Here is a 134,276-nt window from a genome sequence, read left to right as displayed (position 1 = left end):
ATAGAAGGAAAACTTTTCTGAAAAGGAAAAAAGTAAGTCTATGCATATGGCTTATTTGATTTATTTTAATTTTCTTTCATTTTCTCATAAACACAAAACACATTAAGGAATTTATGCAATTTTTATAATATATAGGTAGAAATAAATATATGAAATGTGTCTTAATTATATTTAATGAAGATTCTTTTTATTGTAGCATAATATGGTAATTAGTTTGTGTAGCGGTGTTATTATTGTGCATGTTAGTGAGGGTGTGTATACGCATTGATTTGTATGTGACAACAGTATTGAATATTATTGGACTAATTGAATAATGATTATCAAAGATTATCGGTTTTCTTTGCAAATGTTTTAAAAGGCTTAGTGAGGAAACTAATCAACCACTTTGGTAGTTTGCTGTGGCCTGACCTGTCATTGGCTGATTCAAGTGGCCAAAACATGGACATAATGGAGAACGTTACTCAGTATGCAAAATGCCCACTCAAATCAGCCAATTCCTGGAAATGCCTAGACTTCCATATTCCCTTCTCGAGTGATTTCCTCCTCTGCAATAAATAAATAAACTTAAAAAGATATACATCCTGCACATTTTTTCAGTTCTTCTATCTGTTGGTTTTTGTGAAGTAAACTTTTTACAACTAATAAAGTTGCCAGCTCTGGTTTTAGTTACCCACATTTCACGTGAAAGGCTACACATTATTATTTACAACTGTTTATTTATTTTTTTATTATTAATAAAACATACAATACAAAAAGTATATATTATACTCCTAGAAGTTATTAAAAAAACTCATTTGGAACCATTCATACTCGTATAAAGAAAACATGTTTGTGTCAATATATGAAATGATGAAATTATGAAAATTTTAAGAGTGTTCTGCCTTATTTTTATTAGTCGTGACGCCTACTTTTAGGACATGTTAGGGGTTCTCAAGCTTTGGTCAGTAATGTATAAATGTTACGCTATCGGGACACTCTGCAAACACGCAAAAGTTATCCATAAATAAAGGTGATATTCTAACGACTCATTTCAAATGCCTACGCATATGCTTACTCAACAAACCCCGCCCTCACATCACCTTGCATTTATTTTGACCACAAACAGGCTATTGTCAAAGCGGAAGGTTGGAAATACTAGGTTCGATCTTTTCTCTCTTGCGAAACGGAAGGAAGACAGACGACACGTTTTAGTACAGCTCGTGTAATTTAAAGACTCAAGTTGTAATCCATACAACCAAATGACGGGCGTCAAGATTCGGACGTAGGTTTTTAAACATTTCACATTTCGAAAAACGGGACGTTCCAGAATCGATGTTTAAGATATTCTGTGTTTTTTTTTATTCACTAGGCTCAAAGACTTCCTTCTTTACATTCCCTTTCCTAGTATGAAATCACGAGAGTAATTTGGGTCTCTGGATCATACTATTTGTGATGTATTAATCACTTGACCATTTAATAAAATTGTACGCTGCACGTGGAATGAGATTCCAGGTAAAACATTTTACAACCTCAAACTCTACATATTACCGAGTCATTGCTGTCTTTCTATATTGGAAGATTCCCGATCAACTGGTACGTTGAAAGCTGGAGATAAATATGCTTTCCCAAATTACATAGAGGGAACCAGTAATCGTTGACGAGGCCACGTGTTTCCTCACGACGCCGACGTGACTAAAGACGACGTTGAATCTGCATTTGAATTATAAATTTTTATATCAAATTCTGGTAGCAACTTATATTCTGTCATTGTGCATGAGTTCGGATGATAAAGGGCGAATTTCATTAATAAATTCTAAATGTATTATTTTAAGAGTCTCCATCATTGTTGAGATAAATTTAGTTACAAATGGCGTATATTTTATGGGGTCTGTTTTATCTTATAGGTAAGAGTAATGTGATTTTAGATGCATTAAATTCGAATAAAAAAAATTGTAACATTTTTTTTAGAAGTCATTTTGTTAATTAAATATTTAGATATTTATTATTTTGGTAATATTCTGTTATGTAACATTAACCTTTGGTTATGTAATCTTATGGTCGTCTTACATGCATGTCGTTCGAGCTTGTAGGTCTGACGTTTTAATTATGGCACGATCCATAAATAATGCCGATAGTCGAATGATTTAGTGTTACCAGATGTAAGCGTTTGCCGTACAAATTAAATGTTGTTTTCAGGGTTACTTTTCTATAAATAAGAGTAGTTTTTAAAGTAGATAGTAGAAAATTTTGTGAAATAAAAATTTTTTTTAGAGGCCTCTTAAAGTTTGTTGAAAAATTAAGTTTGTCGTTTTTTTGTAAAGATTATTTTTTATTTGGAATTAAATCATATAAAGACTCAAATCTGGATTGTTAGATAAAAGGATTATTATTGAGATACTCGAAAAAAATACGACCGTAGACTTAATAGTTTGGCTGCACTTAAGACATCCAGCCTAAAATCGGATTTTTTACCAAAATTTCTTAAAAATTCGAATAACTTTAAAACGACTGAATATCGCTGAACATATATGGGGAATAATCCACCCTCTCAGTTACAGTCTGTATATAAAGCTGTAATCATGAGCCTAACTTTAGTTTGTTGGAATTGAAATAAACATACCCCGCAAGGGCTTAACTCAAATTGAATTTTTATTTCTTGTTTGTCGTTAATTTGTGCACCTCTCCCACGTAAAACCAGGCCCTGTGGGAAAGAGTAGCAGAATATGGTGAAAGGGTCCAAAGGTACACATGGAAATTACTCCAAGTGAGCTAAAGTCGTGGTCAAAACTCAACACTACTATAAATTCTCGACTTTTAGCATTCGAGTAATATTTCTTGTGTTTTAATTTGAATAATTTATTTAATCTTTTCATTGGGGTCTCATATCATCCCAGATAGCAATGTAAACTTGAATCAAGCTTGTACCAAGTTTGAAGTATCAAAAGTAAAAGCTTGACCCAAGTTTGAGATTGCAACTATATAAACTTGAGGCAAGTTTAAATTAAACTTCCTATTTACTATCTGTAAGGAATGTAGGTATATTGTTATAATTGATCTTTATATACCACCATAGGGTATAACACCGTCCAACAAACTTTAATGATGTTTGTTTTTACAAACATCCTTCAAGGTTGCCACACCAATATTCATGCAATTTTGGGTTTATTTCTACAAAGCCACAAAAAAGCTTCCTAAAAATATTCAAATTAAATAAAATATCTTGTATTGTATTACTCGGTATATTTATTTTGAATAAATAATAAAAAATATAGGCTATTTTTGCCAAGAATGATGTTGTGATGTCAAATAATTCCCAGAAAACTAACTTGACACTAATTTGACTAGAGATCAGAGTCCGGTGCATTCTTTTGTCTCTCAGCGTTGAAACAAATAAATAAAACGGTTTTATGACTAGCGGGATTTCTCATGGTAAAAAGTATCTGATATTCAAATATATATTTGAATTGGGTTGTGGTCCCGTGGCTAGTGTTGCGGACTCACAGATTAAAGATTCGAGGTTCGAATCCCACTCTACCCCAACTTGATTCCAATTTTCTAATAGTGAGTTATTGACAACTCGTTTTTGTTTTTTTAAATTGCAATAGAAAAAGAAAATATTTTGCGAAAAGAATATGAAAGTCTTGGAACAGGGCTTATGTCCTGCCATTGGCGGGTTACAGTGGCCACTTTACACACTGTATAACATTCACCGTTCTGTCTATGTTTAAACATCTACATTTCCCCAACTCTTCCATCTGTTACTTTTGTGAAGTATAAGAGCTGAAACCTTATATCATATGGGTGAGATTCATCCGGCTGAACCATTTTACCTATTGGGCAGCGCCTGAAAACAATTTTTCACATTTTTATAGAAGTTTTTCAATGTTTGGGTAAGTCCAAATGTTTGTAGATAGGCTGGATTTTCTGCCTTAGAGTTTATTTAGAACCAAATTTGTTGCAACAGGGAGGGATAACAATTTTAAGAAAGGGATATGGAAGTTTAGGCATTTATAGAGCTTATTAGTTGCCATTCACTGGTTTAAGTGACCACTTAACTCACTGTCACTTTCACCGTTCTGCCTTTGTTTAAACATCTACATTTTCTCAACTCTTCTATCGTTGACTTTTGTGAAGTAAAAGAGCTGAAACCTTTATCATCTGGGTGAGATTCTTCCGGCTGAACATTTGGACATACTCAAAACATTGATGATTAAACAAACTGTTATAGGAATCATAAGACTTGGAAAAAAATTCAAGCGTTGCCTAGTAGGTGAAATGGTTGAGCCATTTTATTTACTAGAAAAAAGAAAACACTGTCCTATACTTATTTAACCTTTCCCTCACTTAGCATTAAAAAATTACACATGACCCGAACGGGGGGACCAAACGACCCTACTTGTATATGGCATCAGGAGAATAAAACATTGGAAGTGTTAATGACCGTGGAATAATTTATTCATGTTTTTGCGTAAACATATTTTACTCATAATTGTATTTTCTTCATTTTTGTTAGTTTGCCGAATGCTTATGTACATAAAGTGAAATTGACCAAATCGGTCTATGGGGGATTCGAATCCCCACCTTCGGTTCGGCTAAGTTAATATACAATCTACTAATTGCGTCTAAAACTGTAAAACTGAATACTAGGATCTCGGGATAATTGACTCTTTTACTCGTATTTCAAAATCATTTAAAATGCTCGGCTTTATTTTCAGAATTAGAAAAGTTTAAAAAAAATCCGAAACCCTCTACATGCTTTACTGCGCTTGTCAGAAATCCACTGGAATGTGCATCTACAATATGAAATCTACAATATAAAATATACATAGATAACATAGAACACGTTCAAGACAAGTTCATCTACTTCTGACTTAGAAAAAAACTGCGAGCACTTGCGGACATTTTATTTATGCACAAAATACTTCATGGCCAAATTGATTGCCCAGACCTACTCTCCTCGATTAATTTAAATACGACATTTCTTAGGCATCCAGATGTTTACTAACTGAGATAGATATGTTCTCATTATCCCTATGGCAGCATCATCTGCATGGCATGTGATGTAAATGACCCTATCTCCCTTAGTAGATTCACTACTTTTTTTTATTCTTACAAGCATTTTTTTGTGTATATTTATTCTGCATGTGTAAAAAAAGGTTTTTGGCGTATATATTGTTGTGCTATATTTAGTTATAAAGGTGCTAAACTTGCTTTATTTCTTTGTTGTTCTCAAAATGTGTTATTTTCTAAATGTTAATATTATTTATGTCCTGAATTGAGTTGTTGTAACTCCTGGGAATGTAATTCAATGTATTATACTTATAAAATACTTTATGTTATATGATTTACTAGCGGACCCGTCAGACGTTGTCCTGCCCAACGTTGCGCGTTGGCTTGTCTGCTATTAGCCAGGAAAAAGATTTTCTTTTAAAGTGGGTAGGTACCTAGGTACTTTTTTGTGATTAAATTCAAAAACTTAAAATTATTGAAATTGAATTTAAGTAGGTACTTGTTTATGGTTGAATTCCAAAACATAAAATAAATATTTTTTTCAAATATGGCATTCTTTTTGCATACGTCAAACTCCGGTCTTCTCACCAACAGAGGGGTGTACTTATTTAGGAACACGATTTTAAAAATGAATTGAATTTCATATTATTTTAGTGTTACCAAAAATCCAGTAAAAAGTAGTAAATTGGTAGAAATTTTAAAAGAATTTTAGGAAAGAATCTGATCCACAAAAAACAAATGCTGTTTGTAAACATTTAAAAATAAAATGAAATGTCGAGTGGTAAATCTCAAAGACCAGAAATGAAGACCTATTTCTTGAATCTTTTTGAAAGTGATAGTTTTTAGCTCAGTTTCTGTGAATAGTCTATATATTGTGTTTTAGGTTTAAATGTTTTTCTTTTCTTTTTTTAATATTAAGTTCACAGAATGTTTAAATGTTTTTATTTTCTTTTTTAATATTAATTTCACAGAATGTTTAAATGTTTTTCTTTTCTTTTTTTAATATTAAGTTCACAGATTGTTTAAATGTTTTCTTTCCTTTTTTAATATTAAGTTCATAGATTGTTAAAATTTGTTTAAATTTTTATTGTTTAAATGTATACTATGTATTGTAACAAGAAATGTACTATTTTTTTTATGTACCGTCCCAAATGAGTTTTCTCGTACAACTCCTGGGAATATAATATCATGATATTCATGTCTTATATGTTTTATTAATAAATAAAAAAAATAAAAAAAACTTTTTTATAGACATAATAACAACATCTTTCCATTTTTTTGTAAATGCATTCTCTTCAAATGCAACCCTGGTATATCTATTTTTTTTGTGGTCAAACATGTAAGTCAATATCTGTATATTACCCGAAAATACTGGTAGGCTTAGAAAAGTCCGTACTTGGCTATATACAAATATTTGGTTTCATTACTCAATTGTTAGGAATCAACAGCTATCCAAATAGAAAAATTAATTTATAATATAAAACATAAAATGAGTACACAGCCATCTTACAGAATTTAAAAGAATATCTAAGCATGGCACTTGTACGTGCGCTGAGCACTTGGGTGGCTGCTATCACTTTCATTTTTCATCACTTTGTCCGGGATCACATATATGGGTGGGAAGAACGATCGCATAAGTCAAAATTCCTTACTTTTCATGAGACAGTGCTTTGTGTCTCAAACATTGCGGGAATCAAATCTAACATTGAAAGAATGTCATTTCTTTCCTCAAAACTAATACGATTTGGATAATTGCGGGAATGCATAGTTAGGTAATAACTCTTCAATGCTACGTTGTTTAAGGCATTGATAAGTACATTGATAAAATTATCCTTAATAACGTTATTTGACTTAGGTGTTTTGGAACACGTGTAGATATAGTTGCATACTACAAGATGAGAAAATAAAATAAAAATATATAAAGTTGACTTATGTGATTGTTCCTCCCGCCCATAGACATGTTGTCTGAGATAGGTAGGTTGTGTGGCTCAGTTGACAGTCCAAGTTGTAAACTGTAAAAATGTCAGACCATGAAGCGGTTTCTCCCTCTCTCTCCTCTTTCCTAGACCATGTCTTTTAAAATATATATTTCTGTTTCCCTTAAGTGAATGTGGCGGATTAAATATTGAATACAATTTTTGTCCAGCAATATCAATGGTTGCATCTGAAATTTAAAATTATAAAAATAATTTATTTGTATAACAAACGAACATAAAAATCTTTATCAAAGTAACACTTTTCTAAAATTACTCACCATTTCATTTGCCTTTTTTATGTTCTGAAAGTAGAACCAGGGTGACTGGTTCCAAACCAGACTCTGCAACCTTATAAACGAGTATCTTTGAAATTTTAAATTAATCTGTAGCTGAAATGGTATAATGCAGCAAACACCTCTCTGCTCAGTTTGAATGGTGTCTCTTTTTGTGTAAAGACAATTTTTTAATTTTCTTTATAAAGCAATTACTTTATTTAAGTTATTGCTTCTGGATAAATGTTTTGACTGAAAAATCAACAAGTTATATGAAGTTATACAAAGTCATATTTTAACATTTACATCGGGTGGTTGTCAAGATTTATTATAAGTATGGGACGTTCAAGGTCATTCGGTATGTACTTTTTTCACTTAGAAAAAAAGGTTGTTATGTTTTGAAACTTAACAGGATCGGTGGACATAGGGTCCTTAGTAAAACCATAAGTTTGTGACCTTGAACGACCACCGCCCATGCCACGATTTTGAAAAAAATGGTACTTAAAATCAGTTGTTTGTGTATAATTACGTCCCTGTAGGTTTAATAGAAAAAAATTGACGAAAGTCTGAGAAAATAAAATTGACTTAAAAATCAAAATATATTTTTTTTCTTTGGACCAATATTTTCCAAGATACACGTTTGAACATCAAAAACATTTTATAAAAATAGCGGAAAAGCGGTATTTACACTAACTTTTAACTAATTAATTGATAGTTGACCTACGAAAAGTCATCATCATCGTCATCATCATTCCATATCCACTACCTAGTTGGACCATACGGTGTTCACAAAGATCCTCCAGGCATCTCGGTCGGCTGCCAGCCCCTGTGCATCCTCACAAATCAGGTTCGCATCTCGTAGTTGTGACATGAACTACCAACTTAATTAGCAGCGGAGGTCTAAGACGTCGAGAACTTGATGCCTTGTTAAGCAGGCTAACCTGAAGTTGCATTATGTAATATTAAATTATTTTTATACTATTATGAACACTGTTTAAAGTATTTGTAATACCTACCACCTGTATATTTGTAAATTTCAATACTTCATAATAAGCACGTCAAATTTGTTTCTTACCGAAAAATACCGTAAATTACGGTATTTTACCGCGCCTTTTGGTAAAATTAGGGGAGGGTGGGGCATGATGGGGCCTTTAAGGTAATACGTCAATAAAACGCGTTTTTTTTTTTAATCCCTTAAAAAAAGTTTATTTTTATAAACTTTGATCTTTAATCTAACAAACGTGTTACAAAAAAACTAAAAATAATATAAAAAAACTAGTGAAATAAATCAATTAAAAACAGTTGTAATTATCCCGTCTTGCTCCACTAGTGGGGAAAGATGGGGTACCGCCTACTGCGGTTCGCAACTAGGACAGACAAGGATGGTGTCTTGGTTTTTTTCGTCTACTCTAGCGCATGAACAGTGTGCCCAGCTCTGGCACATTTGACACGCTATCCAGCCTTATTTGACTCAACGTATGACCCTCTACAAAACAGGCACTGTGTATCATCTTCATCATTTATGGAAGAAGAGTTACGACTTGATCGTTTCGATGGCTACTTCATTTTCATTAAAAACTGTATGTTTAGGACCCAAAAAAACCTTCACCTTATCTATCCTGTTATTATTTTGCCTGGCCAACATAACTTTTCGCTCCAAATTAGTTTGAGGAGTTGAATAAAATCTTGCAGCTAGTTTATATCCTTTTCTCCCTTCTAAAATGTCCTCTTTATCTCGATTCATGATTCCTTTGACCAACTCCCTCTCTTAGTCTTTCAAACGTAGTTTCGGACCATATTCTGCTTACACAAAAAAAAAAAAAAACAATGAGGTAAGATGGGGTACCGATACCCTGTCTTGCCCCTTACTATGCTTGTTAACAACGCTTATTATTTACGAAATACAATTTCTCTGGAAATAATTGATGAACTTACTGTAAATTACAATACTTTTAGCTTGTAAAGCGACCATCAGCCAGTTAAAATCACGATATGCTTCCTGTAATGTCACAAGCAGCAAAACTCGATAAAATAACATAAAATTTGCGAAAAACACGTTTAGTATCGCTGCGTATCGGAGCGTGCACACATGTCCGCTGCAATTGCATCATTGGTGGGAATCTAAGAAGAGCATCAAATGGTATTATGTGCTCGGAGCTACTCGGCAGATTTCAGCTTTTATCGCAGGACCCCATCTTGTCCCACTACCCTAGCATGCCCCACCTTCCCCTACGTAATTTTACATCCATAGTCACGACTCATGGCGAAGTTTTGAAATGTATTTCCATCCTGTCAAAATCAAATCGGCACGCTCTTTACTGACCAGTTGTTCCTGGCTTAGATCACTGAGCAATGGAGCAAAGGCAAGCAAGACAACCACAGTGCTTCCAGTGCATCATTTCTTGGAAAATAAAACATGCAATTTGTTTCACTTGTTGAATTGCATCTAAGAACAATTTGACTCTCCATATTTCAGTCTGTCTATTAGATTAATTTAGAAATAGAACTTTCCGGTGATAAAAAGAAATTGGCTTATTTTGATAGTCAACTTCGCAATTAATGGGACTTCAAGTAATCTCAACCGCCTTGCGAACTACGAACATGCGTCAATGCATCAATGCTTTCAAAGTAAGATGGCGGCTGGAAGTTGTCTTTTAAATGTATCTGTGAAAAACGGTCATTACATATCGTCGCGTTGAGAATATAAGGGTTCTATCTGACAAAATATGTTTTTTAAATTGAACTTTTCTTAGATTTATATTTAAATATCGGCATTCAAATTTAAAGGAAAAACTAAATCAATCCTTAATTAGTAAACTAAATATTTGATAAAATAATGTCTTCATTTTAAAATTTCATGTCTCAAAAAAGTATGAATCCACCTTGTTTCCCCAACGCGACGATATGTACGGGCAGTACATATATTTATTTATTTATTTATTTATTTATTTATTTATTTATTTATTTATTTATTTATTTATTTATTTATTTATTTATTTATTTATTTATTTATTTATTTATTTATTTATTTATTTATTTATTTATTTATTTATTTATTTATTTATTTATTTATTTATTAACGGACATTGTCCATGTATACAATTTATAAGGTTTAAATATTACAATAAAAGAGTAGTTTAAAACATTTAAAGAAAAAAGAAAGAAGCATTGACAAACATAAGGGACATCGAGACAAGATGGACTATTTATAGCAGTGTTTCCAACGGTAATGTTGTTTGGAATTCGGCAGCCTCCGTGGTGTAGTGGTAAAGACATTTGACTCACACTCGGAAGGTTCAGGGTTCGATTCCCGGTGAGAACTCAAAAATTAAATATGATTTTCCTTATGACTGGGTGTACCGTGCTGTAATTTGCCACGGTAATTGGGCCTCACGGCCTGTTGTGGTGCAAAAAAATAGGTCTTGTAAAAAAGTTCTGGGATTAAATATAACAGTTGAAATTTAAAAAAAAAAATAATCATATCCATATTTTAATGTATATGGTAATGTGTTGATCATCACTGTTTGACTTTTGGATTCTGAAATAGCATTCTTGACATAACAAGATTCCAGCAACTTTTGATAAAAACTTGTCTCGTCAAATTTTCCGTATCAACCTGCCATCAATCTTAAATCAAGATTGTTCCAAGTTTCACTGCTATCTGGGATGATTGAATGAAATCGGTGAATGCGCTAATAAAGTCAACCATCTTGTATTTAATTTATTTTAATTTATTCGTATTACTGACTTCTAAGTTGATATGTATTTATTTATTAGCCTCTCTATTTCAATGATATCCATTTTCCTTTGGCATGTATTGAATGAACACCTTTTGGGTATAATCCACTTGCGGTTAAATTGAGCGTCCAGGATTCACCAATAATTACTTATTTTAAAAAAAAACAACTTTGTTTTTAACCACTATTTTTAAAAAATTTTTTTTTTTTTCACCAACCGGTTTCAAAGCAAACAAGCTTCTTCGTCAAGTTAACGTAACGAATGAATTCTTTTTTATTTTATTTTTATCATGTTTACTAAACACTGCACGAAGAGCCAATAAATAAAATGAAAATAAAATATTCAAATTAGTCAAATTAGAAATCTTAGAAATTAAAAAAGCGATTCATAAACAGAAAAAAATAATTAATAACCAAATAATCAATATTTCTTTTAGTCCTCTCCTGTCTAGCTATGAAAATATTGATATCAAATTACTACCCTTGTAAGGAAAAAAGACTTGATTTATTGGCTCCCCGTGTAGTATTTAGTAAACATGATAAAAATAAAATAGTTACGTAAACCTTGACGATGAAGCTTGTTTGCTTTAAAACCGGTCGATGAAAAAATATATTAATTTTTTTTTTTATTGTGGCTAAAAACAAAGTTGTTTTATTTATTTTATTACAATAAATAACCACCAAGTTAGTGCTTCAAACATAAAATGTATATAACTTATTTAATTACTTATTTTGCTGTCCTTTGTTCAGGCAACTCTTGAATTGTTTAGGACGAAATTGTATATCTCACCTCTACCTGTTTGGAAGTAAATGCAAAATGGATATTGTTGGTTTTTGTTCAGTGGTCATCCATACCATGTAGGTGCTCTATAAGCATCTACATGCGTAAAAGAACCAGTACGCGCGATAGTGTATCTGTTTTTCAGCAGTTTTAGTTGGAAAAATATAGGTGAGTTGAAGAAAGATTGATTAATAACAACGCGGTACTTGAAAATAATTTTATTTTCACAAAGTTTACAAACATTATGAACGTACGCAATATGGAAGGGGATTGATCCTACTGATTGTACCTACTAGATGAGCAATTTTCCAAACTAAGACATAAAACTTAACTACGTAGACACTACGACAGTAAAAGGAAAGAAGGAAGACCGCAGAGGAGATGGACTGATGACGTCGTCGAACTCGTGGGCCATGGATGGAAACAGAGTGCCCAGGACAAAAAACATAGAAAAATTTGGAAGAGGCCTATATCCAGCAGTGGAGAAAAACAGGCTGATAAAAAGAAAAAGAAGAAAAGGATCATTTAGTTCATTTTATTTAGTCGATAATATTTTGAGTCTATCCAAGTTTTTGTAGACAAGAACTGGATTCAATTCCCTCGGGATTCATTAATATTAGTATATTACAACAAAGATAAATAACACTTTATATAAATGAACATGGTAGTCTAGGCATTTACAGGGATTATGACCTGTCGTTGGCTGGTTTAAGTAGCCCTATTGTGTAAAAAGTGATCTAGGGGAGATCGAGGAGGGTTGTAACAGAGGAGTGTAACAATGACGATTTCTCGAAATCTATAACCGAACTGGCAACGTCGCGGATTTGTTGTTTTTTGAACGCTCAAATTGATCCAGCCCAAAATAAGCTTTTAGGCAAAACTTTGATGGCCTATTTATTATTCGATTCGTATTTCTGACGCTGACGAGATATTATTTCCAAAATGCCCTGACTGTTCAAGTTTCAAAGCGTGATAATATGTTTATACCTCACCTCTTGTTTTGAGGTTAACAGCCATATTTTTTTTTTCGTATAACGTTTTGTGGTGTGAATTAGCACATTGAGTGTTTTTTTTATTTTTTTATAATCCCCAATCCAATATATTTCCTGGAAGAACTTAAACCATTGCGAACTGCTCCAATAAGAAAAATAAAACAAATTAAAAGACGCAAAATGAAGTACTAACTGGCATACTTGATAAGGACAAATTTGCCGCTATAGAAGCCAGTAGAAACGTAAAGAAAGTAAAAAGGGGTGTTTATAACAAGAAAAAGAAGAAACCTAAAACCGAAGACGAGTAAGATGAAAAAATAAACTGTAGATGAAAAGAACGATGACGAAGAAAATCGTTGTTTTTGCATGTGTTGCGCCAAGTTCTTTGCACACAGCAAATCAAATTAAAATAAAAAGTGAGTTAAATGCAAAGGATGGTCACAATGAGAATACGCCGGAGAAGAACTCCAATATATATGTATAAAGTTGGCTATGTTGACTTACAAAGTTCATACAGTCAGAGCTATTTTTGGCTGAGATATACTGGGCTATGTAAAAACTGTTTCAACCCTCCTCGGTCTCCCCTATGTTACAATTACTATTCATTCAAACATGTCAATGTAATACTTTATTGTCGCTCGCATCAATAAGGGTTTCAGTCCTTCAATTTCACAAAGGTCAACAAAGTACATTCCTCCACATATCCAAAACCGTTTCAAAGACCGGTTTCGCTCATACAAAAAATCAAACGGAAATCAAGTCGGAAATCAAACGTCGTATTTGGCAACGCCTGAAAACATTTTTCAATTTTTATACTTCTTTTTAGACCAGCTGGTTTTATCGAAATAGGTTTCAATGTTCCAGCTCCTTACTTCACAAAGATCAACAGAAGGAACAATGGAAGAATTGAAGGAATATATATGTTCAAACACAGGTAAACTGGTGAATGTTACACAATGTGTAAAGTGACTACTTCAACCGGACAATGACAGGTCAATGTCTAGACTTCTATATACCCTTCGACAAAAATTTATTCTTTTCTGTTGTAATGTATTACGGTTCTTTTACTTACGAATAACTGATTAAATATAGTCCTTAGTTTGTCGGTTCTTTAGCTTCACACGTCCGGGTTCCGGTTTGTATGCCTACACTCGATGTGCAAAATCTATATATTCAGACTTGAAGGGTACTCCAGCAAGATGCGCAATATTTGCCATGACATACGATGGTCGAACGTTTCTCAACTCCGGCACTCAGATTTCTAGATTGTTTATACGGAGTCTTAGTTGGTGAACAATGAAGTGGTTATACAATTCTGAAACACATTCCTGTGAGTGGTGCAAATTGCTTTCCAAATAACTTATTTTCGTATTATCTTCTAAGGTAAAAGAATTTAAAGATTCCTGTTTAGTCTACAGTTTGTTATTTCCATTTCCAATTTTAATTAACTTGTCGTTTATTGAATTGAATTTTTCAGGATATAACATTTTTGAACAGCAAACATTTTCCAGGTAATTCTTTTTTGTTTCTATCGATTAGGTTTAACAGCTCCAGCTTCCAATTTTACACTACCAGCGTTGGGTTTGAAATGTGCTGCACGTTTTTAAGAAGATATAAGTGATTCGTTCGAAGGTTCAACAAATTGACACTGAACGCACTTCCATTTTATGACGACAAGAAGAAGAAATCTTACTAAATTTAACTTATTTCAAGCCAAAACAGTGTTCCGTGTGACTCCATCTCCTCGGTGAATACAGCTACTGCATTTTGCAGAGTCTATTTTATTTCCAATTTAATACAAGTTTAATATTGTCCGTTAAGTCTATGGTTATATCTTGACAATGGTTATATATTAAATCTTCTTTTAGTATATGGTCGTTTTGCAACTGTCAAAATACTAATCTCAATATAAAATTTTTGTGAAAATAATAATGAAAGTAGCTTTTATAGTGAATTTGATAAATTTGATAAATTTCAATTGCACAAAATGTACTCACAGCTATTAAAGTTGCTGACGTAATTAGTTCGTATTAAAGTGTTTGTGAAGATATAAACACTATTAAGATAGTGGTAAAATATATTGTTAAGGTATTGTAATTAGCACTGAATAGATGATACACCAAAAGTGGCAATAATACGTTTTACTATGAAAAACTGTTTTGGCCAGATTACAAAAGACCTTTTGGATTTGGAACGTAAATAACCAATAAAAATAGTCAGTCTTCTATCTCGTTTATACTTGCGGCTATTATATTGATAACTTTTTCTAATAGTGCTGTCCCGAAACAATCGATATTTCTATTTGTAAAATTCCGATTGACAAGTACCATTACAACATTATAACATACAAATTCCATTTAATTTTTATTATTTTATTTTGTATGTAGATTTCGAGTTCTTTGTAATCAGAAGTATTTTGAATTAGGTTTATTATATTATTTGGAGAGAAAAGAAACATTTTTTTTTATAAAACATAAAACGTATTTATTATAATCAAAAAATAGTATTTAAAAAAACACAATAATCGCAAAATACAGAAACTGCATCGGGAGAGGAATTGTTAAATAGTATCCATATATTTTTCCATTTCGGCTTTAGTGAGCTCAAATATGTGGCTATTCATTGGAAGCTGCTCGTATTTGTGAAAACGAATTGCAAAAATATTCCAATGCCTATGATATCGCTTAGTTCTTTGGTTACAATTATTTTTTAAATGATAGCCTGACTTTAAATTTATCTTTATCTGAGAGGGCGTGCTTTATTATAATCTCCTCTCTCCCTAAGAGCCCTCCCTTATCCTTCAATTATTTAAATTTGTGGTTGGCGTCGATTTTATTGGCAATTAATGCATTTACGCATGTTTCATATTTCAACCGTATATTGAACTACAAATCCAGCTATGTATGTTATTGATTAATTATTATATATAGATCACCTACTAGTGATTGCACGCCTGTGTCGATTTCAGAAAATCTCTGTCTTTCACAAGTTATGTCAATTTTCTGAACGGCTGAGAAATAATCTAAAATTAATAAATCTTTCAAATCAGTTCGGTTACCAGTACCCAAATTCCTTAGTTCAGTTTTAACCAGAAGTTTTTTATATCATATAGTGATTTGAATTGTCTTTCAGTTGGGTTATCATTACACCCAAAATGTACACGAATATAACTGAACAATCATCAACATTCCCTTTCCGCACCTAATGGTGCATAGGACACTGCATTAGAACACCAATTGCAGCGTATTTTGACAATTTTTGTTACATGAAGGTAAGACGATCAGTCTTACGCTTCAGGTACTAGTCCAGGGACTATGAAATATTCTAGTGTGAAAACACCCTTTAAATAAATATTTCCTATCAACCATGCCGGGAATCGAACCCGAGACCTCTAGCTTAGTAGGCAAACGCGCTGACCATGCATTTTTTTTCGTTTGTTACCAGCGTGGCGCAAAGTTTTTTTACACTCTCCACTCAAACTAAAAGACCAGTAAAACCCCATTTTTCTCCTGCAGTGAACTACTTTTGTTCTACCTTTAAGTTCAAGTGAATTCATGTTGTTTTGTGTGTTTTCAATAAATTAAAAAATATTTTCTTTGTTTCTTGCACAAAGGGGCTTTTTAAAAATCGAAGTGATTAATGTTTCTAAAACTAAGCAAGTCAAAAATATTGTTCATTGTTCTTAAAAAAACAACGGTACCATCTGAATTCTAAAAATCGGGTAAAAATTATTCTTTGGAACAAAAATTTCTTGCGTCAGCAACTCTTTTAATGAATAATTGTGATGCCAATTTAACATTTTTTTTTTAATTCTTGGGAAAAATACGGCCCTGCCAAAATTTATTGGCCTAGTGAATATGTTTTTTTTCGTGGGGTTTATTCAGATTTTCAAAATGTATCCACTTAATTGACCTACCCTCGCAATCCCTGAAAAATTCATTAGTCTGTAACAAATTTCTTATCAGTTTTAGCATTTGACATGCATCTTAAAATAACGATAGCGGTTTTTGCAAAAAATAGATTTTTCAAGAACGAAATAATAATGTTCATAATAAGAAAATTTTATCTGCAGTAGGTTTAAAAACTGTTTTGTATCATTTATTTATATCAATCAATATTTCAAAAACACAAGCTTAAAACAAAATTCCAATTTAAGTTAGAAATTAATATTATCGATCAGTCGACTTATTTTAAAAATTAAATACTGATGTTCACATCACTATTTTTTTAAATAAACACATGCTAATTTCAGTTTCAATAGCGGCTTTCGCGTGACATTTTCGACTTATTTAATACAATAAACAAATATATCACAGCGTTATTATGCACTAACCGATGGAATGAGATGCCGAATTCCAGGATATTTTTATTTTGGGTTGAATTTGTCCACAGTTTCACTGTACAACTTGGCATTTTTAAAATATATAGGAGCCTGCACATGGTTACGAGTTTGAAGCGATTGTTATGCCGAGCTTAATCAAATTTCGTATTAGTTAAATTTTGACTAATGTTTGACACGAGACCACGCCCACTTCACAAATCTAGGTATTTAATAAAACCGTAAATGTCGGCAGATTTTTATAGGTTTGTCTACTTGTTTAGATATTTTATTGTAGTTGTATTATTGCATTCTAGGTTTTAGGAAAAAAATCTTCAAAAGTAGGGGAGAGTGGGGTAATGACAAACTGCGGGTAACTTCGAACGATGGTGTTCTAGAAGGTTCCGATACCGCCACTCTCACACAAACCATAAAAGCCGCTTTACTCTTCAGTACTAATTTACATTTCGTAGGGGAAAGTTGGGCACGTCGTTCAAGGTTAGAACCGTTGAATATTTTCTTTTAAAATGATTTCATATTGATCACTTTCTTAAATGGTAGTATTTCTGTTACTGTAATGTTATGTATTCAATTAAATTTATTTATTTAAAAATAACAAATACATTACAAACATTCATTCAATATACAATACATTTTATAAAAATAAAAAAATACATGAAAGAGGCTTTTGTCAAAGTAGTAGGATAATCATGCTCCGGAAAACCCCTTCAGATACATAAAACAGATCAATATTCAGAACGATGTTGTTCAGCATAGCGGTAGCCCTTTCAACAGGCATAACCACAGGCAGGTTGGTCTTGGGTATCGGAATATGAAACAATCTAAGCTGACGCTTTCTTAGGTAATTATCAGGAACATACAAACCAATGCTTATTATAATCTCAGAATTATCGGCCATACCGCGCAACAATCGATAAAAATGTGTAGTCAAATACACATTCCTTCTAGTCTCTAAACTGTTGTAGCCAAGCATACCCTGGAGAAACTCGGTCGGATAAAGCCAAGGATAATACCCACTCTATCTCATGTAGAGATATTTCAGAGACTTATTTAGGATTTTCTCTGTCAATAGAGAGTGCTTCAATTCATGTGGCCCCCAAATCATCGATCCACTCTTGAGTCTCCTTCGCACCAAGGAGTTGTAAAGAGTTCTCAGTACGCGGGTATTTTCAAAAACCCTTTCAGTCCCCGCAGACCCGCAGAACGAATCCTAACATCTTCAATGCATTGATTGTCTCTATGTGTTCATGAAACGTCAGGGTGCTCACAAACCTAACGCCCAGATCCTTACCATTTGATGTTCGTATCAGATTCTGGTCATTCATTTTGTAGCGAAAAAATAGAGTTTTTTGGGCCCTAGCGAAAGACGTGACCGAACATTTGGAAACATAAACCTAAGTTTGTTTCGCCTTATTCATTCAGATATATTAGATATATCCGCTTGGGGTAGATAAAAATCGTCAGGAGCTATCACCTTTAAAATAGTTTCAAGTCATCCGCAAACAATAGGAAACGAAAGTTATAAAAATACATTTTTAATATAATTAATGAAAATCGAGAACAACAATGGACCCAGATTAGAACTTTGCGGGACACCCTTGTAGTATTATCATCATCATCATTCCCTTTCCGCACTTAATGGTGCGTAAGGCACTACATTGGTAAACCAATTGTAGCGTGTCTAGATCATTTTTTGGTTACGTGAAGGTAAGATGATCAGTCTTACGCTTCAGGTACCAGTCCAGGTACAACGAAATATTTCAGTGTAAAAACACCCTTTAAAATAAATATTCCAAATCAACCATGTCGGAAATCGAATCCGAGACCTTTTGGATGGTAGGCAAAAGCGCTGACCATTTCACCACGAGTAAACTTAGTATAGTGTTCTTAAACTTTATATAAGAAACAATCAATTACCTACATATTCAAATAATTTTTAACGAAATTCAAGTTAAAATTGTCGATTTAGGAATACTTTTCACTGGAATGGTCTGGGGTAGTGATGATTTTTTTCCCGGGGCAATGGCAATCATTCGCCCCTAAAGTGTTCTCAGATAAGCAATCGTTTGCAAGGGCAATGGCCCATAGTATACATAAGTATCTGACAGAAGATATTCTCCGACTGATCAAAACTGTTGTATTATGTTAAAAATTGACGTCATTAAATTACTGCATTTACTGCAAAACCAGATTTAAAAAATGATTCGCTTGATCAAAATATTTATATTTCTTTTATAGAAATAACAAATATCCCAGTTACCGTGGATAACTTACAAAAACAAAAGCAACATACAAGCGAACTAGAAAAAAAAAAGGAAACGGAGTCAATGCCATCCTATATTATAAAACAAACGGTAACCAGTGGCTTTTAAAAAGAGAAAACTTTTTATTTATTAATTTTAATTTGTTATAGACGAAAATACAGTTGAATAAAATGAAAAGTTTTTCTGATTACTCTGTTACAAAAAATATTAAAACCCCTCACTGAAGGTTGAATAACGTGCTTGATATGCCAATCATGGGCCCTTGAAAAATGTAGTTGTGAAGAAAGCTGCTTAAAATGTTTGTGTATTTTGCCGAAAACGTTAATACTCGCTATTACCCAATGTGCTTCAGGTTATTTCAAACGGCAGGCTTATTGTTTTCCATTCAATTACGTGTGTTGTTTATTTCTGTTTTAATGCGTACATGGAGAATATCAAAGTTTTATAAAAAATAAACAAGTCTTTTTTTTATATTTTTTATTTGTTTATTGTTTTGCATTTACAATAGTTATACATAAATTACAAATACACAAAAAACTATTACATTAACACAAAAAACTATTACATTAACACAAAAAAAACCCCACAAAGGCATGGCCTGTGTGCGGATATACATTTTATTTTTAATTGAAATAATGACTACAGGACGAATACAATAGATATCAATAAGTTAAAAAATGAGTGGTGATATTAAAACACAATTTTTTAGTCACCAAAAATTAGAAAAAAAGTATATTCTGTTTATTAAAAAAGAAGGTATTTGAATCCATTTTTCTTATTCATAATTTTCACAAAAATTTTAATCGAAATATATTGAAATAATTCATATCGATCATTTTGGGGCCATGAAAAATGAGTGTCTTTGTCCGAGTCTGGATTTACCAAAAGGGATTTTAAGTGAACTGTTCTATTTTTGACAAGATCTATTAAAATGTTTAGAAAATAAACGTTGGCGCACAAAAACATATTTAAGACATTGCTGGCAATAGATTTTTAGTAGCTTCAAAAGTTTAGCTTCCTGAAATAATTGGTTGTAGGGAAAAGATGAATTTTTCTGAAGTATAATTTTAATAATTAGTTTTTTTACCGATCTTAAAGGCTCAATATGATTATTTTAGGCTCCTCCATATCCAATTACTATAAAATATGACTGTAATGCATGATAAACCATTTGGCTAGTTTTTGGATGAACAGAAAATTTTTAAAAATAAAATAAATATAATTTTCAAATCAAACGTTTGAAAACATGGGTCAAATATCTCAATTTATCGACATTTTTTTCAATATGATTAGTCCATTTGAGTTGAGAGTCTAACGTTACTCCCAAATATTTTATCGACTTTTCAGTTTTGATTGATACGTCTTACTCTTAATTTTTTTTTCGTTTTTCCCTTAGGTATTCGCCACTATCCCACTTTCAGGAATATTCAATTTATTAAATTTACTGACCATCCATCAAATACATATATAATTAAGCCACATCACCACAAAATTAATAATTGTTTGAGCATTAAAAATCATTTGGATCTGTTCATTTAAAATAAAAACAAAAATATGCATTTCTAAAATTAAACTTACGATCTAGACTGATAATAATATTACAACATTGAATTCAGGCCTGTAATTACGAAGCAAAAGTTTATTCGGACTTGAAACATGGATAGTATTTTATTAGAGAACGTAGATTTACATAAACAAATATAAATAATGGATTTTAATTAATAACATAAGTTATTGAAGAACATTATTGTACATATTATACTTAGCATTTTAGTACGAATAATACAATAATGTTCATGTTCAATAATATTCATTTACAATATATTTAAATATTTCATTATAAGAGTTTTCCTTATTTTAAAAATACATGTAATTTTACAACGTGTGCGCAGCGAGGATGATCAAAATCTCAGGTCCAGGGAAATGCCGATTCCAGCGATTCCTGTAATTAAAACCTCCGTGTGAAACAGGTGTGTTCATCTTATTATTTATCAAGATTAAGTTGGACGGTCTGGTTTTTTTACCCTTTGAGGTTGTGCTCGCGAGTCCCGTGTCTGGATTCTTGTGGTACCGGGCCCACGGTCGGGGTGGTGAACAATAATATCCTCGGAAAAGCGCTGTAAAAAACAACAAAAATAAAATATATGTTTGTATGTAAAAGTACAGTAGATTATTGTGATTTCCATGCTGAATAATTAAATAACGTATTTATTTTCTATCAAATCAGTAAATTTAATGATTGCAAAAAAAGTAAGTAGTTAAAATTGTATTTCAAAAAAAACTTTCGGAAAATTTGCTAAATGTTCTAATATACCTTTTTTTAAGTTTAGATAAAAAAAAACAAAAATACAACATAATTTATTGTTTTTTTTTTTATAATATGAGAAATCAAACACTGATTTTAGTCTACTGAACACTTTATCTATCTATCTATCTTCCATCTATCTATCTATATCTATAAATATAAAAATAAATCGCCGTGTTGTGTCTAGCAAAAACTCGAAAATGGCTAGACAGATTTACGTGCGGTTTTTTGCAAAATTTTCTAATTCACGTACTCAAGGTTTACAAATAATACACATCTTCAATATATTGAGTTGAAATAAAGTTAGAAGCATATATGTGTTTTCATCGATTTTCCAGGGATGCATTCGACTGAAATGCATAAATTGAAAATTTGGAGGATGTTGTTCTTTTGTATATTAAAAAAGTTTGAATTTTAACAGTTACAAATAACAAATAACCTAATGGATACTGAATTGATTAATTTCCTTACAATTTCTTAATTTCTAAATATTAAGTTATTTTTAGTAATGCCGCAATAATTTTATCTAACTTTTGATACGTTTCTTACATGAAATGCACCACTGTTTGAAAGTAGACCAGAGTTTGACAGTTACAAAAATATTTTTTTATAATTTTTTTTTTATATTCATAAAACATATAATACTAAATTTACATATTATACTCCCAGGAGTTATTTGAAACTCATTTGGGACCGTAAATAAGAAAAACATTTTTTTTGACAATACATAACATCATACAAATTAATACATCCGAAACAAAAAGAAAACATTATTGTATAAAAAACATAAAACACCATCTTATTAATAATTATCAATATCAAAAAGATTTAAGAAATATTTTTTAATTGCGACACTTCTGGATTTTTTACTTAGTTTTTCGTATCTTAGCTTATCAGGCAGTTTATTATATTCGGAATGGCCAATATTTTCCAAGGACCTACTGCCAAACTTTTTGATTAAAAAAATAAGAGAGATATATCAAATCTTGTGTCCTATGTCGATTAGTGTAACATCACAGCCACACAAGAGTTAATAATTATCATTAATTATTTTGATTCTATCACATGACTTATTAATCTACCGGCGCGATTTTATCATATTATAAGAGTAGATCCAAAGCTGTCAAGATGACACCTCGTCATCACCATCGTCTCGCTATCACTACGTAATGGAGTACCAGGCACTGCATTGGTTCACCATCCGCAGGGTATTCGTTCGTCGTTTAGTAACGTGAAGGTGAGACGACCAGTTTTGCACACCAGGCACCGGTGCAGGAGGGACTATGAAATATTTGATTCTAAATATACCGTTTCAAATCAATATTTCACTACAACCATGTCGGGAATCGAACTCGAGACCTCTCGTATGGTAGATAAACTCTCTAAGCATTAGACTGCGAAACGGGCGTACCCACCCACTTAAAATATATAATAATTAATAAATTAAAATTAAATGTTAACAAAACTAAATATATGAATATAGGAAACAAAAGAATAGAAATTACACCATCAATTGTAATAGAAAAGGAAAAACTTAATGAAGTCACTGAAATTAAATATTTAGGTGTAATGTTGGATTCAAAACTTACATTTCACCAAAACGCTAAGATGGTAATAAATAATATTGCAAAAAAAATATCAATTTTGGGAAGGATCAGAAGATTTATTGATAAGGACTCCTGCAAAACTATTTACAAAGCAATTATTGAACCACACGTTAACTACTGTAGTAGCATTTTATCAAACAAAGAAAACATAGATAAACTAACTGTATTACAAAATAAAACCTTTAGAATCATTTTGAAATAAAACAGATATACGAGGGTAAAGTCGATGGTAAATGAAATGAAATTATTAACATATAAACAAAGAATATTTTACAATACAATGATATTTGTTCATAAAATTATAAACTCTAATAAAAAAACAGAATTTTGGAAAAAAATTGATCGGAACCAGCATGAACACGATCACAATACTAGAGAAAAGAACAAAATTAGACTTCCAATTAGGAAAAAGGCAAAGTCACAAAATTCAATTTTATTTAAAGCAATTAAAAAGTATTACGAAATGGAAAAAAATATTTATGAAGAAAAAAACATATCAAAATTTAAAATAATGGTCAAGACATATGTGATAAACAATTTATAAATTAAATATATTTGCAATGTTATTATTAGAACACACATAACAATATGTATGATATGTGTGCCCTACTTTAAGATTTAAATAAATAAATAAATAAATAAATAATAATAATCTTGTAGTATATTCACATATTATATGTTGATTCCAGCATATCATTGACTTTTTGTATTAAAAGTATTGAAGGCTTTCCTTGTCCAAAGAACAGAAAAAATAGACATATTTTTTCTTTTAGTAGTCTCTAAATATGAATAATCATGAAGTAGGAGAACTTACAACCCCGGGTGCGTTACGTCTCGAGTTAGAAGCGAGGTTGGGGTAGTCCATTGGGATGTCAATTACCCTAGCATCGTAAGTCACGTTAGGAGTGGTCATTGTTGGAGAGATGTTCCACGGCATATCCCCCGGAACTCTCTACAAAAATACTGAACATGATTTCGGTACCTGAAAATCATAATGCGAGAATGTTTTCATTTACTCGAGGTTACCGCTTATGACCAATTAACGGATTTTTATTGATTCGAAAAAAATTCAAATGGTACCAACTGCTTGATTGATTTTTAAAAGAAATAACTTTTTTTCACTACAACAGGCTAAGAGGTCCAATTGCGGTGGTGAATAAGGGTACAGAATACCCAGGCTTGAGAAAACTCGCAGTTGTTTTTTTTGTTCTTATAAGGAATCGAACCAGTAACCTTCTGGGCGTGGGTCAAGTGTCTTAGCCATTTTACCACCGAGGTCACCAATATGTTGCTGTATGTACAAGTTTGAAGCTAGAATTTTTACTCGATACCATAAAATTAATTATTTAAATATTGTTTATGCGGTATGGTAATTGATTTATTTAACTTTTTGAACACAATGTTAATTATTTGTGTATTAACTACCTTAAATCAGCACTATTACTCAATTGGAAAGGAATAAAGAGGAAAAGGAAAAGAAGGAGAGATTAAAAAAGAGAAAGGAAATATTTCAGACGTGATTTGAACAGAGATACTGCAGTAACATTTTTGATAGTGGATGGGAGATGATTCCACAGTCGAGCCGCTTGGACACTATATGAGTTAGAGAAGGAAGAGGAATTGTGGATGGGTATTAAGAGGGTGCCTTGAGAATTAGAACGAAGAAGTAAACCATGAACTGATTAGCATTGAATTTTTCACGGAGGTATATAGGAGAGTTAGGACTATAAATTATAGTAAATAGAAGTGAGAGGGAGTGATAGTCTCTCCGCTGTCTAATTTTGAGCCATTTCAGTTGCCTGCGCTAATCAGAAATGTGGTCATATTTCCCAAAACCAAAAATATACCTTAAGCATGTATTCTGAAGTCATTCATGTTTATCGAGTTGCTCACAGCTCAGCCATGGAAACATCAGCCTAATCTATAATGGGTAAAAGTAATGCTTGTACACTGAAAATTCTTTTTTTTTTGAAATTTTGCAATCTTCTAAGTGAGTGTAGACTGAAAAATATTTTATTGCTTAATTCATTGGTATGCGCTCGCCAGCATAGATGTTCGTCTATTAGTACTCCTAGATTTTTTTATAGATTTCCTGTATTGGATATTGGTACCATTGACATTAAGAGTATCGAGAGAATATACGTTTAGCTTACTGAGCAATATTTATCCACTTTGAAAACAAAATAGTTAATGAATAAATATTTTTATTAAATCTAATAAGTTAGCGTTTTATCTTGAACAGATGATTTTATAACTACCTAAAAAATTAACTTTCATAATAAGTGGCATTAAATGTTAGATTTTGGAATAAAGCTTCTGCTGACACGTAAGAAAGGCATCGTAGAACTGAAGTAGGCGATCATTAAAAATGATACACAAAAATAAAAATAAATTCTTGTTTAATTCATATTAAATACCGCAATGTGAAAATGCTTTTTTGTAACGGGATTTCACAAATTAATGAATTCAATTTTTGTTAGATATTTTATTTTTTTAATAAAATGTTTGAATTTAAATGAATTTTCTTTCCATAGTAAGTATCCATGGGGGAAAATGGAAAACAAGTTGCGGCAGAGTGGGGTTCGAGCCCGTCACTGCAATATGGTGATGATGAATAGCGACAATACCTAAGCTTTTTACACAATTTAACAAATTCGTGATGAAAGAGATAATAAAACCGGTAAAGACTTAACAATGTTTGAAGTACAATGTTTGAAGTACCTATGAGCGAAACCGATCGAAAGACTGTCCGTGTTTAATCATTCCATAATTTCTTCATCGTAATAGAAAACATCGCGGCAGGTATAATATTCGATATTGTAGGTACTATCAATATTGTTACACACCCTCGTTATCCTCGTCGGATGGTTGTCGACTCGTCCGGGTTCTCGCTGCAGGGACTTTCCGTGCCCGCCGATCCCGAGCGCGGAGTCGTCTGGGGGAACAACAATAATCAACATTGTAATCGCAAATTTACGATCAACACAAATTCACGATACACACGCGAGTTAATTTCCCAAATAGCCCACCGTGTTCAATGTAAAGTGACAAAAGTCATTTTAGTGTTTCCGGAAACTAGTGACGTCATGTAAACAACCCCTCGAGGGAAATAATTCCAATTATTCTTTGGGCCAATATTACATGGTCATGAATCATCGAGGCTCAAACAATCAGTTTCAGGAAAATGCATTTGCATGCATAAATCAGCTTCGAATTTGTGACGCCAATAATAATAATAATAATAATGGTTTATTGACAAAAATTACAATTTCTTTATCTACTACATACATACTTAGGTCATAGATTTCTCTGGATTATGTTTAGTCTGCCTAACTAGGTACAACCTGTTTTAAGGCAGACATTTTTATGCAAAAATTAACAACAACATGACTACCTACTAGTTATTTTATTATAAAGTTATATAATATATATACCATTTACTATATTTTTTAGTAAGTTTTCCAATTTTTCTCTACGTAAATCCAGTAACTATTTTATTACAAACTTATTCAATTGAATTCGGGTCACGGTTTTGTAATGTTCGGGTAACATATTGAATTTTTTGGGGCCCAGAAACACGAAATTTCTTTGCCCGAATTCAGAGTTTGTGGTAGACCCCATGACCCATTCTTTAGTTTGACTTCTGGTAGTGTGGGAGTGTTCCTTTTGGGATTTGGTAGAATAATTTGCTTTCACAGACATAATTATTCTAGATATATATAATTGCCTAGTATCTAATATATTGAATTCCCCGAACTTGACGCTGGGGTACCTGAAGGGCTTTTTTAAAATTATTTTTATAAAAAAAATTTGAGCATGATAACATCTTGTGCTTTTAAGAGTGATTTTTTAAACAATATTTGATAATTGAAAACATGTATGAATAAATTTTTTTTTTATTATTATATTGAAAACATATTATACATAATTATATACAATATTCCCAAGGAGTTTTTTTAAAAAAAACTCATTTAGGGACATACAGATAATAATTTTTTTAGAGACGTTTTTAAATTTTAAACTATAATATTATTTAACAAAAGCAGAAAAATTAAAATTATGATATACTACAAATTAAAAAGGGTATGAAAAATACTTGAAAATAACAGAATAAACAGAATACTAGGCATGGAAATAAATTCAAAATAATGTTTACATTATGCAATCTGGGAAAGAAAATTGAAAAAGTTTAAAAATTACATGGATGTATATATACATACTGAACTAGTACAAAATAAAATCATTTTTTTTAATTAACAAAATATGCGCACACCCAATACAGGTTAATTTTTTTTACCAAAAACGTTGAAAAAATTGAAATTATGTATACAAGCCAAAAAAAGTATATAAAAAGAAAAAAACACAAATAACATTTAAATAGTATTAAAAATTACATATACAAGCAAAAACGGTGAAATATTAAAAGGTATATGTTCACGAAAAGTATGGCATCACTTACAAACTATTCCTCTCCTTGTAGGTAGAGGTTCAGCTGTAGATCTTGCCATTGTACCTCCGTGGACCCTCTGGTAGGGCGGAATGAACCTTATCATTTCAGAAAAACTGGGAATGTTCTGTTAATAATGAAAACAATAACAAAACATTTAAGTGTAACATTACTTACAATGAAAATAATATAAAAATCAAATTACAAGAAGAAAAATAATAAGTAGAAGAAGGTATAGGTCGCAACCACTTGTATATCTTGCAGTGGCGAGCAGCGATTTATTTTATAGGTAATCTATAAAAAATGTTCATTAATTTGTACTAAATATAAGTACCTACATAACATGTAAGTAATGTAATTATAAAGGTCTATTTTTTTGTGGTTCTGTGAAAATCAACTCAAACAACGATTATTATTAACCACGCGATATATGTAGCTTTATTCTACACTATTTTAACAGAATACTAAACTTGTACAAAAGTTTATTAAAACATACCACATTGACATTCAGCAGATATTTCCATTATGATCTGTCATTGACAGTACTGTCAAGACTTGGGCACTGGCCGATTTCTTTTAAAATGAATAATGCCTAAAACGGCCACTGCGAACGCCACCTGTCCTATGCGATACATAATATGTCAACGGTATCTTATCAAAGAAAAATAGTCCTTCGGAAATAATGTTCGAAATACTAGTTTCCAAATACAGAATCTTCTAACAATATTTGTAATCTGCAAGTTTGTTTTAGTACTAAAAAAGCCGACTTGGGTTAAAGACGAAAAATACAGTGTACTTTTTTGTATGGAAGAATAAGCTGAGGTAATCGGCTAGTTTCGTCGTTCAGTGAGAATAGGCTGAACGCTGGCGCTAGGCGCACTTCATAGATTTTTTTTAGTAGAAATATGTAAACGGTAATTCATAATAAAAACGATTATTTTATTTATTTTCCCATAAACATGGTTACTATAAATTATAATTATTAAAAGTCAAATATAATGGTAAGCTGTGCATAATCGCTTATTTTGACGATTCGCCCCTGATATCTTGTTGGTTTAATAATAAGTTGGGTAATATGAAGATTTTATCTTGGGTATCTTTTTAAATTTGTCGCCATTTTTCTTCGGTAACTAGATTGCGCCGTTGTTTTTTCAAGTACAAAGAAAATACACTCTGGTTAGTCAAAATAGATTGTTCCACGATTGAACAATGTGTTTTCTTTATTTAAACTTATTTTTAATACGGCGAAAGTTGGAAGAAAATTTTGTTCAAGATACAGTAAAGAAAATGCTCTGACAAACCGTGCAATTAAACTTGTCGTTGAAATATAAAAAAAATCATTGTTCAGTTCAAGACCAAAAATGCAAAATTTTTCATCGTAATGGTCGTTCTAGTAAAAATATTCCAGCTGTTAGTACAAGTGCTGCTGAAGAGCCAAGGACATCAATTCGTCATCGTTCACAGCAATTAATCCAGAAATCGACAACTTAATTCAATATTCAACACAGCAATTCTTATTTAAAGACTTGCAAAACACATTTGACAAGAATTTAAGCCAACTGACCACGCACTACGTCGGCAATTCGTTTATTGGGACATAGAAAAACGAGAAGAAAATGAGAATTATTTTCAACAAAATTGTCTTCACCGATGAAGCACATTGTGGAATCGGCGGCCATGTCAACAAACAAAACTGTCACGTTAAGGGTGAAGAAAATCCTAGAAGTTGGTTTAAAAAACAAATTAAACCAAAATAGTTACTATTTGGTGTGGATTTTGGTCCGGAGGTATAATTGGGTTATATTTTTTCCCAAATGAAAATGGCAATGGAATAACTATGAATGGAGCACGATACCTGTAGATGTTTATCACCCCCCGTTATATATAAAGTACTCTGTATTGTGTTTTCCACCCAAAATTGAAGAAACCATATTGAACTTCTAAAAAGGGGATTTTAAATCTTAAATTAAAATTTTAAATAACCAGTTAACGTTTTTATGTAACAATAACATTGAGCAATCTATAGAAAAACAGTATTCTGTATTTTTTCAATGTATACATTCTTTCGTTTTATCCTTTACACCTAAGAATGAAATATATCCAATATGGTTTATATTACTAATGATCTCATAAATCTAGTTCGCAAAAAAATTAAGATAAGTCATTTAGCAGAGGACTACATTCATTTCGTCAAAACTAGAAAAAAATGCAAGAACTTAGTACAATTTTGCCATAGATATCATATTAATAACCTAAAAAATACCGCCGCGAGTTCTAAAAATCTTTGGAAATTAATTAAAAAATTTAATTACGATGGTAACGAATATCCACCGCAAATGTATTTAGATGGTCAAATTGTCTCCAGTACGGAAAAAATTGTAAATCTTTTTGCTGAATTTTTAAGAGATGTTTACGACCAAGATAAACCTGACCCATACTACTTTAAAAAGACAACGCATTTATCCAACTGTTGCGTAACATATGCATCTTGCAAAACTAAAATACTTTCTCTAGACATTAATAAATTCGCTGGGCCTGATAACATTCCTCCAATATTTTTCCAAAAAGTTCTCACGTAACCTTCTCACGTTGCTGGACCACTTACTAAATTTTTCAACCATCTGCTTACCTCTAGAAAATTTCCTCTGCGCTAGAAATCCAGTTACATTTACCTATCTTGAAAAAAGGAGATGAATCCTTTATTTAACACTATTGCCCAATTTGTATACAGTCAGTACTTCCCAAAATGTTTGAATTCATCGTATTGGACCAAATATATCTAGAGCTTTTGAAATTAACAGACAAAAAGCAACACGGGTTGGTTAAGGGTAGAACAACCGTAACTAACCTGCTACTTTATCAACCTGCTATTTTTAATAAATGATTTGGTGGTAAGTCATTTTAAAATCATAATAAACCGATTTTTTAAAGTTGTATATTTACCCGTGTCTCCGTCCTATATTCCCACGGTAGGAGCGGCAGGCGGGCCGGGGCTCTCCGGGGGGCCAGGCTGGTCATGGGCCAGCCGGTGGTCGTCGTCACATAGCTCTGCCGCCTCTTGGGCGAGGGAGCGGGCGAAGGAGGGGGCTCTAGCGAGGGCTCGAGTTCGGACTCGAGTTCGGGCTCGAGTTCGGGCCCGAGCGCGGGCTCGGGCGCGGGCTCGGGCGCGGGCTCGGGCGCGGGCTCGGGCGCGGGCTCGGGCGCGGGCTCGGGCGCGGGCTCAGGCGCGGGCTCGGGGGCGATCTCGGGTGTGGGCTCAGGTGCGGCTTTGGGCGAGGGCTCGGGCTCGGGAGCGGGCTCGCGAGGGGCCTCGGGGTCGGCCTCGTCTCGGGGACTTGTATTTGAAGACAAGTTCTGAGATCGAGAGCGAAATATACAATTTACGTATCCATCGTTCATTGTACTTACGTTCGCGAGGAACACGTTATGTATTATGTAAAAACACGAGGTAAAATGATGTCCAATTTCATGTTCATACTTCATAGGTACTTCTATAAAGGTAGTAGGTACCTTCTTATTATGTAGGTACCTACTACCTTTTTCAAAAGTGAATTGCACTGCTGGGAATTTGGACCCATCGGCTGCCTCTGGTACCTACATACATATTAACTTTTTGACTTGTTTATGTCTACCGATTTCGAGACGTACCCGTCTCTTCGTCAGGACTTTATTAATGTATAAGTACTATAATACACCATCAGCACAGTTTAAGGGATGCGACAATTTAATGTTTCTGCAAAATTTGTATGTCCCAAATCGTTTGTTTCTGATATGCAAATAAACAATAATAACAGTCACATTAGTCACTCACCTGCATGTTGATATTCGTTGAAGGGCTATTCGAATTATCTTTAGCTCGATTAACGAAGGCGATGAACTTATTATATGAGATAATAACATAGACTATCAAAATAAGAATGACTGGAACCGAGAATCCAAAGATCAGCTTAGATAAGATTCCTAGAAACAAAACACGATTTATTTTTTAATGGACCGGTGGATTTATCAACAATTATCTGCTTCAATATGTTAATATTAACAGGTCTTCGGGGAGTTGAATCCAGTCCTTGTTTACAAAAATTTGGACACACTCAAACTTGAAGGTAAAATTATTTACCTATACCGCGATCCTCGTCCAGCTGTTTTATCTCCCAGTTATCTTCGAAATTTCGTTGTTCTGTTTCCTTGTCGATAAGATGACGTACCGGTACAGAAATGAACGCTGTGGGAAAATGCATTTTAGGTCAATTAAATTATAAAATCGTTAAGTATTTAAAAAAATGTTCAATTGTCAGTAGGTGCGTATCTCGGACAAGTGTATTAAATGGAAGTGATTTTACAAGATGTATTTCATCAGTTAACATCAGACGAAGTGAGGTCACATAATATTGCGTAGTCGGAATACCATGAAAAACATAGAAAATTGTCATTTTGGCCCGGACAGAACTTGACATGTCTTGTGATGCCGGACGCTGCGAGGAGCCGTTAGCTCTTGTTTTGTACGTCAATACACCAAAATGAATTCGCTACTGGATTATTTTGTCACAACTTCTCTAGTTTTCCTAATTATTGAGTACTAACAATCAATTTAAGTAGTCTTGGTTTAGAACCTATCATGATAAAATAATTTTTATTTTTCTATGACAGTTTTTTTAGCTCTAACCGTTTTTGTACAAAAAAGGGATATTTCTAGGTTTCTAAAGAACACTTATACCTAAAATCAAATCTAATACGCATTTTTTTAGATTAATTCATGGGTTGCCTTTGCCTGTATGGCTATTCGGCCATACTCGAAAATGGCTCCCTACGCCAAGGCCACGAATGACGTGGGTTCATTATGTACTTTTTGTGGCCTTGTGTTAAAATTGAGATACAAAACAATTTAAAGACCATGTTTTTAAAAACTGTTTTAAGGCCATGTTTAAAAAAAAAAATCAAATAAAAAAATTGTAAAAGTAAATACTTGTTTATTTTTTATTTACAATAATAAATAAAAATATGATCTGTTCATTGGAAAGAAAACAATGTGATATTCGTGTTTATATTTTCGGCATGATGAATTTTTTTGAAGTGTTTGTTTTTTTCAAAAACATTTGTCCTGAACTACTATTAATTTGTACGACTGACACTCGACTTTTCCATAAAAATAAAGATCGGCACCCGTACCTGAAGTGAAATATACTTCGCTAAGCATGATCCATTCGGACTCGAAGTATAATCTGATGCGGATGTATTTACAGATTCGTCCTCCTCTAAACGGAATGCTGATGTTCCTGGCTTTATCGTGGGCCGTGTCCGGCTGCTGGTTAAAGACGACAGGATCTCCGTTGAAGAACTTTCCCGTGAAGCTGAAGTACACGACAGCAGCGCGGAATATCTTCGAATAAAATCATTTTATTTAGTGACATTTTTAGGCTAACGATTAGCCTGCAATAAAAAAAACTACGTTTTAATTTTATACAAAATTTATATTTGAAGCACTAGCTTCATGATAATTCATTATAATAAAATAAAAATAAAACAACTTGTGTTTAAGAACGTTTTTTTTTTTCTTTTCTACGGACCAGTTTCAAAGCTACTCAAGTTTCTTTATCTAGGTATACTTAACCGATGAATTCTGTCCTATTTTATTGTAACAGTGACTACTTAGTATTACAAAGATACATGTAGAGCTAATTAGTCAAGTCTTCCTGTTTTTTTCTCATCTTTATGAGAAGTGTGAAGTGAGATGGATACGATCGTTAAAACTGACCAGGAGTGGACTAAAGGAAACATTGTTTATTGTTTTATTATTATGAATTGCTTTTTCGATTTCTAAGATTTCCGAGTGGTCTAATTTTAATATTTTATTTTCAATACAAAGAACTTTCAATCCAGTGTCTATATTGAAATTAAGATTATTTTCTATCAGACGGTTTGCTAATGAGAAAAAAATATAATTATTCAGGCACTTTAAGTGTTCTTTTACGCTGATATTAAAGTTTCTTTTGGTTTTTCCAATGTAAATTGAATTGCAATCATTACAATTTAATTTAATGTTACACAGTGTGTAAAATGGTCACTTAAACCAGCCAAAGGCAGGTCATATCTAGCTTAAATATATCTTCTTTTCAAGACCGTCGAAATAAGTCTATCTCACTCTTTGATGCGCCTGAACTACTGAGCTCAATAAAATTAAATATCCCATCTAGATACCTCAGACAAAACTTACTCTTTCATGCCGATAACTATAGAATTAACTATGGTTTCCATTCTCCTATGCCCAGAAATCTTAGGTCTGCCAACAAACATACTAGTCTTGATTTCTTTGATAACAAGTTGTCTTCTTTCAAACGATCACTGAATCTAATTTAATTATAAAAATCCCTCTCCCGCTTCCACTTCCACCAAGTAAGTCTAAATTATACCACTGTGTCTTTCTAATTTCTTCTATGTTTACATATGTCCTAAAAAATGCCCATTGGACAAATATATAAATAAATAAATAAGCCCTGTAAATGCCTAAACTCCCACATTCCTGCTCTCAAATGTGTCTTTGCTCTGTAACAATAAATTTAGTTAAAATATTGTTTTTACATATTAATATTGTAGATTAGCTCTTTATTGTCCCATCTCAGTATGACTAATGACTGTCAATTCTGATGTATTAAAATGATAAGTAAATTTATAGCAATTGATACATTGGATACCCTACACAGTAATGGGCAATATACATGGGTCAACTGTTTATTAAGTTATTCTACATCGGGTGTATTTTTTAATCTATTTGATTTCAAGGATTTCTAATTTATCTCATTTGTGGCCTTTGGGGTCCATATGAATTATTTCTTAAATAAAAGAAGTATTTATGTTCTCCGAAACGATTGTCAAAATTTGAGTTATCTTAATATATGTATATAATTGAACCAGGATTGCATGATATGTTATTTTATGCGTGTTTAAAAAGCTACCTGTTTGGCGTACGTATCGTGCATTTTTACAATCGTTTCAAGTAAAAAGGTCAGTTCTTGAGTTGGAAAACATATTATCTTTTTTGTCTTTATTATTAACTGACAAATTAGCCAAATAATTATTATTGTAAAAAGCTAATATAAATTACATTAAAAAAAAGAATAACGGAAAACTTTTCTATCGTGAGTTTTCACTTTCTAACTTGAAAGTTTTAAAATAGGATAAAATTCATTATTTAGGTATACATTGACAAAGAAACTTTTGTAGCTTTGAAACCGGTCGGTAGAAAAAATAAATAAGAAGTGCTCAAAAACAAAGTCATTTTAAATACATATATACGAGGGGAGACCCAAAAGTAACGGGAATTGCGCTGTGGTGGGGAGGGAGAGTGGGGATACCCATTTTTTGGTATACTCAGGATCCGGTGTCCATTAAAGACACGTCTCCTGAGTTAGGTGTGAAGTTCTGTTGCTGTGAGTGTATCAATTTGTCTGTGGGATTTTTTTTAGTGAAACAACTTTTTCCATTTCGCTGAAAACGTGATGGCCAGTTGTCAAGAGCAACGCGCGGCTGTGAAATTTCGTTTCCTGTTGGGGAAACTGGCCGTGAAAACTATTGTAATGCTTAAGACCGCATATGAAGATGCTGCCCTAAGTAAAACCAGAGTCTACGAGGGTTTTTACATTTAAAAAAATGAAAAATGTCAATTGAAGACCAACCCCGTTCAGAACGCCCCTCAATGTCAAGAACTGACGAAAACATCGACGAAATCAATACTTTCGTTCGTAAAGACTGGAGTTCGTTCCCCGGGTCAAATTGTTAACCAAAATTTATACTTGGAGGTTTTGAAAAGATTGAGGGTCAGTTTACATAAGAAAAAGACAGATCTTTGGCGCACAAGCGACTGGTTCTTCCACCATGACAACGCGCGGGCATTGTTCCGGAATTGGCGGTATTGACTGCTCCCTCGGTAAAGCTGTTTTTGACCAAAAACGGCATGACACCAATTATTCACCCCCTCTATTCACCGGATCTACACCTCTGTGATTTATTTTTGTTTCCCAGACTCAAAAGTGACATGAGAGGAAAGCATTTTGCCACTGAGGAGGAGGTAAAACAAAAATCGCTTGAAGGCCTAAAGAACATCCCGATAAGTGAATTACAAAAAAGTTTCGAACAATAGAAGGATTGTTTTCAGAGATGCGTTGTAGTCAAATGAGAGTATTTTGAATGTGATCAAAATTTGGTGTAAAAATATTAAAAAATAGCAAAGTTATGACGAAATTCCTGTTTTTTTTGGGTCCCCCTCTTTAAGTTTTTTTAATAAAAAAGTAATAATAGCGTCCTTATAAAATACCCAAATATTTCAATTTTGGTGGCCATTTTCAACGAGTTGTAACTAACTCACTATTTGAAAATGGAAATCAGGTTGGGGTAGAGGGGGGTTCGAACCTCGGACCTCTGATCCGCGAGTCCGCAACACTAGCCACGGGACCACAACCCGATATTACATTCTAATTACCTGAACGCCTCGCTTGTAGTAGTTGTTGGTGTATAAGTCCACTTGCGATACATTTCGGGGATCGTCTAGAATAAAGGTGATTTGGAAATATCTCTTCGGAAAAGACGATTTCCTCCAAGCCACCCATCCGCTACCTGGAATAAGTTATTATTTCTAAGGACCGAGAGTTTCTTTATTGGGAAAACGTCACCTGACCTAAGTGCATAATTCTAATTACGAGTAAACCACAGAATAACTGCTTTAAGTGGCTTATTTCACACACACCACACAAAGGGTGGATTGATTTTTACGGTAGGTTTTATTTTTAAATATTTAGATTGATGGTCTTGGCTTCGCGTGCCCGAGCAGAATACAAAATACAGTTCTTTTCGTGAAATATAACTACACAAAACCCTGGACGAGTGCTCTTTATTCGATGGTTACCAGTTACTACTGACTTGTAAACCTAAACAACATTAAAAATGCAATGCAATGCATTATGGAAACGAAAATAAAACAATATTCGTTGCTACGTTTGCAGTAATAAACATTACTCGAACATTCGGAAAATCATCAATGAGTTTCCCACTCAAATCCCTCTCGCTAAGGAAAATCTAGTACTTAACTCCTCTCTTAAAAATAGTTTTTGTCCTTGAGAACTGAATACGCTCTTCCTTAATCTTGAACACTCTCGGTACGATAAAGACGAGATGTCTCTGGGCAAACGTCGTACGGGTTTTGGGTATGACATAATTCGTGTTCTGGAAAAACTTATGAACATTTTGCTGACATCTTCCCTTATTGTTGGACCAGCAGTGTGTAAGTGCTTCTTTTGGATGCAGTTGTCTCATATTCAGCATTTCATGTATTGGAACAACTGTTTTGACGGGTATGTTGGAGGGCTTTAAAGTGGATGCCGCACAACCCCCCCAGCCAACTATTCCATAGGTTGCAGTGGTTTGAAGCCGAGCAAAGTACACACTTCTGAGAGTGTCGGTTATGATAGATGGCACGAGTTTTCTTAAATTTAAGTTTAGTGACTGGACCTAAGTCTTCCATTGCAAATTCCTATCGATGATAACACCAAGGTATTTTATGGAATTTACCCGTTGCAAAAGTTGGTATGCTTTATCAGAGTAAACTCCTAGATTAAGTGTTTTGCTTAGTAATGTACTGTTATTTATACAAAATTTCAGATATTTCGTTTTATCAATATTAAGTGTAAGAAGGTTATTATTATCTACGACATCTACCTGACCTCACAGTTTACATACATACTTGTTTATATAAACCTGTCTATGTAATACATTTTTTTTAATGTTAAAGCACTTTGAAGGTGTTGAAAATATATGAAATCAAATCTAGTTTAATATTTCTGCATTAATTTACTGAGTCGAATATTTTTGTTTATAAGTAACACACTTTTTTCTAAATTTTTTGAACAGAGGGAAAATATTTAAGAAAAGTAAATATAGAAGTCTTTGTATTTACTGGGCTAATGACCTGTCATTAGCTAATTAAGTGGCCAAGTATTAAAACATCCACATTTTCTAAACTCCTCCAGCTGTTGACTTTTGTGAAGTAAAATAGCTGAAACCTTTATACATGTGAAACCTAACTATCAGAATTGCATAAAAAACGTCTATCTCGATAAGAACGACGTTCTGCAGTACATTCAATCCATGGAGACATAGGAGTAGACATAAGTACAAAGGAACGTGGTCTATAAAGAGACCACAGCTGTGGCAATTCCCGGTCAGCCTGAACAGTCAGCCCAACATGTCGGCTCAACGTAATCACATGTAGTTCAAGTGCAGCTAGTTTAACTCCTCGTCGCTGTAATACTCGCGCAACATAATTCAATTCTTAATTTATTCGCCATGTAATAAATAAACGTATCAAACATCAACCCCGTCTCTTCTGTCGATCTCCAACTGGGGTAGGAGCTCCACACTCAGCAACAAGCAAAATCTTAAATTCTACATACCTATTTTCACACTTTAAAGTACAAATTTAATAGCGTATTTAAAACATTTGGAAAGGTTTAAATTTCGGATCTGCCCCCTTTTTGTACAATGTAAAAATTTACTACCATTTATGGAAGCTAATTAAACTCACAAGTAAAAATATTTTTTATTTTAAATAATACATTCGCTCTACAGCAATCATTGCTTTTTGCAAAAGGGGGGCAGCTTCGGATTACCTGCTTCCATATAGCAGCATATACAGTGGCAGATCAAATTTTTTCAATAGCTCTCTTGTTTTTCAATGAATATACTCTTTTGTGCATCAAACGATAGCATTATTTTTTTTACAAATAGTATGTGAAAAACGGTGTCACGGTAAAAAATTGAATCTGCCCCCCTCTTTGTGCGAATCCCTCAATTTTAATAATAAGAATGAATATTTCGCTTATGTTAGTTATGAGAGCAAATCGCGCAATATAGTCGTCCGCAGCCGCGTGAGCGCCGGGCAGGATAGGACAGGGTAGCGTGTAGCGAGAACAATGAAAGCGCTCACCCTTTTCCTGATATTGTTTATAAATACTAGTGATGGGCCTAGTACTCGTTTAATACTCGGTACTCGGCGTATTCGGCGTTTTTTTATTACTCGTACTCGGCCGAATAACTCTGTTTAAATGACGAGTATACTCGGTTTAACTAAAGTAATATAATATTTTGAGAAATATAGTGAAAACGTCAAGACGTTCATTAATCTTCGAAACCCATTATCTTCCACTGTGCAAATCGGTTGGTTGTCAATAGCAATCATTTCGGCGACAGCTTTGTAGATTTCTTGAGCCCGCGAATCCTTTATGTACCACTTTGCAGCAAATGACTCCTAAAGGCTTTCTTGCACCTGTGTTGCATTCGATTCCGACAGCGAAGTTGAAGCAGCCGCCTCGCGATTTTAGGATCTTTTGGATCGAAGTTCATTCTGTAAATCTTTTGACTCTTTTTTGTGTTTAACTTTAATATGGTTTAATATCGCCGTCGTAGAAGCATCACGTCCAACACCACTTTATGAAATCAAAGAATTGCAAAAGGAATATTTCACTTTGGTTTTATCTTCTTCAATCTCGTCGTAAAATTTCCAAATTCGCAATCTTTTGCGTGAACTCATCTTGTCAAAAATGTATGTGCACGCGGAATAATGTTTATCAATTATTTATATAATTTGACGTGCAGCGAGTGCTATTTTGTTGTAAAATAACAAGCCAATGATTAGCCGAGACGGGGTGGGAGGCGGAGTGCCGCGTGCCGATGTACGCAACGGGGAAGCCCCCGCGGACCTGTTTAAACCTGTTTTCGCGCCCCAAACAAAGCATTCGATTGATTGAACCGAGTTATTCGGCCGAGTATTCGGTTTGGCAAACATCACACCGAGTAAAACTCGTACTCGGTAACTCGGTAAAACTTGTACTCGGCGCATCTCTAATAAATACTATTTACGAGTATTATAATGTCTTTCTTCAGTTCGCACATATACCATCAGCTTTATAAAACTATGTGATTTAGGGAAAATGTCATTTTTATTTACAATCAAATCGCAAATATAACAAAACATGGAAACTTTAAACGTCAATTTTAAATCAATCAGATGCAAATAGACAATACATACACCTTATTCTAATAGTGTCCTTGCATGGACACATGCACAGTGAAGGAATATAATGTTAGTTTCAAATCGAGACCGCGTCCATACGTTTTGGATGCCGCGCCGCTTCGAAAGGAAAAATAGCATAGTAATACAAACAAAATATTACACAAAACGTCGCTTATATTATACATAATACTTCGCGCCAATTCAATGGGTCATGTAAGGATCAGCGTTAGGACTTAGTCTGTATTTTCTTGGCAATATGTATGTCTGATAATATGTATGTTCGAGTACTTATGTACTTCGGAATGCGAATTGTTTGTCTTTCGTTGTTCGAGTGCGCGTTGCATTGGGAATTGTCGAATTCCTCGAACTAGTAAGACCCCTGCCGAACTTACCTTTGAGCTGCTCGTGGTCGACCTGGAAGTAGTCGTTCCCGACCATGCCGTCCGTGAGCCGGCCCAGGCCGCCCTCGCTGCTCCCCGTGTCGTACTCCTCGTCGGTGTGGTTCCCCACCGCCGGCGCCGCGTCCCCCGGCGGGGCGGCGTACGTCATCACGCCACCTGTCGCAACACGGCCATGACTGCTGCTGCTACTACCATCACGCCATTTCTGACAAACGTTCATAGCTTCCTTCACACTCATACACGCCCTTGGGTTGGGTCTGCTTTTAACATGACCGGATATGAGATTGTGGTTTATCTGATCACGCCACGTCTGTCTTGGTCGTCGTCGTCCTACGTTAACATTCATTCTTGGTAAATTCCGTTTAGCCATTCTACTGTCATCGTTTGTGAACAAACCATCTTATCCTAGAAGTGACCCGTTCTCAATTTGATTAATTATCCTGTTTCAGATTTGCACTCTAGCTTGATTTCGTAATTCGTAACCCTGTCGTATATTAATTTTCCACACATTCATCTAAGAGATCCCATTTCAACCACGTTTACTCTGTTTTCATTCTTCTTTTGCCAGCTCCATGTTTCACTTCCATACATAAGTGTCTGGACTAAAACTCCGTTGTGCACTGTTGGTCTACCCTCGATTGATATATTTTACTAGCAATTTTATAATAATGCAATTGTAAAATTTGCTATTGGAATGCCCTAAATCGCCCTCAACCTTACTTTTCTATTTACCAGGCGAACAATATGATATGATAGTGAATAATCTTTGTAACGATATTTTAGAGTATTTTGATGTCATGTTTTATAGAGGAAAAAAATTGAGTTATTATAAATATGACAGTTCATTTATTTATTTTTAAATCCCAAATTTGTTTTTTTACAAGGAAACCCTATACGGGATTGATTTTTTTTTCATATCCTTTTTTACGCGCTACCGTGTGGAACGTACCCCCTTGTAAAAGAGGTTCCAGTGTAGTGTGCTTAGTGCGCAGTTCAATTTTTGGCCCGTATTTACTCTCCTTTCAAAATCAATTTTTATTTACCCTTCCATCTCTTAAAAAAACTTGCTTCCCAGATGTGTAAATTCTTTTACTTTTCAAAACATAAGTTCGTCACATCAATTATGCACTTTCCCTTTCAAATCATATTTAATATCAATTTTTGAAGGTAACATTAACCATAACTTTTCCGGTCTCCTAATGGTTTATAAATAAAGTATTCTCACCGTCGTCTACGCAGCCGTAATACTCCAAACGGAGACAGATGGTCCGTGGACGATCCGTTACCGGATGGAGACGGATGTAATTTGCATGTATGGGTGGAATGAAGTTGTTTATCACTGCGGTCTTAGTGTCGGAGTTGGCATGGAACAACTGAAAGAGCGAGCAACTTATTACGGGGATCGACGGAGATCGATCGATGTGCTGAATATCGTACTTTATTTTAGAAACAAAATTAAGTCAAATAAATTAAAGTATCATGTTGTTAAGAGCAAAGTTTTTCAACCAGTGGGTTGCGACTCCCAGGAAAGGTTGCAAAGCCTTGCATGGGGATCGCAGTCGCAAGCAAGATAAAACTAAAAAGTGAGGGCTGAAGGTCCCACATTACAATAAAATACAATATTTATGGTAAAGATGCTGTGCTCATATCTTAAATAACACTTTGTGAGTTCGTGATTCTATTTTTGATACGCAAATAATTAACGTCACTTTAGATAAGTAGGGTGTGGCTAATGGCACTCGTAAATTCAATGCTTCTCTTGCTAGTTCTGGATTTTCTTATTATCTCTTCATCCGGAAGACGTCAATTTTATACGGATTTCATTTTAAGCATGCTTTTAGCAGTAAGATACATACAATTTACAAATAACAATAAATTGATTACTCAATTAATAATAATATTATGGTCTCAATATAAAGAATATGAAATATACGCCGTTGTTTAAATCGCTGACCTACGAGTAGTATGGTCTAACAACACGAGTGGTACAACAATGGTTCAAACGGTTTCGTTCGGGAAATTTTAATGTCAAAGATGCACCTCGCCCTAGGTGGCCCTCATGGAAAGTCTATAAAAATTCACCTGCGAACATTTGTGAGATTGTTCTGGAGTTAAAAATTGGTCATGTAACTGTTTCAAACCAACTTCATTCTACTGGATTGGTAAAAAAGCTCGATACGTGGGTGCCGCTTGAAACTGAGTTCAAAAAATTTAATATATTTTTTTTAAAAAAAGAAATATTTTCTTTCTTATGATTTACCCAAATATTTTATTTTGAGGGCCATTTTCAACGAGTTGTAAATAACTCACTATTAAAAAATGGAATCAAGTTGCAGTAGAGTGGGATTCGAACCACGGACCTTTGGTCCGTGAGTCCGAGACACTAGCCACAGGACCACAACCCGATTGATATAGAATTTTCGCATACAATGAGCTGCTGAAAAAGTTTAAAAACAAGAAACTGTTGAAACAAGTGGTACCTGGAGATAAGAAACGGATCACTCACGACAATAAACAGCGTAAACGGTCTTCGAAAAAGCGTTTAGAAGCTCCGGAAACAGTCGCAAAGACAGGATTGACAAAAAAGAAGGTGATGCTATGCGTGTGGTGGGACCACAGGGGTATCATCCACCATGACCTACTCCAGCCTAACAAAAATATCGTTTTGAAACACAAGAGTCAACAATTAACGAGACTAAGCGAAGAATTTAAGAAGAAACGATCAGAATTGACGAAATCCCTTCTTTTTCCAGCAGGACAACGCGAGACCACACACATCTTTGGTCACCCGACAAAAACTGGAGGAGCTTGGCTGGGAAATTTTAACCCACCCACCGGATAGTTTTAACCTTGCGCCTTTAGATTATTATTTGTTCCGGTCTCTTCAAAACTCTCTACAGAAAAAGAAATTGAATTCAGGAATTGACTGTGAAAATCACTTATTTCAGTTTTTTGCTCACAAACCACAGAAGTTCTATGAGAATGGGATTATGGCTGTACCAAAAAGCTGGCAAAAAACCATTAATAATAATGGACAGGATTGATTTGATCAATTTTGTTTATTCAAACGAATAAAAAAATATATTTGAAATAACCTAAAAAATACGAAATTATTTTACATTTGTTTCTGACATGCGCCAATTTCAAGACGCCCGATAGCTCCAGTACTGTTTTTATGTGCTATGCTCTTGGAAAGGATGCAAACGGCTTTGCTAATGACCATTTTTATGCTTTGATTCACTCTGCATTATCTAAATTACCCAGACAAGATCGTGTAGTTGTCATTGGTGACCTTAATTCTAGGATAAGGGATACCTCCATAGTGGAACCCACAATCATGGGGAATCATGGAATAGTAGTACTAATAAAATGGTGTGAAACTTAAAAAATTGGCTACTCTAAATGAGCTCACCATTAGCGATACTATCTATCCTCATAAGAACATTCACAAACATAGGTACATAGACCTCACCAGATGAACGCACAAAATTACGAATTGACGCAAATCGGAGTTATCGTGGAGCTGTTGGAAAAATTAGCCCTAAGATCCACCGCATGGCTAAACCAAATATGTTAAAGCCCGCCGACGTTGAAAAACCAAAAAACCCGGCCACTGTACAACATTATAACAGTAATGTTCAAGCAAATCTAGAAAACACAAATGGTGGTCACAACTACATTGGGAGTCAGTGGCAAACTCTTAAGATTTCAATTATGTTGTCTGCAAATACTGTTTTAAGGGCTCAGAAGAGCGTGCGTCAAATGTGGATGTCAAATGGTACTTTGAATGAAATTGAAAAGTGAGAAAAACTGAAAAAACTGAGAGAGTGAAACAGACCCCAATAATATTGTTGTTATTAGAAACTGCTACCAATACCAGGACAAAATTATCAAAAGATCTGCTCGCATGAATAAACGTCGCTTTTTTGACTCACAAATAAATGCAGCAGAAGATCTCGCGGAAATGACTACAAAACATGTGGCAAAACACACCGTCTCCAGATCCTGTTTGCAATCCCAGTAAGGAGGTTGAGTCTGATATAAAGCGAGTGTGAGACATCTGGAAGAATAATTTCGGCGGAGTTGTTGATTGCCCACCTCCCTTGGACGTATTTGATATTTTGGCAGAGTAAAAAGTGTTCAAATAAACATTCTTGGGGCGCCAATATGCTTGACTACTCTCCAACTAATGGCGGAATCATCAAGGTGGTAAAATGCCTGGAGAATGAAAAAGTGCTGGGCGAAGATGGAATTAGTCCCGAGCTGATAAAAAATAGTTTGGATACAATTGTTCAGACTCTTTATACTTTATGATAAAAAATCAAGGATGAAGAACGTTCTCTGAGGAATTGAATTAATTGTACGATCACTGCATTTTACAAAAGAGGCGTGCAATGCAGTGCAGAGTGCAATAATTATCACGGGAAAAATACAAGTTCCTATTTCGCAGATTCTAAGAGTGAACTTCACTGGTTTTATTCCTAGTATGTCGTGTGCGAACCATATCCATCATATGAGATGCATTCTCATAACAATGAAATGAACTCATCCTTAGCGTGTTGCTTCATTGATTACGAGAAAGCTTTTTGCGCATCAACCATCTCTTCGGAAAGTTTTGGATGCGAATGATATTCCCCCTAAGATTATTATTGTTTTAAAAGCGCTCCACATAGACAGCAATTGTCGTGTAAGAATCCGCAGGATCTGGAGAGCAAAACTGCGTCCTTGCAAGGTTCTTACTCATCATACGGATGGATTTTATGCTGTGCAAACCAATACCACCCGATCGAGGCATAAAAATGAACTCTCCTTTAAATTTGTGCGACTTGTAGTATGCAGACGATACGGTTCTTCTTAAAAAGTCTGATGGTGATTTTCAGTAAATTGTTGACGAACTGCAGGAAAGCTCTACTCTCCTGGGTCTTAATACGAAAAAAACTCAGATTATATCCTGTCACATCCTGTATAAGTAATGGACAGAAGATTGAGAATGTTGACAGCCTTAAATACTTGGGAGTTCACATAACTGAGGAAAGAAGCATGCACATATGGCTCGCAACCCCCTTAGGAATTTCTGGAGCAACTTTTAACATGACGCACGTTGTCTGGAACTCTAGTCTATACTTGGTCAAAACAAAATGCTGATTATTCCATTTTATTAAACTGCCACTATTCTTATATGGGAGCGAATTTTGGCACCTTACCAAAGCCCAGGTCACCAGACTTTTTAGTTTTGAGATTAAGTGCTTAAGAAGAATATGAGTAAAAAGTGGTTAAATTTTATTACTGACATTGAAGTACGAGAACGGACGCAGCAGCCTCCTATAACAAGCGTCTCAAAGATGCGGCAGTAAGCCTGGCTTAGACATGATGTTTAGATGCTTCATTTAGGAGCGGATGTGGAAAAGAAGACGAAAAATGAAGAAATAGTAAGTTTTTTTTGTATTTAAAGTGAGTTTATTGATTGTTAACTGTGTAGTTAGTTAGAAAGTCATGTTCCATTTAATTTTATAAACCCCAATGTTTGGATTGTTGAAACAGAATTTTGTTTTATTGTTTCATGAATTTACAGCTAGGTACTAGGTAGTTTATTTATGTAGATCCAAAAAAGTAGGGTTTGGGGTATCAACTGATGGAGGATGTCTTCGGAGTAAATATGACACAATATGAACTCTTCTTTCTATACATATCTAAGAAGATTGCTGAAGATCGAGCGAAGTGGAGAAAGAGATGCAGGACTTTACTGCCAATAATCTCTAGGCTTGAGACTAAAGAAGAAGAGATTTTTTTTTCGTAACTTCGGTACTTTTTTATATTTTCCACTTCCGGACATTTTTTCACTCCGGTAAATTTTATAATTCAAGTATCACTCAAGTTTGGAGCTTTAGCAATATAACATATTCTAAGTGTAAAGTGTTACGTACCATCTCCCCATCCCAACGGCGGTAGACGATCCAGTAGTTGATGTCGTTGCGCCAGTAGCTAATGTAGAATCTCTCGACCCATTCCTTGCCATGGCCGTCGTGGTAGCGGCCCTGCGTGGCAACGCCCGTGATGACGCACCGGATCCCAAAGTCCACCTTGATGTACTCCTGGCTGTCTTTCAGTAGCACCTTCTTAGGGCACCAGCCCCCGCCCAGTCTGTTCTTGTTTAGTCTGTGAACAACAGGAAACACTTAGTTAGGCAGACATCAGTATATTATATGGTAAGCAGGGTGGCCAAATAATCAAACGTTTTTACAATAAAGTTTTGAGTCGTTATTTGATTTAACTCCAAGTAAAAAATAATCTTTACAATAAAATCTGCAAACTTAATTTTTCAACTAACGTTGGGGCTCTAAAAAAAATTTTTTTTACAAGAAATTTTTTTCTACAGCATATTTAAAAAAACAATTCTTATTTATAGAAAAGTAACCCTGAAAATTCAATTTGGCTAGTGTTAAGACATCATGTTAAAAAGTGAACTTGAACTTTACAAGTGATAAAATCAATTTTTTTTTAAGTGATCATGACAGATCGTTTCCTCGATTGCAGTTTTAAATTCAAACTAACCCACTAGATCGTGACCCGACAAGTATCGGCACAACAGCTGACGGTGCCACGACAGAAGAACTACTATGGAGATAGAACAATGGGGAGTGTAGTACCAAAACTGTATAATTTAATACCAGCTGAAAACCGTGAGGAAAACAACATAATTCATTAAAAAAAATAGTCAAAAAATTATTAAAAACAGCAAGTGAAACTTAAGTGAGCATAAAAATGTATTTTATTCTTCATTTATTATTAAACTATGTACTTACTTATAATTTTTTTAATGTAATGTAACCCGCAGACAAGCTTCGGCCTTGCGAGAACAAAAATACAATTATGTATGTTACTGAATTGTTAAAAAAAAAAACCCTAATTACGAATATATAAATAGCTCAAAAAAGTCGAAAATAAATAACGTGTGTAATCAATTACGAAAAAAATGTTTGTTCAACCAGCTAATAGCATAAAAGCCAACGTTCGGGCAGGACAACGTCTGTCGGGTCCGCTAGTACATATATAAAAATAACAGTAAACAGTGGGTGTCGATAAGGATTGATGAGGGGTTATTTGTGTTTATGGTGGGGTAGGGTAGGGGAGGGGGTAATTGTTTTTAAGGTAGGGTTAAACTTAAAAGGGAAAATATTAAAAATAGGGCTTTGACTTAAGTATTATTGATTATTTATAATATTTCAAATTTTTTTACGACTTTTTTATTTCGAGAATTTCCAAATTGTTTAATTGATGAGGTTTATGCAATATTTTGATTTCATCTTCAAAATTAAAGTGTGTTCAGCAAATTCCACTTTTATTCCTAAAGTTTTTGAAATACCATCTTTACACTAACTAACTAACTAACCATCACGCCATCTTTACACCTGATCTTAAAAAAAATATCAGTGCCGACGTCTCCGATACACTATTGAGAAAAATACTATTATTCAATTAAAATTTAATAAGAATTTAATTTAGATGGTTGAACGCCACGTTTTATATATTTTTTTCTTCATTAACATAATATAACATTTAGCAAATGAAGAAAATAAATTAAAAAGTTGATATAACAATGGCGAAATCAGCTAAAAAATAATTTTAAAAAAATTGTATCTCAGAAACGGTCTACATTTTAGTTTGCACATTTGCCTTTTCTTAACAGCCCTTAGGGTGTTATACCCCTACATTTTTTTTAAGTCTATAATTTAGCTACCCTGTATAATAAAAAATAGTCGCACTTACTAATGTTAGTAGGATTATAAGCTAGTGGCGCAAAGTATAATACTATTTTTGGAGAATTGGGCAACATTTTCAGAACTAAATTAATTTAAAACTGAAATTGGAATGCTTCATCTTTTTTTATTTCTTATCCAATCTTTCATAATAAAAATGAAATTTATTTAAATAAAACTCTGTAAGGCAGCGTCATTGTATTATTTTTTTTGATTCTGTAAAATAATTTCTCAATCAAAGTAGAAATAGAGTATATTTGTTACAACAGAGAGAGAAAACATTTTTGAGGGTGGAATACGAAAGTCTAGACATTTACAGAGCTTATAACCTGTCATTGGCTGGTTTAAGTGGCTACTTTACACACTGTGTAACATTCCCTATTCTGCTCATGTTTTAACATCAAAATTTCCTCAACTCTTCCATTTGTTGACTTTTGTGAAGTGAAAGAGCTAAAACCTCTATCGTGTGGATGAGATTCATCCGGCTGAACCAATTTGACTACTATGCAACGCCTAAAAACAATTTTTAAATTTGTATACTTCTTTTTACACCAGTTAGTTTAAAGAACATTTTTTTGAGTATGTCCAAATGTTTTAAGACTGGCTAGATTTCCTCCTTACAAACTAATTTAGATCTAAATTTTTTGCAACAGGGGAAAACATTTTTGAGGAGAGTATATGGAAGTTTAGGGATTTAAATTTAGATCTAAGTAACTCCCTTGGGAGGGAATTAATATAAATAATAAAAACGTATACATAAAAATGTATACGACAATTAGTGTAAGATAATAAGCCCAAAATGATCAATCAGGGGAAATACTTTGTGTAGTTTTGAAAATTGACACACTTGTTCTTTGAGGTGTCTTGATCAACATACTCAAAATCCTCGATGGCAGGGGGTCTGCTAAGGGCAAGGGAGGGGGGGAAGGTCCCTTTTTTCAGATTTTGGGTCATATCTCGAAAACCTTAAGAAAAAGCGTTAGTGTTACTTCTACAATAATTATAAAAATAAAATTTACAACAAATAAACTGCCATTTATTTTTACTGTAGGATTAATACTTTTGGAGCAACGAGAGGTCCAAGAATGAGAAGCGAAAAATTTAGCGCGGCCGTACGCGTTTTCTCGTTTTTTTCATAGTATTTTTTTAAATCTAGGCTTCAGGTGATATATAGTGTCAAAATATTGATTATTATATGAAATAGTCACACAAAATCACGGAAATCCGTCGTATGCTTCCTTGATACTTTACGCAGGATCCTGAATGAGACGTGGTACACCTCAAAATGAGAAAATCAGAATAAAGAACGCCCACGAATCGTTAGGACAGCAGCAATAATAATCAAGCAAGATATGCAGTCACGTGTTAATGACGCGAGTTCCTACTCTTCCAGTGGCACATTTTTTAATGACGCAGAGAATTTGATTCCCGAATCACTAAAAGTATTTATGGGTTCACTTCTCATCCATAGGAAACGAAATTATAATAAAATAGAAAGAAAAATAGTTTCACTGACTCATTCCATTATCAGTATTATTCGACCAAGAAGTTTTATTTCTTCTGTGCTCCAAGGGACTGCGGTTTTCATCTACGGGAAGTTCGGTTCAAGAAGCTAATTGGATATTTTAGCCTATTTCGGGTTTAGTGGTACTTTATACGATGTCACAATGCTTGAATTGTCTGCAATATATCACCCGCAAGAACCTAAACCACCGGATACTTTTATGCTGTTTGTATTTGACAATGTAGGCTTTAATGTGGCCACTCTAGATAGCTTAAACACGTTCCACAGCATGGGAGGCATTTTATGCATTACACCTGCAGAATCTGTACCACATGGAAAGAAGATTGAAAAATTAACACAAGTTCCTACCTCTCCACAAACCGGAACTTTAGGCGTCTTGCAACTACAAACGTTTAACAAACTTCCTGAGAAATCTATCGCAGATTTTGGTAGACGATGTGAATACACAAAATCCTTTTAATCAAGATATGACCGTACCAACTCTGTCTGATATTGTGTGGATATGCGGAAAGTGGCTCGATATTTCAAACATTCCTGAGTGTAAAGATTTTTTATGTGTTATATTCAACAAAATCAGAGCTTTGATAAAAGTGCCGTTATCTCTTTGATAACTAATCTAACTACGATACAATATACACCGCATTGAAATATGCCGTAGAGCTGTGTCTGACTAATTGTTACTTTTGATCCACCACTTTATATCTAAGCCCGAGATATTCTAGCATCTTGTCAAGATGATCCTAAAATCAAAAGTGTTGTTGTAAGACTTTGTGGGTTTCACATGCTGATGTATTTTCTTGGATGTATTGGCCAAATAATGGCAGAAAGTGGCTTGCGAGATTTGTTATGTAATATTTGCTGTGTAATATTTTTTCTCCCAATTCAGTTGATCATATGTTGACTAGTCATGCTTACGCCAAAGTAGTTAGCGCGCATTTGCTAGTCTATACGACTTTATATGGTATACTTTTAAACAACATTGATGTTAGTAATGACGAAAAAGAAACCATAAATAACCTTTTAAAATACATACTAACTGAGCCACTAATTACGCCAAGAGTAATCGATAGTGAGTTGTTGACTTCACTGCAATAAAAAATAATACGTGAATTGAACATTTTAAAAGAAAATGGCCCTACAGCTGCACTATGGATCCAGTACATTCACATGATCACTATTATGAAACAGTTTATTTCTGCAGAGCGTTCTGGTGATTGGAAGCCTCCCCTTAGCTGTGTACAGAGGATGATACCATTATTTCATGCTAGCGGTCACTTTCATTATGCCAGATGTGCTCATTTGTATCTGCAAGATATGATTCAGCTTGAGACAAGAATGGGTCAAAGTGAATTCGAGTCCTTTGCCCAGCAAGGATACTTTACCTTCTACTATTACTTTTACTTTTTGAAGGAGTGATTTTTTTGGACTGGAGTTTGGTCTGATATAACAACTGAGCGAACATTGATGCGCAGTATAAAAAACTGTGGAGGAATGACTCGAGGAAGAGGAATCACGGATTCAACACTAGCAAGAAGGTTAAAAGGGACGGTAACGAGCAACGCCATCTGCTCCTCACTCGAAGAATTCAGTGGAGTTTTATTTTATTCAGAAGATTATTATACAAGAATGACAAACACGAAGAGACGCGTACGGCCGCGTTAAACTTTTCGCTTCTCATTCTGGGACGTCCTGTTGCTGTATTAATCCTACAATAAAAATGAAAAGAACGTCATTTGAAGTAAATATTATCTAAATAATTATTGTGGAAGTAACATTAAAGCTATTAAGGTTTTCAAGATATGACCCGAAATCAGAAAAAAAAAACTTTTCCCCCTCCTCCGCCCTTAGCAGACCCCCCACTATCGAGGATTTTGAGTATGTTGATCTAGACACTTCAAGGAACAAGTCTGCCAATTTTCAAAACTACACGAATTATTTCCCTGATTGCACTTATTCGCTTTGGCTAAATATAATAATATAAACACATAATTAAAATATTTGAAGCAATAATTTCAGAAAGAGTATTTTGACTTAGATAGTTTTGAGCTTTGACCAGAGTATTTATGAACGTTTTAAAATTATACATTGTTGTACTTAAAATATCGATTTCACGTCAAGTGAATTTCCCGACTAAGGAATGTAAACGCGGAATCAGAGAGTGTCGGCATGGTTAGAATCTACGTATGTGGTTGCAAACAACTCAGTACTTCTAGAACTCGATCCGGTATTTCGAAGTTAAAGCCGCAATATCACCTATACGTATTGAACGAGTAAGATATTTTATGTATTGATTGATTTGGTGTTTGTTTTGTAGAACTCCACGTTTAAACTTATAATATATGAAATCAAACACTGATTTGAGTCTACTGAACATTTTATTTTATTTTTACAAATATAAAAACAAAAATTTCGTGCAAGCGCCATGTTAGGGCATTTTCAAACGAATGTGAAGATTATATGGAGAGTTATATAATTCAAGGTACTTAAGTAAGAAATAAAGATAATCTTATGAATAAAAGCATGGACATTAATCATAATTGTGGAGAAAACCAATAATTAAGGGCAAGGATAAGTGTTTAATATGTAATAGGGAATTTAGGTATTTATATTTGAATTTCGGAAAAATTTATAACAATGTAAGTATTTATTGACATTCATGTATGTATTGTAAGATAATTAAAGATATTATCAGTGGTCAAACATTTTAAACACGACTTAAGTCGTTTGTTTAACATTTGCTGAAATCAAAATTATTTCCAATTCAATAATAAATATTATAACCAAACTTCAGGACTCGCGATGGGAAGTCCAACAACCCCTTTAGTGGCCGATATGTTTTTAGGTCACATTGAGAGTAAAATATTAAACATTAATAATATATTAATTAACAATGTCTTCTTATGGAAACACTATGTCAATGATATTGTTTGTATGTGGACTGGAACAGAACGTCAATTAACTTCATTTCTTAATTTTATAAACACTTTTGATAAAAAAAAAAATTCACCTTAGAAGTCCAAAAAAACACTTTATCGAATTTCTAGATTTGACATTAACGAACACCAATAATCAAATAGAATTTAACATTTTTCGAAAATCAACTTACTCGGATATCGTCATAAAGAAATCATCCAACCACCCTACTTCCCAAAAACATTCCATTCAATGTTACATAGTTTAATAAATGTTCCTCTTTCTAAACTTAACTTCAAAAATGAATAAAATTTAATTTTAAAAAAATGCTTTATATAATGGATATACAGGGTTCCATATTAGGACCCATATTGTATATAATATATGTATCATTCATTAAAAATATTTTTTCACATGTTAAACACTTTGTTTATGCAGACGATACTGCTCTAGTTGTTTCGCATAGGGATATTAATAAATGTACTGAAATGTTGCAGGATGACTTTAATATTTTACAAATTTGGTGTCATGATGCGGGTCTTTTAATAAATGCCAAAAAAAGTCAATTAATGCATGTTAGATCGCCACACGCCAAAACAAATATGTTACCTATTGTAAAAACTCATAATTTTGAATGCCTTCATAACTCTACCTTTGATAGAGCTTGCTTATGCGATAAATTAAAAATTGTGAATGAATATGTTTATTTAGGTTTAACTATTGATAACTTTTTAAAGTGGAATATTCATGTTATGAAAACATGCAAACGGTTAAGATCTGTAGTTAGTCAACTACACAAATTAAAGTTTTTAGTTCCTCTCTCCACACTAAGATTAGTATATTTGTCTCTGGGAGAATCTATAATAAGATACGGGATCACTGCTTGGGGACATTCTTGTTCAACAAACATTAAATATGTACAAAATGTTCAAAATGCACTTGTCAAATTGATTGCACCCAATTATGTATACAATCAGAGGAATAATACCCCATTTATGTATGATAAATTAAATGTTTTACCAGTTAAGGGTATTTTATGGAGCAAAATTGTTATCCAACAGATGTTCAGCTCGATATATAAAAATAAATTAGAACACAGCTATCTAACAAGATTTACATCTGTTGATGGCCTAGTAGTACCAAAATTTAAAAATAAATATGGACAACGTACGTTGGATTATATTGTTCCAAAAGTATTTAATTTGTTGCCACTTGACATGAAAACATGTCATAGTAAAAATAAAATTAAGTTTCTATTACGTAAGTGGTTAGTAGATAAAACGTTCCTATATTGATTTATTATTTATGTAATACATTTTTTAAATTTTTTAATATTTTTTACTTATTATTATTTTTTTTACATATATACATTTTTTGAAAAAAAAAAAAAAATTTATCCCTCATTAATTACATTTTTGTTATTTTCTTGGGTTAACCTTTTCTTTTCTTTTATTACTTTCTTACTTTCTTATTTCATTTACAAATATAAAATGTTAGATCTTAATTTTAATATGTACTTTTAATTTTCTTACTAATTTTTTTTTTTTTTTTTTTCTGTAGATATGAATTGAAATTCTAGATTTACTTTACCTTGTTTAATTTATTTTTTTATCTTGTTTTGATTACATTTATGAGCACACACTATTTATATATGTGCCTATTATTTTTTTTTCTTATATTTAAAATATATTTAAGTGAATTACTATTCTTTAATTTTAATTGTATTATTTTACTCTATTTTCTTACTTAAAAAAAAAAAAAAAATCTTTAAACTATTTTTATGTTTATTATTTTATACGTATACAGTATTATGTCTGTACTCTTCTTATTTGATTATTAATTAAAACTAATGTCTGAGCACCCGATGACAAACTATTATTGAATAGTTTATCGGGACAAAATATATCTTAATACTTTGTTTTCTTTATAATGTATTATAATGTAATAATATGTATATTTTATTGAATAAAGACTCCAAAAAAAAAAAAAAACAATTGATTTAATAAATACCCTTTAAAATAGAGAACTAAAGAAAAAATCAGTCGAACGATTTTTATATTCTGTCAACAGTAATTATAATAACTAATAATGATAATAAATGGGGAATAATTATTTATGTAAATACTATATCCACAAATGTATCCAATTTTTTATCAAATTAAATCAAACTTATTTTCATACAAATAGCAATATTGGTAAATTATTGCTTAATAATAAAGAAAAAAAAGTTTATTAAATAATTCAGGTGTTTACTAATTAAAATTCAATTCTTGTCATTCAGTTTACGTTGGAAGAACATCAAGAAATTTTGATACTCGTGTTAAAGAGCATATGATGTGTCTTCACAATAATAGTTTCTCTGAATTTGCAAATCACCTAATCAATTTAAATCATGCCTTTAATAAAAATACTGGAGTTAAAATCTTACACACAAATAATAAAGGGTTAAAAGTAATTAATATTTTAAGCTTTAAAAAATAATGTTCCTTTGATCAATAATCAAACAAAATTCCCATATAGTCCTTTATACGATGTTCCACTGTAATGGTCACCCTATAAAACCTATTAAGCTTATCCCCTCCCTCCATCCCCTTTACTTTTTTCATTAATTCTCAAAAAAAAGAATATTTTGATAATTTAATTAGTGCATGTTTGTCCTAAGATGCGCTTATTAAAATACATGTCGCGTTAGTTTTATATATTTGTGTAACAACTATGGTGAAGGTGTATAGTGGGTTTTGCATGTTGGTTTAATTGGTGTCCTGACGAAGAGACGGGTACGTCTCGAAACCGGTAGAAATAAAAAAGTCGGTAAGTGGTTATATACAAATATTCAATAACATTTAGTATAATTAATGAAGTTTTATATCTTTAGATAATATTGTGGAAAATATATCAATAATATGATTATATGTTGGTGTTCTTTATAATTTTTACACACGATTGAAATATTATGAAAAAATTTATACAAACACAAATGTTTTTTTTTACAATATTTATCTTTTAATAATTTTTAAAAGTTTAAATGCAATTGTAAAATCATTCATCTATTAATAATGCATCATGCAAGCGTGTACATAAAGGGATATAGTGTAAAATAACAGTATGTTTAATTATATTCAATAGTGGTGAAGATATAAGATTGGTTTGTTTATTTATTATTTTAAAATAAGGGTTGTTTAGATATTTATTAATTTCCAATTGTTCGAGTTTATTAAGTTTACGCCCTTTGTTTTCAACATGTAATAGAATTTATTTATTTGAGATATGAGTTTTAAGATTATTTTCAATTAAGTGATTGGCAAATTGAGAATCTTGTATACTGCATTACAATCGTTACATTCCAGGTTGTAAATTCCATTGTTTTTAAAAAATATTTAGCTTATCTTCTGAGTTTTTTTAAAATAGCTCCATTATTATTTGTTTTGAAGGCCACGTTTATTTCATATTGTTTAAAAACATAGGAAATCTTTAAGGAAATTGGATCTAAAAAGTCTATGCAAGCAAACTTGTTTATTTATTTGATAGACTCATGCAGTCATTCTAACGATGGTAAATACAATTGCTTTTAATAAATTCAGGCACTAATAAAATTAAATACAACTAAATCAAATTAAAGCTAGGACAAAAATAAATAAATTACTGCCACGAGACAAGATCCGGTCTATCTTAGTGATTTTTTAAATCTACAAAGACTTCCACCAAAAAAGTCCTGATCTTGTCTCGACATTATTGCATGCAAACCATAGTTAGTGCTGCGTTGATCGAGTAACAGCACATTATTATTTTGCAACCAGCGGATTAGAACATTGAAAGCCACTTGTTCCAGTAATGGATGGTACATCAATTAAACCATTTAGTGAATTAAACATAAATATGAAGTCAATGTTATTTTTACGTTTCTGTGGACTTGAGATTTTTGAAATTGACTAAATTTCTCTGTAAGTGTAGTCTCCCTTCTCGAGGCCAATCATCCATGCTACTTTTCTTAGCACGTGCGTTTTCAGAAATTCTCCAGCAGCCTAGTGGACCACATGGTGACGATATCTACCTACTGTCTACAAAAGATTCTCTTCGGACATCTATCTCCCTTTGTTAACCATGGAGTTGATACAGTGCTTTATTTATTTAGTTTTTTATTGCTTAGTTCTTGGCATGAACACTTGACAAACTTACTACTATGCTCTATTTTTTATAAATTTATTGATATCATTCTAACTTTGCTAGAATTCCACTTGTCCATGCGCTTTGTAGCTGCACGATGATTGGCTATCTAGCTTTCATATACCAACTTAAAAATACCTAAATTTTATAAATGGGGTCTAGAATTCCAATCGTCTATGCGCTTAGTAGCTGCAAGACGTGTTGTAATCTTACTCCTTTTTATTATTCATATTATTTTTATATATTTTTTAGTATCAATAATACACTAAATTTATTTGTCAATTTTAAAAATGTGTAAATGGGGGCTAAATTTCTAACTGTCTATGCGCTTTGTAGCTGCAAGACGTCCTGTAATCTAGCTCCTATCTGTTTTAATTTTTTATTGATCTTAATTGAAAACGAGGAACTAGAATCCCAACCGTCCATGCGCTCTGTAGCTGCAAGACGTACTGGGATATTTATTAATTGTACAGCGCCCTTGAGGTGATTTTCACAAAAATGGCGCTATATAAATTATCCAACTATATATATATATATATATATATATATTTATAAACGATGTTGCACCGATTCGATATAATTTGTGACTATTTGTTGCAAATCACCCTTGTTGCTTGCTAACAGAACTGCATCTTCAAGAGTTATTTTGTTTATTCTGACTCTGCTTTATTTTTATTATTGTTGTCTACGGCGAAAAATGTTAAAGTCAACGGAATATAATCTAAAGATAAATATAAGATATTATAAATATTCCTAAGGAATACAAACTCTATGCAGATTAAGGAGGGGGGAGGAGGATGTATGGACAGAGGCCAACACGTCGTCCCCACCCCACGGGATCTCCTCAATGCTGTTATGTAGTAGATTTACATAACTTTTTTACAGATCTAACCTACCTATATATATATAAGTATAGATTTAATACGTAAAATTAAGAAATAGTTAGACTCAAGGGGAATATTAGTACAAAAATATTAAAATTATGGTCACCCTATCTATGAAATCAGGGACATGTTTGCTGAGACAGCTTTATGGTCAAAGGAAATAATAACTCACAATGAAATATAGCTGCCAGATGTTCAAATGTACAAGAGTTTACCATAGTGAGGATCTGTTCCTTTTTGCATTCCGCCAACATCAGTCACCTCACAGGAGTTCCACGAATTATGCACACAAATAAAGGAAGTGGGCGTAACCATAACTCAACATATTTTAAAATGGACCGCAAATAGATCTTATTGGCTTACTTAGGGGTAGAATCTTAGCGGCCATTTTAAGTATGCATTATCTTGTCTCTCATTGGACATTTAATGTTACACTAAGACAGTTACAGGTCTAGCTCTTGCTATTGGCCACTCATACTGTCAAGCGTAATATGTTATTAATTAAATGCTATAAAAGCGAAAACTTTAATTTGAGAAAGCATTCTTCTAGATCATGCTAAAGCATTCTGCATCATTCTAAGTGATTCTAAGTCCTTCTAGTTCTTTCTAAGTCGTTCTAAAGCATTCGAAGGCATTCTAAGTCATTTTACTTCGGTTTGTGTTAATAGATCAATCTTGTCGTATCGCGGACTTATTCCCGCTGAATAGTTCGGATTCCATCATTTTGAAGATGGACAAAATCTTATTCCTCCAAATAATTGCTAAGTGCGGAATGAATTAATTAAATATTATTTTCTCCGCCAGCAATTCTTTGCCGTCGATTCCGTCGCCTAGAGACGGGAGTCAGGGATTTGAGTTATCGCTGTCTAAATAAGAACCCGATCGGTAAATTAATTGTATGGATAATTGCCGACGCGTAATTGTGCAATAAATCCGTCAAAAGTTACGAGTGGAAGAGCCAGTGCCCAGCCGTCCCCAGACCATGGAGACTGCATAATCGACCTGGAGCCCCACTCCAGTTCTGGCCAGGAAAACTACAGTCAGCCGTGAGTCCCTTTTGTCTTCCAAACAATTTCTTATCAAGGCAATATGATTTGATAGTTTAGATTAGCTGTGGCAATTATTTAGCTCGCAGGGATTGACCTCCCCGGCATGTATTCGTATTTTTTATTATAACAGCTGTAATCTTAAGCCTAATTTTAGTTGGTTGCCTAAATATACATGCTCCACCAGAGCTTATCTTAAACTGGATTTTATTTCTTATTTACCACCTAATTGTTATACCTCGGACACGTGAAATCAAACCTGTGGGAAAGCAAGGCAGAATATGATGAAGGGGTCAAAAGCCACGCCCGGAGATTTATCCGACGGAGCCTAAAGCCGAGGTCCACCTCAACAATGCCTCTGTTTTTTTTATTCAAAAATATGTGTTTACACAAACATTTACATAAATAAACGTATCCAAATATACAAAAACAATTTCTTAAAACTATAGTAAAACAACAAACATCAGTAAAAACATGGATATTTACACTGAGAGAACGTTCTTGAATAAAGAAGAACTCCCTGGGTGGTCAGAGGCAGAAGATCTAAATACAAAACAAAAGAACGTGTGCGTTCTACTTGGAAATAAGCAGAGTCTCAGCTGAGTGAGCATTCAACAGGAACAGTTGCCTGTCCCAACATATTTTACCCCCTTCGGCGTCCGCGCATCTGAGGAGCTCCCAACGCAAAATTTAATTCTGAATAAACTGACGGAAGAGTGCTAAATTCGTAATGTTAGCCATCAGATCCACATTTCACGCTGGTCGCTTGACCCCTGTCAGACCATTCAGCATCTCATCTCTGGCATCATTCAATAGCACACAGTGCCACAGAATATGTTCGGTCGATTGATGGTCATCTCCGCAAGCACAGCTCGAGACAGGGGCAAGTCCAAGTTTATGAAGCTTGTTTCTAAATGTTCATGTAAATGTCCATGTTCCGAAACCATTTGTACGGTATGATGGTCAAACACCAAGAGCTTACTATACATCCTATGTCTGATGGAAGGTAAAAAAGACCACGCCGATCTCTCCGTACATGCCATGTCCCATCTATTCTGCCATTGATTGAGAGTTACGCTTCGCATAATATCACATAGTACGCTAAATCTTGTCTCAGAAGGGCGTAGCTCAACACCAAAGTATTTTATATTATCTCCTCTCCTCACAAAGCGTTTTATTACTGCCTCTCTTGTCTCAAAATCTATCGGAAGAACTCCTGCCCGCACAGGAAGAGTCTCAGACGCCACAGTCTGATATGCCTTTGTCAGTACCAGCAAAGAAACTCTCAAGTTAAGTCAAGTTAAACACCAAGATACCGGACATGGTCCTCAAACCTGGTGTTCTTCACGTTCATCTTAAAAACAGGGTTTTTCTTCTGATTTGGGTTCCCACGTAACATCAAGCCAATAAATAATCTTGGGAGGAGAGAATGAGAGTTTATTTCTTTCACCCCATTTTAAGGTGTCGTTCAAAGCATCACTAGCCTTCTTCACTACCATAGCAAGTACTAAAAGGTTCCACATGGTCAGCCCAAAAACCAAACCCTGAAGGCAGCCCATAGTAGATGCTCGAACCACACACGTATCGCCATACCTGATTGACACCTTTCTATCAACAAAATTACTAGCCATAATCTTAAAAAACTGTCCTGGACAGAGCCTGTTCTTCAGTTTTAAGAGAACCATCGGTCACCAGGCGTTATCGAAGGCACCAGATATGTCTCGCCTTCCTCCATCGCGTGGAGGAAGGCGAGACAAATTGCAAACTTGTCTGTGATGGTTCCCCTCTCCAACTCGAGACTCTGGGGGTACGAGTTTCAGATTATTTACTTAAGATGTTGTAAACCAACTTAGGGGGAGTAGCCGAGTGGTAAAAAATGATAAAGTATGATATTTTGATGGGATATTTAAAGTACTTGTAATAGTCCTAGCCAAATATAAAAAATACTTTGTCAAAATTTTAATATTCTTCTATGAATATCTTTTGTTTTTTTTATTTTGTAAGTTAGTGAAAAAAATTCTCGGAGATCATGAAATCACTAAAAACAGCCAACGTTTAAATAGGTATTTAACGTTTATGTAAATACGGTACGGAATTATTTTTTAGTTTATCGTAATGCATAAATCTTCTCTTAAGTCTCAATATCTCGTTTTTTTTTAATAAGTTTTGTTGGGTCATTAAAACTGTATAAACTGTTGCCATTTTAAAGCGGCCCCCGTGGTGTAGTGGTCAAGTCGTTTGACTCACGCATGGAAGGTTCCGCGTTCGATTCCCGGTGGAAAAACAAAAATTAAAGAATGGGTGTTTTGTGATGTAATTCACCACTGTAATTGGGCTTCCTGGCCTGTTGTGGTGCAAAAAAAAACACAAAAAAAACTAAGGTGTAAAAATCTTTTACAAATCTTCATACAAAAAAGCCAGACTACTAATGTCGATTCATTCGCGTTTCACGCCTCCAACACTGAGTTCACGGAATTTTTTGAAACTAAAAAATACGGTATTTTATGTACATATACAAATAATGGCAAAATGGGGAATCGTAAAACAAAATAAAGAAAAGCAGAAACAAGCAGCATTTAAGACTTCTTCCCTTTTTTTTAAACATATAATTCTGTGGAAATTATGTATACCTATGTATTATTTTTATATATACCTAATTTTACCTTTTTATATTAATTATTTCTATATGTGTGAGTTAAGATATTCCATTTTGTAATGTACATATACATTAAGTACAGTGTTACAAACAAACTAAAATTAGAGTGGTACAAACACAAGTTACATCAAATATATTTTTTTGCGAATCCATTAAACAACTTACCCACTGTATATCTTATATTTTTTTTCTAAAAAAAGAGACTTTTTACATTTTACCTTCTATTCGAAAAATCATAATATGTATTAATAGCGATATAATTTGGTGCTTTGCCCTGTCATGCCTTTGATATTCTATCAAAACTGTAGAGGCCTTCGAAGCAAGGTCGTAACGTTTTTCCATAACATATTACTAAATAATATTTATTCTATATTCGGCATAACCGAGACTTGGCTCCATGATAATATCTTTGATGGTGAACTAGCTCCAATATTGAACTTCAGTATTTTCCGGGCCGATAGGCCTTACCACGAAAGTAACGTATCCCGCGGAGGCGGGGTGAAAGGAGCTAGAAGCTCGCGCTCGCGAAGATTTGGTATGCACAGCGGAGTGCGTATGGATAACTATTCCTGCCGGCAAATCAATCTTAAACCAAAATGTTCACATAGTGTATGTCTATTTACCTTAAAGACGCAATTACAACACAGCGGTAAATTCTTTTTCATCATTATTAAGTTCGGTCCGTGACCAATGTCCCGGTGACACTGTAATAGTGGTGGGTGATTTCAATATGCCAAACATCACCTGGATTTGGACAACATAACAATTCTCTTATATCATGCACTCGTAAGTCATCACACTGACGCTGCATTTATAGATACCCTATACTACACTGGACTTCTACAATATAATAACATTTTGAATCTCAACGGTAAAATACTTGATTTGGTTATTAGTAATATGGAATGCCAAATACTGCACAGTGATTCACCTTTAGTAAAGGAAGACTCCCATCGCCCTGCATTAAAGATCACACTTCTGATAGAACCGGTAAATAACTCTCTTTTTGGTGCTTAAAGGGAAGTTTTACTTTTTCGATACGGTGATTTCAATCAAATTATCAATTTTTTGACAAATATAAATTGGACGATTCTAAGTGAGATCGAAGATATTGACTCTGCCATAAAATATTTCTACAGCAATATCAATAAAGCCATTTCTATATATGTTCCGAAAAACATATTTAATCCAAAAAAATATCCGGTATATATAATAAGTGGTACAACTCCTCTTTGATAAAATCATAAAAGAAAAGAAAAAAATACATAAAAAATGGATAAAATATGGTAATCCACGTGACTATTCTGAATTTTCACTACTCCGAACACGACAAAAGAAAGTTCAAAAAGACTGCTACAAATGTTAAATCAACACTATTGAACGTGAAATACCACAAAATCCTAAAAAACTATGGTCTTACATTAAACATCAGAATAGAGGATCAAATACTCCACAAACCATATGCTTTGAAAATGAAGTTGTGTCTGGGGGTGAAAACGAATGCAATCTCTTCCTGAAATACTTTAATTCTATATATTCATCACCTACCACAGCTTCAATTACATTCACAGAAGAAGTAAATACCACAGATCAATGGGCTTTTGATAATATAGGTTCTATAATTTTAAACAAGGTAGAAGTTTTTAAATACTTAATTAAGCTCGATGTAAACAAAGGTGCAGGCAGTGATGGGATTCCACCTTTATTCGTTGTACGCTGTGCGCAATCTCTAGCCACTCCGCTGACTTTACTTTTTAAAAGATCACTTAAAGAAGGAATTTTTCCTCAAAAATTTAAGGAAGCACTTGTCATTTCAATGCACGAGTCGGGAACAAAAAATTTAGCCAAAAACTATCGCCCAATCTCAATTTTGTCGGTAAATACTAAATAGTAAACTTTTTGAAAAAATAATATATGATCGCATATATCCCCTGATTTTGAAATATATTCCAAATCAACAGCACGGTTTCCTAAAACAACGGTCAGTTTTATCAAATCTTACAATTTTCACTGATTTTGCTATGCAAAACTTGCGTAGTAACAATCAGACAGATGTCATATACACCGACTATCCCAAAGCATTTGGCAGGGTAAATCTTCAAATTTTAATTAATAAATTATGGTGCATGGGTATCCACGGGGATTTACTTAAATGGTTTACATCATACCTAGAAAAAAGGTTACTAAGTGTAACTATTGAAGGCTATAATTCACACTTTGTAACTATACCTTCTGGTGTACCACAGGGTTCTCACCTAGGCCCTCTACTATTTAATGCATATACGTATGACATTAACAAATGCTTTGAATATTGTAAATTCATATCCTTTGCTGATGACATGAAAATTTATGCCTGCATTAAATCTTACACTGACTGTGCAAAAATGCAAGAAGATCTCGACAGACTTTTTCAGTATTGTTATCAAAACTTACTGGAATTAAATATTAGTAAATGTCATTAATTTTGTATTTCGCGCAAACAAACGACAATCAGCTTTCCTTACTCTTTTAATAATACCCCAATCTCTATAACAGATAGTCAAATTCGCGACTTAGGTGTTATTATTGATACGAAACTAATGTTTAATATTCATATTGAATAAATCCTAAAAAAAACATAAAAAATGGTTGGACTTATTATGCGAGTATCAAAACCATTTAAACATGCAGAGACATATGAAAAACTTTACAAAACATTTGTTCGTCCCCAGGTAGAATACTGTGCTCCTCTTTGGTCACCTTACTATAATGTAAGTATTGTTAGACTAGAAAGGGTCCAACAAAATTTTTTTAAGCAGGTCGACTACCGGTTAAACATTAACTTTTCTAATCATGCTGAAAGTATGCAGTACCATGGAATAAACTCTTTTAAAAATCGAAGAATAATGTTAGACCAGTTATTTTTATTCAAATTAATAAATAATAAAATTGATTCTCCAAACCTACTTAAGACTTCCATCTGTCTGACATGCAGTTGTCTTTTTCGCACAGTATCGAGGAGGCAACTGCAAGACAGAGATAGAAAAACAATGTTCGAATACCTATTTATTAAAATTCTCTGTCATAGTTAATGTAAACCGAAACCCAAAAATAATAATGTTTACTTACATATCTAATTTGGACTGAATACAATAATTTATATAAAATTATCGATTGTGTTCATTTAATCGATTTAGCAAGAACTCAAATCTAGCAATAGCAAACCATTGTCGGGTTCAGCTCGTTTTATATATTTGTCACATGAAAAAGCATCAGATTCATCAGCACGCAAAAATGCCTGTTCTGGTAAAAGTGAGAAAAAATAACAATACTGAATTCTCAAAAGACGTAGAAATTATTGATTATATAAATAGATTTTATTTTTAAACAAGTTACTTCAATCAATTAATTCCCTGCCGGGAATTCAATCACCTAAACTATCGTCAAAATTTACATTTCAATAATTATGAAGAAGCTGCAGTTCATCACAAATTCGATACCTTACAATCTAGAGGAATCATCAATGAAACCGTCTTCCTTTGTAAAATATGCAATAACAACTTAGATTGCCCTCAACTGCTTGAGAAAATTAAAATACGTATCCCTCAACGTACAACTCGGCTGCAACAATTATTTCATGTTGGTATTTCAAGCACAAATAATAATAAGAATGCATCTTTTCCCAAAATTCTAAATAATTATAACACGTTTTTTACTGGAACCGACATATATTTCCTCACTTCAAACAAATTTAAAGAAAATACTAGAACTCAAATGAAAAAAAAACATTATATTTTAATCCAACTGTACACACCTATTTTTTTTTTTGTACACTTTAACATTGAAATTATTTTCTCATGTTTGAAAGACGAAAGGAGGGAAGGCTGGGGTTATGGTATGGATCCGTATGGATCCGCCGGCTAAAGGATTTTTAAGTCCCGAGTAAAAAAAACTTTTCCTTTTTTTTTATTATTTCATTATTATTGTAATATTTTTTTTTACGTATGGAATAACGCGGAGTGGCTTTTTAAAGGTACGCATTTTTTCTTCTTTTTTGACATTGTATTTAGTAATGTATAGAAACCTATTATTAACCTATAATTTTTGTTAATTTGTAAATATTTACTTTTTTGTTATAATGGCTGTTGTTTTCTTTCAATAATACCTCAAGGGCGCTTAACAAAGTGATTCTATGGATAAATAAGTTTAATTGAAACATTTGAAATTGTAATTTAAGAAAAAAAAAATATTTTCACATGCTATGGATTTATTCAAATAATTGAGAGAACAAGTGGGTGATAAGTTTTTTACGAAACATCACCTAACTTTCACAGCCTTGCGCCTCTGCTGGGAGACCATTCCATGCCATAGGGCCTGCGGCCGCAAATGCGCGCTCACCGAATTTAGTGCGCTGTTTGCGTAGAGTGTTGACGAAAAGGCGGACTGTAAATGAAAATCGAATTTCATTCAATTGCGTTATTGGGAAATATTTGAGAAAGGATAGGAATATGGAGTGGATACCTACCTTTAATATAATCTGAATGTTCTTCAATTTCTGGCACTGGATGACAAAATGAACTTTAAAATGAGACAATGTTTTCCACGACGCGCGACGATTCCAACCACTTTTTATCCGATTTTATGTAAAGTCAATAATGTTGTTTTGTTTTTGTTCTGTATCCGAATCTTCTAATTTTGAATATCTTCTATCTTGATGTTAGGTAGGTACCATAAGGATGGGTCAAAGGAAGGATGGGAACGAAAGGTAATCGGCCAGGAATAGTATCGATAAATGCTGTTATTTACTTAACATAGAGGTATAGTTACTTTTCCTCTCACCGTAGACGTAGCTGATCTAAGCGTAAGACGCCCGTCAGCTAGTTTATTTGAAACGCATAGTAGTACTCCTAGAAACTACGGAGCAAAGTGTGGAGTGACTTATACATAAGCCAACAGAGTTTGTATTCCACCCTTTGTGGAAAACGTAGCCAGTGTAATTCCCGAAGTAGTGGAGTGATGAAACTGAACTTAGAGATTCCGGAAATAAGCCTCGCTGTGGCAATTAATACAGACTATAGGCGAGACATTTTGTTCATTGGTAGACCTGCGTAAAATTACGTAGGCCATTACAATAATCGTCTATAGACACAACAGATGCATTTATTACTTGACGGGCGGCATCAACCGGCGTATGCATTTAATTTGTAATGAACGTATTGTTCTACTAATTTAAGCGTCAAGAGAAAGGTCAGAATTAAGGAAGACTCCCAGTAGTTAAACGGTGGGCAAAGCGTTACTCCTTACGTCGGCTAGTGCCGTATCTTGAATCAAATTATGTTGTCTGGCCATCTATAGTTGTTTCGTTTTAGATGGGTTTAATGTTAGTCTGTTTTCGGCCATTCCATTCAATTTCCTATGTCTTCAATGCATCCACCAATTTAAGTAAAAGGCACACTTATTTCGCCTAGTTTGCAATAAAAATAAATCTTCTTATCATCTGCATACCGGTGAGACCAAAATGCCCATTCTTTGATAATGTTCTATGTATTTTTACGGATCACGGATACCATAAGTTTTCTCCAGATGTTCAAGCAAAATATTATGGTCTACAGTATCAAATGCAGTACTCATGTCCAAAAGAGCCATTATAATGCGTTGGGGCCCCTTTACGCATGTAGATGCTTATAGATCACCCACGTGGAATAGATGGCCACTTGACCAAAATCAGCCATATAAATTTTCATTTACTTCTAAACAGGTAAAGCTAGAGTATCAAATTCGTCCTAGACAATTTAAGAGTTGTCTAAACAAAGGACTACAAAATACGAGTAAATAAATTAAATAAATAATTATTATAATGGTTAATCCTGGACGACCCGCGACGCTCAAATCGACCTCAAGTGGATTATACCCAAAATGTTTCCATTTAATATGAAAAAGGGACATTGTTGAAATAGATAGGTAAATTAATAAATAAACACCAATTCGGAAGCGAGAAATAATTTAAAAAATAAAAACAAAATACACAAGATGGCTGACTTTTATTCCGCATTCTCCGGTTTCGTTCAATCAAGAGCATGAAACCCCAATTAAGGGATTAATAAATACTTAAGTTGAAAATGCTGAAAAGAATTACTTGAATACTAAAAGTCAAGAATTTCTAGTATTATGTTAATCAATTATTATAACTTAGCAGGTTCTTCAAATGATTAAAATTGAAGAAATCACAATTAATTTAAAGTATCATAAACCGTTATATTTCAGAACTACCACTGCCATCTAACGAACCTAACTAAACTAAAATATTACGCAGATTTTCATTCCAAACAGTTGAGAATATAATTGCTAGGGGTCAATGCTCAATTAACAATGGTTTTCCAATTAAAGAGATAAAGACTGCAATATTTAAAATCCAAAATTATCATAATAAAGTCTAGACATGGTAAAAAATTAATGTCGAAATTATACGTCCAACATTTTCTAATACATTTACTTCTAAATAATAATTAAAAAAATAAACTCACACCAAATTATATCATATAATACTTCTGTTCCATTTAAATAAATAGATGGATAGAAAAATGAATCAATTAACTAGAAACCAGAAGAATTCATGTCAATGGAGGTTAATTTAAATACCATTGTCAAACGTCTTAATTTAACTGACATAATATTGCATTGAATAATATTACAAATTTATTTATGAAAATCTACTGATTCAAATACCATATTACTTTAACCTATAAGAAAAACATACTCCATAAAAAAAAAAACCCCATAATGTAACTGAATTTATCTCAACCAAAATGAGACTCTAAAAATAATACACATAGATTTTATCAATGTGTCGTATCATACGAACTCATGCACAATGACAGAATTTAAGTTGCTACGAGAATTTACTACAAAATTTATAGTCCAAATGAAGATTTGACGTCATTCTTCTTCGCCCACATCCTATGAGGAAACACGTGGCCCTGTTGAAGATTTGTCGCTCCCTCGGTGAGATTTGGCGAAGCATCTTTGTCTCCAGCCTTCAGCGTATTACATCATGAGGAGTCTTCTAATGGCATATCATAACAGTAATGACTTGGCAAATTGTAGAATTTGAGGTTATACTATGTTTCTAGTGGAATCCACGGACAGGATAAAATATTATTGAATAGTCGAATGGTCGAATGGTCGAAAAACAGAAAAGGAATGTATAAAGGGATTTGAGGATTATTTGTCGCATAAAAGAGAAAAAGAAACGCAGAATTAGTCAAACATCGATTCTGTAGCGTCGCTTTATTTTAAATATAAAATAATTACGACAGGAATTCCCGACACCTGTCAATTGGTTGTACTCGATCACATTTTTGATTACTGATTCGCACGAGCGCGACCAAAACATGCCGTCTGCCTTAACTTCAGTTTCAAGAGAGAAAAAGATCGAACGTCGCGGTATTGCCAACGTTCCGCTCTGACAAGGCAGGTTTGTTTTTAATAATGCAAGGTGCTGTCAGGGACAGAGCTTGTTGAACAAATGTGCCCATGCATCCAAAATGAGTTGTTACCCCATCAACACCAGATTGCCAGAGTCGAACGCCGTAATGTCAGACAGCACTCTTATAACTCCTGTCTTCGTGGAATGAAAACGTCGATATGCCGTTTGTCTTACCCAAAATAGAGAATTTTGCTCAATATACTTAACGAGCCTATGAGAAACTGTTTTTTTCTAGAAATTTTGATACGACGCTAACGGGAAGAAGGGCGAAAACTGGAAAGGTTCATCGAGTTGTGATCGAGTGGAGGTATATTAGCTTTCTTTATGGCTCTTGGAACAATGCTGTGCTCCATAAATGCATCAAATAAGTCTGTTAAAAATGAAGCTAATACGTTAATGCTTTTTTAATACGTTTTTTGTTAATACGTTTTTTTCAAAGGCCATTTTGGAATCGGATCTAATAAACAATGTGTGTTGAGTAATGCCGCAAAATCCTAACCTCATTTACAGATGTTGGTTCAAATTTACTAAATTATTGAGATACGTTAGCTGAAATTACCAGTTTTTTTTGCTAAATTAGATGCTAGTCTGATTTTTCAACTTCATTTGTAAAACAATCGACAAAATCAGTTGCAGTAGCACCTGTATTAGATCTCTCTACTATACAGTCACCACGAACAGATTGAAGGCTTCGCCAGAGTTGTTTTGGAGACTTTCTCTGTTCAGTGATTTTTGTCGACCAGAAACTAGATTTTATTTCATTTATAAATGTTCTATACCATGTTTGCGTTTCTAACCATATTGATTGGTCTGAAGTTGCCCGTGTATTTTTGTATTTAAGTTCTAGACGTCGTAAGTCTTTCTTTTTGCGTCGACAATTTTTGTCAAACCATGCGTCAGATTTCCCTTTTTGAATAGTTTTCATAGTAAGTGATGCATGTTTGTCTATCAGGTTAGATTGTACCTCATTATATAATCTAACCAATTGATCGACATTGTTTGAGTGACGATAATATCCGGACCAATCAACGATGTCAAAGGTTTGGAATCAAAATATTGTAAATTTGATTTACTCCATGGTTTTAATGTGAGTGTTTTGTACAGTGCGGTTGGTTTTGGTATGTTAATTTTAAGGTACACTAATCTGTGGTTTGAAAATTCGATATCTGTTACATATTTTTGATCACATTTCCATCGTATTATAACATCAAGTGCACCTCCCGCATCCCATGTATAGGGGTATTTACTTCGTGTGAACAATCAAAATCACTTAAAAAGTGCATAAAAACGAATAGATTCTGAATCCGTCTCGCGGCCAAAACGAATTTTCAGATCTCCAGTTACATATGTTATTTCTGTACGAGTGATAGCCTATTCAAGTAAAAAAAAAAATTCTCAGCAAACTTTCCAAAATAGTGCTTTAAAACCTGGTCTATAAATGGTAATTAAGTTAAAACGATTGCTGCCTGCGTTAGTCCTACGGCCATTGCATTTAAAAGTTGTGTAAAATGGAATTTTAATTTTTGCTCGCTTAAGTTAAGTTTTGGTTAATACAACAATTTCACCGTGGTTTGTCCATGTAACATTATCTTCTTATGAATATTTTCAATCGACAGTTTCCGTGCCCCTTTGATGACATTAAAACCCTTACTACGAAGTAGTTTAATAGTGACAGAATTATGATCTTCGTGACAAGTTTCTGTAAATGCAAGAACGTTTATTATGTTTGGGATATAATACATTTTATTTGATTGAACGTACATTCCATGTACCAAGTGAAAAAGGCCAAGGTGCGTTTTTGATTATTTTAACGATTTAAATGATTTTTGGTTCATTTATATTTTTATTTGAATATGTGACTTGTGACTTAGAAATCTGACCTATAAAAATGTTAAAGTTTATATTTGAAGCACTAACTTTGTGGCTATTCATTATAATAAAATAAATAAAACAACATTGTTTTTAACCACTAATTATTATTTTTCACCGACCGGTTTCAAAGCAAACAAGCTTCTTTGTCTTACTTCAAAAATAATGATATCAAATTACCACCCGTATAAGAAAAAACCACTTGATTTATTGGGTCCACGTAAAGTATTTAGTGAACATAATAGAAATAAAATAAATAGGAATCAATTCATTGGCTACGTAAACCTTGACAAAGAAGCTTGTTTGCTTTGAAACCGGTCGGTGAAAAATATAAATTAGTGGTTACAAACAAAGTTGTTTTATTTATTTTATTATAAGAATGTTATTTGTTTTATCAACTGTGTTCAAATTGCAAATTAATTTTCGTCCCCCCACGACATATTCTATATTTATTAAGTGGAATTAAAACTTGTCTCAAAGATATTAAACTATATTTTAATATTATATTGATAGTATGCTGATCCAAGCGTTCTTTAAAAAAATTAACTGAATAAATGCGTCTGTTACGTAAGTAATTTTAGGGAATAAAATTAATACAATCGAAAGATGCGATTTCCTAGTTGTTTTTTTTATTTTTATAGTTTATCTTGATTATTAAAAGAATTGAGTTAAAATTAAAAATATTGCCTTGTAATATTATGTTGAGAGGAAGGAGTGCATAGTAAAGAAAATGTACTTGATTTAAATTTCCATGTATGAATAATAGTTTTAAAACAAATATATAATTTTTACTCTTATAATGGACTGTGGACTGTGGACTATGAACTGGGACAAGTACGAGTACTTGTCCCGCGACGAGTTTCGCGACTGTCCTTGACTGAATGTGGACACACCGACAACTTACGATCACTAACCACTGACCCAACGCTGCATCTCAACAAAAAAAAATCTAAGGCCTTTTTATGGAACCACCTGATCGTACCTTTCTCTCTTCCCCCTCACACTTATAGCACAATAAGTATGTTGTCCTTTTCAACCCTTATTACTTAACAAATCTTACATCTAAACGTATATCTTAGAAAACTATAATTATAATTAACTTAGACTAACTTAATTAAGTCAACTTACATGTAAATTAAAATATTGTTTATTTACTCGCCTCGTGAACAAACCAGATAGAAAAAAATGTGAGTAAACTTAGACATTTAACTTATGTATTTAAGCGCCTAAATGGTATTGTTGATAACAAAATTATTATATTGGTTTTTCATTAACTTGTCCAATCAACACTATCAGATAGAACAATTTGATGGGGTGGAGAATTTTATAATCTTATTTAACCTTTAATGATACCTAGTGTAAATGTCATTTGTTCATAAATGTCATTGCCCCTAAACTGTATAACTCATACCTTATAGACACAACAGAAAATAAAAAAATTATTCCCGTTTCTACTAATAATTCATTTATAAACTGGGTCAAAAATATAAATGTCAATGTTTACTTTTCCTGATAAACTTTTAGTTAGCTCTCGTATTTTTTCCTAACATAACTATCAACTTTAATTTAATATTTTTTTGTTCTACATGTATTCTTTATTTTTTCTATTTCTTTTATTCAGATTCTTTACTCTTACTCAATTTATTTTGAAAAACCTGAATGTAACATTAAATTTTTACTTTTATATATTTTTTTATGTATTATGCATCTACACCATAGATTTACGTATTCTAGAGCTAATTCAATCACGCACAGGCTATGCTTATGAGGGAATTTTTTTGTTTTCATGAAAAGTTGTAAAGTTGTAATTTTTTGTAATAAAATGTAATAAAAAATGTACCAAATGTACACGAAAATATTGTAAAAAAAAATAAATGAAAAAAATATATAACTAACCTTGCCGTGTGTGCTCCGACATTTGAGACATATGTAGAGGAGGCAGTTAAGGAGGTGTCCGCTATAAGTCCTGACTCTATTCCTATAGGTGATTTGCACTGTTCTGGAATAAAAAGAAAGACAAACATTAAATTTAAATTAATTATTATCGATTATTATTATTATTATTCATTGATACCGAGACTGCATAGGTTAGGTAACACTTATGGAACGGCTACAGACATTCTGCCCAATTCTTTACCATCTTATAAGACCACAATATCAAGTTTATTTGTAGTTGCTCGTCAAACTACTATCGACAATTCAATTTCATAAAATATAAAAAAATACTTCCTTGTTTATTTGTATTACCTTATACTTGTTTTCTATTTTTTACTATTATATCAAATTGCATTGTAGTTTTGGCAAATACGCATTTCATAGATACATATTTTTTATTTCTTATTTTTTCGTGATAATATATGCTTGCTTGTTTATTAATTTAACTTAAAAATGTCTTTCTTGCTTACCGTAACACTTTATTTATAGTTTGCTTTACAGAATTTATTTCATAAGCTTATATCTCTGCATTTTTTGTTTATATGCTTACTGTTTTTTCTTGCATACCTTTGTTATTATTGTTTTTTTTTTACTTTGTAAAACTTTTTATCATATCTTTTTTTACTAATTTCACAATTTTTTCCGTATATTCTGTTTATTATTTAGTATGTTAGCATGTATTTCATTTTTATTTTTTGTAAATGCCTTTTGGGCGTTAATGAACAAAATAAATAAATAAATTACACGGCCTCCTTGTATGAGTCTATGGTTCAATACACCCAACAATTACTCGATTGATATTTTTTATATTTTTTGCTATGGTGAACCATTATTTACTGTAATTGTAGGTTGCAGTAACTAGACAAATGCTTATTTATTAATTATAAATACATACCAGGTCGAATGCGTTATGCATGAGTTTGCTTAGTGAAATACATTTAACTACTAAGGGGCACTGGGACTGGACTGTGGAAATTTATTTTTGCGTTAAGTAATGGAATTTGCATTAATCCTCTCAGCAAGGCACAGCTAAAGAAGTTACTTGAGGAATACGAAATAAATTCTTTATTTATTCAGAAAGTGACCAATCAATTTAAATAAACATGAACATATTAGATGTTAGTTTTATTTATTTAATTTGCATTTTTTTTTTAATTTAGTACATTTTTTATTAAATAATATATAACTTTTTTCATGAAAACGAAAAAATCCCACATAGGCATGGCCTGTGCGTGGGTATACTAAATCAGGAAAACATTATGAAATCTAAGATGTAGATGTATATAAAGTATATATGTATATGGTCCATCTTCAAGTATTTGATGGACTTGTTCGTGCCATGTCTTTCTCGGTCTTCCTCGTTTTTTGTATCCATCAACATTTGCATCGTAGATCCTTTTAGCCGTTCTTTTGCTGTCCATTCGCTCTACATGTCCAAACCAACGCAGCACCCCGTTCTTGATTCTGTCGATAATGCATGTCTCAGCCTTACACACTTCACGAATCTAGACATTTGTGCACCTATCGTACATCGTTTTACCACACATTCGCCTGAGGAATCGCATTTCTACAGCATTCAACCTACTTTCATCATCATTTTTCCAATTCCATACTTCGCTCCCATACATTAAAGTTGGCAATAGAACTCCGTTGTGAACTGCTAGTTTAGCCTCCTGCGATAAACATTTGTTTGCCAAAGTAGATCACCCTGTTCCCAGCACTCACCCTCCTTTCAATATCTTTCTCGGCCTTTCCGTCCCTAGTAAACATACTTCCCAGGTACACAAATTCTTCTACCTGATATAATAAAAATTCATTTAGAGCAAAAAATATTTAATTAAAGTTGATAAATTAATTTAAAAAAATACAGAGCAAATCAAAAGATTATCTGGAGAAGAAAACATTGACATTTATATTTTTGACCCAGTTTATAAATGAACTATTAGAAGAAGAAAGGCTTAAATTATAATCAACAATATTTTGAGTTTGTCCAAATTTTTGTAAAACATATATATGTTAATATAAACAGCTCCCCAGGGAGTTGAATCTAGTCCTTGTCTACAAAAATTTGGACTAACTCAAAATATTGTTGATAAATTATCTGGTCCATGAAGAAGTATAGAAATTGAAAAAATAATATTTTCAGGCGTTGCCTAGTATGTAGGTGAAATAATTCAATTAGATGAATCTCACCCGCATAAATAAAGGTTTCAGCTCTTTAACTTCACAAACATCAACAGATGAAAGAATTGAAGGAATATAGATGTTCAAATATAGGCAGAATGGTGAATGTTACAGTGTGTAAAGTGGCCACTTAAACCAGCCGTTGACAGATCATAAGCCCTGTAGAAGCCTGGACTTCTATATTACCTTCTCTTAAATGTTCTTCATCTCTGTTGTAATATGTTAAATTATAATTTTCTGTTGTGTCTTTAAAGTAGGAGTTATACAGTTTAGGGGCAAGGACGTTTGCATGCCTCTGTCCGAGTGTTGATTTACAAAACGGAATCGCCAGAACTTAATTTCTTCTTTGACTATGGCGGTTTAAGTTTTGAGGGAACAAGTACTGACGATTTACAACATAATTTAGACATTGGAGACAAAACAACTGTCTTACATTGAAAAGTTTCGCTTCTTGGAATAATCGGATGGAGAGATATGTTTTAATTTTAGTTAGCATAAGTTTAACTATTAGTTTTTGTCTATCACCAAAGGGTCAAGATAATTATTAAATGCTTTACCCCATCTACTTATTCTTTATGATGGTGTTGAGTGCACAAGTAAATGAAAAACGATTATATTAATTTTATCATTAACAATACCATTTGGGCGCTAAATGCATAAGTTAAATACATACATTTAAAAAAAAACATTTCGTTATCCAAGTGACTTGCTCCTCAAAGAATTCAGAGTACTGAATATTATTCAACAGTATATATTGAGAACGGTAGTGGTTACACACATAAAGAGAGACATTTACCCGAGCGTCAACCACAATCATTATACAAGATACTCTAATAGGGATCTGATACTAAGTGAAGGGGTCGACACTGTTCTGGCATCGAGACAACACTATTACGTAGGCAAAAAGGTTCATAACCTTTTGCCAGAATCGTGGAAAGACGGGAGTGTTGTCAAGTTACGGAAGGTGTTGACCTCGCTCTTTCGTGACATTGGTCGTAGGGAGTCAGAAAAGTTGATGCATGCCACGGATTGGAGAACCTTACTGGATGTCGAAAATAAAATATAAAAAATAAGGAATATATTTTTTTTAAATAATTTATAGATGACAACCATGAAGTTTCGCATAAATAAATTGTCTATGTTTTTATGAATGTATGTATGTGTATGCGCATGGGTGTGTGTACGTGTGTGTGTATGTACAAATGTTAAACTACTGGGTGTTCATTTTGATTCAAATCTTTCTCTTCATTCTCAGGTCAATAAAACGGCAAGTGCTGGACAGATCAAATCCGTGCGGAGAAATATTTCTATAGATGCAACTAAAGCTCTTGTAAATGCTTATGTCGTTTCGCGTCTAGATTACTGTAATGGAATATACAAAATATATAAAATATCAAACTAATAAACTTCAATCTGTTTTCAATGCAGCAGCGAGGCTTATTACGGGAGTAAAAAAATATTCTCACATCTCACAACACTTTCGAGATTTGCACTGGTTAAAAAGCCCAGAGAGAATAAAATACAAGCTGTGCTGGACAGTATTCAAATCCCTTCATGAAATGGCTCCAAAATACCTATCGGACCTTTGTATAGGGGAAAATACATGTCAAAGAAAATCTACTCTTAGGTCAACATTTGATTCAGGAAGAGGAAAACTTGTCGAAATCTGGCGCTCCCCTAACACTAGATTTGGAGATTGTGCCTTTGCCGCCGCCGGCCCCTCTGCCTGGAACCAATTGCCTTTAAACTTACGAATCATCGACAATCCCAATCAGTTCAGATCCCAACTAAAATCCCACTTCTTTAAACTATCATACCCTCAATTTTAAATCTGGAAATATAATATTTCACTTAAGTTTGGTTAGAATGTAAGTTTAGATATACAATTGTAAAGCGCCCTTGAGGTGATTTTTTACAAAAATGGCGCTATGTAAATCAGCCAAATATTATTATTATTATGCATGACTTACCAGGTAAGAACTTTGCTTGGTTCTCCCTCAATACTCGCATAATGGGTCCTCCGAATCTTTGCAATATTAATATTCTACATAAAAATATAAAAAAAACAACAAATGTATGCCATATATTTTGTGTGATACTATCTATTTTGTGTGATTTTATAATTGAAGATTTACGAGTATATGTATGTGAAATTGTATCGACGAATACCTACAAATTGTATGTTTTTTAGTTTGTATTTTTGTAAAATTATCTTATAAAATAAAATATATGCAAATACTTTTCTTGGTACACTAAGCAGCGTGATGCCACGATAGTTATCACAGTTCAATGAATCACCCTTATTGTGCAATGCATCAATCTCTCCATTTACCCAGTCTCTCGGGCACTTCTTTTGTTCCCATAACTTGGTTATTTGTTGGTGTAAAGGGCTAATAACACCAGTGATGCAGCTTTTGAGAAATTCCGTGCTGTTCCGTTTTTCAAGTTTGACACGGCTTTTTTATTTCAGCCAGCGTCGAACAACCGTCAGAAAAATTAACTGCCCAAGGAATGTTTAATGCAGTCTCTATTGAGATATCAAGGGTAGAAGGAGGAGGGGGGCGATTAAATACTCTCTAAAAATGACTACACCATATTTTATTTACGCGGTCTGTGTCCGATTCAATCACTATTCAAGACTAAACAGAAGAGGCATACTCGAGCAAACTTCGAACATGAGCAAAGTAGACCATTTTAATACACGCGATATCTTTAAATACCTGACATGTACGAAGTACAAAACCAAGGTTTCTATGTGCACGGGTCAGTATGTCATCGAAGTGATTCTCAAATGTAAGCTTGCTTTCAAGAATAACACCCAGATCGCGTGCGGTATCAACTCTCTGAACAGGTTGGTTTTCTAATATATAATGATATGGGATGGGATGTCGACCTCGCGAAAAAGAAATAAGCAAACACTTTGATACATTGACGTTAATACGATTTTTCAAATAGTATTCTGTCAAACGATTTAGATCATCTTGAAGTTCAAGACAGTCAAGGGAATTCTTAACTTTGAAGTATATTTTTTTATCATCTGCGTACATCAAAAACCTTGCGTTCATAAATACAACATAAATTTCATAGAGATACGCGTTGTAAAACAATGGTCCCAAATGTGATCCCTGGGGTACTCCGGAGGAAATATCAGCAAACTCAGATCGAAAACCACCAAGAACAACAGCTTGGCTTATATTGCTGAGATAAGATAAGATCCATCTGTTTATTAATATATACTCTATTTGATTCCTAACAATGTCATATTTTAAAAAATATATATTAAATTCAATATTTGATTGTTCTGAACTGTTACATCTAATTAACTTGCGAGTTCCGGGCCGCGTTACCCGATTTAATAAACTATTCTATGTAAATGTATCTACAACAAACTACAGTGCACACTCGCCAATACGGAGAATTCATATATTTGCAAATAAATACGCAAATGACGTAGATATATTTTATATAACCCTTTTGAATTTTAAAAGGCTGTGTATCAATTTACTATCTCCAAATTGTAATACCTAAATAATACTATGTTGATTTCAATTGTTTACCGTTTACTGACTTGTATTCTAAATTAGTATTTTACTAACTTCTTCTAATATTAAGATTATTTTAATATAAACTATACGAAAAAATGTACTCCTGTTCTCCACTGTAATATATGTATGCATTATTTATGTATCCTCATATATTTTCTACTAATATGTAATGATTTTTATTTTTTGTATTTTTTTAATATTTTTCTTTCTCTTCTTAATTCATTTTTATTTTTTGCTCCTTTTTTGTGTAAAATGCATTTCTGTCTTCATATTTAAAAATGCACTTCTGTTCTTTCCACTTTTATACTGATATGTAAAGATGATATTTTTGATATTTTTCTTCTAAAAATCATATATATATTTTTTTGCTACTTCTGTGTAAAATACATGTCTGTTTTTATTTGTATATATGCATGTAAAAACATGTACAAGTGTGAAAGGCGTTTAAATAAATAAATTAAACTATATATCTCAAGGTCCCATCTTGGGGTGATTTCCAAGTGTTTTGGCAGTTTAAACCAGGTATTAATCATATTTTTTATTGGCAAAACTCATAAAGTCTGTCGCCTCTTTAGTTGCCTGTACCTAATGTATATTCAACAATATTGTGTGAACGACGGCCTTGACCAATCTTGGCATTAAAGTCACCAATGACACAATTCACTTCTCCCTTTTAAGTTTTGTAATGTACTGGCTAATGAGTTGTAAAAACATTTTACATCATTATCATATCTCGCTTCTGCTGTGGGCCAATATACCTGCCTGATGTTCATGTTTATTGGTTGTGAATCTAATTGCAGAAGAATAATTCTGTCTGAGATAGGTGTAAAAAATTAAAAATATTTTTCAAATTCCTTCATAACAAACAAAGCAACTCCATTTCTACGGTTTCTATCCAGTGGGTCGCTTCCTGAAAAATATAATTTTTCTTTCTCATGTTGATATACCCCATAGCCAGTCTATCTCAGTTCGCTTGTATTGATAATATTCAAGCCAGTCCTTTCCATTTATTTTGTTATATTATCCAGTTTACCATCGTAAAGGCTTCTAACATTCGGTCTTCTCAAAAAATGATCACAAAGATGATGACAAAAGATGAGCCGGGAGATTAAGGGCCATTGTTTGGTTTCTCGCCATAGTGATATCCTGGGAAAAGACAAACTAGAGAGGTCTCCCGTTGCCTTGTCTGGTGGATTTTCTGTAGGAGTTGCCTTCCCTTAACTGCGATGTCATAGTTAAGAGGCACCAGGGGCTCGCCTTTATCCTCTTATTACCTGCTATGACCCCGAAGTGTAGCCACAATGCCCGGGATTGTAGACACTAACGAGTGATGTAGACACTAACGAGTAGGATTTGCTAGTAGTATTGCTGATGTTATGCAGCAGAGCGTAACGCAGTATTTAATATATTAAAATCCTACAGCAAGAAGTGAATTCCTACGACTTCTTGAATCCCATTAATATCAATAGGCAGGTATAAACACAAAACGGTACACCATGAGACCGACTAATCTCCAGTCGATTTTTTTAGCAAAATATTCACCCGCTAGAAGAATCCAAAAAAATGAAATGAAAATAATAAATATGTGTCTAATCACGCTAATTTTACCGGACCAAGTGAATTAACGTGATACGTGTGAAACGGGCCCGTACATGACAAACACAATCAGTCATTTTTAGAATAATAATTTATAAGAATAATACAAAGACAACAAAATAAAATTCTTAAACTAACATATAACTTACCCTACCTGACCTCTACGACTGAACTGTACAAAAAAACACACCAGTTTGACATAAACTACTTGACTAAAATTGAGACCTTAAAAATTGTGCACAAAATAACACTGGGAAACATACAAGACGACGACATAATATTAGTCAAAATGCTGACATACACAAATATAACGCCAGACAACAACAACACTATCATATTGAAAAAGCAAAGACAAACACAGGGCAGTCAAAAATACTACATAATGGACTTAAACACTACAACGACCTACCTTACTACTTGAAAACTTTTACTGGAGACAAATTTGAAATCAATCTGAAAAAGCACATGATGACTGAACTAACTAGACTAGACGAGACATAAAATGACTAGACAATATTAAATTTCTAATGTAACCATAACGGGTTTTTTAAAATTGTAAATGAATAAAAAAAAATAAAAAAAATAAGATGTTGAGTAACATTAACCCAAAAACTACTTTCTTAAAGTTCTTAACACATAAAATCTCTACCAGTTACAGCGAAAAAAAAATACTATACAGATAACACATTATTTTTAATTCAGACACTGCACACCTTTTTTTTAGTAAAGAGCAAGCGACTTCCGGTTCATTAGTATAAAGTTTTGAGGTTTACTAATTTCGTATCAGATATCCAAAACCCACGGAATGATTGGCTGATAATCACTGTCTCTTATCATCTTATTAAAAGTGTGTCATGCTTAATGATCTAATTAGATTACATCTTTTTATGTTAAATGCATGTTTTATAAATTTATCTCTCGGTACTCGACATTTTATCATTTTCGGAGATCATGATGGACAAAATATTTAATTAAAAATTGTCATGTATATCTAAAAACATTTTTTTTCTTAAATGTTAAGGTTTATTTGAAGATCACAAAAAAAATTGTTATGATATTCAAAGTAGTTGTCGATATAGTCATTAAATAATTGCTATAATGTAAATGAACGCCTCGACACGGGTTAAGCCCAGTAAGGTGTTAATATAGAAAAGAAAAAATAAAAAGTTTTATGTGAAATAAATCAATGAATTTGCAATGCCGCGCTGGTTACACTATAGGAACAAGCGGGTTAAGTAATGACTCACTGATATCGAGCCCTTGCCCCGGCTGCAGAACGAGGAGCAGGAAGAACAGGGCCCCCGCCGGCCCCCCATGGCGTCATTCCAGCCCTTTGGTCCCCCTGTAGCATCCATTTGCGCTCATCTTTCGCGTTGTTAAAGCGCGCTGCTAGAAAAAATATAAATTTTAATTCCACAAAACGTTATAAAAAAATAATTTAAATTGGGATTGGAAATGTGAATTAGAAATTGTTACTGGATAGTAAAAACACAATTTAAAAAATAAAAAAACAAGTAATATTTGAAAATCAGAATAATTGCTCAAATCATCCAACTGCCCATCAACATTGCGCATTACATTCAATGATGTAAAGGTTAATTAACGTTCCACTAGATGATACTTATTTTAAAAAAGAACTAAATATTTTACTGATAATTTAATTCATAAAATATTGAATCAAAAATAAAAACGCAAACTTATAAATAAATATTTTTATTCTATCCGACAAAAAATAAAGCAACCCCACCTAAACAATAAAGGCTGATTATTTTTTTAAATGTCAATTTTTCTAAACGATTCTCTAACTTCCTACCATCAAACATTAAACCTGCATTCTACACAAATAATAATAATATAGGAAAACATTGTTAAAAATCATAAAGATAAAATCAATAAATATAATAAATCTGGCAAACGTTTACCAATTAAATTTTAATGATTGCGATTCAATTTACATTGGAAAAACTTAAAAAAACTTTGATATTAGAGTAAAAAAAAACTTTAAGTGACTAAATAATAATATTTTTTCTGAATTAGCAAACCATCTGATAGAAAATAATCATTATTTCAATAAAGACTAGATTAAAGTGGTTCGTGTAGAAAATAAAGTATATCATCATATTTACTTCAGATACTATTTTTCTGAATTTAGGGGATAAATTAGTGAATTAAAGTATGTTTACTGTTAATAATGACGGGCAATATGTCTGAGCCGCACTAGACATCCATATAAAGTTTGAGTCTTTATCGAGTAGAGGTCGATAAAGATTTTACTCAAAAATAACGACGTTAACCTTGAAATTGCATCTAAAATGACGTGTCCAAATTTCAGGCCTCTACAACTCGCCGTTTCGGTGATGTGACGGACAAACAAACAAACTTAACACAGGACTTTGGTTCCATGGAGTTGGAATTTATGTGTCAATAAATGTAACATAAGTATATTGTGAATAAAATGAATAAATAAATTTTAAAAATAAACACACACGTGTATTTTCAGTTTTATAAAATAAATATTGGTGAATTATAGAAAAATTAATTAGAATAACACTGCAATAATAAATACACAGGTACATATATAAAAGTATTTACAATGCAAATTAATATCCATTTGGCAATTCTCTACCCGAGTACGGCCTATTATTTTGCTGTAAACTGTCGCTAACTTAATACCCAATAGTCATAGATCGTCTTATCAGCGCATTGATTTTGTAAAGCTTTGTATTTCTAAAATATCTCCGCGTGTGACGTCAGAGGTTCTTCCGATTGGTTTGTTTACGGTAAACAAACCGGATATCCTTCATAGCTCTCATATTATTGGTTGGTTCATATGAACCAGTGACGTCGATCAAAGTAGTGCGTTTTTATTAAAATATTTTTTATCATTTTACTCGTACATTTTCAAGAAACTTTGCGGTACAGTTTAATGGTCTAATTTTTATTGCAAGCAAGAAAACATTTTTTGTATCCAATTTCCCGTAGGGCTTAAATTCTTTATTCTCAAAGCAAACTTTTCTAACTTTCAAAGTGGCAGTTTTTTTATTATTTTACAATAGTTTTATCCATCTATTTCGATTTGTAAAGAGCAATTGCTTCCTGTGTGTGCTCTTCCAAAATGTTTTTTTAATTTCTTTTACTGAAACTAATTTTAAGACTGTCGCTCTGGTGTCACAGGCAGAGTTAACCGAAAATTGAATTCAGTTTTGAATATCTGACGATAAAAGATTAATTCGGGCACACTACAATTATTAATGTCAAAATCATGCATTCTCGTTGTGTTCAAACCACGATGATTCATTGATTCCGAGAGCGTCTAACTTTTTTTTTGCCAACGGCTTTTTGAAAATCCATTGTGCAGCGCCCGCCTTTAGCCGAGTTGCGGAGACATTTTTACACGTTAGAGTTTGCTTTATTTTGCTCGACATAATTTTCACTCCATATTAAACCTTTTTGAGTTTGTCCAAATGTTTGTAGACAAAAGACTGGATTTCACCCCCTCGGGAGGAGTCATTAAGATCAACAAATTATAACGGGGATGGAAAATACCTGAAAGAAGGGCATATGGAAATCTAGGCATTTATAAAGCTTATGACCAGTCATTGGCTGGTTTATGTAGCCACTTTACACACTGTGTAACATTCACAATTTTTCCAATGTTTGAACATCCATATTTCTTTCATTGTTCCATTTGTTGATTTTAGTGAAGTTAAAGAGCTAAAACCTTTATTGTTATGAAGAGATTCATCTGACTGAATTATTTCACATACTAGGCAACGCCTGAAAACAATTTTCCAATTTTTAAACTTCTTCTTGGAACAGTTGGTTTTATTATAATATTTGAGTTTGCCTAAATGTTTGTAGACAAAATACTGAATTTCACCCCCTAAGGAGTCATTAAGATTAACGAATTACAACAGGAATGGAGAATACCTTAAAAAAAATTGTTTTCAGGCGTTGCCTTTTATGTGAAATAATTCAGTCAGATGAATCTCTTCACAACAATAAAGGTGTCAGCACTTTAACTTCACTAAAAGAAACAAATGGATAAATTTTAAAAATGTGGATGTTTCAACATAGGGAAAATGGTGAATGTTACACAGTTTGTAAAGTGGCCGCTTAAACCAACCAATGACAGATCATCAGCCACGTAAATACCTAGACTTCCATATTCCCTTCTTTATGGTATTCTCCATCCCTGTTGTAATTTGTTAAACCTTCATTCACCTAATATAATGTTTAACAGTTGTCACACGCCAGCCGCCAATACTTGTATGAACATGAACCGTAAAACGTATGCTGGACTTCCGTGTTTATGGAACTAAATGATGTTTGAATTGGAATTTTTCCAACGCCACAAACCTCGTAAAAAGGACACCCGTGGATTTTGCATCAAAGTGAGTTGGACTTCAGTGGTTTTTAACTAGATAAATCGATGAATTGAATGTTTATTGACTTCAATGTTTCATTAACTAATGTAATGAAATACAAAACATTTAAGTTTGCAAGGGAAAATTTTTGATGGAAGTTCATTGTAATTTATTTTAAAAATAAAAGACGAGTGATACTTTAATCTACAAACTTGAAATATCCAGTGACCGGTTTCATCGCTTTCGCGATATCTTTGAGACCAGTCTACGATAATAAGTCTTTAATAAAAAGTAATGATTTACAGTCAATTTTTCTGCATATTTAACTTAAAATCACCAAAAAGTGGACTCCCGTGGTCCATCCTCTAAGGTACAAATATATACGAGTATGTGCTAAAACATAGCCATAGCAAAGCAATGCCGGGTTCAGCTCGTGGTAGATAAAAAATCAAAGGGACTAGTGTGCGAAGATTCCGCACGTTAGAACCGCAATGAATGGCATGGTAAATCGATCTACTCTCTATATTCTCTTTACTCCACATTTTTTATTGTTTGGAAGAGAACAGGTTTTAGATGGAAGTTTGCACAAGTGACATAGTCCAGCACCTGCAGACATTTCTAATTTAGAGATAGAAAGCCGTGAAGATTTTGCAACAAAGCTGGCCAAATTATCATCTGTTTACAAAGACTTACGAAGAAATCTCTTCGCTTCCTTTCAAACAAATGCATCTGGACAGGGGCGGATCGTGAATTTGTAGAGCCCTCTAGGGCAATACCACTTAAGGGCCTACCTAATTACTCAACTAATTGCCAATTTGTCAAAAAACTGTTTTCTATAGTGATGTAGGTATACATGTGAAAAAATAGGACACTAAAATATTTTATTTATATAATATGACCAAGTGTATGTATGTACAAACAGCAACTGTACGACATTATTGAAAAATAAACTGACAGCTTGTGTCTGGTTATGTTACATAAATTGTAAAGCAACCTTTATGCATTTTTAGACTGCGAATTCCTGTATTTGCTCATCATATTGCAGGTCAGAACAGATAAATAATTTAGTCGATAGTTCGACATTGTTGTTTTCTATATACGACATCCTGGAGAAAGGGGCATCGTCAATAAAATCTTTAAGATAGTATAGCAATTTGGGAAAACATCAATAAGTTTTTTTTCATAAATTAGCATAAAAAAAATACTGCATGAGTTGTAAGACTCTGACTGAGACTGAAGTAAGTAAGATTTTAACTTAATGCACTTATTCACTAAATGTTCGTCATCGTCACCTGGATAATAATCAATAATATTGCGCACACTTTCCAGATTTATTTGTTCCATGTTTTTGTCATGCAAATCGGTATTTTTTGTTTTTGCTGTATGCCTCATAGACTTGGCTTGTTTTATTGAAATCCATAATCAGCTTATCCAACGCAACGTTTAGCGTGTCTCTTTTCAATTTTTCTGCGCCGTATACTGAGACTATCTGAAGACTTATCTGAAAACTTTGAACTTATACATCCCTTATTAATTTATAAAAATAAAAAAAATGATTTGAATCTTCCGAAAAAATCTTTGAATCTAAATAACTCCTCCCAGTTTATATTGTCTAGCTTATTTCTAATAAGATCATTATTTCCACGTGAAAAATTGGGTTTCATAATGGGTTGATGGTGAATGCATTGTTTGACTTTAAAAGTAGATTCAATTATAATTGATCTGTGATGAACATCTTCCTGGACAAAGGAAAAATCCGATGGAAGTACATTGATCATATCATTAGTACTTAGCACAAGATCTAAAATTCTGTTATTATGGTTAGCAATACTGTTAAATTGATTTAAATAAACGAAATCGATTGAATTGATCATCATGAAAGCTGGCTGGATGACTATAACTTGTTGGTGTAAGAAAACAGTTATTATTTTCAAAAGAGCACGATATATCACATAAATTTGAATCATCTAAAATTAAAAAGTCATCAATTGGTTTGTTAAAAATATTTCGGTTGATACTCGTTGTAAAGCTAGTGAGAAGATACTGGAAATTATCTCCTTTCGGAATATATGCACAACACAAATGTAAAAATTCGTTGGATTTTTGCTGAATAGATATCGAGATACTCTCAGCCTCTGTTTCACTACATTCATGCATAATTGATGCATTAAGATAACGCTTTGATGCTAAAATCACTCCCCCTCCTTGGAATAAACCTGTAGTTGTTGGATATCTATCAGACCGAAAAACATCATATCTATCATTGAACAATTTGGAGCTATTAAAACTAGTTAGCCAACTTTCAGTGGTCGCAATGCTATCATGGTCATTACAGATTACATTATTACTAAAAACTATTTCAATGACACAATTAACTTATTGCCTTTACAAATGTCTAAACCAGGGCTTTGTATTTTTTTACTAACTAAATTAAATCTCTCCGAAATTTCTTGTCAAAAAATAATCAAAATTGCAGTTCTTTGTTTCGAGTTTCGCCAGTTTATTAAATAAATTTCGTGCCTTTTTACGGGAATCAACTTTTTCATTCTCATTTTTGCTCAAATTTTTGAATATTTTCATGATGTCATAATAGTATTTTTTTAAAGCTTTGACAGTACCATAGTGATAGGACCATCTGGTCTAGCTTAAATTTTGTAACGTAAATTTTAGTTTTGTTTCACGGTTAAACAGTTCCCACATATCTACGGGTCGAAGCAGAAAATAAAACGTATATTTTTAGCACTACTTCAAAAATGTTAACGATTTCGGTTGCAACCTTCACGGATTCTTCACCAACTAGCAACTAGGTTAAGGAAATGCGCAGCACACGGCACGTGATCCGCGGATTTATTTTTTTGTTTTATTAGTGCTTGTACAACATTTTAGTGACCCGCCTATCTAACTATCCAGTAGTAGTCCATTTGTTTCTAAAAAGTTTTGTAGAATAAATGTAATCCAAGTAGGACTACTAATTTTAATGAACGATACACATCTTTCATACGCTTTTCCCCGAAAACAGTATCGTTAAACAGCAGCAAGTTGGATCTTTGCTTACAAACCTCGATTTCTCTGCATTTATAGTCTTTTCCTTGTGATAAACAAAAAAAATAACAATAAAAAATCTCAATGCAATAGATCATTTTTCTGAGCTCCATAAAATGTAATTTCATGAAAAAAAATATCTACATAAAAAACATGAATAAAGATACAAAAAATACAATAAATAACATGAAATTAATCGAAATATCTTTAGCTATTTTAAATGTTATATTATGCAGTAAAATAGAGGCGTCGCGTCGCGTCGGCGTCTTTCCTAGTTAATCGCTACGGATGTTAAGCCGTTTGCTATCATAAAGGCGCATTACCAGGAATATCCTATCGTGACATGATGCCGCCCGCGGGAAGCGATCGCTTCCATTTCACATTTCTATCCACAGACTGCGCTGAACCGAATTCATATTAATTCAAAAAAATTATCACCTTAGAATACTCCAATACTGTACCTACCTACCATATCCACAGGGAGAGCATATTTTATATTTTAATTTATTTTAAATTCCCCTTAGGGTTTATGAACATATGAGTTCAATTGTTATAATATACTCATCTGTCTGGTTAGTATACTCATCGTGTGCTTACATTAGAACTAAAAAAAACATTTTCATTATTTACATTTAGAACTGAAATGCTAAGTTTACCGACAAGCCATATTAATCGGATTGTTGAGTCCTGTAAAAAAAAAACAATTAAAAAATGTTTTAAAAAATAACAAAAATGTAATATAGTATGTAAATAATGAATAAATAAAAATAAATAAAAAATAAATATTGGGCGTATGTATAAATAAATAAACGATGTTCATAGTTACTCAGAAAAGAATAAAATGTAAAAAAAAATCATTTCATGTAGGTTGTGTAAAGTAGTATTGCATGTTTTAACTCCGTTACAGCGTATGTATAAATTATATATTATTATAATTTATTTTAATAAAACGATATTGAAATTTTTGTAGTTATATTTAAAGTGTTTTTTTTTTTGTAAGTTTATTTCAGGTTATCTGATTTGCTGTCAGACAGTCAATTTGGATTTAGAAGAATTAAAGATGTAACTTTTCACTTCTTTCTTTCACTTATTTGCTTTCCTTTCATACTTTCATTTGCTCTTTACATATCTTGATATTTTTATGTTTTTTCACCACACATTTTTGTATTATTGAATTTAGTACTCACTATTATTTGGCATATTCATTATTCATATAGAGTGAGTTTCTAGAAACCATATCTCAATTATCATTTAAAATATGTTTTTATAATTTTTTTCTATTGATTTCAGTGATACTATTATTTTGTTTGTTTGATTGTCTATGAATCGAAATTTATTTAGTTTTTATTTAAATATTTCTTTCTGATTATTTTTTAAAGGTGTCTTCTTTGGAATTTTATTATTTATACTTTGTTTTTCTGGATTGTTATTCTATCGCAACACATGTCATGATAGTTTAATTTTACTATTTTACTATATATTTTTTATTGTTAATTATTGAACTTAGGAATCGCTCTGTTAGATTTTCACATTCATTGTAAAAATCTAAAAATGTCACAAACAATCTTGTAAATTTAATTTATTAATGTTTTGGTTAAAACCACCACATCTTTATTCTACGTATATTATTCGAATTACTAGTATATTTTTTGTTGAAATGTCTGATTTGATATTAAGGAAGATTTTTTTTCCAGAGATATATATTAAAATATTGTATAAAGAATATAAATTTATGTACTGTATCAATATTGTGACGCTTTATTAGGAAGCAGACATGGTTATGTAGTGTTTCTAAGGGAATTATTCAAATAAATAATGTATTAGGGCTTTTCAAATGTGATATATTGTTATGCTTGTCTCTATCGGGATCTATATTTTATGGAACCAAAGTTTCACTGCATTTTAGACAAATAAAATGGATATGTAAAATTATTGTTTTTATTTCTAATCATATGTATAAGTTTGTGTTTAATTTCTTAAGGGCAGTGTTTATTATAATGCACCAATTACTCATATATTAATTGCTTCCCTAATTAAAAACCCCACCGCACGCCCCTGATGTATATATACTAGTATACATTGTCATGGTACTAGTTAAACAGGTACCATGCCTAAACTTTTGCAAACATGCACCATATATTTACACCTGGCAATCTTGCCAGAGACAAGAACGAAAACGGCAAACGCGCTGGGCGCTGTCAGTACAAAAACACGCGCGGTTTCGCGGACGATACCAGGGAGAATCATTCAGCTAAAGGCTCCTATGAAAGCCATTAGAAACTCATTTCGTATGTTAAATTGTTTTTATTTATAGTTAATCTAATCTAGATCTGGCACGACAGCTAATTATCTTGTTTATGTTCAAACACTGTTCCTTTTGGTCAACTCCTTACAAAATGCTATGGGCTTTTAATGCTATATTTCTTTATTGAAATAATGTATTATCCCGGATGATAATTATAAAACAATACTCATCGTTATTTTTCCGGAAACACCGAGAAAGTTCTCTAATCTTATTTTAATTATATGTATCAGAACTTCCGTACTTGAGCTATTGAGGGACGGACAGCCCACATTGGAATCCATAATTCCTGTAAAATCTGCAAATGTGCAGAGGAAATGTAATTCCCTTCGTTGATCGATAGATCGCTTTACATGTTTTCACAGGAAGATACATGTTTAGGTGAAAACATGACAATTTTTTTAACGGATTCCTTTGATTCATATTTTTGAGGCTAATTAATATAAAATTATAGTCTCATCAATTTTCTACTGAGACGTATCTTTTATTTCTCTCATAAATCATCTTTAATATTAATAGTCTTAAAATGATTGATTGAGTCTGTCATGAACGGGCCCGTTTACACGTATCGCGCAAATTCACTCGGTCTGGTAAAATAAGGGTGGGGTGACACATAGGTATTTATTATTTTTCTTTTTTGTTTCATTAGTTTCCACTGGCGGGTGAAAATTTTGCCAAAAGAAATCGAGTGGAGATTAGTTGACCTCGTGGTGTACTGATTTGAATTTTTACCTGCCTATTGATAAATGAAATAATTAAAAAAATAACGTTTAATGAATCCACCCAATGCTCTATCGTCTTTGATTTATTTTACCAATTATCTGCACTATATTGACCATGTATTATTCTACCTCTCGCGTGAGTTCTTTATAACTTATCACCGATGGGATGTCGCATAGATCTTCACCCAAGCTTCCGCATCGCGCATGCAGCTATTGTCTTTGAAAGCTGAAAAGGGGGCACAAATGTATATATTTTCTACCAAAGTAGGGAAGAAAATGCCGAACACTCCTCTAGTGGAACGGAAGGCCTGTTGACTACTGCCAACAGGCCGGCTTCTCCTGAAGAGTTTTAAGTGGTTTCCTCTCCACACGAGCAAATGCTAAGAAGTTCCTGATTGGCCCACATTAGTATATCCCTCCTGATCCCAACAGTTTAGATAAATTGAAAGAAAAATCCACTTTTGAAATAAAAACCTTGTATATTATAAGCAAGGTAAATAATAAAGCAACTCCTTTATTTAAAAAATGCTCTTTCATCGTTCTTGATAATGTTCATCGCGTTAGTAGTAACAGAAGACATTCGTCGTTTAGAAAGGAATACACGTGCGTCCTTAATTGTTTTGTAAGGCGCTGTCTTTCTCTTGCGTCCGATTGCTGTCTCTTTCGCTGTCATGTGACGTTTTCAAACGTTTTTCGGTTAGTTACCGGTAAATGTACTTTAATGAATATAAATAAAAGAGCACAGACAAACAAAATATAAACTTATTCGGATACACATTTTGATTCATATACATACAGACATACACATATATATATATGAATATTCACATATATACACCTCTACATACACACACACGTACATACACCTATACATACACACACACGTACATACACCCATGCGCATACACATACATACTTTCATATAAACGTAGACAATTTATTTATGCGAAACTTCATGGTAACTAAAACTATAAAAAAACTATACTTCTTAACATTGTTGCTATCTTTGATTTCTTTATATTTTATTTTTTTAATTTATGTTGTTTAAGTTAATAGAAAAATTAATAAAATAAATTACTTTTAAAAAATCCAGTGTCAGTAATTCAACTTCCACATAGTTCTCCTGGTTGAATTTGTGAGAGATCCCGTTAAGGAATACATAATTTTGTTTTATGGAATAATATTCTTGGTGATTTGGTTGGCTGGTGGATACATCCTGAGTTAAAGGCTTGATGAGTCACCTTCCATTTTTATAGTTCCACTCGATTTGGAGCATCCGTAAAGTGACTCATTGTGGATGCTCACATTTCCGGGTCAAAGCATCACACATATATATTATGTTTTGCACCTCAACCAGCCAGGAAGTCCAATAATATTAGTGAATTACAGCACAAAACAGAATTGAGAAAAATCACATTTAATTTTTGTAATCTCACGAGAAATAAACCCGGAACCTCCAAACGCTAGTCTGGAGTCTTAATTATTATACCACGAGGGCTGACATGGAGTCCCGTAAAAAACAGTTATTGATCCTTAATTGTTCTCGATTTATATTGTGGTGCCTCAGAAGAAGGTACCGCCAACAGTCAAGAAAATAGAGCAAGAGACAACAAAAACGACAGGTTGACAAATCAGAATGACTTCTTCTTCACTTCCGCAGCTCCCTACGACGACAAGCCTAAATCACACTTTCAGCGATGCCAGATAGTGACATGAAGTATACAACACACCAGAAATAAATGTAGTACGAACAAGTTCGAACCAGCACAAAGACACAGCATGACACAAAGTTAATTGATACCCTAGCAAAATTACAGCGTCAGTTTAGTTCATTACAGAAAGAACTACAACAACTGAGAAACAATGAGGCAGAAACGTACTACATAGAGAAAAAAATGTATTAATACAAATAAATGTAAAAATGTTCCTCGTTGATCAACGAGCCTAGCCCCTTTCCAACTTACCAGGTGGAAAAAACTTTCTTTTATTATCACGTTGGCTCAGGAGGTTAGATGCAATCGGTTTTTACATGCAGAAAAAAAAATACGGAATAAATTCGTGTATAATTAAATAAATAAAAAATGTAAAATGTTTTAATTTCTTCAAATAGAACTTGCAAGGTTCAACTGTATAGCGCAAATTCCAGATACCTTAGAGTTCAATAATGACGAGTAAAAAACAGTGTAATTTTTTTTTTCATTTATTTGTGATTTCTTAGGTTCAATTACAATTACTTCTCCATTGCTAGTACTGAAATTCGGTGTATCAATTTTATTGAATAATTTTAAAATAATATTCTCTCTTTTGATTTGTGCAATTCGCATTTCAACTTTATTAATCCCTTCCATTATTTCCGTACTCTTTGCAATCATTCTATTAATTTGATCTTTGGTAATTTTCTGCGAGTTTTCTAAAATACTTTCCTGACGAGATATGACACCTCTCATAACTTAATTTAAGTTCTCTTCCATTGAAATATAATTTTGCTCCTGTTCGATATTTACTTGCACAGTTTTAATGTTAAACAAATTGCCTATTCACTGGCGTATGTTAAAATCTGTTATCTTTGATGGTGAATATATATTAATATACCACTCTTATATATTAATTTTATATATCACTACCATTAGACAGCTATCAATATTATTATATCTATCACAAATATTTTAATGTAAGTAGTAATAAATTCTTTGCCGATCAAATATATTTCAAATGGTATTTTTACTTACAGTTAGTGAATAAATCGTAAATATTTCTCTTACACTAATTCACTGAAACCTTATTTCAATTTTAGGTATAATTTTAAATTAGATTATGCACTTTTTTCACAGAACGTTAGTTTTATTTCTGTGTAAATTTTGACTGAACTACTTTTGACAGTTGTATTATATATAATATGATTGAATTGATTTAACCTCAAGGAATAAATACATAAAATAATTTAAGTTACTTACAACTTTTGGTTAATAACACACGAAAATATAGAGATTAAACAAAGAATACTTTAAAGTGAATTTGAATACTGGTGAAGACAGAGAAGAGCAAGTGACGTGTTACGCGCCATTATACAGGTCCATTGGGCACTGCGGCCATAGACAACAACACATCCTCGTCTCTCACTCGTCTTCACAACTTTAATAAAAATACTGGAGTTAAAATCTTACATGCAAATAATAATAAGGGGCTAAAGGTAAATAATATGGAAATATTTCACATTAGAAAATCTTTAAAAAATAATATTCCTTTGATCAATAATCAAATAACCTTTCAATATAGTCCATTAGAAAATAGACTTAATATATCTGAATTATGCTATTTACATAAGTTATTAAATAATAAAGTGGACTATTTTAACCTACTCTCCAAAATAAATCTTAATATCCCCTTTTGCGTGACAAGAAATAAGTCATTATTTCATCTGCCAGTCTGTCGTACTAACTATGCACAATGCACAACACCCTTTCCTCTACCGCTCTTGCTTAAGGCTGTAGTCGGTAAGTTGTATCGTACGGTTTGCCGCCGAATGCGTAAAATATACCGCTTCAAGACAAAGCAATTAAAATAAAATCCTGTTACATTGTATGTTCGTCAATTTCTTACGTACTCTTTATACTTTATTTGACAAAATAAGAAAGACAGAGATAGATAGAGTTTTTGCGTGATTATTTTAATAGGTAAAATCTATAAATAGCACTCCTGACTAGTAGTACAATTATCTGTTGATTTTTTACTTCTGGGTCAATATACATATTTGTATTTTCGAAGTTGACAGTTAAAACTGTTGTGTTTTAATGAAAATGCACCATGTCGCTAAAGTGAATGCCAAAAAATAATGCACTTCATAATATTGTTTTCAACAGAAAAAAACATTTGATCTCATCAAATTACGTAAGTAAAAACATTTTTGACAGTTTGACATTTTATAATATTTTTGCTTTAAACTGATAACTTTTTTGAAATTTGCACTTGATCATGTATTTCGTAATAAAATTGGAAAAATATGGTAGATAAATTCTAAAAATTTAATAACATGTAATGATAAAAGACTGAGCCAAGTAGCTAAAAAATATTTTTATAGGTTAAGTATGTATTATGTGTATATTATTTTACTTAATTTTATTTTCTAGGTTTTTGTTTAAGTTAGGTAGTTACTAGATAATTATGCAATTTAATCGTTTTTGTGTACGAATAAAATGACGTTGTTAATGGTTATTTGAAGATGTCATGTAATTACATTTTTTAATTATTTTTCAAATTCGAACAAACTATCCATTAAACAAATAACATAGTATTGATCAATACAATAATGATATATATTATCATGTTATTTATTTATTTATTTATTAATATAAATTTATGTATAGTAAATACATATATATAATAAATCTGTACCTCAGAGGCAGACGGATGCAAATGCAAACGTCAAATGTTCAACATAAGCCTGAAGAATCTTTTTTATCTAAGTGATTTCTAATCATTTATAGCATTAATTTATATTCTCAGTATCTTAATACATTGGTTCTTTCATTAAAAGGCTTACTTTTCTTCAAAATCAATAGACATGATCAAAAACTGGATACGAAAATCGAAATGTCATTTCATCAAATTCTGGATTTGCATCCGTCTGCCTCGGAGGTACAGAAATACATATACAAAAAAATATTTATGAGTAAATATGCATATGTATAGGTACATATTCTGTCATGTTTATTTTTTTAAGGAACAAAAACTATGCACTACTTACTCGTATTCCATTTTATATTTTGCTAATATCAACATTTGTAATCGCAGTCCTGGTGGTCGGCTCTATGCTCCGTGGAGTATTTCATTTAAAACTTGCTATTTTGCGTACAGCAGCTGTTACGAATGGGTGTTTAATCTAAATCTGTGCATCTTGCTTCTATATGATTTTCCGAACAGTGGCGGCAGATCGGGGACTTAATTTTTTTCAAACATCTAGCGCCGTGTGGCCATATTTCTGGCAATGATAACATTCTGTAAGAGGGACGCAGCCCGCTATTATATAATCTTATCTTATGGCCTCTATTATCTTTGATAATTTATGTTTATTTTTCTTTTCGGATGATGTAGTTAATACGTTAGTCCCTTACGTTTTTGTTCCTTTTTTTTATTTATTTTGTTTTTTTCTTTGCATTTTAAAATAGGTATACATATGTTACAAATACACAAAAAACCATTACATTAACAGAAAAAAAAATCTTAACCCTTTTTGTCTGTGTTTTTCAGTTTTTTTAATGAGTTTTATGTTATTTTCATTATCAATTACATTTTCCAGACCTACAGTTTGCATTTTCAACCCGTTGAATGTCTGCTTCTAGAAGTCTGCATTCGAGTCTTTTAGTTATAAGAATTAATTTTATTTCTTCTGCACTTATTTTTATTTAAAATATTTGTTTTATTTCCTCTGATTATGCTTTTGAACTCTCTTTTTTGAGCAATTAATTATAAATTTGTTTTTCTTATGTATTTCCGAAGATCTCAGATTTTGTTTAAGAATGAGTTTTATTTTAGAGTCTTTTAAACTAGTAATTTTGCAAAAAAAAAAATATAAAAAATATTTATTATTAAATTTATTTCCATGTAGATATCACACGTTGCGTCACCCATCCGAGCATACGCTTATGTTGGTAAATTTCAGTATTGTTGTAACTACGGCACTTAACAGATTATCACACACGTCCGCTCGCTTCTACTAACAGAAGTAAAGTAACATTTATTACATCACTATTGTTTATTTAACTCATTTTATGATACTGTAATATAAGTTTTATAATATTTTACGAAAATAAGAAAAAAAACTCAGGGTGGCTACTTAAGCACATTGCGCCAGAACGTGTAATAATTTCAGTTTTTTTTTCGCCTAGGATTCTCTTTTGAAACGAACAGGAAAGTATATGATTTCTCAAATGCGAGTCACATCGATGAAATATGCCAGTTGCTTGGTTGAGAAGTTGAAGAAGACCCTGTACAGAGTGAAGACTTAGGAAGAAAGAGTGACATTGGCCATGAAGACGAAGTTGAACAATGCGTTACCAAATCAGGAACTGAGAAATCTGGTAGAGACACAAATAAAAAACAAAAAAAAACTGAAAAGATGAATTGAGCTAGTGGATCATCAAGCCATCCAAAAAAAGTCTAGTCCCAGTTCTAAAAGTTTTTTATTAATATGTGGAACATTGCCAGAATAGCTATACTCCTTGGGAGAATCTCGCTATTGGAGAAATGATTTTAAGAATTCAAGGCAGATGTGCATTTCAGCAAAGGGAGAAAAGCAAGCACCAGTATGTTTGGTTTCCGTGACGGCAAAGGTTTGGTTTACTACATCCCGCGTGAAAGAAATACAGTTATTCTTGTATCAACTGTGCATGATAACGACGCCGTTGATCCTCAATCTGGAAAGCAAATGAAACTGACTCAGAGTGGTGTTAATACAGCAGATCAAATACGCGCTACTTACAGTGTGAGCCAAAACACTAAAGCTAGGGTTTCCTAGGACAGCGGTGCCCGTATTTTAACGACCGTAGTGAACGGTGATGCGGTGGACAGCCGTCATAACGGTGACTGGAGAGTGGTTTCCTAGGAAAACGGTGTTAAATGGTGTTGATAACACCTTTTTCCTAGGAAACCACTCTTTAGTCACCGTTACGACGGCTGTCCACCACATCACCGTTCACTACGGCCGTTAAGATACGGGCATCGCTGTCCTAGGAAACCCTAGCTTAAGCGGTGGCCGCTGGAAATATTCTATGTAATGTTGAATGTTGGTGGAATCAATTCATAAGTGATTTTACATTGGAAACTAATTTGAAACAAAACACAAAATAATATTTCCGTAACAGATTGGGAATGAACTCTTACGCAGAATTGATTGGACTCCTACGCAAAAAGGGAAAAAATATACCTCACAAGTTCGGGTAAAAATATTCCTCTCTAGAGTTAATAAAAAAAAAATACCAACCCCTCACCATTCAAAATATGTAGACATGTCGAACTTTTCACAAAGCCATCTGTATGAGTCGCCAAAGTAATGTTGGTATGCCAGCCTTGTTTTTTGTTGTACCAATGCATCAATTGTGATTGAATATGGTTTTCGTTACATTCAAGTGCCTTATAATATAGCATATCTATTTACCTTATATTCAAATTAATGTTTAGAAATGTTTATGTTTATGCTCGTTTCAACATTTGATTACTTTTGTTAAATTACAATATTTGGTTACGCGTGAATGTTTACGGCCATTTTAATATGTTGGTTGTCGGCTTTACCTTAAAAAGTAAAAACACACTGGCAGTACCTACCGCATTTCAACAATATGAAAATTCCACAATCAAATATAAAACTGACAGCTGTATTTTCCTGAACAACAAAAGAAAATGTCTTCTGTGATGCGCATGATAAACTAACAACGGAAATCTAATGTTCCTACCGCTATCTATATATAATTATCGCCAAAGTGTCAATAGCATTATTGTCATCACCGCATCTAATATCCAATCCTGGTACGCAAAGCTGAATCGAGAAAGAACCTAACATCCGCATGATTTCCCGCAAACATAATATCTGGTGGAGCGAGGGCGATCACTTCAAACAGGTGAGTCGATTTCCATTGTATATTAAGTCTAGTGGCAGTAAGCGTCCTTAGTAACACGTGTGTCGGCTAACCTTGTTAGATCATCGTGGATTAGTTCATGCGCTCTCTAGCTATGGAGGAAACTACTTTTGCGCCTCTCTTTCGCGTCACCAATATTACCTAATATTTAGTCATTAAACTTTTTTTCATCAAATTTAGTTTATTATCTTAATAAACATTCCGACAAAGATCAGTGATTACTTTTGAAAATTTGAAATTGATATGTGCAGTAAAGAAAGTCTGCGCCCAAACTCGAGTGGTCCAGATGTGTGCCTGACGGAGGGTTAAGAAGTGCAAAATTGAAAATCGAAATTGAAGTTGAAACTAGGAAGTTCGAATCCTCTTGGTTGGAAACCCCTTCTGGTAATGTACTGTCTACAGGTGATTGCAGGCAGGCAATTCATTTCAAAACTTTTCGTCTATCCGCAGTAAAACGTTTTGAGGCCGCTGCAGGCAACCCGCCGCAGTTGTATTTTTTTTTTATAGAGTTTTTATTCAATAAAATATACACATTATTACAATATTAATACATTATAAAGAAAACAAAGTGTTTAAAATATATTTTGTCTCGATAAACTATTCAATAATAGTTTGTCATCGGGTGCTAAAACATTAGTTTGAATTCATAGTCAAATAAAAAGAGTACAGACATTAATACTGTAGACATATAAAATAATAAACATAAAATAAAATAAAATAATGAACAGATAAAAATAGGTTTAAAGAAATATTTTTTTTAAGCAAGAAAATACAGTAAAATAATACAAGTAAATTAAAGAATAGCAATTTACTTGAATATATTTAAAACAAACGGACCCGACAGGCGTTGTCCTGCCCAAACGTTAGCTTGCTTGCTATTAGCTGGTTGAACAAACATTTTTTTCGTAATTAATTACACACGTTATTTGTTTGGACTTTTTTAAGCTTTTTAAATATTTGTAATAAGCGTTTGTTTTTTTGTTTTATCTCTACGTGTGATTGGCTAAGAGGCCTCATCGTACTTAAATCAAAACCGTGCAAAAATCACTACTCTAGTGCCATAATCTATGGAGAAAATACGTGAATGCGTGTTGATGAAGAAAAGTCAGACAGCGTTTTACCCTGAGCCTTCTAAAATTATGACACTCAACCCATGCCCAACGCGAATTTAATCATTCTTTAATCGCCAGCCGTGTTTTGATGTGAGCTTGACATGTAATTCGAAACCAAAATAAATTACGAAAATAACAAAATTCATCGTTTTAACTTTACATATTTCATTACATTACATATTTTTTTGTACGAAATATTTTCAATCAGCAAAAATGCTGGTCTGAGGGTATATAATTTATTATAAAACCATTATTTTTATAAAAAGTCGATAATTTAACATAACATATCACTAACACGGGCTGTAAAAACTGTTTTGTTCGGGTGTTGCTTAAGTACGTATAATATTTTTTGTATATTTTTTAGGTCATTGGAAAAATTTATTTCTGTATATACAAAACTTTTTTTTCTGTTAGTTCTAGGTTGTTCGCAAGTTAAATTATTTAATGCTATTGTATTTCTTGTTTGTATATTGCAGCTAAAATTTAATTTAAACTATTTGAACTAAAGGAAAAAGACTTTTCATTGAAAATTAGGTACTTAGGTACTTGTTTATGATTGAATCCCAAAACCAAAAGCTATTGATATTCAAATATTGAATTTAAGTAGGCACTTAGGAACTTGTTTATAGTCGAATTCCAAAATTAAAATTATTTTTATTCCCGAACGTTAGCTTGCCTGCTATAGGCTGGTTTAGCAAACGTTATTTCGTAAATAAGGACACACGTTATTTATACGGGACGTGCATGAAAAACACTCTGACCACTATATATCTTAACCTCTAAAATTATGACACTCAACTCATGCTTAAAGCTAATTATTTAACCACCAGCCAGATTTTACAATATATTACGTGTCAATGAAGAAAATTCAGGCCGCGTTTTACCTTGAGCCTTCTAAAATTATGTTATAACTCTTAACAAAAGCGATTTTAGTCATTATTTAATTGCTAGCCGTGTTTTGACGTGATCTTGACATTGAATTCGATACCAAATTAATTATAAAAACAAAAGCCTGATTTTGTTGTGAAATCGTGCAAAAACTGTTCGTTTTAAGGACAAAGACTTTTCATTGATAAGCAGGTACCTAGATACTTGTTTATGATTGAATTTCAAAACTTAAAATGATTAATATTAACAAACATTGGCTTGCCTGCTGGTTTAGCAATTGTTTTTCTTTTATTTTATTGGTTAAGAAGCCTCATCGTACTCAAATTAAAATCGTTCGAAAAATCACTACTAAAATCAGTACTCTAGTGCCATAATCCATGGAGAAAATACGGGAGCGTTCTAAAATTATGACACTCAACTCATGACCGACGCGTATTTAGTCATTCTTAAACCACCAGCCAGATTTTGACGTGACCTTGACATTTAATTCGAAACTAAAATAAATGAAAAGAAAAATGCCTGATTGTGTCGCAAAAGAGAGCAAAAACTGTTCGGATAAAAGAAAAATAACGCATATTGTATATTTGTAATAAAGGGTTAGTTTTTAGTTTTATCTCCTCATGCGATTGGCCAAGATGCCTGGTCGCGCTCAAATCAAAATCTTGTAAAAATCACTACTCTAGTACCAATAGTCCATGAAGAAAATACAGGAATATGTGTTAATTAAGAAAATTCAGAGCGCAATTTACCCTGAGCCCTCTAAAATTATGGCACTTAACCCATGCCTAATGTGAATTTAGTAATTCTTTAGTCGTCGGCCGTGTTTTGACGTGACTTTGACATTTAATTCGAAACCAAAAGAGAAGAAATAACTAAGATAGACCGGATCTTGTTTACTAAACCTTTTCTTCTACTCAATATATTTAATATGTTTTTGTTTTTAAACCTTGAGTACGTGAATTAGAACATTTCCAAGCCATTTTCGAGTTTTTGCGAGACACAACACGGCGATTCATTTTAATATATACAAGGTGTTATTTAAACTCTGTCACATCCGTAACCACGATGATCAGTATGAGCAAGAAAACATATTGGCACATTAAAATATTTTTTAGAACGAATAAAATTTACAAAAATGAAATATAAAAAAAACAAATGGTTGCAGGGGAAAAACGAGGAGGGGAAGGGGGAGTCTGGTATACCGTCACCCAGCGGTGCCCCCCTCGCATCTCCCCTGCAGAAGTACGCAACCATTTGTTTCTTTTAAATATTTTCTTTAAAAAAATTTTTTTCTTTCTAAATATTTTTTTTAAATATGCTAATATGTCTTCTTGCCCATACTGATCATCGTAGTTTCGGATGTGACAGGATTTAAAGAACACCTGTATAGATAGATAGATATGAGGAAAAAAAATAAAGTAAATCAAAAATTTCATTTCATATCTACAGAAAAAAACAAAAATAATAAGAAAATTATGAAATGCACCTTTGCATTCCGAGCGTGTAAATACGTCACAGACCCTTACCGACTCCGTACATACTATGAATGTCGGTACAGTTTTTTTTGTATTACCCACGGCAAAATAATATTTAAAATCATTTAATTTGAATAATGCTTTTTGTAATAAATAGGTTTTAGAAGATTTACAAAGTGAGATTACGATTTAAAAATACATACGTGATGTATTAGTTTGTAAAAGTAAGACTTTGTTTTTCAACGATACATTAATGATTTATAGGAAAACTGTAACGCAATTTATAAAATCAAATAGTCACTTATGTTAGATAGGTTAAATAATTTGTAACAACCTGTTAGTAATACTTTATTGTAATAATTTTTAAAACAATCATAGAATTTAATTAAGATGGCCAATTTAAAAAAAAAATCTATTATAAACTTTTTTTTCTTTATTTGTGTATGCTGTGTTCATATTTAATTGATGAATAATATCTAAAATAACAAGTTGTGATTATTTTACTAATGTAATATGTATTGTTTATTGTTTGTGAACCATAATAAATAAAAATAACTTTATATCTTAATCATTTGAATATTATTTTAAAACTTTCTTTTTTAAAAAATGACTTTTTTCCCTTGATATAATACGGTTGGCATTTATGACAACCAGTTTTTTTCATTCCCCTGATTTAGCATGGAACAAGGCATATTTGACGTTTTCAGAAAAAATATGACGGGATTTCGCTTAATTAGTTTGCTCGATCTGGAATGTATCACTGTGATAGAATGTGGAAAAACTGGTGAACGACCAATTTATATGAATAAATGTAAAGTGTAATGAAAAATATAATGATCCAAGGTTTAATTTTACACCGAAAACATTAGTTTTCACCCGCTCGGACACAGACACTTCATGCTCACTAATATAATTTCATTTATCATTCACCCATAAGTATTTTTTAAATCTCTGTTTTAGTCTGGTATATTTAATTATCTAAAACATTGTGCATTTTACGTGTACTTACTAACTTAAATCAACAAGTAATTTAATATTCTCGCTTCTTTTACATTGTATCAATTGGAAATCATTTAATGTAAACGTTTTTTTAAAATGAGAGCAAAAGATATTAATAATCTGGATTAATAAACTGATCCCTATCGATCACGCATTTCGTGTGTTTGTTTGGAGGATCTTTAAAAAATGTATTTACTTTAGACATATGGCCCATTTCACGCATCCAAAAGTATACTCCTGGTTTTTTAAAGTGAATTACGCTACAATAATATTATTTAATGACAAAATAAACATTAAAAAAAATGTAATGCTGTTTTCTAAATAAATACGCTTTTTAAAAAAAATCTAGGGATGAAGGAAAATAATTACATAAACATTTTAAATTGTAATCATATTTAACTGCCAAAATACTTTTTTTTGTCAAATTGTCAATCATTTGAATATTAATTAGTTTTAAAGAATGATTCTGATGATGAAAAATGATAGTTGGAGTCAGACGATTTGCTGCATCGGAGTCTTCTTGATGCTCAAATCGTTGCCCATATTGACTTTTCCCGATCGTTTTCAATCCCATTTAGATATCAAATGATCTTTATGTTTTTTTTCCATTTATGGTATTTAGTACACCATTCTCGGAAAGCTGCTATTGTTTACAGGTGATATTCAGTAACTTTTGGCAATTTACTTCAGCAGAAGTAAAAGTGAAAGTGGTTGCACTTTTATTGGGATTTCATTTTTTAGCTTACTGGATAATTTTATAAAATGAAAATATGCATTCCTTAACGACGTTAAAATATTATATTGGTGATTCATTAACTTGGCTTCCATTATTATTTTTTAAAATTCATCAACCGTCAAACTATTTTTTGTATTTTAATTATAATAATAATATAAGATATTTTTTAAAGCTTTTTTGACGCTTTAACTGACAAGCCAAAAAACTGAATACTCATTTGTGTTGCAAAGAACCGACTATTTTAGTTTTACTCCTCCTCGATTGCTCATTGGTTCCAAATTATGCAGTAATCTATATTTTTCTGAATCTGAATTGCATACTTCAATTAAAAAACAATAGTCGATTGTAGGTAACATTTATTTTTTCAAGTTTAAATTCCTATTTTTTTTGAGAATTTGACCATTCTTATTTAAATATGGAATCAAAAAGGTGAATTTCGTCAGAGATGTAACTTTTTGCATGTTTCGGGCAATTTGAAAATTCAATTTAATATTTCGTTTAAAACTGGCATCGGCTATTTCATGTTCTATTGGCCAATTTTCTTCACAATATCATATTATAACTCTCATCTTATTAAAATCGTATCCCTCGCAACGAATCCTGCAAAAAAAAATATTAGTAAAATTTGTCCTGTTCAAAGTAAAGATTAAAAAATAAACGTACTTTTCAAAAAGTTAGTTTATTTCTTAAACCGCGAAAATGCGCATTTTTTTTCATTTTACATTATATGAATAGTTATATTATACAGCCTAATTAAAATTGTGGGTAAGGCATGCTGAGGCAGTAACTAAAAGTTTCGATAAAGTTTATTTTTTACAAAATTTTGTATTTATTTTTTCCAGTATTTAAAACTTCCTAGAAATATACAAAATAACAATCAAAATATGAAAAAAAATATTTTTATAAAAGTGCATCCCTTCAGGTATTGGATCCATTTGTTTTTTTAAAATTATTTTTAAGAGAGCGATTCTTAACAATTTCATCACAGACTATCACTTCATTTTACAGGAGCGATGAAAGAGGTCGTATAAACTCCACGAAAGGTAGTTTTAGATTGACCTTGTTCCGTGGCGCGTTAATCGAGAGGAAAACGAGGGATAGGAGTTGGTCCACTAATATGTGTACTATTGGTAAATAATACCTAATTATTTCAAATTATTATTTAATGTAATGGCCAGGCAAACACAATAAGGTGACGAATCTCTACTTTTTTATTTTATTTATTTATTTATTTCTTAAGTTAGCTTATACTAAAACTTATATAAACTATTATGTACATTTACATCATCTATATATATTTACATTTCCTTACAGTAACTTATACATTTATTTTTAAATTCTTTCAGACACTTTTCATTCTTCATACATTCAGGCATCTCATCATACATTTTTAAACCCTTATACATCAAACAATTTTGCGACTCAGCTCTTTTCAATAATGGTAGTCTTATTTTATCCTTTTGTCTAGTAGCATATTCATGACAATTTTTGTTTAAGACAACTTTATCCTTAAAATATTTTGGTAATTTATCGTGAAAAAATTTATGTATAAATATCAACATATTAAATTTAAGTCTCCTTCTTACAGATAACCATTTTAGTTCATCTCTCATTTTTTTTACATTGCTTCGTTTGCTAAAAATAATATTGTTGAGCAGTAATCTATACTTGATTTTCTTTTGTTGGATTTTCACCTAAAAGTAGCTCCTGAATAAATTTTAAACAAAATACAAAATAATATAAAAAATGCTAGAACACCTCAGTAGCGCGGTGACAAAAGCCACAAAAAAAAAGAAAAACACACTTTGTTTTTGTTCTGATGCAAAATATTCTAGTAGCAGATCCACTGTTTTAGTGTGTAACGGTATCATTTTTAAAAACAGTATTATTTTGAAGGTTGAAATTATCTCATCGGTTCAAAAGCCATGATGTTTTGGAAATCGCACGATCACAAAATCTTGTTTTCTGAACACTTCGTTCAACGTGACTCCCGTGGTTTATCCTTTAAGGTACAGATTATAATAGCTACCGTAACCTTCACTTCATCGATGTGATCATCAAAATTACTACAAACAAAAATGACTCTTATTTACTTGAAAATAAAGCTAAAATTCAAATGTACGAATTTGGCCGCTTACCAACCCACAGCGAAAATTACCTGATATATATATTTTTAAATTTGTTCCAACAGAGGGGGAAAACATTTTTGAGAAGGCAATATGGGAGTCTAGATATTAACAGGGCTTATGATCTGTCATTAGCTGGTTTAAGTGGCCACTTTACACACTGTGTAATATTCACCATTCTGCCTATGTTTGAACATCCACATTTCTTCAACTCTTCCAATTGTTGACTTTTGTGAAGTAAAAGAGCTGAAACCTTTATCGTGTGGGTGAGATTCATCCGGTGGAACCAATTCACCTACTAGGCAACGTTTGAAAACAATTTTTCAATTTCGTATACTTCTTCTTTTACCAGGTAGTTAATTAATTATTATTATTATTAATTATTTGATTTTTCAATAGGCAGATAAATACGCGAAACATTACACTATGAAATATCGATTTCTCTTTTTTCACCAGCGAGTAAAAGTTAAATAAATAAAACCAAAAAGAAAATAATAAATAAGTACTCACGCACCCTAATTTTACCGGACCGAGTGTATTGGCACGATACGTGTGAAACGGGCCCGTATATGACAGACACAAGCCATCATTTTTAGATAATTCATATTATAGATATGATATTTACATTGTGGTATCATGATAAATTGTTAGTATACATTTGACAAATAAAGAAAATAAAAATTCCTCATTGATAGGTGCAAATTCACGAAGAAAATGTTTATATTTTAAATTGTTATCTGCTATTCTAATCACAATATTATTCTAGTCTATATCACACAACGTATTTTGTGGTTGAACATTGAAAACTTGTACGGCAGAATGCTTCAAAAAGTGTTGGTTTGGAAATGAATATTCATTAATCAAAGATTATGAGTCCAACAGGATGAGAAATTTTCATAAACAATAATAAAATCTGGGTGGTTGATGAATACATACATCTAGGACACAAAGTCAAACTTGGTAAAGATAACTAGACAGCGGAGTTACCAAGAAGAATAGGGCTAAGTTGGGCTGCTTTCAGCAGACTAAAATATATTTTTGAAAATAAAGAAGTACCGTTATGCTTAAAAAGACAAGAATATGAATCGTGCATATTGCTGGTGACAACATACGGACTAGAAACTATGTCTGTAACACAAAAAAGTATCTAGAAATTAAAATGCACGCAACGATCCATGGAAAGACAGATGCTCGGTGAATGTCTAAGAGACAGAGTAAGAAATGAGGAAATAAGGCACCGAACCGCAGTCGTGGATATCATGGATCGTGCAGCGAAATTGAAATGACAGTGGGCAGGACACTTGGCGAGGCAAAATACGGGCAGGTGGACACCCAAAATAATAAAGTAGAGACATAGGCACACAAAAGAAGTGTTGGAAGGCCACAGAAAAGATGGGTCGATGACATTGCCTCTATTGCCGGTAAAACGTGAATGATGAAAGCGGGTGATAGAAAGGAATAGAGACGTTCGGGAGAGGCCTTTATCCAGCAGTGGAGATAATAAGGCTGAAAAAGAAGAATAAGAAGATGGCAGAATGCGATTTCCGATAGATAAATACTTTTGTTTTTCTACAGAGTAATAAAAACCACGTAAATTGAAGTGTTTCATTTTTATTTTTTAAACATTAAAATGACCGTGGTAAAGATCAATGCTCTCGACCACAGATATATTAAATTATTTTTTGGTAATTTTCGTGCACATTTTGGGTGTAATGACAACCCAACTGAAAGATAATTTAAATCAATAAATGATAAAAAAAACTTCTGGTCAAAACAAAACTACGGAATTTCGGTACGAGTAACTGCACAGCTTCAAAAGAAATCTCCATTTTGAATTGTTTCTCAGCTGTTCAAAAAATCAACATATCTTATGAAAGACAGAGATTTTCTGAAATTGACACAGACGTGAAATCACTAGTTGATCTGGCGCTATTTGATGGTCAGCTAGAAATACTAGTAGGTGATCTATCAGAATATAATAACTAATCAATACTATATAGAATTTGCAGTTCAATATTTAATAAAATGGTTGAAATGTGATACATGCGTAGGTGCATTAATTGCCAATAAAACCGACCGTAACTACAAATTTATAAAATTGAAGATAAGGGAGGGCTCTTATACCTTTCTAAGGAGAAATCATTTTAAAGACCATGCGTCTTTTTATCAGTTTTACTTTTACAAAAAAGCAATGTTTTTTTTCTCATTAAACGATTTACTCTTTAAATTTTTTAATTTCATGTATCGCAATTTCAATTCAATTGAACTTGACCTTTTTCACCTAGACGTGACCACCAGGGTAGTTGTGTTTTTCTTCTTCTTCAAATGCCGTCTCCTCTGCGAAGATTGGTGATCATCATAGCTATCTCCACCTTATTTACTGCCAACCTAAATAATGAAATGGTACTCTCTCCGTATCATCCCGATTATTTCGACTTCTGATATGTCCATCTTTAAGTATTTGTTGGATTTGGTCATGCCGTATATTTCTCGGTCTTCCTCTGCATTCGTCAACATTTGTATTATAATTTTGTTTGGCTATTGAATCACTGTTCATTCGCTCTACATGTTCAAAGAAATGCAAAACTCTTTTCTTGATTGTGTCAATAATCAGCTTTGCGTTAAGTATGAATCTCGACATTGGTGCACCTATCATTTATAGTTTTGCTACACATTTGCCTGAGAGATCGCATTTCAACAGCATTTACAATATACACAAATGGAACAATATACAACAGAGTATTGAAAAAATAAAGCATAATTACATCGCAATGAAATACATATTAATAGTAAAAATAGTAAACAAAAAATCCCACTTTACTCCTATACTCTAAGGTCATCTAGTAAGTAAATACAAAATAAAATGTAGATACTTATATATATGTATATATTTAAAATTGCATTTAGTTTGCTGAACTACATTGATTCTTTTCCTGGTGCAGTTTCTGTATTTTGCTAGTGCGTTTTTTTTATGCTATTTTTTGTTATTAATAAATATGTTTTAGGATAAAATAGTATATGTTTTTTTCCCTCCAAATAATTTAATAAACCTAATTCGAAATACTTCTGATTACAAAGCACTCGAAAAACATATTTAAAAAAATACATAACTAATTAAATGGTCATTAATCGTAATTTAACAAACATAAATATCGATGAATTCGGGCAGCACTATTAGAAAAGGTTATCAATATAATAACCGCAAGTATAAACGAGATAGAAGACTGACTATTCTTATTGGTTATTTACGTTCCAAATCCAAAAGGTCTTTTGTAAACTGGGCACATTGGTTCTCATAGTAAAAATGGATTTTGACACTTCTAGTGTTTTACCTATTCAGTTTTCTTGACTATGGCATTTGTGGATCACAGGAAACAAATTTTAACTTCATAAACATTTACAAATAAAAAAACCTAACCGAAGCAAAATATTTAAAAAATACAAAAAAGCTACTATTTCAATTTAAAATAAAATGGGCTTCAGCATCAAGAAAAAAGATCGCTTTATTTCTAACAACCAAAAATATAGAATTCGTTATTGATTTTATTTATAAAAAGGCATCCACACCATCTACATCTGAATCAGGAATATATTTATGTGTGCCTAACTACAAGATTTAAAATTTAAAAAAAATTAAAAACATAAAAAAGTGGTAGACCGTGCAAGCACAATGAGGAATTATACGAGTCATAAAAAAATAATAAACTAACAAAATGTACAAGAGATTCAGACGTAGATCGAATTGGTTTCTCTCATATGCAAGAACTTAGTGAAAACAATTGGTGAAACGACTGAAGCAAATATAACTGAAAAACTAAGAAATTCATCGCTTGAACTGATTAGAAATCAGCTGATTTAATTGAACTTTCAAGAGATGAAGCTTCGTGTATTTATTGAAATGGAACTAATTAACTATACTTATTACTCTCTCTACATATATCGATTGTACATTTTACTACTTTTTTATTTATTTATTCATACAAACGCATATGTATTACAAAAAATATATAACGTATCCCTAACTCTGTAAGGCGAACAGCCCTGTGTTGAGTTGGAAAACAACACAATGAAAAGTGGAAACATGCATATTACTAAACAATCCCAACAATAAAAAGAAATTATAATATTCCTTTTCTTAAATGCTCTTCATCTCTGTTGTAATATGTTAATATAAACAGCTCCCCAGGGAGTTGAATCCAGTCATTGTCTACAAAAATTTGGACAAACTCAAAATATTGTTGATAAATTACCTGGTCCTTGAAGAAGTATAGAAATTGAAAAAATAACAATTTCAGGCGTTGCCTTGTATGTAGGTGAAATAATTCAATTAGATGAATCTCACCTGCATAAATACCTAAAGGTTTTAGCTCTTTAACTTCACAAACATCAACAGATGAAAGAATTGAAGGAATATAGATGTTCAAATATAGGCAGAATGGTGAATGTTACACAGTGTGTAAAGTGGCCACTTAAACCAGCCATTGACAGGTCATAAGCCCTGTAGATGCCTAAACTTCTATATTACCTTTTCTTAAATGTTCTTCATCTCTGTTGTAATATGTTATTAACGTGTATTTCAATTCATTATAATATTTGAGTTTGTCCAAATGTTTGTAGACTAAATCCTGGATTTCACCCCCTCGGGAGTCATTAAGATTAACAAATCACAACAGGGATGGAGAATACCTTAATTAAGGTGATATGGAAGTCTAGGCATTTACAGGGCTTATGACCTGTCATTGGCTGGTTTAAGTGGCCAAATTACACACTGTGTAACATTCAACATTTTGCCCATGTTTGAATGTCCATGTAAACCATGGAGTTAAAAATGTAAATGTTAATGCCTAGACTTCTATGTTCCCTCCTCAAAAGTTTGACAAACTCAAATATTGAAATGAAACCAACTGGTCCAAGGGGAACTTTAAAAATTGGAAAGTTGTTTTCAGGGGTTGCCTAGTATGTGAAATAATTCAGTCAGATGAGTCTCTTCACAACAATAAAGGTTTTAACTCTTTAACTTCACTATGATCAACAAATGAAAGAATTTAAGAAGTATGGATGTTCAAACATTGGCAAAATGGTGAGTGTTACACAGTGTGTAAAGTGGTCACTATTTGTGTATATTTGTGTATGTATATGTATCAAAATATGTACGAGTAAGTTCATATTTTATTAGTCTGTGCTTTTTAATAACTTTTCATGTGTTAAAATGTAATCGCCTAGCTTGGAATGGGGTATGTACCCTTGTTAGCTGGGCAAAGTGAACATAAAATTGTAAATATGATAAAATATGTAAATAAATAAATAAAAAATGTAAAAAATGTATTTAAAAAATTAAAAAACAACGAACGACAGGTCATAAGCCCTGTAAATGCCTAGACTTCCTTATTCCCTAAATCAAGGTATTCTCCATCCCTGTTGTGATTTGTTTTTATTTAGATTCAGGTTTCAAAAAGAAAGGAGTGCGGCTAGAAGTGTGGCTAGGAGTAGCAGGCGCCATATTCAACAGAAGATTGGGTATTTTTTTTGTTTAAAGAAAAATAAATATATGCGTTTTTATGATTCACCCAAACATTTCAATTTTCGGGCCATTTTTAATGATTTATTAATAACTCACCATTAGTAAATGGGAACCAAGTTAAGGTAGAGCGGGGTGTGAAACTTGGACCTCTGATTCGTGAGTCCGCGACACCAGCCACGGGACCACGACCCAGTAATTTATGCAGTGAAAACCAAATACTGCCTATATAACGCCTGCATAATACCTAGTCTCCTCTACAGATGCAAATCGTGGCACCTCATTAGGGCCAACAGCAAAATACTGAGTTTTGGGAATAGGTGTCGAGGACAACTGTCGTCAAGCGGACGCGATACGGATGTTTGGGCCATATAATCGTGTTAAAGGGATGACCCTCGCTCTTGCTCCAGTGCGGGTTCTGATCTCTCTGATGAAGATGAACGGTGTAAAACAAATGTGGACCAAAAAATATCACAAACCTAAGGTTTTACTAAAAACCCTATGTCCACCGGTCCTGCTAAGTTTCAAAACATAATAACCTTTTTTATCAAAAAATGTGGAAAAAGTACATACCGAATGACCTTGAACGTTCAATACTTATTATAAATCTCGACAATCACTTGATGGATCTAAACCTGGTTTTCGCAGTCATGTAAAGTGTCCTAAAACAAAGCTACTCGTATTTGTAATATCTTTGAAAAATTAAAATTAGTACGTCAAATTCGTTTCATACCGAAAAATATCCTAAAATACCGAAAAATACGGTATTTTACCAAAATCTGGTAAAATTCCCGTATAATACCGCGGTAATTTTAGCGCCTTGCATCTCTAGATGTGACAGGGTTTAGTAAACACACTGTCTACTATAAGCTGGATCAAGGCGGCCTCCGTGGTGTAGTGGTCAAGACGCTTGACTCACGCACGGAAGGTTCCGGGTTCGATTCCCGGTGAGAACACAAAAAATTAAAACTGTGATTTTTCTCAAGCCTGGGTGCTCTGTGATGTAATTCACCACTGTAATTAGGCCTCCTGGCCTGTTGCGGTGCAAAAAAAAATGTAAAATGTAAAAAAATGTAAATGTAAGGTGTTTATAAAGATGGGAAAGGGACAGCAGAACTTTATAGTTAAATTCTATCTCATTAGGAAATATTTATTTATTTACATTTTTATATAGTGTTCCTACGTGTATTATCTCAACAGAGAATGTATTATAGCTTAACAATTTTGATACATCGTTACCATATTTTGTCTCAATCAGAGTTCATATTTTAAGAAGATTAGAATAAACAAATGTTGAATTTGAAAAATGTGTTTTTATTCGAGGATTCGTGTGGTGCATAGGGCACGTGGGATGGGGGGATTTGCTTTGGTAAAAGGTTTTAATGTGCTCATGTTTTACTTGGCCCATCTGGTCGGTGGATGGGATAGTTCAGGTGGGTGCTACGCCCCTTCAGAATTTCTCCATCATACAGTAGAATAACGAAGTGATGAATTCTGGAGGATCAGTTGAATCTGATCGCAGAGGTTGCCAGCCTGCGGTAAACAAAACAAAAGAAGGAACGTTGCAAGCATACGTTACATACCTATATGCATTTCCGATATACAAATCTCATAACAGTCGAAACCGGATACAAGAAATTTATCTAGAACGTGATTTGCCAGCCTGCGGGAAACAAAACAAAAAAAGGAACATTGCATGCTATTCGAGATTACATATCGCTTACCCAAACTGCAAAACTCGTAACTCCCGATTTTTGCCAAAAATAAGATTTAATTGCCATTTGAAAGTTTTATCTATTTAACATCTTTGGAGAAAACTTAAAAGTATGTAAAATATGTTTTAGGTATAAAACAGAAAAATACAAAACTCCAAACTTCACCACATTCAAAACTGAAATGTGATACTCGTAACTCCTTTGTTTTTGGCCATTTTGTATTGAAAACTGTCGGATTTAGAGAGCCCTATTCATTGCTCCTGTTTTAAATTGGATTTTTCAAGGTATATCAACATTTATTGTGAATCGGGCAGGGAGATTTAAAAGAGTAAGTATTTATTTTGATTTTTAATCAATTTTAAATATATTGAACACGTTTTAAAAATAAACAAAACATAACAGTAGGTTATGTTACGTCATGTAGTGGAATACGATCATTAATTTTTTTTTTCTGACTTATGGCAAAAATTTATTTTACTAACGATTTAATTATTTTGATTAGGTACCGTCTTTTAAAATATTTTCGAGTAAATTTCCATTTCAGGTGCTATTGAAAACAATGTCCAAAAGATGGAGAAAAATTAAAAGAAAAGAAGATGAAGTAAAGATACACCCTCCCCAGATAACAATTTTTTATATTTATTTCCGAATTTTTCTGTGAAGTATTCAAATGATTCAGAATTTATACCAAAAGTTGATAATATATTAATAATTTCTAAAGATATAGAACCAGCACCAGAAGTACAAACTTATATTATACGTATTTTCGAGTATTCAAAACAGTCGACGAATAATGTTGATTTGATCATAATGTAATCATATTTGTATTATTATATTATTTGATTATATTTGTAAAATTATTTCGATAAACGATAAGCTTATTAATAACTTGATAAGCCTGCATCGCGCTCCATTAGTCCCTTATTCTGATTCTCTAAACTCTGGTGATGAAAATGTATTTCCAGTTCCCGAAATGCCGAAGAATTTGCTTCAATTGTATCGATTTTTTAAAGTTATAAAATATCACAAAATATGCCACTCGAAGGCATTAAGATTATTTTGTACAGTGATGGTTGTACATATCAAAATAGAAACTGTGCGATGTCTAATGCTCTACTCAATATTGCCATGCTCTTTAAAATAATAATTGAGCAGATCCACAGCCTTATGAAGTTCAGTATGTAAACAATGTTTTTTTTTTTTAATCTTTCGATAGAATACAGTTTACAAAACAATGCGTCCCGGGAAAAAAAGGATGATTTTGTGGTTACCAATATTCGAGCTTTGCAGTATACTCCCGATGGTAATATTGATTATAAATTAAGGTGTTCATATAACTGGACTCCCTTACCCCAACGAAGAAACATTTCCATAGAGCCTCAACCTTTTAACCAATCTAGCACGCCTTCACAAATATCGTCTTAAAATAAAAAAGAGATAATTCGACGATCTGCAAGAACTTAAAAAAAGTTTACCTGCCGACTACCACACTTAATAAGTTACGACAATATTCCGTAAATTAAACATTTCAACAGTAAGATTGAAATTCAAATTTCATTAAAAACTATAATTTTTCATTATAATTTTATTTTTGAAAAAAATAAATATTAGCGTTCTTATAATTCACCAAAATATTTCAATTTTGGTGGCCATTTTCAACGAGTTGTAAATAACTCACTATTAGAAAATGGAAATCAAGTTGGGGTAGAGTTGGGTTTGAACCTCGGACCTCTGGCCCGTGAGTCCGCGACACTAGCCACGGGACCACAACCCGATTCAGTATTTTATATATTTTTAAAATTATTATCATGAATATTTCTGCATTTAAAGTTTAAAATAATAAAGTAAAAAACTCGTAAGTTGTGTTATCTTTTTCCAAAAGTGTAAACCTCGTAACTCCATTTATTGGTTCTAGAAATGTAATGAAAAAATATATGATAGTAAAAACAATAAATTATTATAAGTAAATAAGTTAACTACAAAAGGTATTTTTGATTTTTTTTTATTTATTCAAATAATGAAAAAAATATGTTTAGGTCTCTCCTGTAAAATTGCTGTATATAGAGTTACAAGGTTTGATTCCCGACACGTTTGATATGAAATATTTATTAAAAAGGATGTTTTCACACTGGAATATTTCATAGACCCTGGACCTTGGACCCTGGAAGCGTAAGACTCATCTTACCTTCATGTAACAAAAATGATCAAGATACACTGAGATTGGTGTACCAATTTAGCGCCTTATGCACCATTAGGTGCGGAAAGGCAATGAAAAATGATGATCTTACTCTGCCAATGACACCAGCGACAGACCTGGCTTCTAAATACAACTCCAACGCTAAAAATCGTAAATTTATATTTCGAGGCTATACCCACAAGGAGGTCGATGTTGAACACTCTATAGTAGAATATCGAACGTAGAGGCTGGATGTTGCGCATATAGTGGCTCAGTGGGATTGAGCCCAGTATGTAAGAACATGTAAAAGTACCAAGCCTTTTAAAGTTATTTTATAGTCACATCGTTACATGGAGTTGTATGATATGAACAATATTCGCGCTTTATGCGAATTATCTTCAGCTCTTTTTTTAGCTCGAAAAAAGATTACCGACGGCATACTTTTTCTCATTTAAAATGCTGCATGGCCGCAACTTTGAGAATATAAAAGGGCTGCCTTTTTTATAAGACCAACTTGGACAGTAAACATTTTAAAACTGTAGACCTTCAAGGGCGCAAAATATTTTATTTTCTTTTGACTTTCCACAAGTTCAAAACTCTTTACATCCAATCGGCACGGGCAAATACAAAAATCAACAATCTTTGAAACAGTGAATACATTGAGAATTATACGAATTTTATGATCAAATTCCTCATAATTTCTCATCAACTGATGTTTTGGATAATGACCGTGAGTACTTATTTTATATACGAGTATCTATAATAACAAATGAATGCTGATATTTTATTTTATTTTATTTTATTTGGGAAATCAACAGTTCTACATACATATTTTTAGTAAACAAACAGATATAGTGTATAAACTCCGAAATAATAACAGATTTCCACATAGTATACAAATTTAGTAAAGAAAATATATTACATATCAAATAAATACATACAATTTACACATATAAAAATGTTATTTTCATGTACTCAATAATCAAAGATTTTTAAAATATTTATTTTAAGAACATTACGTTACTGTTAATTGGGCGGGATAAGGACAAAAATGCTTGAAGAGAGGATAAGGAGGAGAGGGGAGATGTACATATTTATTATTATAATGTCTACTAAGTTATATAATACATTTAAGTGTAAATTTTAAATCTGACAGAGTGATGTTTGTGTAATCTATATTTTTAAATTTTGTATTGTACATTGAAAAAGTCCTACGAAAAAAAGCATTTTTAACATACGATGTTTTACTTATTGGTACATGAAACAGGTGGTACCGTCTACAAATCCTGGCTGGCACATGTATTGTTATTAAACCAAATTAAATAATTATTAATTATTATTCTTATGAAAATAATTCATAATCATTATTAATTCTTTCTTACTATCCGCTTATGCATTTTGGGAAATCTTCCGCTGTTTTGCTGTTTTATAAAAAAAACAAAAGGTTTACTTAAATTGACTACCGTGTTTTGTCAAAAGGAAATTTTTGCTCTGTGTCCTTCCTCATTAATGTGTTAGAGTATAAAACACGGAGGTTATTTAACTTCCGAAATATACGTAAATTGGCACATTTGTCTTGACTATGGTCAACTATGTATTAAATTATGGAATTCATCGTTCACAGAACCTAATTATTGCGGTTATTGAAAACAGTTTTAGAGTTGCAAACTTTCCGTTGATACAAAAATCACTTTCCTGAACAAAAGTCCGAAAGTGACTACCGTGGTTTATCTGTAATTTACGTACATAGTACATATTGTATTTTGTTAGCTGGTGGTAGAAATTGCGTACTTCACAGGATGTAATATACCTAGAACTCAGATACATTTGGCGCGTAGTCATTTGGTAAAATCCCCAAGGGCCAATTCACACCTCTTACGCCATACAAAAATCGTGTATTTTCATTTAAAAGGGTCGCTAATAGTGTTTACTTGAAAACCATATGTTTCTAATGCGTGCGAAATAGAATTTTACGTGAATCTCAGGAATATTTTTGTACTAACCTACCCCTCTTTAGGACCAAAACTTGCATTATATAAATCCATACGCAGTCCTTTCGGAGGCTTTTAAAAATGTAGCCTAACGTCATTACTCCTTCACTATGACGTAATGCTTAGTTTAAATAAATACGGTAGCTTTCAAGTGTAACAGTATAATGGCTTTTTGTATTGTCTTTAAATTTATTTCAACAGAGAGGGAAAACATTTTTGAGAAGGGAATATGAAAGTCTAGGCATTTACAGGGCTTATGACCTGTCATTGGCTGGTTTGAGTGGCCACTTTACACACTGTGTAACATTCACTATTCTGCCCATGTTTGAACATCCACATGTCCTCGACTCTTCCATCTGTTGACTTTTGTGCAGTAAAAAAGCTGAAACCTTTATCATGTGGGTGAGATTCATCCGGCTGAACCCAATCACCTACTAGGCAACGCCTGAAAACAATTTTCCAATTTTTATACTTCTTTTTTTACCAGGTAGTAATTCAACAACGTTTGATTATGTCTAAATGCTTGCAGACTGGCTGGATTTCCTCCCTAGGGAGTTGTTCATATTTAAATTTATTTCACCTCTTTTACTTCACAAAAGTCAACAGATGGAAGAGTTGAGGTAATGTGGATGTTCAAACATGGGCAGAATGGTGAATGTTACACGGTGTGTAAAGTGGCCAGTTAAACCAGCCAATGACTGGTCATAAGCCCTGTAAATTGGCGGCCTCTTTGGTGTAGTGGTCAAGATACTTGACTCATGCACGGAAGGTTCCGGGTTCGATTCCCGGTGCGAAAACAAAAATTAAAAAATGTGATTTATCTCAAGCCTGGTTGTTCTGTAATTCAGTACTGTAATTAGGCCTCCTGGCCTGTTGTGGCCAGGAGGCCTAATTACAGTACTAAAAAAAAAAAAAAAATCCTAGACTTCCATATTGCCTTCTCAAAAATGTTTTCCCTCTCTGTTGAAATAAATTTAAATATGAACAACTCCCTAGGGAGGAAATCCAGCCAGTCTGCAAGCATTTGGACATAATCAAACATTGTTTTGTATTGTCTTTTAAGTAATTAAAACAATAATAAACAACATCTTCGTGTCTTGTCAATGTTCAAGTGGACGTCGATGAATCCTTCTCTGTGTGCTGCTTGCTGCTTGCTGCTTGCTGCTACACGCTACACCCTACACCCTACACCGGCACATAACATATCCTTCAAGGTGCAGATATGTATATACTAGGTATACATTTTTGAAAACCTATGATTTTTTATCACTGAGAATAAAATAAAAACCCATTGTACCTTCTAGCTTCTAGAAATTATAAGTAAGATAGGTAGATGCAAATCTTCGGAACGTGTTTTTTTATTACGGCTCTCAAACAATACGTAAGACATTGGTATATATTTTTTTATTACGGCTCTCAAACAATACGTAAGACATTGGTATATAATGTTTTAATACGGCTCTCAAACAATACGTAAGACATTGGTATATATTTTTTTATTACGGCTCTCAAACAATACGTAAGACATTGGTATATATTTTTTTATTACGGCTCTCAAACAATACGTAAGACATTGGTATATATTTTTTTATTACGGCTCTCAAACAATACGTAAGACATTGGTATATATTTTTTTATTACGGCTCTCAAACAATACGTAAGACATTGGTATATAATGTTTTAATACGGCTCTCAAACAATACGTAAGACATTGGTATATATTTTTTTATTACGGCTCTCAAACAATACGTAAGACATTGGTATATAATGTTTTAATACGGCTCTCAAACAATACGTAAGACATTGGTATATATTTTTTTATTACGGCTCTCAAACAATACGTAAGACATTGGTATATATTTTTTTATTACGGCTCTCAAACAATACGTAAGACATTGGTATATATTTTTTTATTACGGCTCTCAAACAATACGTAAGACATTGGTATATATTTTTTTATTACGGCTCTCAAACAATACGTAAGACATTGGTATATAATGTTTTAATACGGCTCTCAAACAATACGTAAGACATTGGTATATATTTTTTTATTACGGCTCTCAAACAATACGTAAGACATTGGTATATATTTTTTTATTACGGCTCTCAAACAATACGTAAGACATTGGTATATATTTTTTTATTACGGCTCTCAAACAATACGTAAGACATTGGTATATATTTTTTTATTACGGCTCTCAAACAATACGTAAGACATTGGTATATATTTTTTTATTACGGCTCTCAAACAATACGTAAGACATTGGTATATATTTTTTTATTACGGCTCTCAAACAATACGTAAGACATTGGTATATAATGTTTTAATACGGCTCTCAAACAATACGTAAGACATTGGTATATATTTTTTTATTACGGCTCTCAAACAATACGTAAGACATTGGTATATAATGTTTTAATACGGCTCTCAAACAATACGTAAGACATTGGTATATATTTTTTTATTACGGCTCTCAAACAATACGTAAGACATTGGTATATATTTTTTTATTACGGCTCTCAAACAATACGTAAGACATTGGTATATATTTTTTTATTACGGCTCTCAAACAATACGTAAGACATTGGTATATATTTTTTTATTACGGCTCTCAAACAATACGTAAGACATTGGTATATATTTTTTTATTACGGCTCTCAAACAATACGTAAGACATTGGTATATATTTTTTTATTACGGCTCTCAAACAATACGTAAGACATTGGTATATAATGTTTTAATACGGCTCTCAAACAATACGTAAGACATTGGTATATATTTTTTTATTACGGCTCTCAAACAATACGTAAGACATTGGTATATATTTTTTTATTACGGCTCTCAAACAATACGTAAGACATTGGTATATATTTTTTTATTACGGCTCTCAAACAATACGTAAGACATTGGTATATATTTTTTTATTACGGCTCTCAAACAATACGTAAGACATTGGTATATAATGTTTTAATACGGCTCTCAAACAATACGTAAGACATTGGTATATATTTTTTTATTACGGCTCTCAAACAATACGTAAGACATTGGTATATAATTTTTTATTACGGCTCTCAAACAATACGTAAGACATTGGTATATATTTTTTTATTACGGCTCTCAAACAATACGTAAGACATTGGTATATATTTTTTTATTACGGCTCTCAAACAATACGTAAGACATTGGTATATATTTTTTTATTACGGCTCTCAAACAATACGTAAGACATTGGTATATATTTTTTTATTACGGCTCTCAAACAATACGTAAGACATTGGTATATATTTTTTTATTACGGCTCTCAAACAATACGTAAGACATTGGTATATATTTTTTTATTACGGCTCTCAAACAATACGTAAGACATTGGTATATAATGTTTTAATACGGCTCTCAAACAATACGTAAGACATTGGTATATATTTTTTTATTACGGCTCTCAAACAATACGTAAGACATTGGTATATAATTTTTTATTACGGCTCTCAAACAATACGTAAGACATTGGTGTATAATTTTTGAGAATTTGCTGAAATACGTTAGCATAAAGAAAAGTCAGACCGCGTTTTCTCTTAAATCACTGGGGGGAATTAGATACAATGCAATAGCTCTCAGAAACGTGAAGTGATTTGAGTGAACACGAATCCGATATCATATTAGTGCAAACACGTAGCTCATAATCAATGATCCGAATTTTTGTATCGTATATTCAATTACGCTTCGATTACAAATTATGCAATGAAGAAATATTAATTCTTAAGCAGCAAAACTGCTGTTAGCGACTTTTCCATGCTAATAAACACGGGTCTCAGTTAATTAGGATCTTGGGTAAGCTATATAAATTATCCGCGATAAGATTAAAATATTTATATTCATGCACTTGTAAATGGAGATTTTGTTATTAAAATATTACAATAAAATTAATATTTCATATAGAGTGCCTGTCCGTAGAACTCGTCATTCTGTACTCTCCAACTTTTCAACTAATTATTTTATTTTTTTATTTTATTTTCTTTTATTCAGGAAACATACAGTACAGTTACAAAGTTTAATATTTTACACAATTAGACTTAATTCTAATGGACCAGTGAAGTTTCCATATTGAAAAGCAATTATATGTAAGGTTAATTATGAAAGTATAAAAAAGAGAAGGAAAAAGAAAACATAAATGAAAGTTGTTTAAAAATTAAATTTTAAGTGAAAAAAAGATATTTTAAGGTTTGTAGTTTGTAGTGAGTATTTACAAATGGAAATAATATTAAAAATGAAGAAAATTTGTAAGAGTAATCAAAAATTAAGAATGGAAATAAAGAATGAAAAACATGCTCAGATGTAAAAATAAAATAAAATAGTTAGAACATTTTTTTTAAAAAAGGAAAAACATAAACACATTTTTATTTTAAGGGATTCAAATAAACGATGAGAAGAATCTTTAAGTGAAATATAAGACAATAAATTTAGGTCAATTTAAAAAACATCTTCAAAATTAATGACACATTATAGTAAGAGCAGCAATATATTGATTTTATTAACAAATATAATATAAGTAATTAAAAGTAGTTTAAAAGTATAAAACATGCCAATGGCAGCAGAGAAAAAAGAAAAAATAAAGAAGGAATAACAAGTATGGCAAGTTATCTTTAAAATTTTAAAAAGCAATATAAGGAAAAGATTTTAAACCAAGAGAAGTCGATAAAATTTCATTAAAGCGATTTTAGTAGTAATACAAAATTTCAAAAGAGAAATTTGATTTATGATAATAATATTAATGCATGTAATTTGAGTGATATAAGAGAAAAAGGGACCAACGGGAGTTTTATTCAAAAGTTTTCAATACACTATTTTTAAATAATTGTAATCCTGTATGATAGATATCTATATGGTTAAAAAAGCTGTTAAAAGTGGAACACGATCTGTGTAAAAACGAATTCTGGCAATAGTTCATATTGACACTAGGTATAATTATATGAAAAATAGCACTCCTCGGAGAATACAGACTACCTATAATGACAGTATTAGTGACATTGACATATTACATTGTAAATACTATAGTTAAATCAAATCTGTTAAATTTCGTTTTAAATTTATCTCCGGCTTAACTTTTAACTTTTACTTTTATATAAATCTACTACCTGTACCTACCTAGGAAATTATCGTCGGTGGTGAATTTTTAGTAATAAATATAAATGTTCGTGGAAGCAGAGAGAGAGAGGGAAAGTAATGTAGAGTTGGGAATATACCAACACTTCTACCTTTTATGTACTTTTTATTTCATTTTTTAAATATTTATTTTTTTAACTGTTTCATTATTTCATAATAAATTAATGTAAAATCTGTTATTGGTCTTACTTTTAAAAATAGTTTTATTGTACCTTGTGTTTATTAAAAAGACTATATGATTTCCATAATGAATAAATGAATAGCTCAGTATAAGTTATCCATAGTAAATAATAATAAAAACTTTATTGTTTTTGCAACGTAAGAAATAATGAAAGTTGCCGAAATTTTTTAATATATTTTCGAAGTCATTAAAATGTTGTCAGCAAATAATTAATATATTATTTCGAGAGATACAGTATTTTTATTTGTACCCTTACCCTTATGTTACAAAAACAAAAGAACATTTATATAAGTTAGCCTCTTTATATTATCCGTATTATTGTATCTTAATTATCCTCGGTATTGATATTTTATTTATATTATATCCTCATCGGAATCATCTTATTTCTACAGGGAATTGTTTTGAATAAGTATTACGTCAGTTTTTATGTAGATATTTGCTTGCAACCGATATGTACCCACATAAACATTGGACATGGTACACTTGCATGGGTGCATGACCTAAAGCAAATGAAAACTGGCCACTTCAGAACGTTAAAAAAATTAAATTAATTTTAATCAAAAAAAATATTACTCGGTTGAACAAAATTTTTGTCAGTATTAATGTGTACCGTGGAGAACTAGACCCGTCGGTACTTATAGATGTATCTACTCAAAACTTGAAGGTAGGAGGTCGGTAGTCTATCTCCGTAATCATTCGGGTGAAGCGGTAAAAAAGAAATGCAATAAGAAAAAACTTGACTGCTTACAAAGACAAATTGCCATAAGATCTTGTAGAGGATACAGAACAATTCCACTCATCTCAACTCAAGCCCTAACAGGGTTTACACCGTTAGACCTAAAATTCAAGAAAGGAAGGACATTTATTATGTTAAGAAATTTGGTAAGCTGTATTCCATTCCAGGTGATCGCAAGTATCAAGGAGCTGCAAACTATTTCGATTTACCTCACCCGTGCGAAAGAATTCCCGAAAGTATTATTTTACTTGACAAAGATATACCTCCTTATGTTCCCAATGAAATAAGAATCTTTACGGGAGGTAGCCTGCTCGACGGCAAAGTGGGAGCGGCATTCGTTCCTTTTGAGAGTGATAAAGAATTACCAGGCAGAATGTTCAAATTAGACAATTTCTGTTCAGTTGTTCAGGCTGAACTACTCGCAATACGAGAAGTTCTCGAATGGTTATTTAAAAAAAACCACCAGAGAGGTGGGTTATTGCAAAAATATTATCAGATTGTCGTTCAGGCGTTCAAGGTATAACTGATACTCGGTGGATAAATCCATTAATTCTAGATATTCAGAGTAAAATTAAGCTTCTAAAAATCAAAGGGATGATTATTCAAATATGCTGGATAAGAGGACACGCTGGTATCGTAGGAAATGAGAGAGCGGATGAACGAGCGAGAGCCCCAACTTGTAAAAGAACGGCATCTTTCTTCTCAGAATTTCCCCTTAACATTGCTAAACGCTGTATAAAACAAAATACGCAGCAACGTTGGGAGGATCATTGCCGCGCTTCTTCTACAGGTAAAATCAGTAAAATGTTTTTCCCAACGCTGGCTGATGCAGCAAACTTCCGCCGTCTTCACCAAAGTCCTTTCGAAACTACCCAAATTTTTACCGGATACGGATATGAAAAGTTACCTATATAGGTTTAAATTAAGGAATAATGACTATTGTCCATGCGATGATATTTCTTCACAGAGTATCGAACATCATACAACGCCATAATCTTGAAGCAGAATGCCGGAAAGAAGGAATATCCTTAACAGATATCCACACTGTAGTTATAAGTAGTTATCACGCGCCGTTGTTCTTGAACTTTGCAACAATGGTGATTAGACTCATAAAGGTAATAAACCAAAATCAGTGATCGAACATTCCATTTCCAAAACAAACAAAAGCGATTTTTCCGAGTACTTTAACCTTGTACATGACACGTTAGGCTAGCGTCCAAACAGGGGTTACAGGGGTCCAAATATATATTAAAAAAAAAAAAAAGCTTAAATCATCACGGAGAATTTATATTCAACTATATCGTCATGGTGAAGGTTTGACGTCCTTGACTTCCCATTGAAATCGCAGCACTGCAAGGGAAAACAGGCTCAGGAGCTCTTGAAATATTAACAATGGCACACAAACATGCTATGGAGAAAACTCGAGTGTTTGAGTAGCTTACCAGTTTTAAATTATGTGAAATGTCAATCGATGACCAACCTTGCTCTGGACGTTTTTCGATTTTTAAATTTTAATAATTTCAGTTAAGATTTGGAGATGAGAAAGGTGGCTGTCAAGTTTTCTCTTATACAGCCCTCTCTGTTGGCAAATTTTTGACCAAAGTTATTTTCATTATATAAATCCGCATTATTTCTGAATACTAAAATTAGTAATTTGCCGGCGGACATTTTGTGTATACGTGCATCTCGACAATTTTGTAAAAGAAAAAACCATAACTTAAACATCTTTTAATTTTTTTTTTCTAAATCTCATCGAAATTGTCAGTTAACTGTGTTTTGAGTTTGTTCAAATATTTTTTGATAACAACTCAATTAAACCACCTAGGGAGCTGTTAATAGTAACATATTACAACAGAAATGAATAACATTTTAGAGAAGGTAATGTAGAAGTAGAATATAGTGTCTCTAACTTCACAAACGTCAGCAGATGGAAGAATCGATAGAATGTAGAAGTTCAAATATGGGCAGAATTGTGAATGTTACATAGTGTATAAAATGGCCACTTAAACAAGCCAATGACACGTCATAAGCCCAGTGTATGCCTAGACTTCTGCATTCCCTTCTCTAAAATGTTCTTCATCTCTTTTGTAATTTGTAAAATAGTCGGGTACCGATAAGGGCCAGTATGAAGGTAATAAAAACCTAAATAAGATATTGAATATTACAACCAGAATTATCATTTTTTTTAAAAAAGGAGAATACGATTCTAAAAAAGAAAAATTCAACTAAACTGTGGCAATAACTTTTTTTTTTTAAGTATTACCGAAGGCATAATTTTACGTAGAAATAAAGAAAAATGTCACAAATATTTATGTGATTTTAAATGCTCGTTTAACAAAATAATTAAGATTTCGCTTTATTTATTTTAATTTTCAATCTATTATATTTAAATTATGTCTTAAAATTTTCGTTTAATAGTTTATTTGAGAATTGAGATCCAAAAGTTTAGTCTAAATTTGAAATGGCGTAATCCGCCGGTCAAAAGGTAATTATATTTTAGACTAAACTATTAAGTATATTTTTTAAAAGAAATACCTTGAAAAATTATAGTTAACTAATTTATGTTTTATTTTTGCGGGATTTTAAAAATACATTTGTTTTAAAATGGCAAAATCGTATAATTTTCCCATTTTCGTGCGTTTTACCCGACTACAGCCTTAATGTAAATGAATAAAGAGATAAGTGTGTGCTAAACCATCAGCATTGCCAACCGATCGTCATGTCGTCAGACGTCCCATGTACTAAGATTTTAGAAAATACTTGTCGGAATGACTAAATAATATTCCACTTCTTGGATAGGAGTAATGTATAATTAAATTAAATAAGGTACATTATGGGAAGCAGCAAGTTGAAGGTGCGTGTTATTTAAAAAAACGACCCCTTCGCGTGCCATTTAAAATATTACTTATTCGGGTTGACTAATCTGTATCCGGAAAGGGCTGCGAAATAATATAAAACATCGCGCTATAATTAACAAAATTGCTAGTTATCAATTAGAACCGGTCAGGAACGGTGACGGTGCTTGGCTTTCAGGATAACACCCCAACCAACATAAAAGAAGGACCATACCATAGTCATTCATGTTCCATCTAGTGCATTCAGTTCGTAATGACAAACGGTACAATGTACAATTACACCATTCGATATACAGAAATATAGATATTAAAAATATCAACTTCATAGTAAATATATAGGTAATCTATACATCCATAATCTCTTCTCTTAAATGTTTTTCCATCTCTCTTGTAATATGTTAATTTTAATAACTCCCTGGAAGGAATCTCGTCCTCGTCGAAAACATAAATAGATGTGAAAACATAGGCAGAATGGTGTGTAAAAAGGCCACTTAAACCAGCCAAGGATATGTTATGAGGCCTGTAAATGCCCTTACTTCCAAATTCCTATCTCTAAATTGCTATTCTTCTCCGTTGTAATATCGTTGCGTTGTAGCGTTGTAGCAGCATTTTATTTTTTATCAAACAAAGAAAACATAGATAAACTAACTGTATTACAAAATAAAGCCTTTAGAATCATTTTGAAAAAAAAACAGATACACGAGGGTAAAGTCGATGGTAAATGAAATGAAATTATTAACATATAAACAAAGAATATTTTAAAATACAATGATATTTGTTCATAAAATTATAAACTCTAATAAAAAAAACAGAATTTCGGAAAAAAATTGATCGGAACCAGCATGAACACGATCACAATACTAGAGAAAAGAACAAAATTAGACTTCCATTTAGGAAAAAGGCAAAGTCACAAAATTCAATTTTATTTAAAGCAATTAAAAAGTATTACGAAATAGAAAAAAATATTTATGAAGAAAAAAACATATCAAAATTTAAAATAATGGTCAAGACATATGTGATAAACAATTTATAAATTAAATATATTTGCAATGTTATTATTAGAACACACATAACAATATGTATGATATGTGTCCCCTACTTTAAGATTTAAATAAAAAATAAATCTATTTAAAAATAAAGATAACATACATAACATACTTAAGCAGTTACACACTAGATCAGTGGTGGTCAAACCGTGGTTGGGGTGGTATTCATTTTCCTCTTGTAAGCGAAGTAGTTCCTATTCCTATCTCTATTGTACAACCCCAAACGTGAACGTAACAAGGTTAAAAAAATTCGAGTTGTACAGCGCATCTGACCTTGTATGTGAAAAAATTGGCGCATGGTATACAAAATGCTGGCCACCACTGGACTAGATAAATGTGATCAAATGTGGAATATCATTCTTGTCAAATATATGGTAGAATTGAAATAAGCATTGATTCATATTTAAAATATTAAAACAGAAATGAAGACCATTTTATAGAAGGGAATATGGAAGTCTACTCAGGACTTATGACCTGTTATTGGCTGGTTTAAATGCGATTTTACACACTGTGTAACATTCACCATTCTGCCTTTATTTGAACATCTACATTGAACATTTAATATCAAATCAGCAAATGACAGATCATCAGCCCTGTGGATGCCTAGACTTCTATATTCCCTTCTGTAAAATGTTATTCATGTCTGTTATATTATGTTAATATAAACAGCTCCCTAGGGGGTTGAATCCATTCATTGTCAACAAAAATTTACATAAACTCAAAACCGTTAATTGATTCACAATGCAATTAATTCATTATGACACCTTTAATTAGGATGTTTTCAAATAATTAAAATTTAAGAAAAGGCAGTGGTAATATCAACGATGGGAATACTGCAAGGAGATTTTTTTCTAATAACACATGTAGTGCAAATATAACCGGAGTAAAACCGAACTTATCAAGAGGTTTTACATAATTTTTTAAACCATGGTAAGTGGAAAACCTTTGTACTCACAAAACTTTGTATATAGGTTTTTTTACACAAGAAGTTTTTCAAAAACAACGGCCGAATATTAAGTACAACAGTACGAATTGTACTATATACCCGCTTCTGTACAAAAGTAAAAGTAGTAAGTTTATTATTTTACAAATAACAATACACAAACAATAAAACGTTTCGAAAGTATAAAGACAAATATAAATGCGTCTTATAATTAGAAATCAAACACTGATTTGACTCTACTAAACACTTTATTTTATTTTTACAAATATAAACATATAAAAATAAAAACTTCGTGACAATTGTTTCGCCTTATTAGGGCATTAACTTAAAGCATTAGCATAAACTTAATATACTTGAACCATTGGAAATTAATCAATATCTAAATAATCCTAATTTTAAAATAATAAATGAACAAACCAACCTAATACCTTCACCACTATTAAACATATTTAAATAGACTGTTATTATTCCCTTTGTTCCTTTTTGTACACGCTTATATGACGCGTAATTAATATATGAATCATGTTACAATTGCATTTATATATTTTGATAAGAAATTCTTAAAAATAGAAATATTGTATAATAATACATTTATGTTTATATAAATTTCCTCATAATATTTCAATCATGTTTTAAAATTAAAATGAACAGCAACCTGTTATAATATTATTGATATTTTTTCGACAACAATTATCTAAATTTACAAAACTATAACGTTTCATTAATTACCTCACAATACATACTTGTATGTCAATAAATACTTACATTGTTATATTTTCCCCGAAATTCAAATATAATTACCTAAATTCCGCATTACCTATTAAACACTTAGCCCCACCCTTAACCATTGGTTTTTCCCTCAATTATGATTAATGTACATGCTATAGTTCATAAGATTATTTTTATTTTCTACTTAAGTACCTTGAATTATATAACTTTATAAGGACATTCAATCCTAATAATCTTCACATTCGTTTGAAAATGCCCTAATAAGGCGAAACAATTGTCACGAAGTTTTTATTTTTATATGTTTATATTTGTAAAAATAAAATAAAGTGTTCAGTAGACTCAAATCAGTGTTTGATTTCTAATTATAAGTTTAAATATGGGGTTCTACAAAATAAACACCAAATCAATCAATAAATACGTCTTTCTGAACACATAATTCATGAACATATTTATTTTCAACAAATTAACCAAAATTTTCTATCACTGCCAGAACAAACAAAAAAATATTGAGATACGGAAGTGAGTGAATGATATAAAATATGGTCTTGCATTTCGTCAAGAACTGTTAGTTAGAAAAAAAAAATAGTATTTCATATTAGGGATACTTTATTTGGTAATTTTCCTCTTTTTAAAATTAAACATTTGAAACGAACTAAAAGAAAATCTGTAATCAGAAATAATTATGTAAAGCTATATAATAATAAATAGTTAGTAATTCGACTTACCGAACCGAAGGTGCACGCGGCACTGGTCCAGCGAGGTTCTGTCTAAGCAGAAAGACGTAACTAAGATCGAGGAATAATGATTGTTATTTCTGAAATCGGTACCACCCACTGAACTGATAAACTTACGCCGACGAAAAGTTGGAAACTTTTTAAAGTATTTTTATGAAAGTTTTCCGCCCCGCGAGAGTGCAGCGAATGCCACTGCTGTGGTACGGCGACAGCGGACCGAACGACACGAACACCGGGCGCAGACTGAACACTGAACACTGAACGCTGAACTGAGCGACTGTGTTACCTGCTACCTGCCACTGTATAACCCCCTCCACTCGGTTCATAAAGAAGGGTTATCGTTTAAACTAGAAATATTATCATACGCGGGTAGGTACTACGATTTGTAACTTTCAAGATTTTTTTTTTTTTTTTTACCTAAGGAGAAGCTTATACTTAGGCCAACTTATTTAAATGTTTGGCGATTGGTTTTGTCTTTTTTTTTACATCAATCTACGATTTTTTTGCCTAAAATGTCAGCCTCTTATAAATACAATAAAATGTTTATAAAACCGTTGTCTTATAAATAAAATTTAATTTTACATGAAAAAGTATAGTAAATACTTATAATCAGTCACAATTTAAATCAAAAATATTTTTTTTACACAAATCGAATGAGTTCATAATGAAATTTGAGTTTTAGTATTATAAATTGTGGGATTTTCTAAAAATCTTTATTAAAATAAATTTAGGGAATTTCGTTCTATATTTATTGTCAACAATCCCTAGAAAATAAAAAAAACATGAAAAGAGAACATGGAAGTCAAAGCATTTACATTTACATTTTTCGCTTCACAAAAATCAACATTTGGAAGAGTTGAGAAAATGTGGATGTTTAAAAATAGACAAAATGATGAATGTTACACACTGTGTAAAGTGACCACTCAAACTAGCCAATTACGGGTCATAAGCCCTGTAAATGCGTAGACTTACATGTTCCCTTCTCATAATGTTTTGCAACAGAGTAATAAATTTAGACCTTAATAACTCCCAAGGGAGGAAACCCAGCCTGTCTACAAACATTTAGATGTACTCAAAACATTGTTGAAATATACATTTAATAACATTTAAACTACATACAACTCAAATCGTAACAAATGCATGGTAAGATAATTTTATTAGAAATTAAAACAGATTACCAGTTACGGTATTTATTAAGTTATGTAGATCTACTGCCTAATATTTTTTTTATTTTAATCATCTCTAACATGATGAGAAAATAATAAAGGGGAAAGGATCTTACCCCAGGACAGAACGTGCCTCGGGACATGGATGTTTTTTTCGTAGTGAACGCATCCATTTCATTTAAATTTATACCATAGACAACTGTCAAAGTCACAAGTGTAACCTGTCATTCTGTTGCTGATAACATTACTTCTTTTGTAAATAAAACAATTTTCCAAAAAGTTGCTGTTCAAATATAGTTTTTTGGCTGGGTTTAACATCAGATTCCAAAGTAAATACTGGCTTGACAATATTTTGTATTGATTAAAACTGTTAATAGTTTATTCGAGGACAACTATGCCTTGAAAGGAAATGCGTGAAATGTTAGGTTATTTTTATTTTACTCAATTTATATTTTTTTACCTCTACTTGTACCTTGAGACAAATGACTGCACTTACCTTGGGACTGTCCCAGTGTACACTTCACTTTTACAAATAAGTTTTAATAAAAGTACTTGATATTTTATTTGGGAAAGAAACAGTTCTACATACATATTTATAATAAACAAACGGATATAGTGTATATACTCAGAACCAATAACATATTTCCACAAAGTATACAAAGTTAGTAAAGAAAATATATTACATCCCAGATAGCAGTGAAACTTGCTTCAAACTTGATTTAAGATTGATGTAAGGTTGAAAAGGAAAATTTGACGCCACAAGTTTTTATCAAAAGTTGCTGGAATATTGTTATGTCAAGAATGATATTTCTGAATCCGAAAGTCATACAGTGATGATCAACACATTGCCATATACATAAAAATATAGAGAGAATTCCTTTTTTATTTATTTTTATTTAAACTGTTATATTTAATCCTAAAACTTTTCTACAAGACCGTTTTTTTTTGCACCACCGAGGACCGTAAGGCCCAATTACAGTGGTGAATTACAGCACGTTACACCCAGCCTTAAGAAAAATCACATTTAATGTTTGTGTTTTAACCAGGAATCGAACCCAGAACCTTCCATGTGTGAACCAAATGTCTTAACCACTACACCACGGAGATCACCGAATTAAATTAGTGCATGACAAATATCAAAAAAAGTGGTTAATTCCAAACAACATTCAGATTGGCAATACTATCAATTGGCAAGTCATAGAAAAATGATACATTTCACCGTTTTTGTTTGTGGGTCATTTTTAATGCCCAATGCTGCAGATGAATTCGTGAATTCGTATTTCAATTACGCATTTTTGGATGTTTTTCCGGCGATTTTGAAACTTTTAATTTTGTCAAAGTGTTAATACTCAGTTTAAAGGATAAACTATTGATATGCCACCGAGGAAAAAACAATAAAAATGAGTTTTCGTAGCACTGTCATTCGACAAAACCGTCTTGTCAAGAGTTCTTTAAAAGTAAGTATGATATTTATATCTCATCCATTGCATAGTGCTTACAATAGTTAAAACTGATTAATTATTAAATGTCACAAATATTATACTATTATTTAATTGAATTGATTGAGTTATGTTTTATTTACAGAACCAAAAGGTTGTTGATAATATATCGATATATTAAACCAATACTTTAACCCCAGAGACTCTTAAACTTCACAAAAGTTAAGGAAATGAAGATGTTTAAACATATGCAGAACGCTTAATGTTACACAGTTTGTAAAGTGACCACTTCAACCAGCCAATGATAGTACATAAGCCCAGGAAATACCTAGACTTCCATATTTCCTTCCCTAAATGTTTTCCCTCTGTTGCAACAAATTTTGATTTGAATATCAGATACTTTTTACCATGAGAAATCTCGCTTGTCGAAAAGCTAGTAAGTCATAAAAAAAAAAATATATTTGTTTCAGAGTTGATAGACAAAAGAATGCACCGGACTCTGATCTCCAGTCAATTGACATGAATTATTTGACATCACATCATCTGACTTTCTTGGCATAAATACCCCTTAATTTTTATTATTTATTCAAAATAAATATAATGAGTAATAATAACAAGATATTTCATTTAATATTAATATTTTTAAGAAGCTTCGTGTTTTTTTTCTTGTTTGTGTTTTTTTTAATGTTTCATTATTTTTTTGTTTTTTTCTGTTTTTTTTTCTTGTTTTTTTTTTGTTTTTTGTATTTTTTTCCCTGTTTTTTGTAATGTTATGTTTTTTTGTTTTTTTTATTTTTTTTGCTAAATAAATCCAAAATTGCATGAATATTGGTGTGACAACCTTGTAGGATGTTTGTAAAAACAAACATCATGCAAGTTTGTTGGATGGTAACTCTTGATACTTCAAACTTGATACAAACTTGAGGCAAGTTTAAATTGCTATCTGGGAAAGTCCTGTGTTGAGTTTGTTTGTTTGTCCGTCACATCTTCGAAACGGCGAGTCATAGTGACCTGAAATTTTTACACGTCATTTTTGGTGCGATTTCAAGGTTGACGCTGCTATTTTCGAGTAAAATTTCAATCGACCTCTACTCGATAAAAACTCAAATTTTATATGGATGCCTAGTGCCGCCCTGACATATTGCCCTTAACCAACTGTCATTATCAACAGTAAACATACTTTAATTCACAAAGTTATCTCCCAAATCGAGAAAAAATGGTATTTGCAGTAAATATTTTGAAATAAGGAAAGTTTTTAAGCAACATAATTCACGTGTCGGGACAATAAATGCCAAAAATCAATGTAAATCATGGGAAAATAGTCGGAATCAATTACCTGTGAAAACTGACTCTTTTAATCCTTTTGACGCTCTTACTGCTGCAACCAAACATACTGCAATCACCATAGTCGGTTTTTATTTATTATACCGTTAATATCTAAGTTATTTACAAACAAAGCCAAGCACAGCTACAAAAGCATCCGATCGAGCTGTTATGTTTATGTTGTCAAATAAAACAAAATGGCCACCAATTGGTTGCTAGCCAACAAACCAACATCGCTTGCGCTTTCATAGAAATGAAACATAGTGTTAGGGCTTCTCTCTAGGTTACGCATTCATACTCTGAGATTCTAAATATATTTATCATTGTTATCTACCTTTCCTTGGCCATTTAAATTTACTATAATAAATACTGTGATTTATCAACAGATGTCTCTAGCATAGATATGGACATATTTAAACAAATAATAGCAAACTACCTGAGTAAATGCCTAGACTTCCATATTCCCTTATTTGAGGTATTCTCCATCCCTGTTGTAATTTGTTTATATGGGACATAGTAAAGATTTGTGTATCAGGTATTTTGAATTAATAATTATCAAAAGGATGTATATAAAAGATGTTTATTAATTATTTTTAAAAAATATATATATTTTTGAAAAAATATAATATATCCAAATTAAAAAATAGATAGGCCATATATATCCTTGAGTGAAGAGTTGTTTAAAACTCTACGAGTTCTTGATGTAAGGCTTATATAAGAATATTTTTGATTGAAACCCATAAACACTGGGATACCCTAGACAGGGTACACCATGCACACGAAACACGAAGTTCTGTGAGGAATGACTTCATGATGCTTAGAGCGCATGTAGCGGTATTTCAAAGATCTTTTATTTTACGGGACCAAAGCTATATAACTTAGTGCCTTACATCTGGAAAAACGAAAGTAGAACATGTTTTGGAAAACAATTGGCAAATGGTTGATAGACATGGGAAGCAAAGAGAAAAATTTGTTGACAATTATAACTTAGTTGGTACCTTTATGTTGCATACATACTTATATATTATGTACATATTTATTATATTATGTACATACTTATTTATTACATTCATACTTATTATATCCGTGTACACTTTTGCAAATACGACTATATGTATTATTATTTTTTGCCGCAACATATCGGTTCCTTAGAACAGGCATTGCCTATATAGGAACTGATAGATCCTCTCAAGTATTCCGCTATACCGCACTCCTTTGCTTGCTTGATTTATCCTTAGTGTTTACGTAGAATATTTGTTTGTAATTTGGCTTATGTGATTTTTCTAATATTTAAATAAATAAAATAAATAAATACTTCTATGATGAATTGCATTAAGTGTACTTATATAATAAGTCCACTTAAAGGGCTAAAATGCGCAAGATGCTACACGCAATTACATCCTAGATGTGATGGCACAAGCCATGAAAATTTCAAAAAAATGAGCAAGATGTACCG

At 32.5% G+C, this 134,276-nt stretch overlaps 1 protein-coding gene and 1 long non-coding RNA gene across 2 annotated transcripts; both read right to left on the bottom strand.

The window, feature by feature from the left end:
* Positions 1 to 19,924: 19,924 nt before the first annotated feature.
* Positions 19,925 to 36,490, bottom strand: LOC148276487 (uncharacterized). Its single transcript, XM_088234171.1, has 10 exons — positions 36,183 to 36,490; positions 32,876 to 33,086; positions 31,827 to 31,931; positions 31,521 to 31,669; positions 30,653 to 31,063; positions 27,722 to 27,836; positions 26,109 to 26,197; positions 24,077 to 24,214; positions 21,375 to 21,467; positions 19,925 to 21,292 (listed from the first exon to the last, which is right to left on the bottom strand). Exons 2-10 carry the CDS (start codon positions 32,901 to 32,903, stop codon positions 21,260 to 21,262), a joined length of 1,161 nt encoding a protein of 386 aa, XP_088090297.1. The 5' UTR covers positions 32,904 to 33,086; positions 36,183 to 36,490; the 3' UTR covers positions 19,925 to 21,259.
* A 4,237-nt stretch (positions 36,491 to 40,727) lies between these two features.
* Positions 40,728 to 129,138, bottom strand: LOC148276486 (uncharacterized). The gene is made up of 5 exons (XR_015823725.1): positions 128,884 to 129,138; positions 80,955 to 81,096; positions 72,344 to 72,446; positions 46,093 to 46,324; positions 40,728 to 41,541 (listed from the first exon to the last, which is right to left on the bottom strand). It is a non-coding gene; the product is annotated as an uncharacterized LOC148276486 (long non-coding RNA).
* Positions 129,139 to 134,276: the final 5,138 nt, after the last annotated feature.

The sequence above is a fragment of the Micrasema longulum genome, unplaced genomic scaffold (assembly GCF_059751315.1).
Source record: "Micrasema longulum isolate JH-2025_06_02 unplaced genomic scaffold, ASM5975131v1 h1tg001211l, whole genome shotgun sequence".
NCBI lineage: Eukaryota > Metazoa > Arthropoda > Insecta > Trichoptera > Brachycentridae > Micrasema > Micrasema longulum.
This window is presented reverse-complemented; position numbering and strand designations above follow the sequence as displayed.

Coding starts and splice junctions, on each gene's coding strand:
- LOC148276487 (XM_088234171.1), bottom strand. CDS start 32,903: ATGCTTAGCGAAGTATATTTCACTTCAG. Junction 31,670..31,826: donor GGACGAGGATCGCGGTATAG/GTAAATAATTTT, acceptor TTTTGTTTCTAG/GAATCTTATCTAAGCTGATC. Junction 21,468..24,076: donor GACGTAACGCACCCGGGGTT/GTAAGTTCTCCT, acceptor TGTTTTTTACAG/CGCTTTTCCGAGGATATTAT.